Below are 143,427 nucleotides of genomic sequence, written 5' to 3'. Positions count from 1 at the left end.
CACCTAGGGGGCTTGCCGGAGTTCGCTGCACTCCAGACAGGCCCTGGGAAGGCAGATGAGTTGGCTGATGAGCTGCCAGGACCAGAGGGTGGGGGGAGGGAGTAGATGGGGGCGAGTGTGGGCTCAGTACAGACACAATGAATATCCCACTGGCTCCTGTCCACACCTGCTCACTTGGGTCCCCCATGTCCCTGAAGAGCCCTCCAGGATTTCTGGGGCCCCAGGCATATTGAGGTTTCCATCACTGTGGAGCTCTGTGCCAGCCTGCCGCTGAGAGGCCCTGTCCATCCCCTGCTGAAGCTGGGAAGCCCAGGATGCCCAGGTTCTAAGGAAGGCGGAAACCTCTCTCTCCAACAGGTCACCTGACTGACCTGCAGCACGGCTCAGGCTCCTGAGGGGACATGCCCGTTTTGCTCGAGGAGGAGGCCCAGGAGTGAAGGGGAAATCTGCCATTCTCCAGCTGTTGCTGTTGTTGCTGGTCAGTTGCTGTCGTGTCCACTCTTTGGGACCCCATGGACTGTAACACGCCAGTCTCCTCTGTCCTCCACCACCTCCTGGATTTTGTTCAAATTCATGTCCATTGAGTTGGTGATGCTATCCAACCATCTCATCCTCTGTCGTCCCCTCTCCTCCTGCCTTCAATCTTTCCCAGTATCAGGATCTTTTCCAAAATGAGTCAGCTCTTTGCATCAGGTGGCGAAAGTATTGGAGCTTCAGCTTCAGCATCAGTCCTTCCAATGAATATTTAGGACTGATTTCCTTTAGGATTGACTGGTTTGATCTCCTTGCTGTCCAAGGGACTCTCAAGAGTCTTCTCCAGCACCACAATTTGAAAACATCAATTCTTTCGCGCTCAGCCTTCTTTATGGTCCAGTTCTCACATCTGTACATAACTATTGTAAAGACCAGAGCTTTGACTCTACAGATCTTTGTCGGCAAAGTGATGTCTCAGCTTTTTAATATGCTGTCTACGACGTTGTTATTGCTTTCTTTCCAAGGAGGAGGCATCTTCTAATTTCTCCAGCCATAGTCCAGCCTCTATCCCCGCCCACTCACCGACTCCTCCCACCACAGCCCCTTATCTACCCGTCGCCCCGCCCCTAGCCCTTGCCCACCCCCATCGCTGTGCCCAACCGACCCCGCCCTCCCGCGCCCCGCCACCAATGGCCCCGCCCACAGCCCTTGCCCCACCCCTCGACCCTGCCCCTTCGTTCAGAGTGAGGCCACCAGCTGACCCCGCGGACCGCGTAAGGTCTCCGGCTTGGCCCCTGAAAGAAGTCGCGGCTGCAGGTCTCTGTGGAAACCTTTCGCGGTGGGTGAGTTGGCGCGAAGTGAGCGGGAGGTGGAGGCCGAGGCTGAGAGGCCATGGCAACACCCGCCGCCGCCGCCGACCTGCCACTCAATGTCGTCGTCAGCAGTCTTACAGTCCAGTCACTCAGCCTGTCAATCCTGCCAGCAAGCCTGTCAGTCACCTGTCAGTTCTGTCTGTCAGCCTGTCAGTTCCTTCAGCCAGTCAGCCAGCCTGTCAGTCCAGTCAGCCTGTCATTTCTGTCAACCATCCTGTCAGCCAGTTTGTCAGTCAATCTGTCGGTCCCGTCAGTCGGTCAGCCGGTCAGTAGGTCAGTTGGTCAGGTCACACGGCCGCAGTTTCCCGTCGGCCCTTGTGCCATCTCGGGGCTCTGTCGCCGTCGAGGCCGAGGGTCCGTGGGGACGGGAGGAGCCGGGCGGCGGGACCCTGACCTGGCGGCGGACGCGGCGGGGCTTCTGCGGGCGCCGCAGCCAGGGGAGTGGGGGTCACCACCCGGCTTCGGTGGCTTCCCAGGGGCGACGGAGGGACTCAGAGAAGGAGGCCAGACCGCGTCCCTGCCCCTGCCCGGGCTTCAGTGATTGGGCTGCCGGACTCGCGGCCCTCGCGGCCCTCGCGGCCCCCGCGGCCCCCGCGGCCCGAGACTGAGGGAAGGAGGATCTCCCGCGGCCACGGGGGCGCTCTAGCAGCCACGCGGGGGACTGGGGATGGGCCTGGCGGGGCAGGGTCTCCGGGCGGAAGGCGCCCGCAGCGTGCCCTGCGGTGCTTCAGAGACCTTCGCGAGGAGGAGGCTTTACCTACGCGGAGAGGGAGGTGGGGACAGGGTTGGGGGTGCTGAACTCGGCTCCCTCTGGAGGAGGGTCTCCCCTCCTTCCGCCCCCGCCCCTCCCCTTTCTTCCAGGTGGGGGACCCTCTCCTGTCAGGTGCGAGCCAGAGTCCACGAGGTGGAACCGCGGCTCCAGAGCCAGAGGGGACCGGGCCTGCAGAACACCCCCGGGGGCGGGGGTCTGGGAGGAGCCAAGAAGAGTTAGCTGTTCATCCAACTAGGATGTGTGCGCCGCCCACAAGTGCAGTTCTGCGCTAGGCTGTGAGAGACAGAGCGAATGGAGCAGATGCCGCCCTGTTTCTGGGGTGCAGAGTATACAGCGGTGGTAAGAGAGATCATAGAAGACAAAAAATGAAGTAAACAAATTGACTGTGGTCAAAATTGTGCTATGAGAGCAACAGAGAGGATGCTGAGAAAAAAGATAAAGCACTGCAGTTTGGGAGGGTTCCCTGGGCTGGTGCCACTCAGCCTAAGACCTGAAGAAGGAACCAAGCCTGGAAGGGAGAGAGTGCTCCAAATGGAGGGAATAGCGTTCACTTACTCACGCTCTCATTCCTAGGTTATGGTGTGCCAGGTGCTGTTCTAGTTGCTAGAAGAACAAAGGTGGACAATAGAAGGGAAGTTCTTTCTCTCATGGAGCTTATGTTCCAGCGGGAGGAGACGGAAGACAACTTCAGGGGATGATGATTGCTATAAAGAAAATAAAAACAGGGAGGGGGGATCGGGATGGGGAATACGTGTAACTCTATGGCTGATTCATATCAAAGTATGACAAAAACCACTGAAATGTTGTGAAGTAATTAGCCTCCAACTAATAAAAAATAATAATAATAATTAAAAAAAAGAAAACAAAAACAAGGTTGTGGGATATAAAATGCCTGAAGATGAGGGCGCTATGGCAGATAGGATGGTGAGGGAAGGCTTCTCAAACCAGAATGATGAGAAGGAGACAGCCATGCAAGGAGGAGGAAGAATATTCCAGACAGAGGGACATGGAAATGAATTGAGCATGTTTTGTTTGCAGCATATATCTGGTAGTTTAGTGATGGGCAGCCAGGTGCAGGGAGCAGGTGATGAAGGGAGTGGCCAAGTGAGGAGAGGAGTTTGGATTTTTTTTGTATGTGTGTGGCTGTGCTTCTTGACTTGTGAGATCTTAGTTTTCTTCCCAGGGATCAAATCTGTGCCCCCTGCAGTGGTTGTACAGACTCTTAACCAGTGGACTGCCAGGAAATCCTCTGGATTTTATTAGAAGGCACTGGGAAGCTGATGGAAAGATGTGGACAGTGTGAGGGATATGAGAAGTCTGATCCCTCCGTGCTCCTTGTGGGTGTGGAGTGAGGGGTTGGGAGAGTAGGAGTGGAAGCAGTTTGGAGGCTGGTGCCAGTAGTCCAGGGCAACGATGATGTTGGCCTGGATGACGGTGGTGGTAGTGGAGGTAGAGACAAGTAATCAGACATATCTATGGGCTGAATGGATAGGACTCAGTGACTGCTTGGGAGTGGGGCAGGGGTGAAGGAAAAGGATAACCCTTTGGATTTTAATTCCAGGAACCAGTTGGATGGTGATGTTATTGAGTTGAGTGGGCTGTTGAGACAGGTTTTGGGGTGGAAAGTGAGTGCAGTTTTGGAGAACTTACAGAGATTTCTGTTACACAGGCAAGTGGAGAGGCCAAGAAGGAAGCTAGTTCTCTGAGCCTGGAGCTCAGGGGAGAGGATTGATCTAGAGTTACCATTGGCTTGGGACACGAGATAATGCTAGTTAGGCCAGTGCACGTCAAGGCACTAGGGCTAAACTGTCCATTACAGTAGCCCCTGGATACACGTGACTGTTGGGCACTTAACATAAAAGGCTTGTCTGAATTGAGGTGTCCATAGGTATAAAATACACACCAGATTTTGAATATTTAGCATGGCAAAAAGAGCATAGACTATCTTATTAATATTTTTTCTATTGATTGCATGTTGAAGTAGTAATAGTTTGAATATACTGGGTTATATAAAATATATTATTAGACTTAATTTCACCTGTTTCTTTTTACCTTTTAAAATGTAGCTATTAAAAAAATTACATCTTTGCTTGCATTATATTTCTGTTGGGCAGTGCTGCACTGGAGGTTTGGGCTGCACAAACATTGTCAGATGTGGCCACTCAGGGCACCAGGGGGCAGTGGTGGTTAGGAAATGGAAGGGCACTTCTGCTGAGGGCAGCCTTACATTACACCTAGAGTGAGGATTGTTGGCTTGGCCCTTTCTTGCTTGCCTTCCTGGGACCTTGTCAGATCAGAATTTCAGCACAGCCTTTGGACTTCCAAACTACTTGGTTCTCTCAGTTGGAGTTGAGGAAGAGGCAGGAGGGATCTCAATGAACTCAGGAAGATATGGATACCTCAGATGTTGAATTCTCATTCCCTTCATATTACCCCTGGCTGACATCATCTGGTAGGGGAACACTTCCACTCCTTGAGTTGAGCAGGGTATGCCACCAACAGTTGTGCAATCAAGGCAACCAAGGTCATAAAACTCATAGTGATTATATGAAATAGATGTGTCTGAAAGTTATTTTCATTCATTAGCATTCTAAATACCTTCCTCGAATTGCCTGTAGTGTTTCTAATTGGCAGGAAAACTTCCATTAGGGGAAAAGAGAAATGAGGTGATTGAGTGAGTGAGTTGAATTGAGTGAGGGAGTGAGGTTGAATTCACCTCAGTTAGTTGGGCATGATTTTTGTGAGTACCACTGTGTGCCAAACACTGGGGCTGGGTGCCCTGGGTTGTTTACTGTGCTGTTCTAAGGAATATATGTCGAAATACCTTAACACAGGGACACATGCATAAAGGTCTATACAGAGACCCATGAGAACTAGAGGAAGAATGAAAGCCTGTGTGTGTGTGTGTGTATGTGTGTGTAAAATTTGAACTCAAAGAAGATACCAAGTGGGATCAGAGCAAAGGGTCAGGATTTGGCTATGTTGTGGAAGTGGGGAGAGAGGGTTTTTCAGGGACATGGCATGTCAAGAAAGGACATGATTCACGGAAGGGCAGAGAAAGAATTGTTTGGCTAGAATATTGGGTGTGTGGAGCAGAGTGATAGAAAAAGACACCTGGTGCCAGATCTTGAGAGGCCTTGATTCTCAGGTTAAGGAGATTTGGCTTTAGACTGTAGACAATCGGGAACAATTGAGGAGAGTGCTTAGAAACAGAAACCATTTAGGCAGAAGAAACCACTTGCCTGGAGTTTTTGGTGCTCAGAGGACAGGACAAGGTTGGGTGTGAAACAGGAGTTTGTATGGGGAAAAGAAGGAGATAAAGAACCCTCTGGGACTAGTCAGCCTGCAAATAAAGTGTGGTCATGTCATGGTTAAAAGCATTCATTTGAGAGAGGGAAGACCTGGACTTGAACTGTAGTCTTTTTTTTTTTTTTTTGAACTGTAGTCTTATAACTTTTTTTTTTTTTGGCTGCGCCTCAAGGCTGGAGGGATCTTAGTTCTCTGACTGAGGATAGAACCTGGGCCCCCTGCATAGACCCCTTTAACAGGACTGATGCTTTGGGCAACTGGTGAATTACTGTGGGAACTGTGAAGGAGGCACACAGTGAGCTTAGAGGATGGTCAGTGCTCAGGAGCTCCCCTCTGCCCTGATTTCCTGCTTTGACACCTCTGAGGGCTCTGGGGGCAATGTGGCCTCACTAGGCAGAGTGAGAGACAGAGTTGCTGAGGTGGAGACAGAGTGAGGAAGGGGAGCCCCGACTCCCTGGCTTGTCGGGTTGGAAAGGTCCCTAGCTGTGGTTCCCTGTCTTTGTTAAGCAGAGGGGTGGTGTCCAGTTTGGTGAGAAGGCAGTGCCCACGAAGTTATTTAAGTGGCTTTGGTAGCCCAGGTCTTTTTTTTTTTTAATTGAAGTGCAATTCACACAACATAAAGTTAACTATTTTAAGGTATAATTCAGTGGCATTTAGTACAAATACAATGTGATACAGTTATCACCTCTGTCTATTTCCAAAACATTTTTATCATCCCAAAGGGAAACATATACAGTCACCAACTTAGTTGCCCTGATCCCTGGTCAGGGGGCTAAGATCCCACATGTTGCAGAGTGACTAAACCCACACACCATAGTTACTGAGCCCACGAGCTCTAGAGCCCGTGCTCGGCAACTAGAGAAAGTCTGCTAAACGAATGCCGTATTTTTCCCAGCTTATGTATTAGCATTTGAAATAGGAACCTTCTGGAGACATCAATCAAATTTATTAATCAAAGTTTTTCCCAGGAAGAATATTTTTTTTTGAAAGGGAAAGTAGGACCAATGAATGAAAGTTGCTGGGAGGTTGATTTTTGTCCCAGGATAAAAGAGAAACTCTCAAGAGAGCATCTTGGAGATAGTGAGCTCTTGTGTCCTAGGAGGTGACCACACAGAGGCCAGCTGATGTGTTGGTGGAGGGGCTTCCTGGATCCATTTGAAGGTTGGAGAGGGGATGCTGGCCTCGTGAGATACATTTTGCAAGGGCTCTCTTTTCCACGGCCTGTTCCCAGAAGCCCTTACTCTCTCCTGCTTGAGTGGCTGTCTCCTTTGGTAGGGCCTGGAACATTGCAGGTATTAAGGTGCCAGAGGTGACTGCTGGGGTGAGTGCCTCCTGCAAGTGACCTGGCACCTTATCTCCCCTGCCTCCATCTCTCCCCTGCCTTTTCTGGCTTACCTCCTAGGATAGAAATAACCCAGGGCCAAACATTAACTGTAGAACCATAAAACCATGTGAAACTCAGATGGTTTCCAGCAGCCTGGACTCTTGGTGCCCTGTTATCAAGAAATATTGCCTCACCCCCCTGTGGGTGGGGAGGGTGGCATGGCTGGAATGTTGAGGTGGACAAGGCACTTTAGGCTTCTTCCTTGGCAGAGCAGGGGGCAGAGGATGCCTCTATTGCCCAAGGCTCAGGTAAGGGCTGTTTAGATCTGACCCTTGGGGCTTGGGGAGAGAGCGTAGCAGCATCAACAAGATGTGCCCTCCTAGCTTGTTGTGGGCCTGATGTACACATACATATGTGCAGTGATTTCACAGACATTTACATAGTACTGAAAAACACACCTTCCACTCATGTACCCTGGTGTGTGCCCATCCATCTACTGTGTCTTATTCAGCCCAGAGTCTGGCAGAGTGCCTGAAATAACAACACATCTGTGTTGAACTGATGGGTAAATGGTGATTTATGCCCATGCACATACTCATCTACACATATATGCTTTTTCAGGAGGGACTTGCTGATGCCACACATGGATGTCTACATTATACCTACATATTGCACACACACTAGCATAAATGCACCTGTCTAAAAACACTGGCACCTAAGAGCCATATATATATGAACATGTGAATTTATTTATAGATTCCTAAATAACCCTGCTAAACCGTAAAGGTGGTGTCTGTGAGGAGACAATATGGTTCCGTGGACACTGGACAGGGCGAAGATATTTCCGTTGGGAAGCCCAGCTCCCAGTTGTGTGCTGGAGTGCTTGCCCACAGTCTAAAGCTTTTATGCCTCTCTTCTCCCTGGTAAGCAGTTTAGTGCACAAGGAGAGGCTGAGGGGAGCACACCAGAGCAAGTAGGACCAAGTTCAGCATCTCCTGGCCTCTTGTAATCTCTTCAAAAAGCGTACTGGTTGGGAACTGTTGTTCCCTTAAAGGATGATGATGAAAGAGGCGAGGGACTTCCTTAGTGGTCCAGTAGCTAAGACTCTGTCCTCCCAATGCAGGGGGCCTGGGTTTGATCCCTGGTCAGGGAATTAGATCCCACATGCCACAACTAAGAGTTCACTGGCTGAAACTAAAGATCCCACATGCCCCAACGAAGACAGAAAATCCTGTGTGCCACAACTAAGACCTAGTCAAGTAAATAATACATCAAAAGAGGGGAGGAAAACAGTCTGAGATTCTAAAGAAGTGAAGCCTCGAGCAGGCTGGAGCCCAGTGGGAGGTATTCATGAAGTGTGTGTGTGTATCCACATGTTGGTATGGAGGCTGCAGCTAGCTATAATTCTTAAAAAGAGGGTGAGGCTATGATTTTGCTGTGTGCCACACACTCTGAAGCCCAGAACTGGGAGGCGAAAACTCTGGCATATGCTGGGGCTCTACCACCAACTTGCCATGTGGCCTTAAGGAGATGCTTCACGTCCATGTTACGTGCTTCACACTCCAGTTAAGTGGGTGACTTGTTTCACAGGTGTCCCATTAAAATCCCAGGAGCTAAGAGAGCTTACAAGTACTTTGAAGAGTGAGGAATGTTTCCCCATGGTCAGGCCTTGTTTCTCAGCTCAGTGAAAGGCATTTCAAATATTCCAGCATTCTCAACAATGAACCCATACATAGAATAAAAGGTGGAACACAGTGCTGTTTCTACTCCCAAGAGAAGTAACCAAGTAGGAAGAAGTAACCCTAGGAGTGGTCACTACAGCCTCAGTCTATCTGTGTAAATGCCTTCCACTGGGATAGAGTGCAATATATTGAGGTGAACAGAGAGCTGTAGTCACAGAGCCTTGGGAAGTCAAAAAGGATTTAAGGGGTAAGGATTGATGTGGTTTAGTTAGGAGGAGGGGGAAGTGGGGGGCAGGGACTGGGGCACTTTGGATAGAGGGTTAGGGGATGGCACCAGGACCGTGCAGGCAGGAGAGGAATGGTGCCTCACCAGAGTATGGATGGTAAAGATTGAAGGGAAAACAGGAGCCACCGGATTAATTTTTGAGTCCTTTCTGGAACTGACCCAGTACAATGGTTAATCATTTGACCCTTGAGGAATTCTTTGGACCCTGTCCCAGGCATACACACACAACTGGAGGATCCAAAGTGGCCCAGACTGGAGCTGAGGGGAAACTTGGAAGTCACTTCATCCAAGGCTGACCCTTTACCAGAGGCAAAACTGAGGTCAGGAGAGGACAAATAGAGGGACTGTGGTTTCCTAAGGAGTTAGTTACAGAGCAGGACCTTGAACTCAGGTCCCCTGAGTTTAGATCATCATCAACTGGGTCTTAAAAGTGGGCTGGTTTTCAGAGGCTTTCTGTCTAGTGTTGGGTAAACCTCAAATGTGGATCCTTCCTTTTAAGAGTAGCTGTATGTATTCGCTGATTTTTCTGGAAGTAGAGGTTAATGTTGCACACTGGCTAGGCTCCTGTGTGCAACCAAGACGGGCAGTTCCCAGGGATTTCATGGGTGACCAGAAGGCCCTCTGTGTTTCTACTTGGCTACTGATCACTAACATTCTGCTGGTAGAGCTTCATGGCCACAGATAAAGGTAACACTGTTCTGCCCTGAGAGGAAGAGTCAGTTGGCAATATGTCAGTGTAAATGGGGCAAGAAAGCATAGGGAAAGGAAGCATGAAGCCCAGCCTTTTCAATATGCTATAGAGGTTAGGAGCTTGGCTTTAGAATCAGGCAGATTTTTTTCTTATTAAAAAAGCAATATCTCCTTATTACAGAAGAATCAGAAAATACTGAGGGCAATAATATCAGAAGAAATAGACTCCACAGTTCCCTTCTCCCCTTTCTGCTTAGTCAGCCATCCTTAATACTTAGGTCAATGTCCCTTTAGTTCCTTCTCTAAACATATACTGTGTGTATGTGACTGTGAATAATGTACATGTGTGAGTGTTCATACGTGGTTATTATTTATATGTATACTATATGCATGTAAATAAAAAAGATAGTGTGTAATCTTGAATTCACTCCATTCTGGGAAGTACATCCAATGGACATCTCAGAATGGGTCCATCTGTGCTCAGCATGGTGCAAATTTGTTAAAATATCTTTTCCTGTCACTCTTCATTATTCTCTAGAGCAGCGTAAACTTGCTGTAGAAAAAAGTAGGGCAAACGTTTTCTGAAAAAGGCAAGATAGTAGGTATTTTGTTTAATGAGCCATGTAATCTCTGTCACACCCACTCAACTCAGCTGTAGTAGCACAAAAGCAGTCAGAGTGTGCAAGTGAACAGATGTGACTGTAGTCCAATAAGAGTTTATTTATAGACACTGAATTTGAACTTTGTATAATTTTTACATGCACAAAATATTATTATTCTTTTAATTTTTCAACCATTTAAAAACGTGAAAGCCATTCTGGTTCTGATGGAAATGTTCTTTATTTGTGCCATCAGATAGAGTAGCCACAAGCCACATGTGACTATTGAGCGTTTGAAATGTGACCAGTGCAGCTGAGGAACTGAATTTTTGATTTTATTTCACTTTAACTAATTTACGTTTGTGAAGTTGTTCAGTCATGTCCGACTCTGCGACACCATGGACTATAGCCTATCAGGCTTCTCCATCCATGGAATTTTCCAGGCAAGCATACTGGAGCGGGTTGCCATTTCCTTCTCCAGTTTAAACAGCCACATATGGCTTGTGACTCTTGTATTGAATACAGAATTATTTTCTGAGGGCTGCTGTAACAAAGTGCCACAGACTGGATGGCTTAAGATAACAGACACTTATTCTCTTACAGTTCTGGAGGCTGAAATTATCTAGAAGTCTGAAATCATGATATTAGCAGGAATGGAAAACTCTAGGGAAGAGTCCTTCCTTGCTTCTCACCTAGCTTCTCGTGGCTCCTGGTAATCTCTGGCATCTCTTGGCTTGTAGACACATCCCTCCAGTCTCTGCCTGTTGTCACACGGTGTTCTCCCTGTGTGTCTGTGTGTCTGTTTGCTCTGTGTAAAAGGACACTGGTCATTGGGTTTAGGGCCCACACTAATTCAGTATGGCCTCATCTTAATTAATTACATCCGCAGAGACCCTAACTTTAAATAAGGTCACATTCTGAGGTCTTGGGTGGACATAAATTTTGGAGGCACATTAATCAACCCAGTGTAGGGACTTCCCTGGTGGTCCAGTGGTTAATAATCCACTTTCCAACACATGGGATGTGGGTTTGATCCCTGGTCGGGGAACTAAGATCTTACATGCTTCCGGGCAACTAAGACCGAGCCACAACTAGAGAAGCCTGTGCACTGCACCTACTGAGCTGGTTCACTCTAGAGCCCATGCGCTGCAACAAGTGAAGCCTGAATGCCATAATGAAGACCCAGTACAGCCAAAAACCAAAAAAGAACCCAGTGTAGCTAAAGTAGTAGCTCTTGACCATGGTTCTCAAGTTGGGTGTGCATCAGAAGTGACCTGGAGGGCTTACTGAGACATAGATGCTGGGTCCCTATTTCAGAGTTTCTGGTTGGTAGGTCTTGCCTGTCCAACAAATCCCAGGTGGTGCTGATTCTCTTTTTCCCTTGTTTTCCACTGGAAGACTGCACTTTCAGAACCACTTTGTTAGAGAGCTTCTGTTAATTTACTACGGCTGCCATAACAAAGTATAGTTGTCTCTTCATATCTGTGGGAGACTGGCCCCACAGGGTCCAGTGGGACCTCCCCCTCCCCCAGTGGATACCAAAATCCAGTGATGCTCAAGTCCTTTATATAAAATGGCCATCTTCACATTTGCATGGCATTCTCCCTGTATATGTGTCTGTATCCAAACATCCCTTTTTTTAATAAGGGCACCAGTCATACTGATGGATTAAGACCTACCCCAATGACCTCATTCTAACTTGATTGCCTCTGTGAAGACCCCATCTCCAAAAAGGTCACATTCTGAGCTACTGGAGGTTAGGAGTTCCACATATGAATTTTGGTGGGACACAGTTCACCCAATAGCAGAACTAACTTGTTGAGTTAGGGAAACCTTCTTGGAGGCCCTGTGTACAAAATGATCTTTGTACAAAACAGTGCTCCCCTTGTGTTTGTTTTAAACATATGGCTTTTTTTGGGTTTGTTTTAAAACTATTTATTTATTTGGCTGCACCATGTCTTAGTTGTGGCATGCAGAATCTTTTTTTGTTTTAGTTGCAACATGTGGAATCTTTAGCTGTGGCATGTGACCTCTTAGTTGTAGTATGTGAGATCTTAGTTCCTTGACCAGGAATCGAACCTGCCTCCCACCCCCGGCATTTGGAGGGCAGAGTCTTAGTCACTGGACCACCAGGGAACTCCCTATTCCCCTCATCTATGAATTGTGGATGGAGGTTAGCTTGGATAGGCCCTTCCTGCACTAGGAGGTAGGAGTCTTGGCTTCCAGTTCTGCTCTCATGGCATCTAACTGGGGGACCTTGGATAAATTACTAATCTTGAGACCTTAGTATCTCCTTTGGCTTTGGTTATTTCTGACAGTCTGTGATTCCCAGGTGGTAAGACAAGGTTGGTTTTGGTTACTTCTCAGCCTTCAGGCTTTCTTGTAGACTTTTGATTTGTGCTAATGAGACCAAGTTTGGAAATTTGGCTTTTAAGGGACTCATTGACTTTTTTCTAGGGCCTATCATTTTTTATTCATTCTTTCACTAAACACTCACTGAACATCTGTTGTGTACTAGGCATTGTGCTCAACAGGGCACAGTCCCTGCCCTTCTCAGCTCAGTTTGGTGGGGAGATAGCTGTATAACCAAATAACAAGGAACACATTTGATGAATGCTATAGCTGTTTTGTAAATATCATGTACTATGGGTCCTTGGAAGAAAAGTTATGACCAACCTAGACAGCATATTAAAAAACAGAGACATTACTTTGCCAACAAAATTTAGTCTAGTTAAAGCTTTGGTTTTTCCAATAGTCACGTATGGATGTGAGAGTTGGACTATAAAGAAAGCTGAGCACCAAAGAATTGATGCTTTTGGACTGTGGTGTTGGAGAAGACTCTTGAGAGTCCCTTGGACAGCAAGGAGATCCAACCAGTCCATCCTAAAGGAAATCAGTCCTAAATATTCATTGGAAGGACTGATGCTGAAACTGAAATTCCAATCCTTTGTCCACTTGATGCAAAGAACTGACTCACTGGAAAAGACCCTGATGCTGGGAAAGATTGAAGGTGGGAGGAGAAGGGGACGACAGAGGATGAGATGGTTGGATGGCATCACTGACTCAATGGACATGAGTTTGAGCGATCTCTGGGAGTTAGTGATGGACAGGGAAGCCTGGCATACTGCAGTCCATGGGGTCACAAAGAGTCAGACACGACAGTGACTGAACTGAACTGAACTGAGCCGATGAGTCCTAGGAGAGTGAGGTGGATGGTTCTTCCTGGAGACATCAAGGAAGGCTGTATCAAGGAGATGAGCTGTATCTGAAAGGTTGAATAGTAGTACTTCGAGGAGAGAGGAACAGAAGAGGAATTCTAAGCAGAGAGAACAGCATGTGCTGTTCCTGGTGCTATGGAAAAGTCATTAGATATGGCTAGTACTCAGACACGTGGACAACTAGTGGGAGATAAGGCTGAAACGTGGCTTAACCCCTCATTATGAAGGGTGTTATCTGCCAGGCCAAGGAATTTAGACTTCATCCTGAGACTACAAAGGAACCATCAGGGTTTTTATACCCGGGGAGTTACATATTCACATGTTTGTTTTGGGAAGAACTCTGGCAGCAGTCTGAGGGAGGTGTTGAAGGTGAAGAGGCAGTTAGGGTCAGTCTAGTGGCTCAGGCAAGTGATGATGAAGGCTGGACCAAAGCAAGGATTTTGGTGATTGAGAAAGGACAAATTCAAGAGACGTTTAACAGGTCTTTAGCTTGGGCCACTGGATGCTTAGTTGAGCAGTGGCTGCTAAGGGGAGGGGAGTGGGCTGCAGAAAATAATGACTTGTGTTTTGGACATATTATATTCAAGGGCTCTGGGCACCACCAGGGAGGTGTGTGCCATCAGCTTGTGAACTGCAGGTCTCGAGTTCAGGGAGGGGCAAGGACCATCTCCTCGTGCTCAGTGCTCCAGCCACTCTGCCCTTCTGTCCCATCTTAACTCGTGCCAGCCACACTCATGCCTACCTTAGAGTCTCTGGTTTCTGCACGACTGGCTGCTCTCATTCTTCAGCCCCAAGCTCCTGGGGCTTCACTGTTTTGCCAGTGCTGTGTCCTCAGAGCCAAGCCTAGTGCCTGGCACATAGTAGCTGCTCAATGAATGTCTGTTGAGAGAATAAGTGAATGGTGGCTAAAATCTGGATAAGAAGCAGGGGGAAAGGATGAACATTAACATTAATATTAAAAGAATCTGAGGGGAATCTGATGGCAGAGCAATTCCCTCCACAGTTGGCACTGGAATCCTTTTTGAGTTATTGTTTTTGTTGATAATAATAATATTAAAAATGACAGTGTATGAATTAGATTACCTGAGCTCAGAGTTCTCTCTTATTACTTGCGTGACTTTGTGCCAGTGCCTCAGTTTTCTCACCTGTAAAATGGGGATTATAATACTTTTATCTACTACTCTGCCATTGTTGTAAAGATTAAATGAAATGATGCCTGTGTAGACAGGCACAGAGTAAATATTCAATAAATATTAGCTGTAATTATTAAATGAACATCACCTTATATCAGACACTTTACTAAGGATTTTTCACTTCAAGTTCTTAATTTTCTCAATAACCTGGTGAATTTTATTTTCCAAAAATCCAGGGACTTCCCTGGTGGTCCAGTGGCTAAGACTCCTTGCTCCCAACGCAGGGGGCTTGGGTTCCATCCCTGGTCGAAGAACTAGATGGCACCTGCCACAACTAGGTTGAAGATCCCTTGTGCCACAAAAAGACCTGCAGTCAAATACATAAATTAAAAAAATATATTAAAAAATCCATGTTTCATAGTTGAAACATGATATGGAGGCTTAGGAAAGAAAATCACTGAATTACCAATTGGGAGGCAGAGGCACTGGGAGTTAAGCCCAAGTTTGTCTGGCTTTAATGTTGGTGCACGGAACCATCGCATTACACTGCAACCCCTCTGCAGGGGTGACCCCAGAGTCCTGGCACAGGCCAAGGAGCTGACTGCAGAGGTTGATCAGAGCTTGGAGTTCTGTGTCCTAGACTTTAGCCCTCCTGAGCCTGAGTGGACCTCCGTGGAAGGGCAGCAGAAAAGGTATCCCAAGACAAGGGGGCACCACAGAATAGGGTTCCTACTCTGACTGGGAAGCCTGGGCAGAGGGCCTTGTGATGTCTATAGCCTGGTGACCCACACCAACCTATAGACCAGAATGCTTATAACCAGTCATCACATTTTTCTCCACTATCTAGAAGATATTTAGGTATCTATATACCTAAGATATAGATATATATTATATATATATATATCTAAGCTTCTAAGAGGCTTCAATTAAAACAAGATCTGCCCCATTGAACAAACAATTTTTAATTATCTGGTCACTCACTAACCTTGGCTGATATGCTGATAAACACGAGGAAATGACTTTTGAATTTGTTCCTTGACAACAGAAGTCTTCAGAGGAAACAGTGTTTTATGTATATACAGTATGTATATACTGTGTACACGTGCACACTGCTCAGTTGCAGACACCCAAACACGTGCCTCTCGGGGGCATACTCTCGGGGCACTGGTCCACATACTCTTGGGAACAGAAACTGTCTTGTGAGGAACTTGTCCTGTGTGCAAGGGCTCTTATCTACGCAATTCTGCACACATAGCAAAAATCAAAACAACCACGCGTTGTAAACCTTCACACACGTAAACCTTCAGATGACTGAGAAGCAACACATGACATCTTCCACAGCCATCATTCAGCTTAGAAGGAGTAGCTATTTTCATAATACCTATCATTTTTTTTAAATAAGAGGTTTTAAGATATTTGTTTATTCTTGGCAGTGTTGGGTCATAGTTGCAGCATGCAGGCTCTTTCTGTATGGTGCTTGGGCTTCTCTCTGGTTGTGTTCTCAGACTTAGTTGTCCTGAGGCATGTGGGATCTTAGTTCCTCAACCAGGGATTGAGCCTGTGCCCCCCTCAATGGAAGTGCAGAATCTTAACCACTGGATCACTAGGGAAGTCCCAAAAGGTTAACTTATTTTTCAAGAAGGAATGAGGCTCATAGATAGTCCAATACCAGCTCACTCACGCTCTGGGAACATCAGTGGTAATATACTATTTATTCTTTCTGTCTTCCCCTGTTTCATTCACCTTCAGGCTTTCTGATCTAGGCCGTCTGATTTTGCCTGCAGTATGTTAGGAAGAAGGGAGGCCTCCAGGCCTCCAATTCCTTCAAGGGAACCCCAGAACAGGTTCTCCTGATTCCTAGTCATGTCTGTTGTTTACTCTAGTTCTTAGTTTCTGAGGACTCCCACCTGTCTCCGGTGACTCCACACCCAGACAACATACAGCCAGTGGAATAGCCTTGGGAGGAACCACCTCAGTGCAATGCTGGGTCTCACTGCAGGATGGCGCTATATCCTTCTTTGCTTTTAGTTTCTATCTTGATGGAAAATGTCTAAATTTGCACACTGTCATTCAACAAATAGAACTGTGACTAAGGGGTGGCTTCACAATTTAAATAGATAATTTAATTGACTATCCTATTTCATGTTCTATTAGGTTTCAGATAGTTACAAATAAATTTGTTTCTTTGCTGTGCTTTTAAGATAATGGCATTACATTAGAAAAGAGAGGGTCTCTAAACCTTAACTCGGTCCTGAATATTCATTGGGGGACTGATGCTGAAGCTGAAGCTCCAATACTTTGGCCACCTGGTGTGAAAAACTGACATTGGAAAAGACCCTGATGCTGGGAAAGATTGAAGGCAGGAAGAGAAGGGGATAACAGAGGATGAGATGGTTGGATGGCATCACTGACTTGATGGACATGAGTTTGAGCAAGCTCTGGGAGTTGGTGATGGACAGGGAAGCCTGGTGTGCTGCAGTCCATTAGGTCGTAAAGAGTCGGACACGACTGAGTGACTGAACTGAACCCTTAACTCTCACCTTACTTGTATGGATTTTCCAGAACTTTCTGCTACATTCCTTCTTATAAGTTCTCGGAAAAAGAGGCAATAATTTGGTCTTTCCTTCTTGCAAAACTCTAGGAGCCCGTGGACCCTCTTGCTCCTTAGATGACATTGCTTTCATTCTATCTTTTTATTAGCTATTTAGTCTATATAAAGACACTAGCATATATGCCTTGGGGACATGAAAAGGCAGGGCTTAGTCTCTCACTTTCACTTTTATGGACTTCTCTGGTGGCTCAGATGGTAGAGAATTGGCCTGCAATACAGGAGACTGGTTTTGATCCTTGGTCGGAACGATCCCCTGGAGAAGAGAACAGCAGCTACCCACTCCAGTATTTTTGCCTGGAGAATTCCATGGACAGAGGAACCTGGTGGGCTGCAGTCCATGGGGTCACAAAGAGTCGGACACGACTGAGCAACTAACACTTTCGCTTTAGTCTTCAGGTTGCTCTTAAAGCCTGTGGAGAGCTTTCCAGAAAGAGAGTGTAAGCATAAGAGCTCTTTAGATATTCTGGGTGTTTATTTTGTGCATCTATTTATTCCCTGTCCTCATGGACTTCACAGTCAGATGAAGAAAGTGGAAAATGAAGTATGATGTGTGCTATGAGAAGTACCCAGAACTAAAGACACATGGGGAGAATATTTAAGCCAGATTTTAGGTGCAGTGGGAGGCTTCCTTAGAAATGATAGTTAATCTGAGTTCCTGGGGGATGAGGTAGCCAGTTGGGGAACTGGGCCATATCTTCTTCCTCTTTTTATCTCCCTAGCAACACTTTTTTCACACATTACCTTCCACTTGAGCATTATTTAGTGTTTGTGGAAGTAAGAGGGAATTTCAGGCAGAGGAGAGATTTGGGGCAGTAGGACTTCATAGTATTTTTCAGATTTTACTAAGTTAAAGAGTCTAGGGGAATTCAGCTTCTGCTGTGCAGTGCTTGGGACTTCATGAATTTTAAAATTGACCTAGAAGTAAGATGCCATTGATTCTAACCTTTTATACAGTGCTGAAATCCCCTGTATGAAATCTTAGCTAAGCGGTCAACCCACTTCTGTTGTTTAGTCCTTGAGGCTGAGAAGTTTACTTCTTCCATGAGGAATCTCATTCTATTCTCAAATTAGCTGGTTGTTAGAAATCTCTTCCTTATTTTGGACTTTGTCCCCTTTCCGCCCATTGTTTCCTGGCTTCCCACTAGAAACACTAAGCATTTCTATTCTTTCCACCTGGTCACCCTTCGGATAAAGGGTGACCCTTTATCTGGGTGAGCCACCTTTACCCTAAAGAAAATAACTTTGTGTGATTTGAGTCTCCTTTTCACCAAATGAAATATTCCTAGTTCAGTCAATCTCCACTTTCATTCTGAAAGCCTTCATGGGTCATCTTTTACAACGCAGTGAGTCTTTGTTAGTGACCCAGTGAGGTGGGAGGGGAGACTTGAACTTCTCTTGAGAAGACTGGGAAGAAAAGGCAGGCCTAGGGGAGCTATGTTCACACCTACATGGGAAGATAACTGCCCTGGGCTGTGGTTCTTAACCTTGATAGCATTTTGGAACCATCTGGGGGATTTTTCCTTTATTACACTATAAAAAAATGGTCATCAGTAAATATCAATTAAAAAATGGAAATATCAATAACCTCAGATACGCAGATGACATCACCCTTATGGCAGAAGGTGAAGAACTAAAGAGCCTCTTGATGAAAGTGAAAGAGGATAGTGAAAAAGCTGGCTTAAAACTCAAGTTTCAAAAAACAAAGATCATGGCATCCAGTCCCATCACTCCACAGAACAATGGAGAAACAATGGAAAACAGTGAGAGACTTTATTTTCTTGGGCTCCAAAATTACTGCAGATGGTGACTGAAGCCATAAAATTAAATGACACTTGCTCTTTGGAAGAAACGCTATGACCAAACTAGACAGCATATTAAAAAGTAGAGACATTACTTTGCTAACAAAGGTCCATCTAGTCAAAGCTATGGTTTTTCCAGTAGTCCTGTATGGATGTGAGAGTTGGACTGTAAAGAAAGCTGAGCGCTGAAGAATTGATGCTTTTGAACTGTGGTATTGGAGAAGACTCTTGAGAGTCCCTTGGACTGTAGTCAGTCTTAAAGGAAATCAGTCCTGAATATTCATTGGAAGGACTGATGCTGAAACTGAAGCTCCAATACTTTGGCCACCTGACTTATTTTGAACTGACTCATTTTGAAAAGACCCTGATGCTGGGAAAGATTGAAGGCAGGAGGAGAAGGGAATGACAGAGAATGAGATGGTTGCATGGCATCACCAACTCAATGGACATGAGTTTGAGCAAGCTCCGGGAGTTGGTGATGGACAGGGAAGCCTGGTGTGCTGCAGTCCATGGGGTCACAAAGAGTCAGACATGACTGAGTGACCGAACTAAACTGAAAAAAAAAAGATAATTTATTAATTGACACTTTATCGTGAATCACAGATCTTTCACTGGAGTTTTTAAAAAATTTATTTATTTTTAAATTTATTTGCCTGAGCCAGGTCTTAGTTGCAGCCTGGGGCATCTAGTTCCCTGACCACACATCAAACCCCCTGCATTGGGAGTGTGGAGTCTTAACCACTGGACCACCAGGGAAGTCCCTCACGGCAGGTTTTTTTTTTTTTTTTTAATTTAAATTTACATAGAATAAGATTCACTTTCTTTGAATGTTTAGTTCTATGAAGTTTGGCAAATACAGAGTCATAGAACTGCCACCACAATAAAGATACAGAAAATTTCCATCATCCCCACAAATTCCCACATTTTGTCAATTTGTAGTAAACCCCGCCACCCTTAACCCCTGGTGATCAGTTCTCCATTACTGTGGTTTTCTGTTTTCCAGAATGTATATAAATGAAACAATACAGCATGTAGCCTTTTGACTCTGACTTCTTTCATTTTGCAAAATATATTTGAGATTCATCAGTGTTGTTGCTTGAATCAGTAATGTGTTACTTTTTAACTAATGAATAATTGTCCATTTTATGGCTATACTATTATTTATTTATCCATTTCCTAGTTGAGGGACACTGTTTCCAGTTTTTAGCATGGCTGGTTTTTGGGTGAAGGTAGGTTTTCATTTTATTTGAATAAATAAGTTAAGAATGGGATTTCTGGGGCACATGTAATTATATGTTTGACTTTAGAAGAAAACAGCAAATTGTTTTCCAGAGTGACTGTGCCATTCTATTCTCCTGCCAGCAATATATGAGGGTTCCAGTTGCCCTACATCCTCTCCAATGCTTGATATTGTGCTTTAGTGAAAGTTGCTCAGTCGTGTCTGACTCTTTGAGACCTTATGGACTGTAGCCTGCCAGGCTCCTCTGTCCATGGGGTTCTGCAGACACGAATACTGGAGTGGGTAGCCGTTCCCTTCTCCAGGGAATCTTCCTAACCCAGGGATCGAACCCAGGTCTCCCACCTTACAGGCAGATTCTTTATCATCTGAGCCACCAGGGAAGCCCTGTGTGCTTTAGGTATCAAGTGTAAGAACTCTTTGCCTACCTCTAGATCATGAAGACTTTTTCCTGTGTTTTTAAGTTTTGTAGTTTAACATTTTACATTTATATCTGTGATAGTTAACTTTCATATAAGGTACGAAGTTTAGATTGAACTTCACCTGTGTGTAAGGATGTCTAATTTTCCCAGCACTGTTTTATTATTTTAAAATTTAATTAAAACATATGCATTTATTTATTTGTCTGTGCCGGGTCTTAATTGCAGCATGCTGGTTTTTTAGTTGTGGCATGCGGGATCTTTAGTTGCTACATGAGAACTCTTAAGCACAGCTTGAGGGATCTAGTTCTCCGATCAGGGATTGAACCTGGGCCCTCTGCATTGGGAGCATGAAGCCTCAGCCACTGGATCATCAGGGAAGTCCCTAATTTTTTCAGTCAAGAAGAAATAAGTTCTTTGTCTAATGAGCAGGGAGCAGCACCAGTGTCCCAACTGTGCGTTCCTCTCACTCAGTACTTTCTAGACCTTCACGTGCACGTTACTTGTGCTTAGTCGCTTCAGTTGTGTCCCACTCTTTCTGACCCTGTGGACTGCAGCCCAACCAGACTCCTCTATCCATGGAATTTCCCAGGCAAGAATAATGGAGTGGGTTGCCATGTCCTCCTCTGGGAATCTTATGAACCCTGGAATCAAACCAGGGTCTCCTGCATTGCAGGTGGATTCTTTACCACTGAGCCACCTGGGAAGCCCATGTCACTTGGGGATCTGTTCATGCAGCTTCTGCTTCAGCAGCTCTGGGCTGGGAGGCTGACACCCTGCATTCTTTTGTATTTTCAGCACTATTAAAAAATTGTATAATTCCTCAATAATATACAATGTTGGACATCTTTTCATATGCTATTTTCCAGCTGTACATTTTCTTTAGTGAGATGTGCTTTCATGTCTTTGACTTATTTTTAAATTGAGTTGTTCATTTTCTTATTGTTGAGTTTTATGAATTCTTTGCATATTTTGGATAACAGCCATTTATCAGGTGTATCTTTAGCAAATATTTTCTCCTGGTCTGTGGCTTGTCTCCTTATTCTCTTGACAGTGTCTTTCTCAGAGCAAAAGTTTTTAATTTTGATGAAGTCCAGGTTATGAATTATTTCTTCCATGGATTATACATTTGTTGTTGTATCTAAAAAGTCATCCCCATACTGAAGTTTACTTAGGTTTTTTCCTGTGTTTCCTTCTAGGAATTTTTATAGTTTTGCATTTTACATTTAGGTCTATGATCCATTTTGAGTTACGTTTTGTGAAGGGTGTAAGATTTTTGTCTTGATTATTTATTTATTTATTTTTGCATATGACTGTCCAGCTCTCCCAGCATCTGTTGAAGAGACTTTTTTCTCTGTTGTATTGCCTTTGCTTCTTTGTCAAAGATCAGTTGACTATGCTTATGCGGTCTCTTTCTGGGCTCTCTAGTCCATTCTATTGATCTGTTTGTCTATTCTTTTGCCAATACACACTGTCTTTATACTGTAGCTTTATAATAAATCTTGAAGTTGGATAGTGTCAGTCCTCCAACTTTGTTCCTCATCTTCAATACTGTGTTGTCTATCCTGGGACTTTTGCCTGCATACAAACTTTATTTATTTTTAAAAATACTTATTTGGCTGCATTCAGTCTTAGTTGTGGCACAGGGGGTTTTCATTGCGTCATGTGAGATCTTTCGGTATGGCGCACGGACTTAATTGTGCTGTCACATATGGGATCTTAGTTCCCCCATCTGAGATGAACCCACATCCCTGCATTGCAAGGAGGATTCTTAACCACTGGACCACCAGGGAAGTTTCCATACAAACTTTAGATTCAGCCATCTTAACAGGTGCAAGTTGATATCTCATTGAGTTTTTTTTTTCCAAGATTTTTTTTTTTGACGTGGACCATTTTAAATTTTTTTATTGAATTTGTTACAACATTGCTTCCATTACATGTTTTTGTTTTTTTTGGCCTCAAGGCATGTAGAGTGTTAGTTCCCTGACCAGGGATCGAACCCATACCTCCTGCATTGGAAGGCGAAGTCTCTCTTATTGTGGTTTTGGTTTTCTTCTCTCTGATGATTAGTGATGTTGAGCACCATTGTATACTTAGTTGTGATTTGTGTGTTTTCTTTAGAAAAAATGTCTATTTAGGGTCCTTTACGAAAATTTAAAATCAGGTTATTTATTATTATTATCTGGCTTTGGGATGCCAGAGAAAGGGTAGAATCCTTGCTGGATGTGGTTAATTATGGAAGACTTGAATGTTGCTTGGTTGTGCCAAAGGCACAGACTAAGATATAAATTTCAGATTTCAGCTTTGTCTCTTACTACTTCTGATTTTGGGCCATTTATCTCACTTTTGTGCATCTTAGTTTCTTCATCTATGAAACCTGGCAATAGATCTCACCTTATATCAGATTCTTATGAAAATTAAACTAGCCAATATATTGAAAAGTGCCTAGCCTAGTGCCTAGTACATGGTGAGTAGCTGCCATAATATTAACATGGCAGTGTTAGTATTATTGTTCACATTATTATTAGAGGGCAGGGCAGTTTGGGCAGAAGTAAAACTGTTGAGGAAGGAACAATGAGTTATGTAAGTGGCATCTCTCCAGTGAGCTTGAAGACAGTGTCTGATTATCTTTGGACTCCCCAGTACTGAGCTATGTGTAGGGCGTTATTCAGGGCAGCCTGGTGAGAGTCAGGTATGAGGTGGGCAGGGCAAGAGAGCTCTGACAGATGAGAAGTGTCTAAAATCAAGGGCAGGTGGGACTTCCCTCTTGGTCCAGTGGTTAATAATTTGCCTTGCAACGCAGGGGACACAAGCTCGACTCCTGGTTGGGGAACTAAGATCCCACATGATAACTCACAACTAGAGTCCGAATGCCGCCACAATGAAAGATCCTGAATGCCGCAACTAAGACTTGTAGCAGTCAAAAAAAAAAAGAATAAAATCAAGGGTGGTGGGCTTCACGAGTGGTTTCCAGTTAGTGTTGTGAGAAACCCTAGGAGGAGTGGGCCCTTTGTAGGAGTGAGTGGGCAGCAAAGTTTTCCAGGCTCTGAGACTCTGCTCCCCAAGTTTCTGCTTTAAGTATATGGTGGTGGAGGTAAGGGTCCATGGGAGCTTATATTTAAATCACAAACCCACAAGATTGGATGGTGGCCAAGAGTTTCAACTCGTGACTTTCCAGAAGAGTGTGGGATGTGACTCCAGTTCAGCAGCTGGCTTGGCTGCCTCCTCCTCATTGGGTGTGTGTGAGACATGTCTCCTTTCGTCAGCTGGTGGGGGCTTCCCTGTGGTGGGAGGCTGAGTAATGGTCCCTCAAAGCATGTATGTCTGAATCCCTAGAACCTGCCGATGTTATCTTCTATGGGATTTTGCAGATGTGCATGTAAGAATTTTAAGATGGGGAGATTATCCTGGTTTATCTCTGTGGCCCAGTGTCATCACAAAGGTTCTTGTAAGAGAGAGACAGAGGAAGACTTGATACAGAAGACTTTGAAGGTGGACAAAGGGGCCATGAGCATGTAATTTTGGAAGGGGAAAAGGCAAGCAAACAGATTCTCTTCTAGAGCTTCTGGAGGCAGTGCAGCCCTGCTTAATTTCAGCCCAGGGAAACTTATTTTAGACTTCTGACCTTGGAGCCAGAACTGTGAGAATAGTTGTGTGCTTTCCCCCCATTTTCAAAAAGGATTAATAACAAGCAAAATCTTCATGAAAGAGTACTAAGTAACAAAAGTAGGCTACAAAGCCATATGCACACAATAAATGCTCTCTGGAAAATTATGTCGTCTTCCCAGATGGCTCAGTGGTAAAGAATCTGCCTGCCAAGCAGGAGACACGAGTTTGATCCCCGGGTTGGGAAGATCCCCTGGAGAAGGAAATGGCAACCCACTCCCGTCTTCTTGCTTGGGAAATCCCGTGGACAGAGGACCCTGGGTGGCTACAGTCCATGGGGTGGCAGAAAAGTCAGACACAACTTTGCAACTAAACAACAACAAATAATTATGTATGCATGTTTGTATGTATGTGAGCACACATATTAGGGTGTGTCAGATGTGTGTACAATAACATACATAAAACCTGGAAAGGAAAATTGTTAGTAGTGCTTTTTTTGGATCCTGGATGACTTAAAAATACTTTTCAATAGCGAACATGTTCTACACCAGATGGGAATGCTCAGCTACAGTCTGACAGTCAACATAGAAGCAGCAGAGATGAAGCACAAAGTTAGAACAAGGAAGTCTTGACATCATTTGGGTTTTTGGATCCAGTCATGCATAAATCAGCTCTCCGTTGTCCTTCTCACAATTTTGTTGAATATGCAAATACATTGCTTACACTTTATCTTTTGCTTGTTCTGTTTCCCCTTACGTAAGGTTAAACTGGACTTCCCAGGTGGCTCAGTGGTAAAGAATCTGCTTGCCAATGCAGGAGACATGGGCTTGATCCCTGGGTTGGTAAGATCCCCTGGAGAAGAAAATGACAACCCAATCCAGTATTCTTGCCTGGGAAATTCCATGGACAGAGGATCCTGGCAGGCTACAGTCCATGGGGTTGCAAAAGAGTAGGACACGGCTCAGTGACTGAGCACATACGCACACATACCAGTTATATCTTAATAAAATTGAAAGAAAATATTACATTGACAAAATTGACCAGTTTTATATAAATCAGTAATTTTCCATTCAAAACGATTGTTTTAAAATGTTTAAAATGTAGTTTATTTGTTTCTTACCAGATAAACAAAAATTACAGTCACTGAGGATGCTTATTTTTGCCTTGAATTCTTTGATTGCTCCTAGTCCACAATAGGTGTCCTGTGGCTAGAACCTGAGACCAGGTAGCTCTCTGGAGTCTCTGGGTTCCCCACCCCAGCTGTGGAAAGGAAAATTTCCCAGGAAGAGGGTGTGACAATGCTCGTAAGGTGATTAGTGTTTCTTACTTCAGACACAGGTGTGACCTAAAGAGGGTGGTGCCAACCTCTAAGGCCAGACTCCTGAATGGAGCAGGTGAAAACATGCCCTTACCTGACTCAGCCGGAGGAGTGAGGGAGCACCAGAGGCTCAGCTTCCTTCCCAGACCTCAGCATCAGGGAGTGGGTCACCTGAGGACGGTGAGCTCAGGACCGGGATGAGACTTATCCAGGGTCACCCGCCGTGACTGTGGCAGACGAGCCTGTGGCTCTGCCCTGCACCCCAGGCTGCCTCTTACTGAGCGCCGGCTGTGTGCAGGGTACAGTGGTGCTCTGACGTGTGCTGTGCTCCTCGTGCCCCTCTTGCCTATTTTGCCTCTTTCCCCTGGATCATTATTACTAGTTTTTCCAGAACTACTCACATCACTCTTCTGGGAGCTTTCCCTGAGCCCCTGCCTCCTGGGGCACAGCCCCGATTCAGGGCCCCTTCCAGGAGCTCTAGAGCACCCTGTGGGTGTCTTTGTCAGAGCTCTTCTCACCCTGTACGATGTGCAGCCTAGATGTTCCCTTGTTGGCTGCTTCCTCACTGGTCTCTGAGTCTTCAAAGGCATGGACCCTGTTTTATTTACCTCTGTATCCCCAGCATTCTCCATAATTCCAGGCATATAGCAGGAGCTATGTTTATTTTTATTATTGGTATTGCCTTATTAATTGAATAATTACTATTAATATGTGTAAGGCATTGTGCTAAGCATATCCTATATGTCACCTCATTAATCACTACAGTAACACTGTGACTTAGGTCTTATCCTCATTTCACAGAGGAGAAAACCTGAGACTCAGAATGGTTAAGTGCTTTACTCAAGATCATAATACTAGCATGATCTATCTAGTAGTAGATAAATAGAGCTATGGACTCATGCTCAGGTCTCTTGGACTCCAAAATTCCATTCAGTAAATTATTAATGAAAGAATTAATCAATGAATAAAAAGTACCATGCTGGGCCTGTGCGAAACATACAGACAAATCAATATGTACTCTGTTTTTGAGAAAGTTTGTATCCTATTAGGAGAGAAAACAGGTACATAAATACCTAAGGCTTAAGATTTATCCATCATAGGCTCTTATGTGTGGTGCGAAGTCACTTCAGTCCTGTCCGATTCTGTTCGACACTATGGACTGTAGCCTGCCATAGCCTGCCAGGCTCCTCTGTCCAAGGGATTCTCTAGGCAAGAATACTGGAGTTGGTTACCAAGTCCTCCTCCAGGGGATCTTCCTGACCCTGGGATCAAACCTGTGTCTCTTTATGTCTCCTGCATTCACAGGCAGGTGTTTTTTTTTTTTTTTTTAGTGCCACCTGGGAAGCCCAAGGTCTTGAGCCCAAGGGTCTTGAGGTAGGAGCAATAATTCCATTGGGAGTGGAGTATGGGGAAGCTTCTTGGGGTGAGAGGGCATTTGAGTCAAGCCTTACAGGAAGGTGGTTTAGACAGGTGGAGGTGACAGGTGAGCAGTGGGTAGTTCAGGCTTGCAAACTCAGTAGAAGAAGTAGCATGACCAAATGCAGAAGCAGAAGGGAGATACTAGGAACAGCAACCAGCTGATTTAGGCTAGGCCTAGGGTCTGTGGGGAGGGGAGGTCAAGGGGAATGGGAAACTATTAGCAAGTTGGTGTCAGATGGTGATGGGCCTTAAACACCAGGTCAAGGCTTTTGGGTTTTCTTTGGCAGGAAGGGGAAGCCCTTGACAATTTTCAGGTCAGAGAGTGACTCGGCACATCACCCAGGATGGACTGGTAGAAGCGGAGACTTGGAGGAAGGAAACGACAAGAGTCTGCAGCAATAATTTGGGGAGAGATGATGGTCTGGGAGGCTGCTGGGGGAAGGGGTGAGGAAAGCACTGGAAGAGGCATTAAAAGGCTGACTCCATGGGCCCAGAAACCTGAGGGGTGAAGTGGGGCAAGCATTAAGGCAGCAGCAGGCCTGAATTCTGGCTGAGCCACATGGCCTCACTAAGCCTCAGTGTCCCATTTGTGAAAGATAGAGGATGAGTCATGCCATCTCTAGTGAACTTTCCAGGGTTCACAGTCAAGCCATGGAATTTCCAGATCTTTGAAAGAAACTGAGAAAGTTCCAATCTAGGTGAGCAGATTTGGAAAAGTAGACCAGTTGTCTTCCTTTGGGTGGTGAGCTGGCTTTGGCAAGACTTTGGCTCTGGGCTCCTAGTGTGGTAGCCATGGATGCCTTTGTGACACATGTGTAATCAGGGAGCCGTGATAACAGAATTAGAAACTGCCCCCTTAAACATTTTTCAGTGGGGGTATGTTGGCATGAGGCTTCCCCGGTGGCTCAGTGATAAAGAATCTGCCTGCAATGCAGGAGACCTGGGTTTGATCCCTAGGTCGGGAAGATCCCCTGGAGGAAAGCATGGCAACCCACTCTAGTACTCTTGCCTAGAGAATCCCATGGATAGAGGAGTGTGGCAGACTGCAGTCCATAGGGTCACGCAGAGTTGAACATGCCTGAAGCGACTAAGCAGCAGCATGTTGGCATGACTGAGGTTATCACCTAAATTATATACCTTCTGAGAGAAGAGTACCTTCTGATTTATTGGCCTATGAATGTACCAAACTCATTATGTGATAAGGCTAAAGATATGGGCCCTGCTAAAGGTCACAGAGAAGGAGTCAAGGGTCCTGAGCTGAGCAGAGCTCCCGGGAATCTCCTGTCTGTCCCTCCACCCACAGTCCATCAAGACTTTGGGACCCAGTTAGAACCTAAGTCTGGCTCAGTTGGAAATATGAGAAGAGGGGGGTCAGTAGCAAGATGCCAGAGGGGATGAAGGGAGCCCATGGACTGAAGAAAATGTTTATTCAGGTCTTTTGGCCATTTTTAAATTGGGAAGTTTGTTTTTATTGATGTTGAGTTGTATGAGCTGTTTACATACTTTGGGTATTAACCCTCTATTAGTCATATCATTTGCAACTGTTTTCTCCCTTTCAGTAGGTTTCCTTTGCATTGCAAAAGCTTTTAAGTTTAATTAGGTCCTATTTGTTTATTTTCTCATTTTTTCTCAAAGTTTTATTTTCTTTGTTTAGGAGACAGATCTGAAAAAAAAAATATTGCTATGATTTATGTCAGAGTGTTCCTCTAGGAATTCTATGATTTCCAGCCTTACAGTCAGATCTTTAAAAAATCCATTTTGAGCTTATTTTTATGTGTGGTGTTAAAGAATGACCTAACGTCATTTTTTTTTTTTTTTTTTTTTTTGCTGCTGTCCAGTTTTCCCAGCGTCATTTGTTGAAGAGACTACTTTTCTGCTGTTCTGTAATCTTGCCTTCTTTGTCATAGATTAATTGACCATAGGTGCATAGATTTATTTCTGGACTTTCCATCCTGTTCTATATTTTGATTGATCTATATTTCTATTTAGGGTCTAAATATTGATCTATATTTCTATTTTTGTGCCATTACCACACTGTTTTGATGATGATAGCTCTGTAGTATAATTTGAAGTCAGGGAGCCTGCTTCCTCCAGCTCCATTTTTCTTTCTCAAGATTGCTTTGGCTACTTGGGGTCTTCTGTGTCTCCGTATAAATTTTAAGATATTTTGTTCTAGTTCTGTGAAAAAATGCCATTGGTAATTGGATAGGAATTGCATTGAATCTGTAGATTGCCTCAGGTAGTATAAACATTTTTGATGTATTGATTCTTCCAATCCATGAGCATGGTATATCTTCTTATCTGTTTGTGTCTTTGATGTCTTACAGTTTTCAGAGTACAGATTTTTTGTCTCTTTCAGTAGGTTTATTAGTTTGGTCAGTTTTGACAAATGTTTACACCCATGTAACACCATCTCAGTGAAGAAATATACCATTGCCAGTGCTGCAGAAAATTTTCTCATGCCCTTTTGCAGTTAATCACCCCTCTCCTGTTCCAGAAAACTGTATTCTGTTTTCTGTCACCATAGACTTATAGTTCATTTTGCCTCTTCAAGAACTAAGACAAATGAAATAATACAGTCTGTACTCTTTATGTTTGCCCTCTTTTCCTAGTTCAGTGTCTGTGAGATTCATCCATGTTGTATTGTGTAGTTTTTTCCTTTTTTATTGATGAGTAGTATTATACTGAATGAATATACCAAAGTCTGTTTATTGATTTACCTGTTAGTGGACATTTGGGTTGCATGTAATTTCTTGCTATGGATAAAACTATTGTAAGCACTTGTGTTGAAGTCCTTTTGTGGATTATGTTGTCTTAGTCTGTTCTGGAGAGCTATAACAAAATGCCACAGACTAGGTAGCTTATAAACAATAGAAATTTATTTCTCAGTTCCAGAATCTGGCAAGTCCAAGATCAAGGTGCCAGCATGGTTGAGTTTTGGTAAGGGCCCTCTTCTTGGTTCAGAGCTGGGGCCTTCTCACTGTGTCCTCACCTGGTGGAAGGAGCTAAGCATCTCTCTGAGATCTCTTTTATAAGGGCACTAATCCCATTCATGAGTGCTTCACCTTCATGACCTAATCATCTCCCAAAGACCCTGCCTCCTAATACCATTACCTTTTGGGGTTAGAACTCAACATGTGAATTTTAGGGGGGCACATTTAGACCATACCACATGTTTTCATTTCTCTTGAGTAAATACTTACAAGTGGAATTGCAGTGTCATAGGCTACATGTAGGTTTAACTTCGTAAGAAATTGTAAGAGTTTGTTTGAACAATGTTTTTGGAGAAAAAGACAGAATATTGGATTGGGAGCTCAGAGATCAGGCAATGACCTTGGACAAATCACCCTTCCTCTTTGAACCTCAGTTTCCAGTATAAAACGGGCATGTGTGCATATTCAGTCACCCAGCAGTGTCCAACTCTTTGTGATCCCATGGACTGTTGCCCACCAGGTTTCTCTGTCCATGCGGTTTTCTAGGCAAGAATACTGGAGTGGGTTGCCATTTCCTACTCCAGGGGATCTTCCCAACTCAGGGATTGAAACTGCATCTCCTGTGTCTTCTCCATTGGCAGGTGGATTCTTTACCACTATGCCACCTCAGAAGTGACAGGGTGGATTAAATGCTCTTAAACCTCTTTCAGCCTGAAAAGTCTTTTATCTTAGAGATTGTGGAAATTGAAAACCCGACACATGTCTGATTCAGGTATTAAAAGAACTGGCCCTCAAGGCCACTCACCAGCAACTTCTGGTGCCCAAGAAGGCACAAGCAGCCCTCCCATATCAAGGCTATGTGGGTGTAATCACAATGTTAATGACAGTGGTGATTTGAAGAGGCCTTTGCCCCAAAAAGCTCATAGTTCTTTCACATGTAACAATGACTTTGACTTGACTTTGGAGAATATCAGATGAAGCTCTCACAAGGAGTGGAAATGGGAAACAAGTGGGTATTGACTCAGGATGAATGAAAACAAGAGATTAAACAAAGATCTGTGATGATTGCTGGCTGGCTAGCAGAGCAAATGGGCTTTGTGGTGGCCCTTCCTTAAAAATAAGGCCTTATGGTTGGATCCATGTCCTAAATCTGTAATAAAAAAATCTCAGTTTCCTTCTCCACTTTTTTCAAACACAACCCTGGACCTTCTCCTCTCACCCAACAGCAATTACAGTCTCAGCAAAGATCAATTCCTTATTCAACCTACCTGTCAGAGCCAAATTAAAGCTGGAAGGTCAACCAGGAGGTCCTCCTTCAATCATAGAATCACTTGGAAGACAGAGATTTCAGGATTTTGCATTTTGTAACATCCCAATGGTTCTTTCTTTGAGTGAGTGAAAGTTGCTCAGTTGTGTCCAACTCTTTGCAACCCCATGGACTGTAGTCTACCAGGTTCCTCTGTCCACGGAATTCTCCACGCAAGGATACTGGAGTGGGTTGCCATTCCCTTCTCCAGGGGATCTTCCCCACCTGGGGACTGAACCCAGGTCTCCTGCATTGGAGGCAGATTCTTTACTGACTGAGCTACGAGGGAAGCCTGAACTTACTTAAAGAACTTAAGAAGTTCTTTCTTTAACTGTAGCCAATTTAGAATCGATGGTTCTTCAACTAAGAAATTTACTCTGTGCTTTGGAGTTGATATTTTTGTGTATGTCTATTGGATTTATGTTTATGGGGATGTTTATATGTGTTTGTGTATATATGATTTCATTTTTATACCTGTTCTATAATACTTTTTTAATTGGAGTATAGTTGTTTTACAATGTTGTGTAGTTTCTGCTGTACAACAAAGTCAAACAGCTGTATGTTTGTGTATATATAATACTTTAAGTTAGCCTAAGACATTAGGCTAAACCCCAGGCCACTGATGATTACATCCTTGTTATTCAATGTAATGAGAGTGATGCTCTTCTTTTCTTGCCTCCTGGTAGGATTTTCCAAACTTGGAAAAAACCTATTGAAGAGTTTGGTGAAGACCCTTAAAAAAATCCCAGGGATCAAGTATACTTGACTGTGGGTTAGGTCTTTCCTCTTGCTCAGACAGAAGATCTTTCTTTATCTGAGTCTATGCTTTATTACTTTGTCTTAGCCTTTTTGGTGTCTCAACAAGGACAAATGAATCATCATTTGGAAAGGTGTGTGTGTGTGTGTGTGTGTGTGTGTGTGTGTATTAGTATTTATTTATAATGACTCCTAGGAAATGGCAACCCACTCCAGTATTCTTGCCTGGGAAATCCCATGGACAGAGGAGTTTGGCAGGCTACAGTCCATGGGGTCACAAAAGAGTCAGACATGACTGAGTGACTAAACAACAACAAATACTGTTAGTGTGAATGAAGGCTGAAGATCATATTGGGAGATCTTTTATGGGTTGGTGGTGACTACAACCACTAGAAAGCATGTGTAGGAGATGAAAACTCTTTCTGGGAAGCCAGTTTTGTGGTTCACTTATTTTTACACTTGCAAGCATTGCCTGGGTAATTAAGTCCATTTGCTTCACTGTACTTTAATCCCAGGGTAGATAATAAAACCAAGCAGGAACCTGCAGACCTGGGTTTCAGCCCCAGATCTTCCACCAACAATCTGGGCGACCTTGACGAGGTCCTGCTTTCTCTGGGCCTCAGTTTCTCACTAGAAGGTCTTTTCCCTATTAGGTTCTGTACTCCTGCATCTTTGCATCTTGCTATCTGCAGCACCCAGAGCAGTGCCAGGGGTATATAAGACCCTCCACATATATTTCTTTTCTTTCTTTATTTTTAAAAAATATTTATTTGTTTGGCTGTGCTGGGTCTTAGTTGTGGCATGTGGGATCTATTAATAGTTTCCTGACCAAGGATTGAACCCGGGCCCCCTGCACTGGGAGTGTGGAGTCTTAGACACTGGACCCCCTGGGCAGTCCCTCAAAATATATTTCTTGAGTCAGTGAACATATTATGAAGCCAGGTTGGAAGATCTCTGAGGCCCCCAAATACTTGAATGTTCAGCAATCTTAGTGTAGGCTTCTTCCTCTTTCCCTCGTACCCTCTCTCATTCTTACTATCTATTGAACTAATTAATTAGACATTCTCATGTTTCCAATGTGAGCATATATAAAGTCTCCCAGTCATCCAGATATTCTCCCTGAAGGCAATCAGTTTTGCCAGTTTCTTGTGTTTCCAAGAGGTTTTTAAATTGTATGTGTCAGCAAACATGCACCTTCCCTGAACACTCAGTGTAAATATCCCCTTATTGATGATTTCTTTTGTCCCCTCTGCATCCTTTAGTGGGACAAAATTAAGCCTGATCTACCTCACCTTGCCTCATCATCTGTCATGTTATAATTTTTTGTGTTCATCATTTTAATTCATTCATTTTGTCCAGCTAATATTTATTGAGCATTTACTATATCTCAGCCCCGAGTCCTAGGCACAGGAATGGCCAAGAAATACTGGGGCTACCCACATGAAACTCATAGTCTAGAGGGAACCCTAGCTATATAGTTATACAACTAAAAGTCGATTGAAAATTGAGACAAGGACAGGACGGGCAAGAATAGGAACTGAGAACAGGGTTCTCAAAGAGCTTTTAGGCTAGGGGTAGGGTGCAGGTCAAGAAGATTCTTGGAAGAAATTTAAGCTGAGATAAAGAATTAAGAGCTATCCAGGTGAAGAGCAGGGAAAAAGGCCTCTTTGCATAGGGAACAGCACATGCATGTCGGATGTAAACTTTCCTTGATGGACTGGGAGGGCCCCAAGGCAGAATTTGTGTCTTTTTTTCTTTTTTGGCTAGTATTTTCTTCCCCACTCACTTTGTTGAGATGTAACTGACAAAATTGTATATGTTTAAGGTGTATAATGTGATGATTTGATATATGGATACATTATAAATGATTACCATGATCAAATTTATTAACATATTCATCATTTCACGCAGTTATCATTTAATACCCCCAAAATAGAAGAAATGCAAACAATATTTGAGGAGTCATTCGGTACATGAAAAGGTGTTCAAGATCACTAATCATCAGGAAAATGCAAATGAAAACCACATCTCATACATCTTAGAATGACTGACTATCATCAAAAAGACAAGAGATAACAACAACTGGCAAGGATGTGGAGTTGGTAGGAATGTAAATTGGTGCAACCATCATGGAAAAACAGTATGGAAGATATTAAAAAAGTTAAAAATAGAATACTATGTGATTCAGCAATCCCACTTCTGGGTATTCATTTTAAGGACATGAAATACATGCCTCAAAGAGATATCTACACTCTTGTGTTGACTGCAAAGATTGTATCCTATTCAAGTCTGTAACCCCTAGTACCTGCCATACAATGGATAGTCTGAATGAATGAATCCATGAATGGAGCTTCTCAATGTAGGATGATTAGGACCAGCCATTAGACGGCAAAGAGAATTTTTTTGATGGAGAAATAAATTCACCTTTTCATTTTGCTCAAATGACTTGTTGGACAAATGAATGAAACTCTTGAAACTTTTAGGATCAGCCGATAGGTTGGGGAGAAATAATCTGCCTGGGGAATTAAATTTTTATGATCTCCAGACCTGTAACCTTGTGCATGGGTTTTTAAAAGATTGGAGTGAAATTTACATAATATAAAATTAACCATTTTGCAGTGAAAAATTCAGTGGCATTGAGTGCATGCAGCTGCCACCTCCTACTGTAGAGGTGATTCTCAGATGATGTAGGATGCTTGCCCAAGGTCACCCAGTATGACAGAGGCCTAGCCAGGGCTCTGATGCTGGGATGGAGACCACAAGAGGTCAACACCCGCTGACTTTAGCTTTAGAGTGAGAGTCAGGAGCACTTTGTCCCTTTCAGCTTTCCATTCTGCCCCTGCTCCCCCTGGGCCCAGACAGTAGTTCAGGAGAGAGGGGTGGACAGCTGAGGCCAACTCACTGGTTCCCTCTCCCAACTCTTCTATTCATCTTCACCTCTTCTCCTGGCAGCTTTTTGACATTTACCCCTGGGTCTGGACTTATCCCTCCAGCAACTCCCTCCTCCCTTCCCTGCCCTTCCCGAAGCAGCTTCAAGCCTGCTTCCTCCTCTTACCAAACTGAACTTGGGTCTGCTTGCTCAGCTCAGCAAAGGCAACCTACTCATCAGGTTGTGGTGAAGCCAAGTGCAGCATCAATTTGCAGGGCACCAGGTAAGGAGAATGCGGGTTATTGATGAGAGACCTGAGTGGCTCAGTGCCTTTCAGGCAAGGGTTTTTTTAAAGCAACACTGAGGGGAGGTTTGTAGGGTGCTCCCGGGAGGGATCAGCTCATGGACATTAGTCTGATTGGTTGGTGGTAAGGTAACAGGGTGATGTTTCAGGAATCTTCATTATCAACCTTCTGGTTCCAGCCAGTCTGGGGTCTACGTGCTTGTGGTCAGCATGTAATCACCATTGGGGGGCGGTGTCTTAGTTTCTGCAGAACAACTCAAAGGTATGAATCAGATTGTTATTTGTGTCTCTTCAGGAGGACCTAGGAGTCCTTCGACCATTGTTCTATTTGTTAAATGCTTATGTCTGCTCTTTGGAACTTGAAGTGAAAATGAAAGTGTTAGTTACTCAGTCGTGTCTGACTCTGCAACCCCGTAGACTGTAGCTCCTCTGATCATGAAATTTTCCAGGCAAGAATACTGGAGTGGGTTGTCATTCCCTTCTCCAAGGGATATTCCCAACTCAGGGATCAAACCCAGGTTTCCTGCATTGCAGGCAGATTCCTTACTGTCTGGGCTACTAGGGAAGTCTATTGAGGAAGACCAAACAAAAAGTAGGGGACATGGTGGGGCTTGTACTCAGGAAGGCCCTGCAGGGTCCTACTTGGTTTCAGTCCCCTCTTTTCTTTGTTGTTGTTGTTCAGTCACTAAGTTGTATATAACTCTTTGTGACCCCATGAACTGCAGCACGTCAGGTTCCCATCCCTCACTATCTCCTGAAGGTTGCTTAGATTCATGTCCATTGAGTCAGTGATGCTATCTAACCATCTCATCCTCTGTCGCTCCCTTCTTCTTTTGACCTTAGTCTTGCCCAGCATCAGGGTCTTTTCCAATGAGCTGGCTCTCCACATTAGGTAGCCAAAGTATTGGAGCTTCAGCTTCAACATTAGTCCTTCCAATGACTATTCAAGGTTGATTTCCTTTAGGATTGACTGGTTTGATCTTGCTATCCAAAGGACTCTCAAGAGTCTTCACTAGCACCACAATTTGAAAGCATCAGTTCTTCAACACTCAGCCTTCTTTATGATCCAGCTCTCACATCCATACATGACTACTGGAAAAACATAGCTTTGATTATATGTACCTTGCATATGTGCAAAGTGATGTCTCTGATTTTTAATATGCTGTCTAGGTTTGTCAAAGATTTCTTTCCAATGAGCAAAAATCCTTTAATTTCACGGCTGCAGTCACTGTCACAGTGATTTTGGAGCCCAAGAAAATAAAATCTGTCATTGCTTCCATTTTTTACCCTTTCTATTAGTATTTGCCATGAAGTGATAGGACCGGATGCCATGATCTTAGTTTTTCTAATACTGAGTTTTAAGCTAGCTTTTCTTTGATATTCCTCAATCCTTAGGGGAGCAGGGATTGGACAAGAAAGAGAATAACGTTTCAGATAGAAAAGTGAATCATAAATTCAGCAAGAAACATCAGTTTTAGGGGAATTCAGTCTCGGTCCATCAACGCTTTCCACATTCAGACTTCTTCACCATCGCTGATTGCAGTGGTTCAAATAATGGCCACCTAGAGGTAACAGGTCTTAACGTTGGAACCTGTCAATGCTACCTTATTTGAAAGAAGGATCTTAGCAGTTGTGATTAAGTTAAGGAGCTTGAGATAAAGATACATCATCTTAGATAATTCTGGTGGACCCTAAATGCCATCACAAATGTTTTTGTGAAGGAGAGGGAGAGAGAGGGAGGTCTGGCAGACAAACACAGAAGAGAAGGCAATATGAAGTTGGAGGCAGACAGTATGATCCCACTTACACGAGGACCCTAGAGTAGTCAAGTTCATAGAGACAGAAAGTACAATGGTGATATCCAGGGGCTGGGGGAGGAGGGAATGGGGAGTTACTGTTTAGTGGGTACAGTGCTTCATTCTGAGAAAATGAAAAGTTCTGAAGATAGATGGTGGTGATGGTTGTACAACAATGTGAATGTACTGAGTGCCACTAACTATACACTTTAAAATAGTTAAAATGGTAAATTTTATGCCATGTGTATTTAACCACTCACACACCCAAAGAGACAGGGGTAGAGATTAGAGTGGTATAGCCACAAGCAAGGAATGCTGGCAGCCACTGGAAGCTGGAAGAGGCGAGGAAGGACCCTCCCCTCAAACCTCAATAGAGTGGCCCTGTTGACACCTTGATTTCAGGCCAGTAAAACTGATTTTGAACTTCTGCCTTCCATAACAGTGAGAGAATAGATTTGCTTTTTTTTTTTTCCATTTATTTTTATTAGTTGGAGGCTAATTACTTTACAATATTGTAGTGGTTTTTGTCATACATTGACCTGAATCAGCCATGGATTTACATGTGTTCCCCATCCCGTTCCCCCCTCCCATCTCCCTCTCCACCCGATCCCTCTGAGTCTTCCCAGTGCACCAGGCCTGAGCACTTGTCTCATGCATCCAACCTGGGCTGATGATCTGTTTCACCCTAGATAATATACATGTTTTTTTAAACAATTTAATTTAATTTTATTTGGCTGTGCTGGGTCTTGACTACTGCACGCTGGGCTCTCCCTAGCTGCGTTCGTTGAGTGGGGACCACTCTAGTTGTTTTGCGTGGGCTTCTCATGTTGTGACTCATGGGCTCTAGGGCACAGTCTCTGTAGTTGCGGTGCACAGGCTTAGTTGCCCTGCGGCATGTGGAGTCTTCCCAGACCAGTGCGTGAACCTGTGTCCCCTGCATTGGTAGGTGAACTCTCAAGCACTGGACCACCAGGGAAATCCAATTTCTGTTTTGTGGTAATTTACCACTGAGTTTGTGGTAATTCCAGACTGAGGAAACTAACACTTAGACTAATCAACAACCTGATTCTTATACCTGTGCTTATAACCGGGAAAAGGTAAAGGAGAGAAAAATCACGGTAGCCCCCTCAGTCCCTCACTTTCACCCTTTCATTGTCAACAGGCTTCTTCACATCTCATTTGCACCTCATAGGTACATAAGACAGTCCTTGTCTGACTGTCTTTTGTCTCTCCTCAAATGGGAGTCACAGATGCCTGTGAGCTGTCCATGGTCTGCCGCTGGTGATGGCTGAGCTGAGATTCCGGGTAGACACATGGGTCCCCCCCCCCAGACACCCTCTCAAACTCACGGCCTCCCCACCAAGGCTGTCGACTTTGCTGTGTGACAAGTGCTCAGGAGCCGGCCATCCCACCGTGGGGTCCTCACTGAGTGAGGGATGGAAGGGCCTGCTGGGGAGGGCCCTCCTGGCTGGCAGGAGCAGGTTGGACTCTTGTGAGACCTGCACAGATGAGCAGTGAGGAGGCAGGCAGAGGAGAGGAGACGGAACAATTCACATTTAATAATGAGGGCTTCCCAGGTGGCTCAGTGGTAAAGAACCTGCCTTTTTTGCAGGGTTCTCGGGAGACTCTGGCTCGATCCCTGAGTTGGGAAGATCCCCTGGAGAAGGAAACGGCAACCCACTCCAGTATTCTTGCCTTGGAAATCCCATGGACAGAGAAACCTGGTGGGTTTACAGTCCATGGGTTCACAAAAAGAGTCAGACATGACTTAGTGATGAAATAACCAAAACAACAACCCTCCAAATCTTGGGTCTCTCCTTGGCCATCTGTAGATCTAGCTTAGCAATCTGAGTCATTTGAATATTTTTCTCCAACAGTCAGGTTTAGCTGTGAACCTGTGAGCACCTGACTTTTCAAACTTAAGACCCCAATCTGACCAGAGGTTGTGAACCTGTGTGGATTCAGGTGGGTTCTGCTTCGTGCTCTCACATCTGTCTTTCTTCATCAGCCTCATCTTCCCCATGTCAGGTTGGTTGGCCTGCTTTTTCCTCTGAGGTTCTGGTAACAAGGTCCTTTTAAAAGACCAGACCCTGGTTTTTGTTGGCAACAGGGAGGCCAGGAGAGAGGTGAATAGGATCCTCACCAATGAGCAGTGACTCAGCAGCTCTGGCCGGCTGTGAAGCCAAATGGTGCATCATACTTTCTTCCTCTGAAAGCATCTGTTCAGGGGAAATTAAAAAAAAATTAGGTTGTACCACAAGACTTTTTAAAAGGTGTACTATGTGACGATTTAAAATGTGTATGCAGTGTGAAATGATTACCGCCATCAAGTTAACTAACCTCACGTAGTTACCTTTTTTTCCTTCTTTCTTTGTGATAAGAACACTTAAGATCTCTTAGCAACTTCCAAAAAAGTACTGTTAACTATAATCACCACACTGTGCTTTCAATTTCCAGAATTTATTAATCTTAGAACTTATATCCTTTGACCAATGTCTCCACCATTTCCTCCACCCCCGGCCTCTGGCAACTACCATGCTACTTTTTGGTTCTATGAGTTTCCTTATTTTTAGAGTGTAGGTAAGATCACGCAGCAATTGTTTTTCCATGCCTGACATTTCATTTAGCACAATGCCATTAAGATTCCTTCATGGTGTTACAAATGGCCAGATGTCCTTCTTTTTGTATGGCTGAATAACATTCCATCATATGATATATATCACACCTTCTTCATGCATTCATCCATCAGTGGGTGCTTAGGCTGTTTCCATGTCTTGGTTTTTGCAAATAATGCTGCTACGAACACAGGAGTACAGATATCTCTTTGACACAGTGTTTTTATTTCCTTTGGATATATTCCCAGAAATGGGATTGCTGGTTTATATGGTAGTTCTAGTTTTAATTTTTTGAGAAACCTCCATACTGTTTTCTTGGGCTTAATTTGTTCAAGACCAGTGAGAAAGAGAAATTGCAAAAGGACCTCAGTAAGCTTGGGGATAGCCGTGGTGGGGATTGCTTGCTGATGACATGCCTTTAGTTTATTTTTTATCTCCAGTCCCAGCTGGTGACTCCTTACACACTGTAGATGAATCCTCTTCCTCCGTCACCATGCTTGCCCTCTCCTGGCACATCTCTCACTCCTGTCTCACCTGACTCATTCCTTCTGTTTCAGGGTCCTGCCCAAACCAGACCTTCCCGCAACCTCAACTCATTCCCGGGTCAAAATCCTTGCTAGATATTTGGAGCATTAGTACTTCTCTTGCAAAGCACACATCACTGTGCTAATTTTAGAAGTATTTGTCTCATCTTTGCTGACAGTCTGTTTCCGCTACTGGGCTGGAAACCCTGTGAGAAGGGCAAGAACCTTGGGAGTCTCATTCATAGCTGTAACCCCAGTGTCATCAATGACCTGGCACACAGAAGCTGCTCTTTTGTTGCAGGAATGAATGAATGAATAAATGAATGAGTGCATTCTCTGTCTCTCCCTGGCTGCCACCCGCGCCTTACCTCCTCTGGCCACCTATGTTCTGCTGCCCTAGAAAGAGTCAAAGAACAGCTGTGTCCCCCCTGAGGTCCATTAACATTTCTGAGCCTACCTCCCACTCACATTTTAAGTTTTCTCGTTTCCACAGACTTTACTTTTAGAACTGGGCATGGGCTGGCTACCTGCAGCTGGGGGCTCAATGCTGGACTTTTCCTCGGGTGTAGGGGTTCACTTCCAGATTAGACTGGAAGTTCCCTGAGGGCAAGGACTCTGCTTGGCACAGAGCCAGGTGAAAAAATCTTTGCTCAATGCGGGAGCCGATAGACATGGATTGAAGGTGAGCGGCTCCACACTGTGGCTGATGGCTGAGCTCTAAGTCATGGGAGGCATCCATGGTGAAGAGCCCCTGCTCCCAAGATCCCCAGGTGGGGAACTTCTTTTTCCTGTGGACAGGTATTATTTTTTTCACTGTTTATTTATTTCTTTAATTGGGGGATAATTGCTTTACAATGTTGTGTTGGTTTCTGCCACACATCAACACCAACAAAAATCAGGGACACACGTACCATAGGTACACACGTGGTGGACAGGTATTATGATGGGCCTTGGACATAGCCTCACAGAGTTTATCATCCTGGGGAACAGATGGGGAAGGGGGGACGAACAGGCTCTGGAGGGACAGGAGGGGAGTAGCTTTCAGAGGCAGTGAGGTGCAAAGGAATGGGCTGCTTGACTTTAAGCAGTGGTTGGATGTCTGGTGGGCAGGGAGGGCCCGAGGCATCATAGCGTCTTGGCAGGGTTTGGGTGGACCTTCCCTACTCTAAGCATCTCATCACCCAGCAAGGCTGCCCTCTCTAGAGTGCCTGCTCGGGAGTTTCCAGCACCAGCCCCTGAGAGCACCCCAACCCTGCTCTGAACGAGGCCTGCGTTGGCCTGGGCTGCATGGTTACCTCCGTCACTGGCTCGCCGCGTGCCCTCGGTGAGCCATGCCTCTTCTCACCGTCCTCTCTCTTCTGAGCCCTGACTTCCAGATTAGACATGTGTTTCCAGGTGGACAGGCTGAGCCCCAGAGAGGGCCAGGGTTTGGTGAGCTCCTTGGGAGGGATTCTCTAGCATCTTCCCTCCCTGGCTTGGAAGGGCCCCAAATAACATCACTGGGTGAGGTACAGGGCAAGGAAATAGCTCCCCTTTCCCAGTCTCGGTGTCTCCCTCCTTGAGTTGGGATAACCGTGTGCGGGGGGCTGCAGGTTGTAGAGGGAGGGGCAGAAAGGTGGATGGGTGAGTGGTCATCCCTTTGGCTAAGATACTGCCACTGTGCTGAATTTTCTTCAGCAACATCCAGCAACTTCTGATTTTCCCCAGAAAGTTCTCCATGGAGACCAAGAACTTGGCTGATTCCTGGGACAGTCCTGCATGCCTTTTACACATGGAGAAGCCAGGTCTGTGGAGAACACGACTGGTCCACGGGCAGGTGGCAGGTGACCTGAGGCTTCTAGGTCCCCAGCACCAGGCAGCCTGGCTCCTCAAGAGAGCCGCTGGAGCCCTGGCCTGGGTGTGGCCCCACAGCAGGCCGGGCGAGGCTGCCGGGTGCCCAGAGATGGGAGCACAGCGGGCTTTTGTGCTCCATGGGCACCGCCCCCTGGCTGGCCCCACCCCGCTCTCTGGAGAGCCTTTACCTACCCGCCCACCTCCTGCCAATAGCTCTGCCAGCTTGTCCTCATTCTGCACTCAGAGTTGCTCTCCGACCAGCGCTGGGGCCCCTGCACGACAGTCCTGCTGCCAGACTCCACAGGTCCCCTCCCCCAGGCTGATCATTAACCTGGAGGCTGTATAAGGGACCAACAGCCGGGCAGGAGGGACACGTTGCAGCTGCCACTATGGACGGTAGCACCTGGAGCCCCCCAGCCACGACCACCGCCGAGCCCCTCAAGGCCCATGAGCGCATCCGCAATGCGGCTGACATCTCTGTCATCGTCATCTACTTCGTGGTGGTGATGGCTGTCGGACTGTGGGTAGGTGGGGGGTCCTGGAACACAGGGCTTGAGGGCGCAAGGGCCAAGAGGAGGGAGGGAGAAGGGGGCCCACGGAGAAACCATGGTCTTGGTGAAGCCTGAGGAGGGGAGGGTGGGCTGAAGGGTATGTGGAGCTAGGTGGAAGTCACTTGGAAACGTCTGAGAGGAGTTCAGGGGGCACCATGTGAGGTGAGGGGGCAAGCAAGGGTGAGCAGAAGGGAGGGGGTGCTGGTCAGTGTCCAGGGAGGCTCCCCCATTCCAGGCCAGTGGGCAGAGAAGGAGAGTGAGAGGTTGGAGAGGCTGGGGGCTTGAGAGGAAGCAGAGGACCCGCTTGCAGCTGCAGGGAGGGTCCCAGGGCTGAGAAGTGAGACTCAGGGAGGTGACTACCTCCTGCCTTTAGTCAGAAGGAAGAGAAACAGGTGGGTCGGGAAGGACACAGCACCTGTCAGATGCAGATGCTGTGGGGCGGCCCCTCCTGGGAGAGGCTCAGTGCCCGTGCAGGGGCTGAAGTGAGAGAGAGCTGGGAAAGCTGGGCCCAGGAAGAGGAGGAGGAGGAGGAAGGTCGGAGTGTGGCCTGGGCTGGGCTGGGGAGAAGGAAATGACTGGGCTCCCTCTTGGGACTCTGGGGACACACCAAACCAGAGAAACTTGTTCTCAGCAGTCCTGAACTTGGAAATTTCACTTGGGACAGACTCTGGCACACCCAGCAACCGGAAGACAGGTGTTTTAAGTGTGAACATCTTCCAGTCACTCTCAAAGGCTTCCATGGAGGGGTGGCAGGCCAGGAAGCCAGGGTGCTAGCAGGTGATTGAAATCTTTTGACTTAGAGGAGAGGAGGGTGGACATTAACCCCTTCATGGTCATAGAGTGTTTTTTTTTTTTTTTTTTTAACAGAAAAGGGAAGTATTGATTTTTAAAAAGAAAAGTGTAATTTAAAAAGAAACCAGATGTGACTGAAGGCCTTAAGTGTCACAAGGGGTCTATGTGACTGATTCTTGCTCAGTAGCCTCAGCTTCTTAGACTCTGGAAAGTCCAGCCAGGGGCCAAGGTTCTCAGGTTTACCACTGCCTTCTACACCTTCCAGTGTTCTTGCGATGTTGGTAACTCTGTCCAGTCTCAGTTTATTCAGGTGTGTAATGGGTATAATCTTACCTGTTCTTATGACTCCTCATAAATGGCTGTGAGGGTCTGGGAGATGCATCTGAAAGCTCATTATGGACTCTAAGAATCTTTAAAAGGTATAATTGGGTTGACCAAGAAGTTCATTTGTGTTTTTCCGATATCTTACAGAAAAACCCAAACAAACTTTTTGGCTAACCTAATACTATCATTTGCTCTCCAGGGTATGAGTCAGACCCTGAATGATTTTTGCTCTTTTAAGTAAAATGGGCAAAAGTGGTCAGATGGGCAGGGCATCTCACAAAAAGCCACAAGGAGGGCAGGAATGCTAGTCCTCATCTTACAGAATAAGAAATGGAAGCTCTGTGTGACTGTGGTTTGCCTGAGGTTGAGATGCATGGGACTCAGGTCACCGACTCTCAGTTTTCCATGGCACCGTGTGCTCTCTCACCCTGCCTGCCTTCATCCCTCACCCCAGCTTGTATTAATAAGTGCTGCAAGGGAGATGGGAATCCATCGTTTGCTAGCGGTACCTCCTGTTTCCCTGACAACTGTTGATAAGCTCAACTCCCCTAACCAAAGCCCTGCCAGTCCCGATGGTTATGATGTTTACACTTCTCAATTATCTGTGAATTCATATTACTTGTATTGTTAAATGCTCCCTAATGAGCCTCTTAGTGTTTGTCTACAGTTAGTCTTTCCCTACTAGTTAGTGCCTCCGACCCCCTGATCATTTAACATGCTAGCTTTCTTCTAGTTTAAGTTTCTTTCTTCCAACGGAGTGTCGAGAGTGGTTTGGCTCAGGGATGGACATCCTGACTCCTGTGTGATCTCTAGGCTGCAGAAACAGTCATCCAGGCCCACTGTGCTTCCCCAACTTAGAAAAGGCACCCAGGCCAGAATCCCTTTGTCCATCCCTGTCTCTTCCAATATTTTTTCTTTTTTTTAAAATCCTTTTAATCATTGGAAAATGCTGCCTCATCCAATAGTATCTGGGCTTGAGTTTCTTGAATTTCTTATTTTTTTAGGGTATAGTTCCATGTGTCTTTCACCACCTCCTATGGGGAGTTTTGTATCCTTTTCGACTGACTATTCCTTCTGGAAGACTTCATTAAGATATCCTGAAACCCTTTGTGTTGGCATTGCTAAACTACAGCCCATGGACCAAATCTGGCCCACAACCTATTTTTATATGGCTTACAAGTTAAGATTTAAAAAAAAATGCTTTTCAGGGGTTGTAAAAAACCAAATCAAACAAAAAGAATATGTAGTGGAGATCATATATATCCCACAAAGCCTATTTACTACCTGGCCCTTTTTCTTAGAGCTTCCAAGGTAGCTCAGTGGTAAAGAATCTGCCTGCTGATGCAGGAGATGAGGGTTTAATCCCTGGGTTGAGGAGATCCCTCTGGAGGGGGAAATGGCAACTTACTCCAGTATTCTTGCCTGGAAAATCCCAAGCACAGAGGAGCCTGGGAGCTACAGTCCATGGGATTGCAAAAAGTTGGACATGACTGAGCACAAGCTCACGTCACATGTCCTTTTTCTTAATGGGAAAAAATGTACCGACCCCTGCTTTATGCAGCATTTGCATTAACAGCATCGTTGGATGCCTGAGTCGTAATGGGGGAGCCCAACCTTTCTATTTAACAGACGAGGATCAGAGAGGGTGACTAGAAGCCACTCAGGAATCAGCCCCAGGGCTGGGACCAGAGCCCAGAACTTTCGATGCCAAAGGCAATGCTGTTTCCAATATCTCACCGTTCCCCCTCCCTAAGACTCTGTCCTTTCTGGGAACACCCTCTTCATGGTCCTTACCACCACTTGCACTGCTGTTACAGTGTCCCTCACATATTCTCATAAAGTGAGGACCTAACTTGATCATGTTCAACCTTCTTCATCCTATTTTCAAATCTTTTGTTTAAACCACTTTACAAAATCACCTTGATAAATTGTCAGCATGTGTGTGTGCTCAGTTGCTCAGTTGTGTCCGACTCTTTGCAACACTATGGACTCTAGCCCACCAGGCTCCTCTGTCCATGGGATTTTCTGGGGAAGAATACTGGAGTGGGTTGCCATTTCCTACTCCAGGGGATCTTCCCGACCCAGGGGTCAAACCTGCATCTCCTGCATTGTCAGGTGGCTCTTTACCACTGAGCCACCTGGGAAGCCTCCAAACTGTCAGCGCTTGACTCCAAAACTTCCAGCAGAAACTTCCCCCAGGAGCACTATTTCCATTCCTGGATGATCCTGGTGGCAAGGAAATTCTTCCTGGTACCGAGCTGTGACCTGATGTCCTAGAGTGTGGAATTGTTTCAGAAAGTAAAGTAGGTTGAAGAAAGTGCGAGTAAATGGGGAGACAGGGGATGTCCTCTTGGCTGGCAAGGTTACTCTGTTCTGGTTTTCTATTAAGTTTTTGACACTTCCTCCCCAGGCCATGTTTTCCACTAACCGTGGGACCGTTGGAGGCTTCTTCCTGGCAGGACGAAATATGGTGTGGTGGCCGGTAAGTTTTCTCTGAAATACATATTTCCCTGAACTATGATATTCCCCATTTTCTTGTTGGCTCTGGGTGGTGGTGATTCTTTCTTTTTGCCTTTGATCCCGAAAAATGGATCACCTTCTCACCAGGTCACCAATTCACCTTAATCTCCAGTGGTAAGGGAACAAGCTTTAAAGAAATAATGCTTGACATTTTTTTCAAGGGATAAATAGAGGAAAGACTTCACAGGGAGGACAGTATGGAAGAGCAAAAAGAGCACCTAGCCCAAGGTGATCTTGGGCAAGTCTGAGCTTCCACGTCAGTTTCCATAAGATGGGAGTGATGATATTTACCTTCTAGGAGGATTATGAGAAGTGGAGACCCTCTTATAGGGTAGAAACTCAGTAAATAGTAGTTCTTTTTGATTCAAGTTCCACAGAGGAGAGAATTTCTCTGTCTACATCAGGAGCCTAACACAGGGCCTGATACCCAGGAGGCTCTCAATAAACATTTGAAGAGTAGCTGGAGGAGGGGCCCCTACTGTCCCCAACCACAGTTCTCCTCATCTCTTGGATTTTGGATTTTGTATGTATGTAGGGTGGTTTCCCTGACACTTGCACATGGGCAGAAGAATCCCCATCACAGGACATATGCATAGGTGGAAGAGAAAGTGGGAGTGCCCTTTCATCCTGTCTCCTCAGGGCTCTGCTGGGTTATCAGGTCAGCCCAGTGACTGGTTCTATCCAGAGTTCTCATCGAAACTACTGTTGACCAGATTGACCAAATTGTGCAATTCCTTGGGCCTAAGATAGAAGCAGGACTGGCTGGTGAAAGGGGGGTTAATGAAGCATACATACAATAAGAAGAGAGTGACAGCTATGGAGGAAGAGATGTAAGAAAGTAGAGACTGTCACTGTCATAACACACGGCACAGAGGGAAGGTAGGAGGAAACCGTGACACTTCCTGCAACTGCCCTCTGATCAGTTATTTGGAGATGGGAGTTAATCATTAGCATCTTGGGACTTGCCTGACAGTCTAGTGGTCAAGACTCCATGCTTCTACCACAGATGGTACAGATTCGATCTCTGATTGGGGGGTTAAGTGCCCATACACTACACTGCACCATCAAAACGTAAAACAAGCAAGTAAGTAAATCAGTATCTTCACAGTTGCTAGCTTTATCCCTGAAGTCATTTCTCTTTATCTTTAAGGTGGCCAAGAACACTGGGCAGCTGCTGACTTCTGTGGGGGTCCCTCATGGTGGTCTCTCATGACACATTTTATCTTCTCATGCTTTGGCCTTTGATGCTTTTCTAAAGGCTGGTGTTGAATAGGCAACTGTGACCACAAAGTTCAAGACAAGGTTGAAATGCAATGTCTAATATGGTAGCCACTAACCACATTGGTTTTTTAAATTGAAATTAAAATAAGATCAAAAATTTATTTCCTCAGTCACACTAGCCATGCTTCAAGTGCTTAACAGGTACATGTCGATGGTGGTCACCATATTGGATGCTGCAGATCTAGAACATTTCCATCGTTTTAGAAAGTTCTATCGGACACTGCTGCTCTACGTACTTCAGACCAGAGGCTGGCATGAAATCTCAGTGGGCTTGAGATTTGCCGAATTAGAAAACTGAGTAGAACTTTGAAGTTTACTTTAGTTGTTTGGAAACTGACACCCCACCCCACTGAATGCTTCAGCACCCCCAAGAGTAAGCCTGCCATGTGCTCATCCAGCCTCGGTTTGCATCCAGACCTCTTTTCTCTTCCTTCCCCCGACCTTAACAGGAAACTCATATCTCTTCATGTAAGTTTTCTGGGGCTGATTCATTAGGGATAAGCCCTTAGCTTCTACTCTCTGAGTCTTAGAGAAGCTGATGAGAAGGCAGAGACATGGGGTGGAACCACCTTAAGAGACAGACATTTTAGGTTAGGCCTGAGAACACATCACATCTTAACCAGTGATGATGTCTTCCTTCCTGATGACACCTGGGTTTGGATCTGGTCTGAGAGTTGGTTGATGAGAGGAATTGGCTCCACCACACCCTGACCAAACAGGTCAGGTTCAGAGGTTTATATGGGTTTCCTGTGGGTTTTGTTTTCCTGTCTCAGTGTTGGATTATTCTGACCAATGTAACGTTGTTCCTCTTTTGTGGAGAAGTCCCTGCTTCCTTGATGAGGCTCAAATTCTTCTTCCAAAAATGGTATCTAAGGTTTCATAAGATTATATGAAAGGTTTATAAACTGCCCATGTATCCAGGTCACCTGGTGTACTTTTAAAAAATGCAGATTCCCGGGCCTCATTCCAGATCCACTACATAAAATACCTTGAAGGAGGGCTCCAAGAATCTGCATTAAAAAAAAAAAAGCTTCTCAGGGGCTTCCCTGGTGGTTCAATGGTTAAGACTCTACACTTCCCAGTGCTAAAATAGGGGAATGTTTTGTTTCCTTCAAAGTCCTAAACGTAGAGAACAGCAAGAAGCCCAGAGCTCTAGGAGAAGGTTCTTTGTGGAAATTAACCATGGGCAACAAATTAAAAATCTAACCTGTCTGGATAGCTCTATTTTAAAAAAAATTATTTATTTTTGGTGGTGCTGGTCTTTGCTGCTGTGCACAGACTTTCTCTATTTGGGGCGAGCAGGGGCTACTGTCTGGTTGCATTCGCAGGCTTCTTGTTGCAGTCGCTTCTTTTGTTGCAGAGCATCAGCTCTAGGGCATGTGGGCTCAATAGTTGTGTTTCCCAGGCTCTAGAGCATGGGCTTAGTAGTTGTGGCAAATGGGCTTAGTAGTTGTGGCACATGGGCTTAGTTGCTCCAATGCACGTGGAATCCTCCATGATCAGGGATTGAATCTGTGTCTCCTACGTTGGTAGGTAGATTCTTTACCACTGAGCCACCAGGGAAACCCCAAGGGGATTCTTGAATGGGGATGCAGCGACCAGCCCCCCCCCCCCCCCAAAATGCTCTAATTCCAGGAAATTCCAGAGTAGAATGAGCACAGACTTTGAAGTCAGCCCATCTGACCTGCTTCATGTATTAGTTGTATGACTTTGGGCAAGTCACTGAACTTCCCTGAGCTTCAGTTTCTCCTTCTCTGGAGTAGGAGAATAATACCTACTGTGGGGGACCTTTGTCAGGATTAAATGAGATTATGCATGTACAGCGCTCAGCACTGTGCTTGGCAGGGGCTCAGGAAATGCAAACATTAACATGTGGAAGGAAGGTTAGGAGACTCAGGATGGAACACCTCAGCTGGCACTTGTTGGCTGCCAAGTACCTGGAAGCTGGCCTTTATATAAAGCCATTGCTGCCACATCACTTAAATTTAGCTTTCACATTGACAGTGTGAGTAAATGAACACGATTTATATGTAATTTATTTATACCTACTGTAAATCATCAATTCCAGCTACACATTGACCACATTTTTACAGCTCTGAGACTGACTCTGTCTGACAGTCAGTCAGTGGCATGTCATACTTTAAGTGGCAAGCTTTGTGCTATGTGGTATGTCTTAACAATAGTTGGTGTTTTAGATTCTGTGAAGTGTGGTTATAGGCTTCCCTGATGGCTCAGACGGTAAAGAATCCACTTGCAATGTAGGAGACCCAGATTCCATCCCTGGGTCAGGAACATCCCCTGGAGAAGGGAATGGCTATCCACTCCAGTATTCTTGCCTGGAGAATTCTGTGGACAGAGGAGCCTGGCAGGCTATAGCCCATGGAGTCCCAAAGAGTCGGACAGGACTGAGCAACAAACACTTTCACTTTTCGCTTTCAAAGTGTGGTTATATTCTAAGATAGTAGTCCTTAAAAGAATGTTCACGACAACCCTTGGGCTTCCCTGGTGGCTCAGGTGGTAAAGAATCTGCCTGCCAAGAGTCGGACACGACTGAGCGGCTAACACCTTTGGAAGCTGCAGAGATGCTTCAGGGACTGCTTTTGCTCTCCTTCCCAGCAACCCGGTTTTTACTTATTTTATATGAGGGGACTCTACTAAAATTATGTTTGAGGTTAATGTTCTGCTAACTTATGAAATTTAACAACCTCTAATTTAGAAGAAAAATAATCATGATGATTTCCATTCTAAAATTTAAAGTGATTTAAAAACTATAGCAGTAAAAAAAAAAAAAAATCTATTGCAGTACACATCTGAAAGGACAACACAGCATGCAAGAAAATGCAAATCAAAGTACTTTTCAAACTTGAAAAATAGTCTAAACTGCATCAAAGCTCTACTTCTATACTTCTAAATTTCCCTTTGGATTAAAATACAAAGTCAGTTTAAACCTGTCATCGGTCTGTAAGTTTTATTGTCAGAATATCAGTCCTCGAGTGTGCTGGCTCAAGGAGGACATCACAGGGACCAGAGGCTCTCAGAGCTGATATCTCTCTCAGCTTCTGGTGGCCCCCATGTCCCCTTCATCTGCCTTTAGATCTGTTGCTTTGTGCTATAGTAGGGTGAGCAACCCACCAACCTATGTTTTGAGCTTCTTTGGTGGTTCAGATGGTGAAGAATCCACTTGCAGTTCATGAGACCTGGGTTCAATCCTTGGGTTGGGAAGATCCCCTGGAGAAGAGAATGACAGCCCACTCCAGTATTCTTGCCTGGAAAATCCCATGGACAGAGGAGCCTGGCAGGCTACAGTTCATGGTGTTGCAAAAAAGTTGGACACGACTTAGTGTCTAAATAACAGCAACAAGGGTGAGCAAGCAAAGAAGCTTCAGAACAATAGTCCCAGGGAGTTTTTAGGAGGAAAGAACTTGCACTGGCCTTGGACTGATATACCTGAAGCCCCAAGGGCTTGGATAGTCATCCATGAGAAAAGCAAGTGGAAATCAGAGCTCATAAAGTCAAAAAGAAGATAGGACAGAGGAGAGACCAGTTTTTTGGGGTATACTTGGGGGCTTTGGTGACTTTGGTGCAGTTGTGATCTGTAACAGGTGGAGGTCCAGGCACTCTGGAAAAAGATTCCATTCCTAAAAAGTTAATGAGGCTGAGAGAGAGAGAGAGTTTGTGCTTGGCCTGGGGATAGAAGTGAGGGACCATCAGGAGGAGGAGCAAGGACTCTAGGGCTGCGTTATAGGAGGAATTAGCTCACAAAGATGGCCAGGCAGGGGTCTTTGACTCAGAAGTGTGAGTAATTTGAGGCAAGCCAAGCCCACTAAGAAACAGGAAACATCGTGAGTAAAATGAAACCTTATGTAACTGTGGGCCAGGAGTCCCCTTTTCTATGGTACCATGGCTTGGTGTGTTGACGAACAACTGCCTGGGTGTTGTGTTGTAATGATTTTTTGAGGGTGTAGGTGATGTGAAAGCAGGAAGGTGAGCTTTGAAGGGGAAATTCCCCATGCCTTGGTTAGTGGCAGCAGAAATTACTCAGAGAGGTAGATCCCTATGTACACAGCCCCACAGAGAACTTTTGTTTTGGAGGAGAGTTTGGTTACACCAGCCAAAACCACTGGCAGAGGCAGCTCCATGGAGCAGCAGGTACAACAGGGCTGAGCCAACCCTTTAACAACCCTCAAGGCATTTTCGAACACTGCAGAAGTTAGTATCCAAAGGGAGTGGGGATCTTACAAGGAGCTGGAGGATTTGCCTTGTCCTAGATTTGTGACGTCAGGGCAATCATTAGCTTCTCTGAGTCTCAGAGAGTCTCCTCTCTGTGGGAGATAGTAAGATCAAGATCTCAAAGCCTTGACCAGTACTGAAATGCTGAGATTCCACACTACAGAGGAAGGAACAATCATCCTAGCCAGTCCGTCTCCAGTGGAAATATGATGGCTGTATGTCTCTCAGTAGCCATAGTTTCTTTCCTTCCTTTACTATTTGAGAATCATCAGAGAGGAGTATATCACAGTGGTTTAGGTCACAGGTTGACAAACTTTCTTTGCAGAGGCCCAGAGAGTAAATATTTCTGGAGGCTATATGGTCTCTGTCACAACTACTTAACCTTGCTGCTGTAGCATGAAAGCAGCCATGGACAATAAGATGGATGAGCATGGCTGTGTTCCAATAAAACTTTATTTATAAAACAGGTAGACGGCCAGATTTGGCCTGTAGGCTCTAGTTTATTGACCTCTTATTCAGGCCTGGGCTCTGGAGTCAGGCTGCTTGGGTTCAAATTCAGCCTCTGCCCCTCATTAGCTGTGTGACCCTGTTTGAGTTACAGAATATCTCTGTGACTCACATTTGTTTTCTTATAACAGAGAAACAGTACTTACTTGAGGCTGTTGTGAAGATGCACATTCAGTCTCAGAATAGAACCTGGCATATGATAAACTCCCAGGTTTAGCTCTTGTTCTTTCTTCAATTACTTATCTGATTGAATCCTCAGCCATCCAGCAAGAATGACGATTAACCCCATGAGTTGCCCATGTTCCCACAAGATAAGAACAGAGCTAGGGTTCTCCCTGTTCTTCTGGTTGCTCAGTTCTCTTTCTCCTTATTCTTTGAGATGGAAATTTCTGAGATCTATAGGCACAGTCTACAGGTTTATCTGAAAACCAAGACATTCTTTCATTTATGTTTGACCAGAGACCCTGATGGAAATTTTCTGAGGAAAGAGGACAGCTTCTCATACTTCTTAAACTTTCTTGAGTGAAATGTATCTAATTTTGTCACTAAGTCTAAAACCTAGGGATCAGATCAAAGGTCAGTCACTTAGAAGTGGCCACTGGGAAGAGACTGGCAGGCCTGAGACCTAGGTGGGAACTCATGAGTGAGAGGAAAAGCAGGAGTGAAGTGAATGGACACAGGAGAAGCAGAGCGCTCACCTAGGGAGCAAGGTCAGGAAAGTGTGAGATGGGAGACAGACAGGTACTTGGCCTTCATAAGCCTGGGTGGAGGTAACTGCCAAGTCTCCAGGCAGCCCTCTCTTCCTGCTGATTGCTTGAAGCTGTGTGTGCTTTCATTTATCTCAGAGCTGAGCCTGTATTTTTCTTAATCATTAGAAAAGAAAAACTCTTCCAACACCTAGTCCGGGGCCTTGCATCCAGCATGTACTGAATTGAAAGAATGAGAGGGAGAAGAGATCTGTGTCCCCAGATGCTCAAGCCGGATCCCTTTGTTGATGTCACCTGAGCCCTCAGCCTACATTCTGCTCTGGCGCAGAGATTGTACAGTGTAGGCAGAGTTAAGAATTCAGGTCCAAGTGGAAACCTGCCTCCAGCACTGCTCCACATTTCTGTTCCTGTGTATACCTAATTTTTTTCCTTTAGGATATTTTTTTTTAGGCTCCGTTTTAGTAGTAAAACTGGAAAACCAAGCCTGGCCCTAATCAGAGTGCCTGATTTCAGCCCATACTGGACATTGTGGTAAAATCTGGTGTGACCATGCTTCCTTGTTATTTCAGACATGTAGTTTCTCTCAGTTCGAGTCAAAATTTTGCAAAACTTGTCAGTTCCTGCATATCTGTGTTGCCTTCCTGGTAAGAGTTTTTTTGCCTGCCCTGTCAGTGTCTTCTTAGCTCTTGAAGAACCTGTTCTCTCTCTTCCTCCTCCTCTTTCTTCTCTTCCTTCTCCTCCTCTTCCTCCCCTCTGCTTGCCTCCTCCTCCTCCCCTCTCTCGCTCTCCCCCACATCCTTCTCTCTCCCTCTCTCTTTTCTGGACCCATTTCCCTCCCATCTTTCAAGGCTTGTTGGTCTCCTCTGAGGAGTTTCTCTGATTCCTGTGCAGGTGCTCACTACCCCACGTATTCTTTGTGTTCCAAGGCCTCAGCTGCCTGGAGGGTAGCCAAGTTCCTGTCCTCTAGTTTGTACCTAAGTTCCTGGCTTCTCCTCTGCCTCTGGCTGCCTTCCCAGCATTTTCTAACACGTTAGTACTTTTGCCGACAGAGAAAGGGAAAAGTAACCTATAATCAATGTCGCTAGTTGGTGGAAGTCAGCAGAGTGCTGAAACTATCAGCCAAAATGAAGTCTTTGGATCACTCAAGTTAGAAATGTATCTGGGCTTTCCCTGTCTACCAGTGACATGGCTCATTTTGAGGTTGTTTCTCTTTGGGTAAGCTTTATGTTAGGGAGGTGATTTGGAGTTGGGATTAAGAACCAGGCTGCCTTGGTTTGAATCTCAGCTCTATCCATTCCTATCTCCATGGCCTAGGGTGAGTTACTTTCCCTCTCCTGCCTCAGTTTTCTCAGTTTCAAAATAGAGATCATAACACCTACATCACAGAGTTGTTTTGAGGTTTGAGTTAGTTAATACATGTAAATCTCTTAGAATAGTATACAGTTAGTGCTACCCAGGTTGGCCATTCTTATCATCATCATCATTATCCCTTATCATCCTCCTTATCCCTGTGTCTCATCTCCAAATCCTTCTTGTTAAAGTGTGAATTCAACCATTTATTTATATATGCACTTCTGTGATTTCATCCTACATTTGCATGTTGATTAGCTTCTATGCGTCACATCTGTGTTAGGTCCTGGTGTATATTTGTGTGTGTATGACACAACTTCTTACAAAATGTATCTAAAATTACAAACAGTGGTGAGTGGTAAGAAGGCAGTGTTTTGGGTCTTAACCTACACAAGAGGATCAGGGAAGGCCATTTTTAGATTGAATTCTGAAGGATGAGAAGGAGGCAGCCATGTGAAGATTGCGGAAAGAGCAATCCAAGCAGAAGGGATGGAATGGTCAAAGGTCTGAGGTGGGGAGGAGGTTGGGGTACTTGGGAACTGAAGGGAGGCCAGCGTAGGGGAGAGATCATGCATACTGATCAGACCTTTCAGGTGAGGGGCCCTGAGTTGTCGATGATCCCAAGGATGAGTTTGTCTGAGTTTGTGAGAGGACTGGTCTCCAGCTTCCTTGACCTATAAATGCCAACAGAAGACCTCACCCACCTACAGCCTCTGGGAAGATGAGAGCTTTGGCAGTGGTTTCCTGATTTCACGCTTGTTTGGTTCCTGAGACAAAGAGAGAGTTCATGAAGATAAGAAGTGAAAGGCCACCTTTGTCCATGGGGAATGTGAGTTGATGTAGAGTAAACAGAGATTATGATGACTCTTGAGAAGGCCTGTGTCTAATATTTACCAGAGCCTCAAGAAATGAAATAGCCTGAATGTAGGAACCCCACCTTCTCTTCTATCCCCAACCAGGAAATATCATCCCTAAGAGATGGTGAGTGTCAAAGATTAAACCTTCTCAAACTTCCCCTGTGAAAAGACTCTTTACTAGAAAATCAAGATGTTAATTTAGATTAGACCGGTTCCCCAAAGGATGAGGGAGGAATTGGAAATACAAGGGTGATGCAGACGCACACAAGGTTGGACCCCCCTTGAGGTCTTGTTTTTACTAACACTAGGCTTACAGGTCACCCTATTGACATCTCAGAGCAGTTCATAGTCTCTAATGAGCCTCACTGTTTTTATGGGCTCTTTGTGGGCCTGGCAGGACAGGTTTATCGCCTCTTCCTCAGGAGAGAACCATCCTTGGCAAGTCCCCATTAAGAGTGCCGACACCACACAGTCAGTGGAAATCAATGCAGCGCAGGGGCATTTGGTCACTTGGTTCCTGTTCTTTCCCCAAGAGGAGGCTCCAAGGATTTGCTGTCTCTCACCCACCCACACACTCACTCAGCAGGCTTTTACAGAGTGCTTGCCATGTGCAAGGAAGGTCCTATGCAAGTGGAAGCATGAATGCTCTTTAAGAACTAGAGGATGTTTGGGGAACAGCATTCATACAGAAGCAGTTACCAAAATGGGGCCTGATAGGCACCGGGAAAGTGCAACAGGCAGCACATGGGGCAAGGTCAGGGGAGGAAGGGCCTGGCTCTGGATGGTGTCAGCAGAGAGATGGGACTGGGCTTCTCTTTGAACATGGGGGTAGTGTTTTTGCAGGTAAAACTTGATGGAGAGGGACTTGCAAGCAGAAGGAAATGGTGCAAACAGAAGCAGGAGGCAGAAAAGCCTCCTGAGTATGTCTAGGAGGCTGGGTCTGTGTGATTTAACTGGAGTGCAGAGGACTTGGAAGCCATTAGGGGTGGGGGTGGAGGGCTACTGGGACTGGAGAAGAAGGACGGGGCTAGTTTACAAAGGCCACTGAGAGCCTGTAAGTCCTCTTCCCAGTTGCGTGCCATGGCAGGAAAGACGGGCCCTCCAGTTGGCACTATTGATTGACTCTGGTGGTTGAGATCACCCTCTGGGAACTCTTATGACTCCATCTCTTGAGGTGACAAAGTGTTTGTGGAAGAATTTCCCAAAGAGCCTTTGAGTGGCTTGTGTAGATTTCCATTTGAAATGTCTCAATAACTTTCCCGTGGTGTGAGGATCCTCTGGAAGTCTTTATTCAACTGAGCCTGCCAGTTCTAGGGTTTCACCCATGAGATTGGCCAAAGCTTGTTCCAGTTCACGTGCTGTTATCTTGGCATATGGGGATGTGACAGTGTCTCCCACTTTGTAGCCTGACTGCCATGGTAATAGGCCTTTAAAACTCTGAAAAATGTTAAAATAAAAATAATACTAAAAAACCCCCCAAACAACTCTAGAGGTAAGTAGGAGATTTTGGGCAGGGAGCTTCTTTTGCCCCAAGTTTTTTGTCCTCCACATCTTAGCATCCCAAGTTTGTAGTTAGTCACTGCACTTCCGCTCCCCAGAAAAGAGGCCAAAACAAGTTTAAGAAGGAATAGTGACTTTCAGTACAGTCTAGGGCAGGCTTCTCTAGCTTTACTGTGTATAAGAACCACCCTTACTCCTCTGATTCAGTGGGTCTGGGGTGGGGACTGAACTTTCTGAGCACCTGGGTGAAGCCAGTGCTCCAGGCCCACAGGGCACTCTGTGAGTAGCACTGGTTCAGGGAGCCCTAGGGCTGAACACTGAAGGAATGATTGTTAGATGAACTGATGTTTTCCTTTGGTTTGAGAGATAGATGTAGTTCCTGCTAGCTTCCATCTCCTGACATTAATGCAGTAAGTCCCCTAAATACATAAGAGCATGTTTGTAAGTGAGCCTAGGTACCCGACTAACACAGTCAACTACATAGTACTGTATTGTAATAGGTTTATAATACTTTTCACAGAAATAATACATACATAAAAAGCAAATGCAAAAAATAAAGAAAACACTTCTAATCTTACAGTACAGTACCTTGAAAGGGCTTCCTAGGTGGCTCAGTGGTAAAAAATCTGCATGCCAATGTAGGAGAAGAGAAGAGAAGAAGAGAAGTCGCTCAGTCGTGTCCGACTCTTTGAGACCCCATGGACTGTAGCCTACCAGGCTCCTCGATCCATGGGATTTTCCAGGCATGAGTACTGGAGTGGGTTGCCATTTCCTTCTCCAGGGGATCTTCTTGACCCAGGGATCGAACCTGGGTCTCCCGCGTTGCAGGCAGATGCTTTACCGTCTGAGCCACCAGGGAAGCCCCAGTGTAGGAGACGTGGGTTCAATTCCTGGGTCAGGAAGATCCCTTGGAGAAGGAAATGGCAACCTTCTCTGGTATTCTTGCCTGGGAAATCCCTGGACAGAGGAGCCTGGCAGGCTATAGTCCTTAGGGTTGCAAAGAGTCAGATACGACTGAGTGACTAAGCACACACACACCTTGAAAAATACAGTAGTAAAACAGCTGGTGTACCGGGGCTGGTATGCACATTTGCATCTTTGAAAGTTCCCAACTTGAAGGTTTGTATGTAGGGGACTGACTGTAGTTGGTATGGAGAAATGAATTTGGCCAGATGTTTTCCTTGTGGTTTCAGTAGTTGTCCCTTTAGAAAAGGCTCATGGGAAGACATCAAATTTGTGTTAAATCCTGGAGGGATTGAAGGAAAGAATTCTAAGTGATAGAGCCACTGTATTGTTAATGTGGAATTGATAATTCCACATTATCAGGAGTCTAAATTGCAATGAGAAGAAATTTGTTTTTGTTAAATGGTCCAGATAATTTAGAGGCAGAGTCTCTGACAGTGATGGGAATCAGAGGCACTGGCTTTGTCCTCAGCACTGCCAAGGACCCAGTGCTGAGTGGCAGGTTTGAAAGAGTACCTGAAGCCATATGATGTAAAAAACAGATGTGAAGTCAAGAAGGGTAGCCTGCTCAGGCTGGTTATTCAGTCCAGTCATGTCTGGACTGGTCGATTCAGGTCTGAAGCCCATCTGGGGTCATAACTGGGGCTGCGGGCAGCAGAGAGAGCGACAAAAGTGGCTCTTGAGGAGCAGACACATGAGAAGACAAAGCTTAGCCTGGAGAAGATTTGAGGGTAGGCACAGCCCCTGTCCCCTGCAAGGAGATCAAACCAATTAATCCTAAAGGAAATCAGTCCTGAATATTCATTGGAAGGACTGATACTGAAGCTGAAGCTCCAATACTTGGCCACTTGATGCAAAGAGCTCATTGGAAAAGACCCTGATGCTGGGAAAGATAGAAGGCAGAAGGAGAAGAGGGTGGCAGAAGATGGGATGATTAGATAGCATCACTGACTCAATGGACATGAGTTTGAGCAAACTCTGGGAGATGGTGAAGGACGGGGAAGCCTGGCATCCTTCAGTCCATGGGGTTGCTAAGAGTCAGACATGACTTAGCAACTGAACAACAACAACCCCTGTTTAGGGAACTAGATTCCATGTGCCACAACTAAGAGTTCTCATGCCGAAACTAAAGATTCAGCATGCCACAATGAAGGTCGAGGATCCTGAGTGTTGCAACTGACACCTGGCACAGCCAATAAATTAAAAAAAATTTTTTTTTTTAAAAGAAAAAATGGGAGATAATGACAGCCTGTACAAGGACAGTGTGAAAAGTGCTGGGTGCCAGTGCCATTGTGAAGGCAGAGTCAGGTGTAAATGGTTCAGTGCAGGTCCTATGGCGATGGTTAGGAGTTCAGATGAGGCCAAGGTGAACGACTGGAGAACAGTGATAACCATGATAAAAATGAACTGAATCTGGACCAATATCCCCAGAGCTCCCCTGGCCACCACTCCATCAAACGGTGACAGACTGCCTCAAGAAAGCCTACAACTGCTTAAAGTCCATTGTCTCCCTTTGGGGGTATCTTGGGGAGGACTTCTTAAACTTAAGGTTAATCTAATGAAGTTAATCATTACTGATAATTATGCTCTTAATAGTACAACATTAGGCTTAATCATTTATTGAGTAAGAAATGATAAATGAAAAAAAAAAGATGATGGATCATGACAGGCAGGCTACACACAGAAGGGAATTCTGATTAAAGGTGGACTGTTATTCCCACCAAGCTTTGAGGAGGAGGTGGATGTGCTTAAACAGCCAGCTTTCCTCTCAGTTTCCCCTTCCCCTCTTCCTCTTTCCTTTTCTTCCTTTTTTACCCTCAAAAAGTATTTTAATGTTTAATATTTAATGCTATAATGAGGACAAATTGTAGTGTGAATCAATAGAATTTTCACATCATGAGAATTCCATTTATGATCAGAGGCAATGGTAATTTACTTCTTTTTTTTCATTTCTTTTTTTTCACTTAATTACTTAATTTATTATTTTTATTTTTGGCTGTTGGGTCTTAGTTGTGGCATTTGGGATCTTTTCATTGCATGTGGGCTCAGTAGTAGTGGAACGTGCGGGCTTTAGTTGCCTGGCCAAGGATAGGACCCGTGTCCCCTGCACTGGAAGGCAGATCCTTAACCGCTAGACCACCAGGGAAGTTCCTGGTAATTTACTTCTTTATGCAGAGTTTACCGGGTCCTATTCTTTTAACTAAGGCAAGTAAGTGTATGTTATTCAACACACTTTAAAGTATAGGCAACAAAAGATTAAAATTCTTAAGCTGCAATAATTAAAGTACACAGTTTCCCTTCTCAGTGAATGACATCCACCTAGTCACTGAAGTCCTGATTCTAGGCATTATCTTTGTTGACCACTCTCTCCAGTCTCCTACATCTGATCCATCAACAAGGCTCTTCAACTTTGTTTCTGAAATGTACCCCAATGTCTATGCTTGTCTTTGTCTCAACTGCCACCACCGGAGACCAAGCCACTGTCCTTTCTCACCTATAAGAGGCAATTGCCTCTTGCATGTTTCTGTTTTCTCTTTTGCCCCCAGCACTACACTCTCCACATATTTGAGAGAAAGCCTTGAAAACAGGTTAGATCCTGTTCCTCCCCTGCTTGAAACCCTCCAGTGGCTTCCCATCACACAGTAAAATCCACACTCCTACTGCGGCCCACTTGGACCTACGTGATGTACCCCTCCCAGCTTTCCAACGTCATCTCACTCCACCCATACACTGCAGCCACTCTGGCCTTCTTTCTGCTTTCCAACCACGATGACCTTCCTACTTGGCCAGAGGGGTGATCTTTGCTGGAATGCCTTCCCTCTGATCTCAGCGTGGTTGACTTCTTTTATCATTTTGATCTCAGTTTAGACACCCCACAGAGGATCACGCTATCACACTTTTCTATTCTCTTCACAGCACTGATCTCTCTTTTTCTTTTCTTTTTTGTCAGTACTTTTCATAGAGGAATCCTCAGTGTCTAGAATAGAGCTTGACATATTGAATAGGTGCTAATTAACATTTGTGGGATGAATGAATGAAGCCACTTACACCATCATCTCCTCATCATTCTGGAGACCTCCAGACCCTCTCCTCTGACTTAGCATATGGCACTAAGCATATCAGCTATAAATCATATATTGAGGGAGAGTTAGGACAGTTCCTTGAATAATAATCTGCCTTTTGGGAAATATGTTTTGTTCCAGGCTTGAACCATCTTAGGGATTTTAGACAAATAGAGCCTCTCTGCATTGCTCAGCAAGACTGGGGATAATTATATTAATACTAGTGTTGTGCTTTTCAAATGTTGCTCTGCCTTCTCCTCCTGGATATAGAAAAATTCTAGAACTTTTTGGAGTTCTCTTGGATCTCAGATGCAGTTGAGTTGATGGTACAGTGTCATGATCAGTCAGTGCAAAATCCCTCTCTCATTTCCCCTGATACTTCCTCCTTCATCTCCTAGTCACAGTCCCATTCTCCTTTCCTCTCCCAGGCTTCCACTCTTGGGTATTTAATACACATTTTTCCAATTTGTCTTCTAGCTTATGTTATTATAAATCTATCTTTGAAAAATGCAGTGTTTTGTACATGTATACATGGGGTCTTGGAGATCTTTGTAAAAAATAAAAATACTATATTGAAGGAATTCCCTGGCCATCCAGTGGTTACGACTCCATGCTTTCACTGCCGGGGGCTCAGGTTTGATCCCTGGTGGGGAAACTAAGATTCCACAAGACTGTGATAAGGCCAAAAAAATATATCAATTTAGAGAGATGTTGGGCTTCCCTGGTGACTCAGTGGTAAAGAATTCGCCTGCAATGCTGGAGACACAGGAGATGTGAGTTCAGTCCCTGGGTTGGGAAGACCCCTGGAGGAGGGAATGGCAACCCACTCCAGTATTTTTGCCTGGAAAATTCCATGGACAGAGGAGCCTAGTGAGCTACAGTCCATGGAGTCACAAAGAGTCAGACTTGACTGAGCAACTGAGCACCTTAGAGAGTATCATTACTAGTAGTGTCTCTTATAAAAGTGAAAAAAAAGTGAAGTCCTTGGGAGCTAATGGGATTACAGAATGTAACAGCTAGGAGTCACTTGGAAATTATTGGCCCTACCCCTTGCCTTCTTTGACAAGTGACAAGTGATCTGAGGTCCAGAGGCTTCCTTTTAAATGATTTCTTTCAACGAAACTGTCCCCATTTCCTGAGAGCCTGTATTGGTCAAGGTCCCCAGCCAGCAGAGCTGGAGAACACTGAGATGAATGGCAGAGGCCCTGCACCTGCACCCCCAGCCCCTGAGGAGACTTCCAGAGGAGGCCTGATGGGCTGTGGGCTTACCAGACCTCCTTAACTATTGAGCACTGGGCTCACAAAGGTGTCACAGCGATCTGATCTGGGGATACATCCCACAGCTCCTCCAGTCCTCCCCTTTTTATCTTCACCATTCCCCAAGTCCCCACATTCACCTTCTGAACCAGTGGTCCCAGCAGACTCTAGCAGTCAGGTTCCTGGGCGGCTTCTGCTCTTTCTTATCCTTCTCTTGGTTGCCATGTCTCTTCTATCTTTGGTCTGGCCTTGAGTGTCCTGGTGAAGCACAGAGTCCTCACCTGAACTTTATGTGTTTCCAGATTGGAGCCTCTCTGTTTGCCAGCAACATTGGAAGCGGCCACTTTGTGGGACTGGCAGGGACCGGAGCAGCTGCAGGAATTGCCACTGGGGGCTTTGAATGGAATGTGAGTAACACTGGAGACTGTGTCCTGTTCCTGGAAGTAGCTTCAGCAGCCAGCCAGTGCAGTTCACACTCAGAGATGTTCTAGACATTAGAGGACCTCCCGGGGCCACCTTGTAGTGCAGTGGAAGAGGGGCTCAGTTTCAGGCCCCCAGGGTCCTGCTCCCCTTCCACCACGAGAAATCACTGACATGATGGCCTTAGTGTTTCTTTCTTCTTTTAAAAGGGTGGGGCAAATTGAGAGAGTAGCACTGACATACATACATTACCATGAGTAAAATAGATAGCTAGTGGGAAGCTGCTATAAAGCATAGGGAAAAAAAAAAAAAAGCATAGGGAGCTCAGCCTGGTGCTCTGGGATGACCTAGAGTGATGGGATGTGGTGTGGGAGGTTCAAGAGGGAGAGGATATATGTATGCTACTGGCTGATTCACGTTGTTGTTCGGCAGAAACCAACACAACATTGTAAAGCAATTATCCTCCAACTAAAAATAAATTTAAAAAAGCCAAGCCCTCTCCTACCCTTTCAGCCACATTAGAGGTTTGGAAATACTTACCACCAGATTTCCAATAATATTATTATTATTTTTAAAAGCTTTCTAAATGGTATTTTACTCCTGTAAACCAGGGAGAAGGGAGAAGGGACTGTGATGCCAGTGGGTAGCCGCCTGGGTCCCTGTCCACTGTTGCCCAACTGTTGTTCCCATGGGCCCATCAGGCATCACAGGTCTCCTTCAGTCACTGATGTCACTTAGGAAGTTGTCCCTAGAGCTCAAAGAGAAAATGCCAGGTGGTTGTTCTGGAGCAGCTGTGGGCCCTGCAGGCAGCAGTGTGGGCTAAGTCTCCTCCTGGTTTGACTCCGCCTCCTTTTTGGTTTTAGGCCCTGGTTTTGGTGGTTGTGCTGGGCTGGGTGTTTGTCCCCATTTACATTAAGGCAGGGGTAAGTATCTGCTCTGTTATTATGTAAGATGTATTTTCCTGCTGGCAAGTATTTGTGTAAACTTGGTCCTCCTGGAAAGCAGAGGAGACTTTTTGGGACAAGAGCCTATGACTTGGCTCTTTCCTGGGCTATAAAGTTCCCGACTGCTCTCAGAGACATTAAACAGATCCACTTCGCCACGACTTGTCCCTCTAGGAAGCCCTCCTAAGCAGGCTCAGTCTATTCAGCACCTAAATTATCACATTCCCTCATACTGGGTGAATGAATACTTGCAAGGTACTGCCGTGCATTGCTCATGATACATAACCGTCTACCTCTGCCCCTGGAAGGGAAGCAGCATGAGAAAAAGAACCATAGTTTCTTTTCATTTACAAACATCAGCAGTCCTTGTTGCTGAGCATGCAGCTGGTACTCATCTACCAAATGCGTGTTCAGTCTCTTGACTAAACCTCTGACATTTTACATAAGACAGCTTTAGCATCATCCATCCAGTGAGATGTAATGAGCATCTACTACCTGTACATCTATACATTGGGAGCTGAAAGCAGTAAAGAGGAAGCACAGGTAGACCATGCATCTCCAGGAGGCTCATGGACTGTTGGTGACACATGTCTGATTCCAGGAGACAGCAGGCTCAGGGTTGGGGACATGAGACAGAGTGTGGTTGGAATTTGCAGAAAGGAGCTAGGAGAGCAGTTGAGCTGGCCAGCAGCCACAACCCTTGGCAAGGCTTCTGCTCAGAGCAGGGTGAAGCATGCTCCCAGCCTGGCCATCTTGTTTCAGGGCACTGAAAAGGTCCCACTGTGGTTATGACATCTTGTTTACAGTAGGTGCTTTGTATAAGACTATCTATTTAGGGGCTTCCCAGTGGCACTGTGGCAAAGAATCCGCCTGCAATGCAGGACATGTGGGTTTAATTCCTGGGTCAGGAAGATCCCTTGGAAGAGGAAATGGCAACCTGCTCCAGTATTTTTGCCTGGAAAATCCCATGGATGGAGGAGCCTAGGGGGCTATAGTCCATGGGATCCAAAAATCGCTGGACATGACTGAGCACAGATACACACCGATCTATTTATCTATCACTTTCTCCTTCAAGGCAAGGATCTGTCTTCTTGGTTATATGCAGTCATGTGTTCATTAAAATATTGTTTATTGGGCACATACTATGTCCTGGGATAAGTTGCCTCTGCAGTGGTCGGGAGTGTAAAATTGAGATGAGCAAATGGCTGGAGGACAGGAACACGTGGACACCTCTCAGACTCCTCTGACCAGCAGGGTCAGAGGTGTGACCACACCTCTGACACCAGAGTGGTGCCCTGCTCTGCTTGCTCTGGGCCTTCTGATCACCTAGGCCGGCAGTGACCGCCCTTCCATCTGTGCAGGTGGTGACGATGCCAGAGTACCTGCGGAAGCGATTTGGAGGCCAGCGGATCCAGGTCTACCTGTCTGTCCTGTCCCTGGTGCTGTACATTTTCACCAAGATCTCGGTGAGTCCCCCGCCCCTGGTGCTGGGCGCTGGCTGGCTCAGAACCTGCCCACTCTTGCTCCTCAGCAAATGCTGGCCCACAAAGGGTAGTGCTGTGTTGCTGTTAACTCGGTCCCTTAGGCCTTCTCGCTTCTGAGGGTAAAGTCCTAGTTCACACATTAAGGACTGAACACACAGACCTCCTTACTGTGGGGAAGGTTGAAGACATAAGTGGTTTGAGAAGGTTCAGTGAAAGCTGTTCTGAGTAGAAGATTAAAAGGGAGTAATGGATGCCTGAGGGCTGGCCCTGACATAAGGCTGTAAGCCTTTATACCCTGTCAGGGTCAGAATCTGGACCTAGTCTTGTCACTTGGCTTTCAGAGTGAACAACATTTTGCCGTTCTTGGTTCATCTCTTCCTTTCCATCTTTTTTTCTCCAGTAGTATTTTAAGTCAAATGCCAGATATCATGTCATTTCACTGTAGATTCTTTGGAATGCACCTTTAACTTTTGAAAACACGTAACCATTATGCTGTTATCATGCTTAACAAAATTTATAGTCATTTCTTATTTTGGGTAGTTTAACTCCTGGTCCATATTCAGATTTTCCCGATTATCTGGAAAATGTCTTCTTTCAGTTGATTTGCTTGAATCAGGGTCACGTGAAATTTACACTTGGCATTTGACTGTTTTCTTTCTCTAGAGGAAATATATGTATATATACATATATATATATGTATATATATTTTCAGACTACCACAATAATTTTTCTGTTTTATATTATTACCTTTTACATTCTTATACTTTTTTTTGATTGGGTTGTCTTATTGTTGTTGCATTGAAATTGTTCTTTATATATTCTGAATAACTTACCCTTATCTGATATATGATTTGCAAATATTTTCTCCCATTCTGTGGGTTGTCTTTTCACTTTAGTGTCCTCTGATGCACAAAAGTTTTAAATCTTGATGAAGTCCAATTTATGTTTTTTCTTTTCTTGCTTGTGCTTTTGGTGTCATTTTAAGAATCCATTGCCAAATCCAAGATCATGAAGGTTGAATGCTATGTTTGTTCCTAAGAGTTTTATAGTCTTAGCTCTTGCATTGAGGTATTTGATCTACTTTGAGTGATCTTTGTATATGATTGAAGTAGAGTCCAAGTTCATTCTTTTGCACATGGACGTCTGTTTCTCCCAGAACCATTGAAGCGATTGTTATGTCCCGACTGAATGGTCTCACTGGGAACATGGGCTCAGGAATTGGGCCCGTAGGGCTTTGGTTGGAGTTGGGACTGATACCCAGCCTCACTGTTCTCTTCCTCCCCAGCTTCCTGACATCAGGGGCTGCTACCCTTGACTGGTGCCTGTGTGATGATTCCACTCCTTCGCTTTTTCCTCCCTTCCTTCAGGGTAGTTTTTAGTTACAAGATGAAAACCCTGGGCATTTCAGTCTTACTTCCTTAGAGACGGGTGTGTATAGACTGGACTGGGAGTTGCTGGGAGGGGTGGAGAAATCAGGCTTCCTGAGGGAGGGGAGGGCAGGGGCGAGAGGAGGAAAGGAATGTAAGCAGAAAGGTACGGAGGTGACCCTGGCACCCGTAGAAGCTGATGGGGACCGCTCCTTGCTCCCTGATTCAGCTTGTGAGGTGGCACCTGTCTAGTGAGCATGTAGAGGGGGGCACCGGCATTCCCTTTCTCGGAAGCCAACCTTCTCCAAGTCCACAGTTCAGGTGGGGGAAAGTCTGCTGGCTGAGCTTTGCCCTTAGAGCAATGCAGCAGCAGTCATATAAATAAGCTCAAGGCTCAGCCTCTCTGTCTGCCTTCCCAATCACCTCACCTATAGTTCAGGTTACTGATTAAACCTCCTGGACGTGGGATCCCACAGGTACCTGAGGGGCAGCCTCCCTCAGCTCAGGTCCTGATGGAGTCCATCCTTTCCCTCGCACTTGGCTTCTTCTGAATTTTACTTTTAAATAGTACTTAGTATGGATTGTGGGCTTCCTAGGTGGTACTAGTGGTAAAGAACCTGCCTGCCAGTGCAGGTAGACGTAAGAGATATGGATTCAATCCCTGGGTTGGGAAAATTCCCTGGAGGAGAATATGGCAACCCACTCCAGTACTCTTTCCTAGAGAATCCCATGGACAGAGGAGCTGAGTGAGCTACAGTCCAGAAGGTCACAAAGAGTCAGACATGATTGAAGCAACTTGCACCCTTTCTGTGTGATTTCTGGGGCTGCTTACTGGAGGCCTTGCCCAATGTCCACCCAATGCCCAGAGCCGTGATCCCTTGAAAAATGCATATGAAGGATGATCTCTGCCTTTTGTTTTGTGCCAATCTTTTTATTTAGTCTCCAGTAGGGGTTTGACTTCTTCCATCTCCAGTCCTCATAAGAGTATGGCATGGGTGGGGATTTTTACTTATTTTCCATTCATGGGAGAGAAAACTGAGTCTCAGAGAAATTGAGTAATTTGTCTCCAATCGTGTAGCTAGTGTAGGCAAAGACAAGACTGGAGTCTGGGTCTCTCTAGTCCCATTGTCCGTATTCTCACAATTCTGCGCTGTGCTTGGATGGGATGAAGGCATAGGATAACAGAGTGGGATAGATTATCTAGTTCTATGATTGACGCTCCCATTTTTCAGTGGAGAAACTGAGGACCAGAGAAGAGAAGGGGCTTTGTGGGGTTAAACAGTAGCAGAGCTAGGTTGAGAAGCAGAGTCTCTGATACTTTTGACAATATGTCCCCTGGGTCTTCTAAGTCCAGTATAAACGGATCAAAATTCAAGACCTTGGGGAAAAGTAAAATAGCCAGTTAAGTGACCTTCCAAAATAACCACATCTCTGAGAGTGGGATTTGAGAGGACTGTGAAGGGAGAAGTCAGCTCACACTGGGTGCATGAAGGATCTGGAGGTGGGCCATTTAGGCAGTGGGGAGGGACAGGGAAGGCCAGACAGGCAAGGCTTTGTCTTTAAAAATTAGCCTGACTTCAGATTCACCATGGGTCACACAGCATGAAATCCTTAAAAGAATTACACTGATAGTGACTATACTTGCTGGGAGCTCGCATTAAGATGCACGTGAGTTCAGAGCTTGTGGACAAAAGGAATTGTTAATTAAAATAAGGTAGTTATTGCACACAGAGATTAATCACTATTGTTGTGTGTGTGGAGGCATGGGTAGTTTATGACGGATAAGAAAAGAAGAGTGGCCTTTGAGATCCACGTCCAGACAGGGAACAACCACGGACCTGACAGGAAGGCTTTGGGAGGATGTTGGGATCCAGCGGGCATGTAACTGATAGGAGAGAAAAACTGAAATGAATTTCAGGTGCAGTGTCCCAGATGTGGCCCAGGCCACTGACCACGGGTGGCATGGAATCTTGACTCTGGCTGCCATCTTGGGGCCATGTCCTTTTGGACTCTGAGTTTCTGAGACTGACACTTCATTTTTCCTCCATGTGCTCCTCTGATGGCACAGTGGTAAAGAATCTGCCTGCCAATACAGGAGACTTGGGTTCAATCCCTGGGTTGGGAAGATCCCCTGGAGAAGGAAATGGCAACCCATTCCAGTATTCTTGCCTGGAAAGTCCCATGGATAGAGGAGCCTGGTGGACTATAGCCCATGGGGTCACAAAGAGTTGGACATGACTGAGTGACTGAATCCAAGCATGTATTCCTCAGAATTTTATAGGCTCCCTCCCATCCACCCACTCCACCCTAACACCCTGCCTTATCAAGTTCGGAGAAGCATTCTGTGCTGTAAAATTTGCTGGCATCATGTCTCTTATTCAAATGTACAAGATCACTTGAGATAAAGCCTCAGATTTTATGAATTACTTGTGATGACCAAACATCCCCATGTATGTTTCCTGGGACTCTTATCACAGATCACAACTGTGATAAACTTCTATAGCAACTTTGCTATCTATTCTGTGTCTTTGGTTGAAAATAAGAGCTTTGGCTTTTGCTTAAGTTTTGAATGCTTATCACCTTGTGCATTCACTCACAAATAGAGAAATTTGAATAACTGAGTTCTCCATCTCAAACCTCATTGCCAGGCAAGATTTACTCGGTGCTCTGATACAACTAGAATGGGCAGCAAATGCATGCATGTAAAATCACAGAATTTCAAAGCATCAGAACTAAGACTAAATAACCTTCCCAAGGCTAATGAGATTAGTTACTCTAAGAGGGTTTCTAACTGGATTTGTATTTTATTGTTCCCTGTGAGTTCCATAGAGCTTGTTCAGTCAAGCTTTCAAAGGCTAAATCCACCTTCCTGTTTTTGTAAATAAAGTTTTATTGGAATACAGTCATGCCCATTAATTGATGTATCATCTTTGGCTGCTTTCATGCTTCAACAGTAGATGACTTTGTGCAGGTTGGACAGAAACTGTATGTCCTGCAAGGCTTAAAACATGTATGAAGTGAACCTTTACAGAAAAAGTTTGCTGGCCCCTGGTCTAGAGGATCATAAATGTCTAGTTCACTTCAAGTTGGTTTTGCTTAGCAGCACTGGGAAAAATTTCTGTGTCCCCCACCCCCTCACTTCCTCCCTTCCTTCTTTAGTAAGGACTAAGAGGGGTTTAGAGACGGAGCAATTTGGGATGAGCTATGAAATAATTGATTTCACAGGTTTAGAGGCAAGTTCTTTTATATCAAAGCTGGTGGTATATTCTGCATCCAGTTCTCAAATTTTATGAATAAAAAAGTAATGATATGCTTCAAACATATAGTAAAGTACAAAAAATAATATAGCTAATACTACCACCAAGATTCTATAGATCTAAATAGTTTATCATTAAAAAAAAAAGAAATAAAATATAATAGTAAGGCTCATCTATAACATTTTAACCCCATTTCCTTCTTCTTAAAAGGTAAACATTATCTTGAACTTGGTATGTATTCTTCTGGTCTATTTTAAGAATATTTTTACTATAAAATATGTATTATTCATATATCCATAAGGAATATATCATGTCATTAAATTTCTGTTTCCTCACCTTTGGAACTGTAAGAAAAATATAACGATGGCATTTAAGAATATCTAGAGGGGAAAAGCACCCATAACCCTATAATTATGACACAGACATTTTCACAGTTTGACTTGGCCTATAGTGTGTGTTTTCCTTTAGAGAGCTGCATTCAGAATATGCAAGCCATTTTATGGTCATTCTCCCCCTTCTTAGTATCAAACTGTAAACATTTCCCCATATTTCCATCTTAACAATTATTTTTTAGGGGCCATGGAGCATAATTGTTGACATACAGATTTCAGCCAGCCACCTAAAAATCCTCTGGTGGATGAAAGACTCTCAACTGTGGTCGTCTTTGGGTCTAGTGATAGAAGCAAGACTGTATTAACTTTCAATGTGTAACTTTCTGTGCTATTGTTTTGGAATCATACAACATAATTATTTTATGTTAAAAAGAAGTAGACACATTTTTTTTTTTCCCATTAAAAAAAGACCTTGCTCTCTGCAGAAACTATTCCAGAAAGGAAGACATTTACCTTTGAATGTTGTGGGAAATCATTGAATTTGGAGATGGAAATCAAATCCTGGATTTTAGCCCTTGAGCAAGTCATTGAGTTTTTCTCTCTCATCTATAAAGTGGAGTCAGTTTACTTGTCCTGTTACCTTGTTTTGAGAATCAGAACAACATATGTATCTAAAAGTCCTTGGTCAACTGTAAAATCCCCTAGATATGGAGGAAAAACTATTTTTATGAAGTGGGGAAATATGTGGGCACCTAAGAGACCCCAAGACATGTCAGAGTGCCTGGGGTTAACAATAAGCTTAGCTATCATGTCCTTGGTCACACCTGCTGACTTTCAGGGTTCCAAGGGCAGAGAGAATTCATTTCTGCAGTTAAGAATGACTCATAGGAGGAAGAATTTTTCAAGGGAGGGTTTTTCCAATTCATGAGGGAGGTTTTCTTGAAATTCTTTATCTGTCCTGTTAACTGGAAACAGTGCATATTATAAGAGCAAGATTTCAATTAGCCCAACACTTCCCATAGTCTCTATAGACTTCATTTATAATGTTATCTTAGGAATTGTGTTACTTATTTGTGACTAATGATGGCAAAGCAAATATTAATGAGGGCATCATAATCCGCTATGGTGTGTTGTCATAAAGCATTACAAATTAACTATGCTGAAAAATAAACCAAGGGCATTTTAAAGGCAGGAGAAACAGCCTTGTAATCTTTTTATAGCTCATTTATGCTTATTAGCTAATTCACTGAATCTGCAGTGTGCACATTTAACAGCATTCCAATGAATGGAACCCCTCAAACTGAAATAACTTTAGTGACAGTACAGAGGCCTCAGAGGGGAGAGACTGACTTTGTGAACACTCATCACAGTTCCACATGGCCCAGAGTGCAGAGTCTAGCAGGAGTGGCCATTTCACCCTTAGCGAGGCTTTTGTGCAGCAGGGGGCTCTTTCTTCCTCTTCAGCCTTAGCTGCTCCAGAAGGCAAGGTAGAAGAGGTCTCAGACCTAGGAGGGGAATGCTTTCCTCAGCTGCAGATCTTTCCCGCTTCCAGCCACTGAAGATCACAAGCCCCGGGAGTCAGAGCTTCCCACTTTAAAGATGAGAACCCTGAGACAGGGAGAGGTGAAATGTCTTATCCAAGGTCACTCAGACCTATCCTGGCAGTATTGGGGATAAAACCCAGGTCCTCTCACCACCAACCCTAAGGGCAGAGGTCTCTTTCTAAGTCACCATCTCTCTCCCCATGTCCTGGATCAGCCTCTCTTCCTCTTCCAGGGAAGACAGTGACAGTAGGTCCCCTGGGACTAGAGAATCTGCCGGGAGCTAAGGCACTAGGTCCTCAAGAGGCCCGACTTGGGGGAAGAGGCCAGACATTAGTTGGTGTGAGATGAGCTCTCTGCCAACCAAGAGGCAGGGAATAGGAGATATGGTTGGTGGGACCGAGCCACTGGAGGCCCCGAGGAGCTGTGAGGAGGAGTAGAGGGGATGATGAGAATCAAGAGAAGATGCAAGGGCGCCCTTCCCCAGGGCCTGACCAGCTGGCCCCTTACATGCTCTGAAATGTGTTCAGTTTTATGCAATAAAACAGTCCTTGCACTGCATCTAGGGAAAGCCTAGTTCTTTTGCATCTAGAGATTTGAAGACAAAAGGTTCACCACCATCATCCCTTAATACTGTCCTTCTGGTAGTATTTTGGAGACCACATGAACATTCATTTTGGGTGACTCCAGGGCTCTCTGTTGGTTTAACTGCACCAACCAGCCAGGTAGAAAGTTCTTTATGGGGCTAAATGAGGCAGGGAGAAAAATAACTGCATCAAGCACTAGTGAATTCAGGAGTGAAGAGGGAGTGTTTCCCCCTAAACTTACTTGAGATAATCTAGATCAACAGTCCCCAACCTTTTTGGCATCAGGGACTGGTTTTATGGAAGACAATTTTTCCATGGACTGGGGGGCAGGGGATGGTTTCAAGTTGATTCAAGTGCATTACATTTATTGTGCACTTTATTTCTAACCTAATGCCACCATTGATCTGACAGGAGGTACTGGCCCAGAGGTTGCACACCTCTGATCTAGATAAAGACATCTATCACCAAGCCTGCCACACAGGAGGTTCTTGGTGATGCTCTGGCTGTGTTTGAATCCAGATGGATCCCATCTAGACAGAGGAGATAAAATTATGGTGGTGTTTACATCTCTCTCCATTCCAGGGTGAGGGTGGTTTTCCCTCTCATAGACTCCAGCACTCACACTTGCATTTGGGAGTAGATCTGATAAACCTTTTACACTGAGGTGTAAGTGAAGGATAACAGCTCACAATAGCAGCCCACAAAGTGGGTTGTGAGGAGCCTCAAGGTGTTAATAGTTGTTCCTTGGCAAACAGAGTTCCACAGTTGAGTGAGTTTGTGAAGGGTCATTTACTACATTTCTCTCCTGGGGAGTCACAGTATACTGAAGGCTCAGAGAAGTTGTGGGTAAAGAAACTGCCTTAACTGTTTAATTCAGCATTTCACAGGCCTCTTTTACAGAATTCTTTTTTTTTTTTTTTAAATTATGGAGTATTTACTATCATCTTGAATAAAGCGTTTTGGGAAATTTAGGAATAGAGCAGTATTCTCTTTCAGGTATTCATATCCTTTTGTTTTTTCATATATATTCTTATTTTTCTATTATTTCTGTTAGTTTATTTATTTTTAATTAATTAATTATTATTTTTTGGTTGTGCTGAATGTTCATTGCTGTGTTTGGGCTTTCTCTAGTTGCAGTGAGTAGGGGCCACTCCTTGTTGCAGCCCACAGGCTTCTCATTGTGGCGGCTTCTCTCATTGCAGAGCACAGACTCTAGGCACATGGGCTTCAGTAGTTGCAGCACTCAGGCTCAGTAGTTGCTCTGTGGCTTGTGGGATCTTCTCAGACAGGGACTGAACCAGTGTCCCCTGCATTGGCAGGTGGATTCTTATCCACTGTACCACCAGGGAAGTCCTTCTTTTGTTTTTTATTTTTACTTTTATAGTGGTCAGAACACGTAGCTTGCCATCCAACCTCTTGACAAATTCTGAGTGTACAATACATATTGTTGACCAGGTGCGATGTGGGGCAGATCTTTAGAGTTTATTCCTCTTACTTAACTGAGAGATTATGCCTGTTGATTAATAACTCCACCTTCCCCCAGCCCCTAGTAACAGTCATTCTAGCCCCAGATTTTATGAGTTTGACTATTTTAGAAACCTCATATACATGGAATTGTGCACTGTTTGTCTTCCATATTTTCACCTGGGGATAAGGATATGAACCACTAATTGTGAAATTTCAGCCAAAGGTTAAGGGGTTGTGGGCCAGCGTGGGGCCCCAGAAATCGCAGGCATTGACATGACTTAGGAGTCAGTTTCTGCTAACCTCTCCAAGACCTCCTACCTGTCCCTGCAGCTGACTCACGTGCCTCAGCTGGTCTCTCTCACCCCAAACCCACCTCTCCTCTCCTTTCAGGCAGACATCTTTTCTGGGGCCATATTCATCAACTTGGCCTTGGGCCTGGATCTCTACTTAGCCATCTTTATCTTATTGGCAATCACCGCCCTTTACACAATCACAGGTGAGTTCCCTCGAATGGCTCAGCCCCAGCCCAGCTTGGGTTAGGCACTTGTGAAGGGTGAAAGGAGAGAGGAGACGTGGCTTCTCTTCTCAAGGAAGAGATCCACCCAGGAGACAGTTCGAGGAAACAGTTGTAGGTGCCCCAGAAAAATCCAGTGTTGGTGGGAATAGGAGAGAACTTGGCCTAGTCGGGAGAAGCAGAGAGGGAGGGCCAGGTGCAGAGAGATGTAGGAACAAGGGAGTGAGGAGTGGGAGTGGCAGGGCTGGGCAGGTGAGCAAGTGGATGCGTCCTGCTGGAGGAGGGGGCTCAGTGGGAAGTAGTTAAGGGTGGAGGGTGTAGGTGGGAAGACCTGACGGCTGAAGTGGGGTCACAGTGTGGGGGTATTGAAAGTCATTTGACAGAGACCTTGTGTTTGACATGACAGGGGGTGAGGGGCACTATAGGGAGGGAGGGGATAGTGACACACAGGTTTTAGAGGAAGACTCAAGATGTGACTGGAGAAGCTGGAGACATGAGTAGCCATTGGGGGCACCTTTGCAGAGCTGTGTTGCTCTACTCTGATTAGGGGCAGGCAGGGTAGGTGATGGAACTTGCTGCCAAGCTGGAGCCCCATAGTGCTGGGGACAAGTTACTCAGACAGCCTGAGAAAACAAAGAGTGGACACGCAAGTAGCCCTTTGAAATGTGCTGATTTGCTCATGTCCCCAGACATCTTGTGAGGTGTCAGCTCTTTGCTCTTCCCTTCTCCTTCTGTGGCAGATGCTTCTCCTGGCTTAAAGCATCACATCAAACTCTCCATCCTCAAATAAGGGGAAACTTTCTTTCCAAGGCCTTCCCAGCCTTTCTGTGAAAAGTGGAACATGTGGGTGGCAGACGGCTGTAACAGGACAAAAGAGGGAAGGAGGGAGGGCAGGAGGGTGACTGAGGGGTGCAGAAGACATTCAGAGGGAGAGAGTGGGAGTTGGGGAGAGGGTGAGGAAGGGAGGTGGGCCGACGGGGTGCCCTCCCACCTGAGGTCAGATGCATCACATCCTTTGCTCTTAGGGGGCCTGGCGGCTGTGATTTACACAGACACCCTGCAGACGGTGATCATGCTGCTGGGGTCTTTCATCCTGACTGGGTTTGGTAAGTGGGGCAGGGGCAGGTGGGGAGGTGGGGAGGCAGAGTTAGAGGCCACTGGCCTGGGCAGTAAACTGGGCACACTCTGCCCTCCCTGGGGGAGTGGACTGGCCTGGATTGGCCATCACTGTGGATGTGCGGGGGACACCTTCCCCAGCCCTGGAGGTCTCAGGTTGGGTCTAGCCCAGGTAATACCTGGATTCCTTGCTGCCCTCTCTACACAGTCTGGACTAATGAGCCCCAGGGAGGGCCTCTGATGTCATGGTCTTCTCTCCACAGAGAAACTGGAACAAAAAAGAAAAAAAAAAGATAAGGCTAAATATCTATCAGACTAAATATATTTAAATTCACATCTTAAATCTTGGATTGTGTCATCTACCTTTTAAAGTTAAATGTCCTTTCTTTTGTGAATTGATCATTTTCTTATTTACTTCCCTATTTGACCAAAAAAAAAAAAATCAGCAACTCTGTAGTCCCAGTCCCCCGTTTTGAAATTTTATTTGTCTTGAAATCCTAAGGACAAGACCGAAAACCCTGCAAAATAGAGGTACTTGTTATGGGAGGATATAAAAAACCATTTTATTTTTAAGGGGGCCCATGCTTTCTGGGTGTTCTGTGAAGCCTCTTATTGTCTCTCTATGCTGTGTTTTCCAAGAGCTTCCGTTTGGTTTTCCTTGGTGTCCTCAGGAGACTGGGGGAGGAGAAAGGAATGCCTTATTCCACAGGGCAGGGCCTAGAATACCTTATTCCCACAGCCAAGGTGTGGCAGAGCCCCCGACTTCCTCACCCATCCTCTTCCATCCCACCACACTGCTGGGATGGGGGGTCCTAGTCTGCGTCCAGGATCCCAAAGGCCACTGAGGATAGCAGGTGGTGAGGGGGAAAGCAGAATCTCTGAATCTGGTTCAGAACCAAGGTCTATCTTTTAATAATTCAAATACTTGCCCTTTGTAAAGAAGCTCATGGTTGGAGTACTTTCACAGGTTATTGCTTTGGACCCACACAGTAGCCCCCGATGGGGCTGGGCATTCTATGGGTGAGAAAGCTGAGGCCCAGAATGGGACGATGACTTGCCTGAGATTGCACAGTGCAAGTTCTGGCTGTGGGCTTCTCAGGCATCCACAGAAGAAATTGCTGTGAAGAGCTGAGAGTTTCAGGAAGTTGACTTTGTCACCAATGTTTTCCAGCTTTCCACAAAGTGGGAGGGTATGGTGCCTTTGTGACAAAATACATGAATGCTATTCCAACTGTGACCTCTTATGGAAACACCACCATCAAGGAAGAGTGCTACACCCCGAGGCCTGACTCCTTCCACATCTTCCGAGATCCTCTCAAGGGAGACCTGCCCTGGCCTGGGCTCATCTTTGGGCTGACCATCATCTCCTTGTGGTACTGGTGCACAGACCAGGTACCCATGCTGTTGGACCTGGGAGGAGAGAGGGTCTTCCCCAGGGTGCTGCAGAGCTTCTTGCCTTTCTTGCAGCTTGTGGGGAAGGCAGGGCAGGCTCCTGTGGTCTGAGGGCTGCTGAGTCTTGGTGATATGGGAGTGCCAGGCTGACGACCCGGAGTGGGGGTGGGAGCTGGGGTGGTCAGAACATATTGCAGGGTCTCTTGCTTACACCCCCCCTCACTGGGCTTTCCTTGGCAGGTCATTGTGCAGCGCTGCCTCTCCGCCAAAAATATGTCGCACGTGAAGGCTGGCTGCATCATGTGTGGGTACATGAAGCTGCTGCCCATGTTCCTCATGGTGATGCCAGGGATGATCAGCCGCATCCTGTTCACAGGTGACACCTTCTGCTGGACTCGCCAACCTCTCTTTCCCACTTCGAAAACCCCCATGGCTCCCTCTTCCTTTTTTCTGCCCTCTTCTTTTCTTGCCATGATTACGAAGCATTATTGTCCCCCCTGCCCCAGACACTGAGTGACTTGAGGTCACAGAACTTGTGTAATTGTGTTCCCTAGTTCTTTACGTAGACAATTATGGTTTCCCCTTTTGCAGATTCTCTGAAGTCATGACATGCCTCTAGCTAAGGCTTCTTCTAGCTAACATTTACTCATCTTTTGCTGTGTCCCCCCACACCCCCAGGTTATGGTAGTGTGTTGCTGTTCAGTTGCTAAGTCCTGTATGACTCTTTGCGACCCCATGGACTGCAACATGCCAGGCTTCCCTGTCCTTCACCATCTCCCAGAGTCTGTTCAAACTCATGTCCATTGAGTTGGTGATGCCATCCAACCATCTCATCCTTTTTCGCCCCCTTCTCCTTTTGCCTTCATTCTTACCCAGCATCAGGGTCTTTTCCAATGAGTTGACTCTTCACATCAAGTGACCAAAGTACTGGAGCTTCAGCTTCAGCATCAGTCCTTCCAATGAACATTCAGGGTTGATTTCCTTTAGGATTCACTGGTTTGATCTCCTTCCAGTCCAAGGGACTGTCAAGGCTCTTCTCCAGCACCACAGTTCAAAGGTGCTCAGCTTTCTTTATGGTCTGATTCTCACATCTGTAGCTAGCTAAAGTCTGGGGACTATTCCCTCTGCTTTCCTCCCTAAGCATTCTTCGCTTTTCCCTCCTCTGCCTAGAAGCTGTCTTTCCTCCCCAGGCAGAGCTTGGGATGGTCAGGACCAGCAGGGCAGGGGGATGGCATAGAAGGGCTTCTTGGGTGCTGCATTCTTCGTGAAACCACTTCAGGGCTGTGGGTAGGAATGTCTTGTTTGAAGTGTTGTCCTAGGTGGCACGAGTGGTAAAGAATTCTCCTGCCCAATCAGCGGACACAGGAGATGCACATTAGATCCCTGGGTTGGGAAGATCCCCTGCATAAGGAAATGGCTACCCACTGATTTTCTTGCCTGGAAAATCCCATGGACAGAGGAACCTGGTGGTCTACAGTCCATGAGGTCCCAAAGAGTCAGACATGACTGAGCACCTAGCACTCATGCCTGCTTAACAAGGTGTATCTTGGAAACATTTTTGATGTCTGCTTGCTGACATGACTCTTTATCTCTCCTCAGAGAAAGTTGCCTGCACGGTCCCCTCAGAGTGTGAGAAATATTGCGGCACCAAGGTTGGCTGTACCAACATCGCCTACCCGACCTTGGTGGTGGAGCTCATGCCCAATGGTGAGAGCTGTCCTGGCTGGCAGGGTCTCTCTTGGGAGGCTGATTGGACTTGGGCTCTATCTACATAGCTATCTGTGGGCCTTCTGGAGCAAAGCTGTTTCTGAGCCTGGGGGTCTAGGAGAGAAAGTCTCACTCCGGGGTACTCAGTATTTGAACTTGTCTTTGCTTCAGTGGGAAGGAGACCTCTGGCTTGGTTGGGCTCTGTGAGTCCTGGCACTCATCCATCAGTCAGGCATGGGAAGGATATCATCTGAAAACGTGTTAGGGGAAAAAACACAACTTTTTCATGCTCTAAGGTCTTCTGATGCTCTCCAACAGACATTAACATGAAGGTTGAACTAAATGGAATTCTACCTGGAGAATGAATTGACTCCTAGGTTTTTTCCAAGGAAAAACATGGAGAGAAGGGCAAAGAGCGATTTTAGTTCTAGAATGAGGAAGTTCAAGGTAGTGGGTAGATCAGATACAAGGGTGTGTCTCATTATAGAGAATATGGAATCCAGGAGAGTGAAGACTTACAGTCCAGAATAGTTAGTTTTGGGGTAGACCTGTGTGTTTACTCTTCATCTTCATGTTGACTAAAAATCTAATTCTGGCTTTAAGGCATGGAAATCTCTTTAGGTTAGGGGCCCCAAGAGACCAAAAATTCAAAGGTATTCATCAGGAAAATTTAGAGTAGACAACATTTTTTTTTTACTGAAAGGAAACATGAAGATCATCTAGTAAAACCTGTTCATTTTACAGTTGGGAAAATTGAGGCCTACACAAAGAAAGTGATTTTCTAAGGTCACGCAGTAACTCAGTGTCTGGTGTGGTTAACTCTGCTGAAGGTGAGAACTGAGGAATTTGTTTTTTTTTTTTTTTTTAAACCACAGACTTGATATATGACCTTGAGCAAATCGTTTGTATTCAACTTCGATAAAAATGGGAGTAATAGTTAACAATTCCACTGAAATGGGCTGCTTATTAATTAAGGTTGCAGTTAGCAAGAATCATGGCTCTTTTAGAGTTCTGGCTGGGATTCTTGCCTCTGTTGGGGTGTTTATGCTGTTTCCTTGGACCTGCAGATCCTGAGTGAGGTAGCTCTGAACACTATACCAGAGTGGATTATGCATGATAGAAAGCTGCGTGGCATGCAAGACAAAATATTGTGTCTGCACAAACCATTGCCAGTCTCTTTGGCTGGAATCTGGCCTCTGTAAACACCAGATTCCCCAGTGACTTCCCCATGCTAAATCAAATAGATATTTTCCATATGTTCCTCAGTAGCATTCAGCATTATTGACCACTCCTCTTTCTTGAGTTATTCCCTCCTCTGGGATTCTATAATACTATCCTTTCCTGTTTTCCCCTCATCCTTTCCAGCTATTCCTTTTAAGTCTCATTTGCGGATTCAGCCTTCTTCACTTAGCTGGTAAATATTACCTCACCAATCCCTCACCAAAGTCTGTCAATATTACCTCCATATATTCATCTACCTCCTCTTGTTGTCTCCATCATGCTACTCTGATATGCCATTGTCTGTTTCCTGGACTGCTGTAAAATTATGTTCAACAAATATTTGTTGAGTGAATAAATGAATGAGAGCTTGATAAGAGGTGATACAGAAAGGAGAGAGCTATATCCCAGCTTAGCAATTAACTGGTAAATCACTCTGAGCAAAGGGAAGAACTAAGACTTGAAGCCCTACAGACTAATTCCTTGAAACGGACATTTTATTCTATTACTGAAAAATGAGAGAGTTGGATGATCTTCGTAGCTCCAATAGTCTGTAGTCTACATGACAGACTCTCAAGAGGAACCATTAAAAAACCCTCCCAACAAATGACAAAATGATCGGAATAGGCAACTTTTAATTTTCTTCTTGTTAGTCTGTAGATCGAAACAAAACTATAAAATTATTTACAGATACAATACCTAGAGGATGATAGAATAGTTTTCCAAAACTCTATTAGATATATGAAAATATTTTCTCCCATTCTATGGCTGTCTTTTCACTTTCTTGAAACCTCATCTTTTGAATCCTAGTGTAAATATTTCTCCATTATCATTAATCTTTCAGATGAGAGACCTTATAAAGGCTCAGATGGAAACACATACGCACGCACGCACACACACACACACACACACACACACACACAACCATCACCACCACTACCGCCAGCAATCCAACTGGAAAGCATTTACTGCATGTACACTTTGTCCCTAGCTCTTTGTTGACTGCTGTGGACTTCCAATATAATTTAAAGACACAGTCCATTCCTTAAATGTCTAATCTCTCTGGAGAGATAAATCAAATAATATGGCATGGTGTCAGAAGGCAAAAAACCTTGAGTTGTCACAACTTTTCAAGCACAAAAGAGCTGAAATGCTGCATGTACCACTCAGAGCCTCCTTTTCTTCCAGGATTGCGAGGCCTGATGCTGTCGGTCATGCTGGCCTCTCTCATGAGCTCCCTGACCTCCATCTTCAACAGCGCCAGCACCCTCTTCACCATGGACATCTACACCAAGATCCGGAAGAAAGCATCTGAGAAAGAGCTCATGATCGCAGGAAGGTAAGTACAGTTCCCCCTGTCAAGCTCCATGAAAACTTGAATAACCAGAGAGGTTCTCTCAAGATGGGGAAGATTGGCAGATGCTGGGTAGAATGAGAATAACCACCGTGGAAGTTATATTGCTCTCAGTGGCATTTAACTTTAAATCCAAGATCATTAAAACAGTGTCCCTCTGGAACATGAAACATCAGAGATCATTTAATCTGGAGCATGAAACAACATCAGGGATCATTAATCTAACCTCAGTTTATCAGTGAACAAAATGAGGCTTGTCATACCTAAATAAGGAAGTTTGGACAGCAGCAGAGCCAGGACTGGAACCCACGGCCAACTGAGTCCTTGTCTAGGCCCTGTATACCATCCCACACTGTCTTCCTCAGGCCTGCACATTGCAACTCTCCTCTCTGGATGTCTTTTAGGCCCAGGTGCCACCAATGCCTTGACCCTTTGCTGTGGCATTTTACAGGACCATTGTGAGGGTCAGGTGATACTATGCTTGTGAATGTGCTTTGTAAAGTCTAAAACACCAGACTGTGTGCACTTGTTATTGTCAAGTGGGCTAATGGACACAACAGGATACTTGACACACTAAGTATGGATCTGTGCGCCAGGTGTGCCCATTATTTTGACTATCCATGGAGCAGAGGCTCTGGGTAGAGGACCAGCAGAAGCTCTTCTGTGTCTCTCTGTGGGGTGAAGGCAGGCCAACCTCCTCAGGGCAGGTGAAAAAGTCCCTGGGACGTCTGTCTAGGGAAAGCTTCCCAGGGAGTGCTGCCACCTCCTAAATCTCATTAGCAAGACTGGGGCAAAGGAAGGAAAGGAACATGACAGGTGACTCGCAGGCGATGAGACCCCTGGCACCCAGGGGAGGTCAGACTGGGCCAGAGTCTGCCCTCTGCTTCACAGGAAGCCTCATGGTTCCCTGACAGGGTTTTCCTCTGAAAGATGTTTACTGGCATTCTCTGTTGTGTATATGACTCAAGATGCAACATGGAAAGAAAATCATTTTGTTGCTTTGCTCAGGGCTGGATCTCTTGGCCCTGAGATTGTGTTGGGGCTCACACTTTTTGTGCATCCAATAACTGCTGCTCTGGGGTTTGTCCCTGTCTTCAATAAGCTTACAGTTACAAGAAACAATTCTACACTGTGCTGTGCTGCCTGTTAAGAGCAATCACAGGCTCAGAGAAGGGAGAGATGAGTGTACTAGTCAGTAGCTGAGCAAGACTCCTGGGGGAGGGAGACCTCAAGCTGTGTCTAAATGGTGGATAGGGTCTGAGTAAATGGGAGGCAATGGGAGGGGCACTTTATAGGGAGAAATATGTGAGCAAGAACACTACTTTGTGAAGGGTAGCTTAAGACTCTTCTGCCTTAAATTCAAGAGATAAGAGAACCATCGCCTTCTTTCTAATTAAATCAAGAGGTTAAAAGGAACCCTCCCATTTTTCCCAGGTGATTCAGTGGTAAAGAATCTCTCTACCAATGCAGAAATTCCAGGACACCCGGGTCTGATCCCTAGGTCAGGAAGATCCAATGGAGGAAGAAATGGCAACCCACTCTAGTATTCTTCCCTGGAAAACCTCAAGGGCAAAGGAACCTGGCAGGCTACAGTCTATGGGGTTGTGAAGAGTCATATATAACTGAGCATGCATCCATCTTTTCAGGACTTGAAGTGAAACTCAAAAGGAGGAGAGCTAGGGATCCCTGGTGGCTCAGATAGCAAGAGTCTTCCTGCAGTGTGGGAGACCTGAGTTCAATCCCTGGGTTAGGAAGATCCCCTGGAGAAGAAAATGGCAACCCACTTTAGTATTCTTGCCTGGAAAATCCCATGGATGGAGGAGCCTGGTGGGCTACAGTTCATAGGGTTGCAAAGAGTCGGAGACAACTGATCAACTTCACTTTAACTTTCAGAGAATTCCCAGGTGGTCCTGTGGTTAGGATTCCGTGTTCTCACTGCCAAGGGTGCAAGTTCAATCCCTGGTTGGGAAACTGAGATCCCATAAGTTATGAGGCATGGCCAAAAAAAAAAAAAAAAAAAAAAAGGAGACTGACTCCAAAGTCCTCACCTTTGTTCCTAAACACCACTGCCTCTCAAATTGGATTCTTTCCTGGTGGTTAGTAGGTCTACTTTACTATCAAAAATCAAGTGCATTTTACTTATAGGCAAAGAAGATTTTCCTGAAGGAGCAGTGCTATGTGCTTAGTCGCTCAGTCATGTCCGACTCTTTGTGACCCCATGGACTGTAACCCACCAGGCTCCTCTGTCCTTGGGGATTTTCCAGGCAAGAATACTGGAGTGAGTTGCCATGCCCTCCTTCAGGGGATCTTCCCAACCCAGGGATTGAACCCACGTTTCCCACAGTGCAGGTGGATTCTTTACTGTCTGAGCCACAAGGGAAACCTCTGAAGGAGCAGAATACAGAAGAAGAGTCTCAATGAATTTGCTAATTATTTTTCCCTGCTCTGGTCATATAAACCTTTCTATCTGTCTGTCTCTACTGTTGCTGTTGTTCAGTCACTCAGTCACATCTGACTCTTTGTGACCCTGTGGAATGTAGCCCTCCAGGCTACATGGATTTCCCATGTACATGTACATGTACATGGGATTTCCCAGGCAAGAGTACTGGAGAGTGTTGCCATTTCCTTCTCCAGGGGATCTTCCTGACCTAGGGATTGAACCTGAGTCTCCTGTATTGCAGGTAGTTTCTCTGTCTATCTATCTATAACTATTCCAGTGGAGCCATTTGTTGACACCCTGTTGTGGGGCTTAATTTCAGGTTGTTCATGCTGGTGCTGATCGGCATCAGCATCGCCTGGGTGCCCGTCGTGCAGTCGGCACAAGGCGGACAGCTCTTCGACTACATCCAGTCCATCACCAGTTACTTGGGACCACCCATCGCAGCAGTCTTCCTGCTTGCTATTTTCTGCAAGAGAGTCAATGAGCCGGTAGGTATCATGAATGTTTAGAAAAGTCATTTGGGCACAGAAATTCCCATCTGGATTTGTATATTCTCTGGAGGAATTCTACTTCCAGATATCTTGAGCAGGAATGAAGGTGCTGGTGAGGATTTATATGGAAAATCCTCCAGGGACCTTGGGACTCTCCTCCTCGCTGCAGGTTCTAAATTAATTCCCAAGTAATGATGTGTGTTTTCCATCTACTCTGGGTGATTCTGACTGTGTGGCACTCTCTGGGAAGCTTGTAACCTCTGGGCGAACAGCTCCATAGGAAGTGCTAGCACAGCCTACCTCCTGGGTTCTTCAGGGGGCTAGGTTTTCCAGCCAGCACTTCTCAGGGCCCAGTGAAGGACCAAAAAGTGATACTCCAGCCAGATAGGGATAAGGGTGAGGGGACTTTGGATCTATAAAAGGGGCTGATGGAAAAGTTCCTTTCTCCTCTTCCTCTAAGAGACCCAGTTTCTTTCCCATGTCTTCAAGGAATACAGATTAGCTCACAAGTAATTGTGTTATAACTGAATGTACCTAAATCTGGAGTCTGATGGTAATAGCAGCTGCAGGTAGAGAAATTCAAAGTATTTTTAAAGTTAACGGGGTTTTTTTTGGCACTGAGAACTTGGGTGCTATTCTAACGAAGGGCTTCCAAGGTAGCTCAGTGGTAAAGAATACACCTGCCAGGGCAGAAGATGCAGGAGACACGGGTCCAATCCCTCCATTGGGAAGATCCCCTGGAGGAGGAAATGGCAACCCAATCCAGTACCCTAGCCTGGAAAATCCCATGGACAGAGGAGCCTGGCAGGTCCATGGGGTCGAAAAAGAGTTGGTTGGACATGACTGGCCAACTAAGCACATGCAAATACCAAGTCGAGTTATTAAAAGGTGGTAAATGGAGCCATCGAAGGCCTGACGTAACTTTCCTAGTCATGTTCTCAACTCCAGTGTTCCTGTTTCAGATGGCCTGGAGCTCGTATTTCTCTCACTGTTATTCTTTTGTCTCTGTCCCCCAGTGAATGCACAGCTGTTTCCCAAATACAGTGTTCATTAACCAGGCTTTTCTTTCACAGGGAGCCTTTTGGGGATTGATCATAGGATTTTTGATCGGGGTGTCCCGTATGATCACCGAGTTTGCCTATGGAACCGGGAGCTGCATGGAGCCCAGCAACTGTCCCACGATTATCTGTGGTGTCCACTACTTGTATTTTGCCATCATCCTCTTTGTCATCACTATCATCGTCATCCTGGCCATCTCCCTCTTCACCAAGCCCATTGCAGATGTGCATGTGAGTATCCGTGTAGAAGACCGTCCTGTGCTGGTTTCATGTTCATGCTGCAGCACTCAACTTGATTGCTTTGGCTCAGTTAGAGGTCTCTTACTCTCATGACTAAAATAGGCTGTCCTTGTCTTTGGTGTCATGTAAAAGGACACATGGGCTTCCCAGATGGCTCAGTGGTAAAGAATCCAGCTGCAATGCAGGAGACCTGGGTTCGATCCCTGTGTCAGGAAGATGCCCCAGAGGAGGAAATAGCAACCCACTCGAGTATTCTTGCCTGGGAAATTTTATGGACAGAGGAGTTGGATGGGCTACAGTCCATGGTGTTGCAGAGAGTTGGACGACTTAGCAACTGAGCATGCACAGAAGGACAGGACAGGAAACATGGTTTGCCAGCAGAACAGTGTCAAGAGTGTCTTCAGCAGGTCACATTTCAGTACAAGGGACTGCTTCTCTGGATCCTGCTGCCTGGGTGATGACTCAGGAACAAGGCAATGAGATCACATGGACAGACACAGGGTTACCCCAGCTTGGATGCTTATGTCCCAGATAGGAATGCATATTTCTTGTAATAGTCTCTAGGTCATAGCTTCCAAAGGTTCCAGCAAGGGACATACCTAGTTGTAAAACTCACCACACTGAGGGAAAATCTGAAGCATGATATACCCTTTATTTTTTTTTCCCCAATGAAGCCTCCAAACAGTTGCCCATGGAATTTAAGAAATTTCAAATGGTATCAAAGTCTAATTGATTCAATACTTCAAAGATGACAGGTACTCTTCTTTAGCTCTAGATGTTGCCCTTGGTTTAGGGAATGTTCACAGCCCTCCCAGTGCAGGTGGAGATTACCAGTTGTGGGTCACTTTTTACCATAAGCAGTGTAGTCTGGTAACCCAGCACGGCTAGCATTCTTCCCTTCTCAGGTTTCCAGGGAACAGAGCTAGAGAGTTAACCCAAGATCACTTTTGTCTGAAGAGAAAGAGAAAGGCTTTTGTTGGTCCCTTTCTCATGCATACAGAAAAATAGGAATCCCTAACAGGCCTTTAACCTCACCGCCAAATTTTCAAAACTGTGACCAATCTTAATGTCAAACAAAGATTGCTTTTATAGCAGTAGAACTGCCATCATGGTTATTGGCCAACTCTGTCACAGACTCTCTTTATGTTGTATTAATTGCTTCTTGATGCCTCAGTTTTTCAAAATATTGTAGCCCCAAACTCATTTAGTTCCATGCTTCTTGAAATAAAGTAGTTTCTGGTTTCATGTCCATAGAAAGTACACCTCCAGCTCTTCCTATTCTAACTGGCTCATGAGTCTACAATTAATATGGTACAAAAATCTGATCTTACTTACACTGCTGTCTGGATAAATGGGTGCCTGGCCTTGTTTCCTACCATGAGAGCTAAAAGGAACAAATTCATTTACCATATGTAACAAGAGATCATTCATTCAAAACATTTCTATGCTCATGACAGTCTCTTAGCCTCTGAATATGCCCATATCTTAGGGGATGGTATGTGCATGTGTGTGTATGATTTATATCCACGGTCCCAACATATTCAGAGATAGTGCTGTGGATGGGAACTGTTATCTGTGTTGTTGATGGAGTTGAGAGCCACATTCCTTTTCCCTTCTCGACACACATCTCTTTGTTCTCCCAACTTTTTGGCCCAGGACACTACTTGGATCTTCCTGCTAACCTGTTCTGCTTTCTCCACAGCTCTACCGCTTGTGCTGGAGCCTGCGTAACAGCAAAGAGGAGCGTATTGACCTGGATGCAGAAGACGAGGACATTCAAGATGCCCGGGAGGATGCCTTAGAAATAGGTGATTTGTGGCTCAGAGCCTATTCCCAAGTTACTCCTCCAACCACAAGACCACCTTACTGAAGCCTTCACCAAGTGCCTTCAAAGCTCAGATCTCTCTTCTGGAGGAGAGTGAGGAGTGGAGTATGGGGTGAGATGGATAAATGGGCTTTGGGCAGTTCACTCAAGGCCTTGTCAAGGGGAGGAGGAGGATGCAGAATTGTCCCAGCTCCTCCCTTCTTGGTTTACGGTGCTCAGTGAGTAAGCACAGGTGAGATATTCACCACCCTTACTTGGTTTGGGGCTTGGCTAGGGACAGGGAAGACACTAGCCTATAAACTGAAAGCAGTTGGAACCAAAGCTATGGTCAGTTCTAGTGATATCAGGGGGATGAGATGGAGGTTCTTAGGGTATTGTGTCTTGCTGGCTTAACATATCATGTTTAAAATATCAGATTTCCCTGCAAGTCCACTAAGATAATGCTTGTTGTTATTTGTTGTTCAGTCACTAAGTGGTTTCTGACTCTTTGTGACCCCATGGACTGCAGCCCACAAGGCTTCCCTGCCCTCACTCTCCCCTGGAGTTTGCTCAAACTCATGTCCATTGAGTTGGTGATGCCATCCAATAATTTCATCATCTGCCACACTCTTCTCTTTTTGCCTTCAATCTTCCCCAGCATCAGGGTCTTTCCAATAAATCAGCTCTTCATATCAGGTGGCCAAAGTATTGGAGTTTCAGCTTCAGCACCAGTCCTTCCAATGAACATTCAGGGTTGATTTTGTTTAGGGTTGACTGATTTGATCTCCTTGCTGTCCAAGGGACTCTCAAGAGTCTTCTCTGGCACCACCATTCGAAAGCATCAATTCTTCAGAGCTCTAAGATAATGCTTAGTCAATGCTTAGAGATTTATCCTGATCATGGAGCAGTGTCTTCCTCAATTTCTGTGTCGGAGCTTTTTCTCCCTACATGGGAGGGGTGCACACATGGAGGTTGGTCGTGGTGATGTGTGGTGTGCAGAGGTGTGGGAGCACAAGGTCATGTGTGATTTACTGGTCCTGGGCTGGAGAGGGGAGGGCAGTGGTCTCTGACCATGGTGCTGAAAACACAGTGGGCTTGATTTCATATTTAGTGAGTCACAAACCTGGGATTCTAATCCAGGTCTGCTCACCTTTAATGCCACACCTGGGTTCAGAGCACAGGTGGCCACATCTGTTTTCCCTTATGTGTCTTGATTGGTGATCATCCGTTGAACAAGGTTAGAGTGGGTGGTCTCTGTTCCGGGTAGTATTTTGTCCAACATTTTTATTTTCTGTTGTACCTCCTTCCTAAGGAGCACAGAATTAGTTCCCTTGGTGGGCATCCACTTTTAGTGTCAAGGTCAGTTGAATGGTTTGACTCAGCAGTATCAGATCTTAAGCTCACTTGCTGCTCACTTGCTCACTTGCTGCTTACTTGTTGCTCACTTGCTGCTCACTTGTTGCTCACTTGCTGCTCACTTGCTGCTCACTTGCTGCCCTGGATCAGGGACTGAAAAGACCAATCCTTGCCACATGGCTGGATCTGTTGTGAAGCCTTGGATTTCCAGGTGCAGTCAATACATTCTTGAGTCATGCCAAACTCATTGCTTTCAGCGATGTAGCAAACAGATATGGGTTTCTCTGGTTGAGAGGTGGGTTTTCCACATTCTTCACATGTCACAGTCCCCCAGTCAATGGTTAACATTTCTCTCTCATAAGCTATTATTTCTTGTTTGATTCTGAGTGTCCTAAATCAAAATGTATTTCCTTTGGGCCCAACAGAAGTAAAATATACCACCACAGTATATTATATAGACTCCAACTATTAACATCATCTTATAATTAATTACATTTATCCAAACATTAATTTGTACCATTTTTATTCCTGCAAACAAGAAAATTGGGAGCTGTGTGCAAAGTGGCAGATGTATCATGGCCTGATATCTCCTCTGGAAATCTTTTCTACTGCCTCCTGCTTCTGTATCCAACAGTCCTTTTATTCCTTTCCCCAGACACAGAAACTTCTGAGGAGAAAAAAGGATGCTTCAAGCGGGCCTATGACCTGTTCTGTGGCCTGGACCAGCAGAAAGGCCCCAAAATGACGAAGGAAGAAGAGGCAGCCATGAAGCTGAAGATGACAGACACCTCGGAGAACCGTTTGTGGAGGATGGTAGTGAACATCAATGGCATCATTCTGTTGGCCGTGGCTGTCTTCTGCCACGCCTACTTTGCCTGAGTCCTGCTTTCTGCTGCAGGCTGTGCTTGTGGAGGCTGGAGTCTTCACTCTGTCTCTCTTTGGTCCCATTCAGTGGTGTTAAAGGGACACCAGCCAGTTGTAAACTCTGCCCTGTCGATAAGTGTGTACATTTGTAATTACAGGCTAGCTGGAGAAAAATCACTGATTTGCTGTTAACTTATATATTTGAGGCCAGTGTGGTACAGTCATCTGTACATATCAGAGCTGCAGAAGGAAATTCCCCTCAGTCCAGTGTCTAGGAAAAGGCAGACTAAGATACAGAAGCCCCGTGATGTCTGATGCAAGTTTTTCTCAGGTAGATTCAGCATGTTAACATTGTTTGTGATCCTTAAATATTGCTTAAAGAGTTGTGGTCCCCTGACTACTACCACTTTCTCTATCTAACCTCCCCCCTCATTTTTTTTTTTTGAAAGAAAGCATCACCCTACCTCATGAAATCCTTGTCAAGTTTTCCTGGCACAAGAAAAATCAATCTGATAAATTGATGAACACATTGAACCTGAGGATGGAAGCTCGATGGGGTCTGTGTCCTGGGTGTTTGCTCTTTGAAGGAGAGGCCTGGACATGGCAGTACTGGTGCCAATAAAAGGGATCCAGGCACCAGCCTTGGGCCAGAGGGGAAAGCAGATAATCTTGAGTCAAGGGGGTTTTCTGGCTTTCTTGAAAAATGTTCATTGTCAGTTCCTTGTGTTTGAGATTTCATTTATTTGGCATTTCCTGTGCCTGGACTATCTTAGCCACTCAGTAATGTTTGTGGACTGAATGGATGACATGTGTATTTGTTAATAAATGCTTGTTTTCTTTTTGGGCTTTCCTGGTGGCTTAGATGACAAAGAGTCTGCCTGCAGTGCAGGAGACCTGGGTTTGATCCCTGGGTCGGGAAGATCCCCTGGAGAAGGAAATGGCAACCCACTCCAGTATTCTTGCCTGGAGAATCCCATGGACAGAGGAGCCTGGAGGGCTACAGTCCATGGGGTTACAAAGAGTTGCACGTGACTGAGTGACTTCACTTTTCTTTTTGGTTAACCTTATGGCTGCACAGAGTACACTCTCTGGTGACTATAATGAATCGGGGTGCATTTTCCAGAGGCTCCGCTTCCTCGTGGTGCTGATGTAACTGATTCTGTGGGGGCTTAGTAATTGACTCTGTGTCACATAAAGAGCAAACATGCCTCTGGCGGCACTTGTCATCTCAGAGCAGCCGCACTCTCCTAAAACACTGATACTTTTAGCCCAAGATCCTCCTCCCTATGAGTTCAGGTGGCCACAGCTCTTTTCCCTTATGTGTCTTGATTGGTGATCAACCATTGAACAAGGTTAGAGTGGGTGGTCTCTGTTCCAGGTAGTATTTTGTCCAACATTTTTATTTTCTGTTGTACCTCCTTCCTAAGGAGAAATTTTAAAAATTAAATTTAAATTTGATTAATCCTTTTAGTTCCACCTGTGAAATCTAATCATTTTGTAATATAATTCTGTGGAAGTCATGTGGTTTGTATTGACTGATTTGAGACTAGCTTAGCAAATAGGTGGGATCTGAGGTAGTAGTTCCTGGGGTTTAAAAATGGCTCAACAGGTAAAGAATGGCTTGTTCTTATGAAAGGAAATGAAAATATTTGATGTGCCCTCATATTTCCCTTAAGCCATGCAGAGAAGAGGGAAGAGTGGAAAATTTCACATAGCTAGTATTACTCAGAGTACTCAGCTTTGTGGGGAGTTTGTGATATTTTTGAGCTCAGAGAAGATAAAGAATGATGACTGAAAGCTGGTGGACTGAGCAGGCATTCAGTATCTAGATGTCCTAGATTCTGTTTCTGACCTTGCCAATGATTCACTGTGTATATTGTGGTAAATTATTTTTTTCTCAACTGTGTATTTTTCTTTTTGAAAAAATGAGGACCTTGGTGCTTATAGCATATACCTACCTCCTCTAGGTGTGACAAGGTCACTTTGAAAAGTGGATGAGTGAAAAGAGGATGGCATCTTTCTTACATACATGAAGAATGCCAACAGATGTTATATTAAGCTGCATTTAGTCCTTTTCATTAAAATTTATTACTTTGGTAAAAAAAATAAAAACACTGAAAAGCCATGATGTCTTGATTTCCTGTTTTCTAGCCATTCTAGATAAATACTGACCATGTCTGTGGTGAGAATTAGTTGGCATGAGATATGGATTAGGAAGCAGAAGCCAGGAAAGTTAATAGAATCTAGCAACTTGAACAAGTTAACTACATGTAGCAAAGTTTGGAGAGGATTTCAACTTCAAAACCTCTAGTGAAAACGAGGTGAGTAACTCTACCTTCAATGCACAGTGTTCCATGAGAACCGCTTTGGTAACCAGGTCCCAGTAAGTGATAAATTGTACTAGAATGATGTCAGGGTGCAAGAAAGAGCTGTTTCTTTCCTCAGATGCAAGGCATGTGCTGTGGTGCAGAGTGATTGCTCATTAATGTTAGTTTATAGAACTGAAAAACCATGCCCTGTCAGGAAAAAAGCTTCTTTACATACGGAGCTTCTTTACATATGGACTGATGCTGAAGCTGAAACTCCAATGCTTTGGCCACCTGATGCAAAGAACTGACTCATTTGAAAAGACCCTGATGCTGGGAAAGATTGAAGGTGGGAGGAGAAGGGGGCAACAGAGGATGAGATGGTTGGATGGCATCACCAACTCAATGGACATCAGTTTGAGTAAACTCCGGGAGTTGGTGATGGATGGACAGGGAGGCCTGGCGTGCTGCAGTCCATGGGGGTGCAAAGAGTCGGACACGACTGAGCGACTGAACTGAACATATGGAGGACCATTTTAAAAGGAATCTCTCAAAATGAGAAGACAAAGCTCCTTCTGCGCAGAATGATGTTGGTTCTGGTGCCTTTGACAGACCTGGTAGCATTTCTTTCTTCTGTACAATTGAGTCAGGCATTGGTGTTTACATGGAAAAAAACTCTACCTTAAAAAAAAATTACTTTAAAAATTGGAGTATGATTGCTTTACAATGTTGTGTTAGTGTCTGCTGTACAACCGTGTGACTCCGCCAAGAGTGTACACGTATCCCCTCCCTCTTGAGCTTCCCTCCCACCCGACCCATCCCACCCCTCTCGGTCATCACAGGGCGCGGCACGAGCTCCCTGAGCTATACAGCATCTTCCCACGAGCTAGCTATGTTACACGGGGTTGTGTGTGTATGTCAGTGCTACTCTCAATCAAACTGCTCCCTTTGAAACTCATTAGAGCTCTCACTTTTTACTAGTACTGAAATCACCATTTCCTGAAAGATCTGCTACAGCTTGTTCTGCTTCACAAAAGCAAACCTTGGAAGAAAAACACATGTGTGCTTAGCTGGAGGAGACAGATTTTTTTTTTAACATTACCCCCAACCCAGTCCCAAAAATACTCCTTCTAACCTCCAAACTGGATTTCAGTGAACCAAGGTTTTGGAAGAGGTGCTATTGCCTTGACGGGTTGGTGGGGATGGAATTAAGGTGATGTGGGTGGTTTAATGGGGCAGGATTGTTTGACTGGCTCTGGAGGACTCAAGTGAGTGTTATTCAGTCCCTGAGCTTCACATTGCATCTGTGACTCAGCCAGTTTTTTTTTCTGTCACATTAGCTTCTGCTCTTCTATGAGGGCTCTTCCAAGACTCCTAGGACACAGGTAATGATGCTGTCTGGTTCTAAGGCACACCCAGCTGGAGAGAAGCTGGTCCCTGTGTGGACCTGCATTCCTAAATCACACTCAAAGGCCAAACTAAACATTAGATAATTCAAATTAGAATTCTGATGCTTGGCTTGTGCCTTCTGATAGTCCAGGAGTCAAGGTGCTGGAGTCCTGGGAGCCCCAGATGCTTTCTCTTTCACTCTTTGTTGAAAACCTCTGTGATCCTACCATCCAAAGGCCCTGCCCCTCCTGCCTTCTCTCACCCTCAGGCCCTATGTGTTCAGTTTGTAATTCTTTTTCCTTTTGCTGCATGACATCTACTTCAGATTATTGTTTCCACAGGAAACTATGACTTGGAAATCCATAAGATGCAGAACTAACTTTACCTGTGTTTTAGGCTTAATTGTGTTCTCTTCTCCCACTCATTCATTTGGTTAAGTCTAATTCTCTAGTGCCTCAGACTGTGACTGCATGGGGCATGGGAACTAAGATCCTACATACCATTTGGTGTGGCACCCCACGCTCCCCGATCAGGTAATAAAGTTTAGAAAATAAAATAAATTTAATAAAAGTAAATTCAATAAAAATAAAGAGAATTCCAGAAAAACATCTATTTCTGCTTTATTGACTATGCCAAAGCCTTTGACTGTGTAGATCACAATAAACTGTGGAAAATTCTGAAAGAGATGGGCATACCGGATCACCTGACCTGCCTCTTGAGAAACCTATATGCAGGTCAGGAAGCAACAGTTAGAACTGGACATGGAACAACAGACTGGTTCCAAATAGGAAAAGGAGTACGTCAAGGCTGTATGTTGTCACCCTGACTATTTAACTTATATGCAGAGTACATCATGAGAAACGCTGGGCTGGAAGAAGCACAAGCTAGAATCAAGATTGCCGGGAGAAATATCAATAACCTCAGATATGCAGATGACACCACCCTTATGGCAGAAAGTGAAGAGGAACTAAAGAGCCTCTTGATGCAAGTGAAAGAGGAGAGTGAAAAAGTTGGCTTAAAGTTTAACATTCAGAAAACTAAGATCATGGCATCTGGTCCCATCACTTCATGGCAAATAGATGGGGAAACAGTGGAAACAGTGTCAGACTTTATTTTTTGGGGATCCAAAATCACTGCAGATGGTGATTGTAGCCATGAAATTCAAAGACGCTTACTGCTTGGAAGGAAAGTTATGACCAACCTAGATAGCATATTAAAAACAGAGACATTCAGAGGAATCAGGTGGAGAGGGATGGGGGAGGGGGGATTGGGATGGAGAATACATATAAATCCATGGCTGATTCATGTAAATGTATGACAAAAACCACTACAATATTGTAAAGTAATTAGCCTCCAACTAATAAAAAAAAAAAAAAAAAAAAAGCAGAGACATTACTTGCCAACAAAGGTCCGTCTAGTCAAGGCTGTGGTTTTTCCAGTGGTCATGTATGGATGTGAGAGAGTTGGACTGTGAAGAAAGCTGAGCACTGAAGAATTGATGCTTTTGAACAGTGGTGTTGGAGAAGACTCCTGAGTGTCCCTTGGACTGCAAGGAGATCCAACCAGTCCATCCTAAAGATCAGTCCTGGCTGTTCATTGGAAGGACTGATGCTGAAGCTGAAACTCCAATACTTTGGCCACCTCATGCGAAGAGTTGACTCATTGGAAAAGACCCTGATGCTGAGAGGGATTGGGGGCAGGAGGAGAAGGGGACGACAGAGGATGAGATGGCTGGATGGCATCACCGACTCGATGGACATGAGTTTGAGTAAACTCCGCAAGTTGGTGATGGACAGGGAGGCCTGGTGTGCTGCGATTCATGGGGTCGCAAAGAGTCAGACATGACTGAGCAACTGAACTGAACTGAACTCAACTGAAAAATGGTGACGTCTAGGGCTTTCCTGGTGGCTCAGTGGTAAAGAATCTGCCTGCCAATGCAGGAAACATGGGTTTGACCCCTGATCTGGGAAGATCGCACAAGTACAAGCCACAGATCAACTAAGCCACAACTACTGAGCCTGTGCTCCAGAGCTGGGGAGCCCACTATTGAGCCTACATGCTGCAATTAAGTGAAGTGCAAGCGCCCCAGAACTTGTGCTCCACAACAAGAGAAGCTACCGCAGTGAGAAGCCCACTAGAGAGTAGCACCCACTTGGTGCAACCAGAGAAAAGCCTACAAAACAGTGAAGACTCAGCACAGTCATAAATAAATAAACATTAAAAAAATGGTGATGTCTGCAATATGGTGGAGGCCACTCCATACTCTCATCCTCCAATAGAAACATTGAAAGTTGAACAGAAACTGTCAGAACCAATTTTGTGAGAATTCTAGAAAACGGTTTATAAAAGTTGATAGCAAACGAACAAGCAAGGAAGCAAGAAAAAGTCACTATGAAATGGTTGGAAGGTTTTGTGGCACTCTTACTCCTTCCCCTCACCCTCTCTCTCCGCGTGCTGGCAGTCTTAAAGTAGCACCTGCCATTAAGCGGCACCAGTCTTAGAGCAGGGGTAGCCCGTGCCCCCAGTGTGGACCCACTTCCCTAGGTCCAGAGAAGGCGGAGCAGACCGTGTTCACAAATGACTGTGTAAGCCGGTTCCTTGCTCCCTGGCTGGCTACCTGAAGAATTGACACTAGGTGGCACTCTGTCTCACCTAAATGAACTCAAGAGTGAGGAAGCTTGAAAACACTGCAAGCCAAACCGCAAGCCACAGACGCCTGTTATTTCAAAACATACAGTAGGGAGTTCCCTGGTGGTCCAGTGGTTAAGACTCCGTGCTTCCAAGGCAGGGGACGTGGGTTCCATCCCCGGTCTGGGAACTAAGAGCACACGTGCCATGCAGCATGGCCTAAAAATAAAAAGCATAGCATAGACTGCTTAAGGTAAAATCTTGGGGAAATGTCATTGGGAAATTAAGACATCCAAAAGCAACTATATATACTGGGGAATTTAGAAAGCCATATTTAGAAAGACCAGGGTAAGACACACGATTAGAAAAGGGCTGAGAAGACCCTAAGCTTTCACCTTGGTCAGATCCAGTGCAAGCCTGGTTAGGAGCTGAAGAAGGGCCTCAGAACAGTCAGTTTGGAAAATTGGGAGACTTCCTGGAATTCAAGGAAGTCTCTATCAAAACAACTGAACAGAAGCTAAGGAACAAAGACTTCCGTGGCCACATCAATAAAGAATGTGGGCATTGCCACAATAGTCTGGGACAGTCACTAAACAAATGGAGTTGTACACCATTTAACAATGAACAAAATATACAAACAGCTCATGCAGCTCAATATCAAACAAGCCGACCAAAAAATGGGTGGAAGATCTAAATAGATATTTCTCCAAAGGAGACATTCGGGTGGCCCAAAGCCCAGGAAAAGATGCTCAACATCACTAATTCTTAGGGAAATGCAAATCAAAACTACAATGAGGTATCACCTCACACCAGTCAGAATGGCCATCATCAAAAAATCTACAATCAGTAAATACTGGAGAGGGTGTGGAGAAAAAGGAACCTATTTACACTGTTGATGGAAATGTCAACTGGTACAGCAAGTGTGGAGAACAGTATGAAGGTGCCTCAAAAATCCAAAAATAGAGCTGCCATATGATCCAGCAATCCCACTCCTGGGCATCCCACTCCAGAGAAAACCATAATTTGAAAAGATACATGCAACGCACTGTTCATTGCAGCACTATTTACAATAGCCAGGACAAGGAGACAACCTAAATATTCATCAATGGATGAAAGGATAAAGAAGATGTGGTACATGTATATAGTGGAATACTACTCACCAATAAAAACAAAATGATGCCATTTGCACTGACCTGGATGGACTTAGAGATTGTCATATTGAGTGAAGTAAGCCAGAAAGAAACAAATATCATGTGATATTGCTTATACGTGGAATCAAAAAATGGTACAAATGAACTTATTTACAAAACAGAAACAGATGTAGAATACAATCTTATGGTTACCAAGGGGGAAAGACTCCCTGGAGGAGGAAATGCCAACCCACTCCAATATTCTTGTCTGAAAAATTCCATGGACAAAGGAGCCTGGCAGGCTACAGTCCATGGGGTCACAAAGAGTTGAACACAACTGAAGTGCCTTAGCATGCACATATTAGTCAAATATTGTAGATAATACCAAGTAATTGAAACAAATGTGAATGTTTCTCGGTAGAAAAATGGTCAAATTATGGTAAATGATTTTATGGAATAATGTGCTACTAAAAAGAATGAGGGATATCTGTATGTACTAATAGGTGGAGAGCTCCAAGATAAATTTTATATGGAAAAGTCAGTCACAGAACAACACACAATGTCAAAATAAAACAAATACAGAGAAAGACATATTCCAGTAACAAAGTAAATAAAGAATTAATGTTAATATAGAAAATTAGATTTGGTAATTATTGCACAACTCTGACTATTCTGAAATAAACTTAATTGTACACTTTAAATAGATGAATTGTGTGAACTATTTTTAAAAAGTAGCCTAAAAATCATGCAAATTCTCTGGTGGTTCAGTGGCTGGGACTCAGTGCTTTCACAGCCAGGGCCCAAGTTTAATCCCTGGTTGAGGAACTAAGATCCTATAGCCACAAGGCATGGCCAAATTAAAATAAAAAAAAAAGTCTAAAAATCAATGGCTTGATATGCTAACATTTAGTAGGGGGTGACTTTATTTAGATATAAGCTAATAATATCCAGTAAATTCACAAATATATTTACAGCTGGTATTTTCAACTCACCTCCTCTTAACCTTTAGGAAATATTTCTACTTTCCAAATCTTTGAGAGCAATGAAGGGAAGACAGAAGAAGTTCACTTTGATAGATATGTGAGGCAGAGTTGGGAGAGGCATTCCTTCTAAGTGGAAACCTCTGGAAATTGTAGAAAGTGAATGTAAGTTAGGGCAATCTGCCTGTTGAGCTATAAAAAAATATTTAGACCCAGTGCTTCTGGTTTACGTACACCTTGAGTCAACTTACTGACTTTCTAAATTATCAACTCTTTCTTTCTCTTTATTGACAGAAAGGAACAACAAAAGCTAAAATCCAGGTGTATGGTCATCTCATTCAATAAAATGGTTATCTGCCTTTGCAACACAAAAAAGTTATACAAGTGAAAAATCAATAAAATTATCCTTTGCTTAATAAATACTCTAGTAGTTCAGACAGACAGAGTTTAGGCAAAATAGCCATGAACAAAGACTGCCACTGCCAGGAGGATGATGGCATTGATGTTCACTACTGTCCTCCATAAGGGCTTCTCAGACGTGTCTGTCAGCTTCTTCTTCTGGGCTTCTTCCTCCTCTTTGCTCAGTTTGGGGCCTTTGCTCTGCAAACCGCAGAACAAGTCATAAGCCTTCCTGAGACATCCACGAGTTTCCTCAGGATTATCTGAAATGAAGAAATAAATGGTCACAGAACACGGGAAATAAAAATCCTGTCAATGTAGTACAGGTGCTCGTAAAGGATGATTATAGCTGCTAAGTGTTACAGGAATTCCTGGCACACATGGATAGATGGTGGATGGATGGACAGACAGACTGACAGACAAGTGGATGAAGGGACGGATTTCACATGTAGCAAATTGTCTTGGTTGTTGGGAAGGTAAGATTTTAAAGTCTAAGTTTGCCATAAACCTAAGAGCTTTTTCCAAAGCTGAATTTCATGGCATTAAAAAAACAAACAAACAAACAAAAAAAAACCAAAGACAGTTACATAGAATTTCTATGAGAAAACCAAATGTAAACCAGGTATTACCATTATCAACATCATCATCGGCTTCTTCGTGTCTTTCCTCTTCTGCATCTAAGTCAATTCGTTCCTCTGTACTATTCCGAAGAGCCCAGCACAGGCGATACAGCTGACCAGAGACCAGAGACAAATATATTAGTGATAGTAAGTGTTTACAATAATGCAATGATACATTTGTTTATTGTATAGTGCAAAAAAATCAAACAGCACAGAAAAGTACAGACAACAAAGAAGAGATCTTCCACCACTCTCACCCACAAAAACATTTATCATTTAAAATTATTTCTGCTTTTTTAAAAACAAAGTTATTTATGGTTTTAATAATATTTCTGTTTTCTGGTAGCTATTAAAAATCATCAATAATATGTTTAAAACCCCTATTTCCAGGTCCCATTGTATGGGACTCATACACCAGTTGAAGCTTTAAAAGGCAAAGAATCCTTGGAAAATGAGCATATCTATTACTTATTACTCACATGTGCATCAGGAATGGGTTTTGTTAACAGGGAAATTCCCAGGATGATCAGTATGGAAACAAAAAAGAGAATGAGGGCAAAGTACAGATAGTGCACTCCACAGATGACTTGGGGGCAGTTACTGGCGGCCAAACAACTCCCCGTTCCATAGACAAACTCTGCGATCATACGGATGAGGCCAATCACAAATCCAACAATTAGACCCCAGAAGGCTCCCTGAGAAAGAAACAAGAGTAAAATTTGTGTATTTAGAAAAGACAACACACTTGTTCAAGAAAGTCATAATTATCATCCTGTCTATTTTCTCCACTAAGGACCAACAAATGGCTATCCTTGACCACAACGTCATCAAAGCAGGGAAAAGCTGAAAATACCTGTGTTACCAGTGGGCTGTTGCTGTCTGTGGTTCTGAAAGATCATTCCACTGTTGGTTCTCCAACTCCAGGACATTACTGCCTACACTGACACAAACTGAAATTTTCTCTGTGTTTGACTTTATATATGTGTATATGTTAAAACTTGTGACATTTTGGAGAATAAACATAACTATGCCTTATGTTACACAATTTAAAGAATTGATATTAGATAGTTTGACAACTTTATTAAGGTTTTGACAATTAAAAGCATTCATTTTATCTGTGAAGTTGGTGGGAGTAGAAACATATATCCCTGTTTCCCTGATCAATAATTTGTTGTTGTTTAGTGGCTAAGTTGTGTCTGAACCTTTTGCAGCCCCACGGACTATAGCTCGCCAGGCTCCTCTGTCCATGGGATTTCCCAAGCAAGAATACTGGAGTGGGTTGCCGTTTTCTTCTCCAGGGGATCTTCCCAACCCAGAGATCAAACCCACATCTCCTGCATTCCAGGTGGATTCTTTTCCACTGAGCCACCAGGGAAGCCCGATCAAGATGTTATGTTTAGGAAAAACAGTATTGCATAGGGATTAAGACTGTGAGCTTTAGGTGGAAGAAGACCTTAGTCTGTATCTCAAGTTTCCACTTACTAATGTTAAGTAACATATGGAAAGAACATACATATTAATCTCTCGGCATCTGTTCCTCATCTGAAAATTATAATAGTAAGGCTAATACCTGGGAACAAAGAAGCAGTTAAATGTTCAAGGCCCATAATAATCAATTATGTACATCATAAAATAGACATTTTAAAAATCTTCATGAATGTAGTAGATTTTCTTCTAAGTACTTCATGTTTTAAAAATCTTTTAAAATTTCTTACATCAACCTTTTAAGGTAGGTATTGTGATTGTCTTAATTTTACAGAGAGTCAAGTGGTCTGATTGAGGTCACAATGATATTCAGTGGTAGAGCCAGGACTGGACCCTGGTGGTCTTACTCCAGACCTTGTGTTCCTCAACTCTGTGATGAGGATGTAGATACTATTTTGTAAGAAATAAAAAGGCTGTCCTCTGTGCACTATGTTTCTATACACTTTAGTTAGAATTAGGAATTGCAGCTGACCACAGTTGAACTTGAAAGGGGCCTTGAGATGTATAAATAGGGTGGGAAGAATGCATTTTTCTACCAGTGAATGAAATACCTTTTTCTCACTCCAGCAGGGGAGAAGTTTCCCGATCTTCACTTACCTGTTCGTTGACTCTTTTACAGAAGATGGCAAGCAGGAAGACAGCTGCAATTGGAGGCCCAAGGTAGCTAGAAATAGATTCTATGTAATGGAACAGTTGTCCATTTTGAGCAACCTGTACTAAGGGGACCCACACAATGCTGATGGCAATTAAAAGAATGATAAATAACCTGGGAAGAAAATAGAATTATTTCAATATTAAACAAAAGCCTTATTGGTACTTGTATTATGTTTTGAATTCATTCTGAGGCCATTCATTGATTTTCCAAATAAAATCAAGCTCCTTGACCTCACATGGAGCCACACTGTGCCTGGTGATTATCTGTTAGTAAAATTCTAATAAAGCAATTGCTTATCTATAATTAGTCATAATATCTTCAACAATGAGATTAAATATTCAAATGTCAGCAGTTGATTAATCTGTACTGTGGCTTATGCAATATATCAATTGAAACTACAACACACTATTTCTATTAAGAAGCAATTATTTGCATGATAAAGAAAGCAGACTCCCATGGTGGTCTTTTATCCTAGCTTGAGAGAAACTAAGTCAGTTTGTATAGGTGGGAATTAAAACAGATATGCTGAGTGAAGTGGCCAGAAATGCTAATTTGTGCATTTTAATACTTGAGTACTTTGACAGGTAGAAAAAAATTGGTTAAAATATTGATAAAAGTAAAAACCTTCTAGAGGCTCCTGGGGTCTAGGGATCCTGACTGATTCACTTTTCTAAACTTCAGTTATGCTTGTTGTATAAGTTAACAAACAAACATAGTTTACTGGGCTTTCTGTAAAAGGTTATCACAACTCTGTGCTCACCTGAAACAGAGACCTGAAGATTGAGAGACAAGACGGGCAAGCATTTGGGCAGGAGACTGAGGCACAAGTGTCTCATTTAATCTTTACAAAACCTCTGCAACTTTGCAATAACTAAATGTGATAAACCATGGCAAGTCTGAGCATGATGCCTAGAACACAGTATAGATTCAATAGATAACACCCACTATCCTAGTTGTTATCCTCATTGGAAAGCAAATCACATACCTCCCTTGTTCTTATCTTTGACTGATTTCTAACACACGTGGAATGAAATCCAAAGTCTTGTTATGATGTGAATGGACCTGTGTGCCCTTACCTCCCCCCTTTACCTCTCTGACTGTGTTTCCTATCTCCCTCCCAGCTGCTCCTCATGTGCCAGCCTCACACCTTGGTCCTCACACGCATGACACACATGACTCTTGAAAGCCTGCAGCACTTACTGTCCTGTCCACACTGAGCCATGGGACTCACTCCTGGACTTCCTTCAGGGTTTTGCTCAAACGTCACACCCTCAAGGGAGGAATCCCTGAGCGCCTGTCTTCAGTAGCCACCAGCCTTCAACCCTGTTTTGCTTTTCTACCTAACATTTTTTGTTATCAGGTATAGAATGTGTGTGAGTGTGTGTGTGGACAGTCATGTCCAACTCTTTACATCCTCAAGAACTGTAGCCCATCAGGCTCCCCTGTCCACGGGGTTTCCCAGGCAAGAATACCGGAGTGGTTTTCGTTTCCTCCTCCAGGGGATCTTCCCGACCCAGGGGTCCAATCCTCGTCCCTTGCGTCTCCTTTGTTGGCAGGCGGATTCTTTACCACTGAGCCACCCGGGAAGCCAGGTATAACACACATTTATTGTTTACCTTCCTCACAAAGGCATAAATCCCACAAAGCAGGAAATTGCTTGTCTCATATATGTCCTTTTTTCATATTTGTATTCTGAGATGTAGTAGACATTTAATAAGAGAGACAAAAAGAAAAGCTTATTAGCAGACCATTGAGACTTAATGTAGAATGATGCCTAAAACTATATACCTCTTAGTGTGACCACTGCCTCTTGGGACCTGCTGAATTCTAGTCCAACACTGTCCCCACCACAAAAGCACAGATGTCTTATTTTTTTTCCTGTCCTTTGTCCAGAGTCAAGATCTGACCAAGTGAGCCCTTGGAATTTTCCCCTCGGGTGCTTAATTTACTAAAGCATTTGTAACTGAATTCAATAATGCATAATTGTTTAGATAGGTGGTCAGTTTCTCTTAACACCTCATTTCTTAATGAATGTAGTTGATAAACTCCTCTGTAGTAGTGTGTGGATGGTTTAGATACACATGGAAGCTTCTAGAGACAATGCATTTAGTCTATCAGAGTAAGTGGGAAGTTTACACGCCCAGAAAAACATGGAAGGAGTATCATGAAGATGTGGTTGGGAGATGGTGTGAGGAGAGGAAGAAATAAGAAACAGAGGCATTTGAAAGTCTGGACAAAGCAACTATTTCACTTAAAATATGGCCCCCAATTTTGTAGCTATAAAGATGATGTTGAATTAAATGTCCTCTAATGTCTTTTCCAAATCCGTCTGCCACTGCAGGAGACACAGCAGACACGGGTTAGATCCCTGGGTCAGAAAGATCATCTGGAGTAGGAAATGGCAGCCCACTCCAGTATTCTTGCCTGGGAAATCCCATGCATGGAGGAGCCTGGAGGGCTACAGTCCATGGGGTCTTAAAGGAGTCAGACACAGCTTAGCAACTGAGCGTAAAGATCTCTTCCTCCTACTCTAGAATGCTACGGTTAATTTCCTGAACCCAAAGTTGAGGAGATTCTAGTTCATTTATCTGCCTTTTTCTTTATTTCTTTTAAAAAATATTTATTTGGCTGCATCCAGTCTTAGTTCCCCAACCAAGGATTGAACCCAGGCCCCCTGCATTGGGAGTGCAGAGTCTTAGCCACTAGACCACCAGAGAAGTCCCTATGTCTGCCTTTTTGCAGAGAAAGTTTAGACAGAAACCAGGAGTATCTCACCGTCCAGCTATGAGGAGCTCTTTCTCAGATGCTCTCTTCCGAATCTTGGTGTACAGATCAATGGTGAAGAGGGCGCTGGCACTGTTGAAGATGGAGGTCAGGGAGCTCATGAGAGAGGCCAGCATGACCGACAGCATCAGGCCTCGCAGTCCTGGGGCCGGGAGAGGGTGCAGTCACTAGTTAGGAACTGAACACCATGGTCTACGAGGGCCTTGCCAAACCAGAGAGTTGTTCAAAGATGAAGTGTCACCTGGAACATTCACTGACTAGTGTGCCTGTCGACAAGGATCATCATATGGCACTTCCTGCACATTTCCTGGTGACTTGAGAATAGTCCAGCATAGAATTTTGGTTGTAAATATAAACTTAGAGGCCATTTGAAAGAGAGGAAACCGGGTTCTGCCACCTTTCTTTGGGGAGGAATTCTTGGCTTCCTGAAGGTTAGGGAACTGGAGAGGGAAAAGCCTAGTGGGAAACTCTCTTGAAGACGTCTTTGGTGGGCAAAGCAGAGTTCTGAAAAACTGTGGCAACTTCATCCTTCAGTTCCCTCTTCTTATTAGTGATGCCATGTAGGCTTCCCAAAGCGTGAAAGAGGGTAGGTGGGGTCACTTGTGGGTCATGCTCCCTTCTGCTTGACAATGCTCATGTGGGTCAGGGAGCAGAAAGGTCACAAAAGTGTTAGCCAACCTTCGATGAGTCTAAGGTACAGGATCACCTGGTCACTACTGAGCCCCTTACCCTGCTTACCGTCTAGTATCCTAATAACTTATTTCACATAATGTGTGGTTTGTTTTTTATCTCACAAAACTGGAATGTGAATTTTAATAGGGGATTTTGTGCCTACTTCACTATTGTTTTCTGAGCACAAAGTGGTGTCTGGCACATAGTAGGCACTCAATAAACAGTTACAAATTAAATAGATTGAGGTATATTATTTGGATACCACTGCTGTAAAGAAAGCAGAATGAATATTTAACCTCTAGCCCTCTGAACTTATAAGTTTATTGCTATGAAACTCTTTTAGTGATAAATCAATCATTTAAATGCCCTTGATTGCCTTGATAGTTTTGAATTCAGAGGAGTAAGAATTCTTCTAATAAGAATTATATCTGGTTCATTTCTGTATTCCCCAGGCCAAGAACAGGGCTGGTAGCCTATGGAAAATATTCAAGAGAGGTTCGATGCAAACAACTGAATTAATGGAAGTAAGAATGATTAAGGATTATGCCATAACCCTTTCTCATGGCCCATCTACAGATCTGGCCTCTGAGGCAGTCCCAGCACAAAGATCTATCAAGGTGTAATTGATAGATATCAACTGAAGTGTTAAGGTGTATAACGTGATATGAAATAGTTACTACAGTCAGGCTAATGAACATATCCATCACTCACATGGTTACCATAACTACAGTCAGGCTAATGAACATATCCATCACTCACATGGTTACCATATTCTGGTTTTGTGGTGATTATACTTGAGATCTAATCTCTTAGTTTTAAGTAAGTATTAGTAGTATATTATTATCAACTATAGTTTATATATACATATATATATGTGTTGTATATATATATACACACATATATATATATGGTTAATATATATACATTAGGTCTCCAGAACTTATTCATCTTATAACAGAAAGTTTATACCCTTTGACCAACATCTCCCCATGACTGTCCCTTGCCACCAAGCCCCTGATGATCACCCTCTACTCTCTGCTTCTAGGAGTTTGATTTCTTTAGATTCCACATATAAGTGATGTCATGCAGTATTTGTCTTCAGGTGCTTGACTTGTTTCACTCAGCATAATGTCCTCTACCTTTGTCTATGTTGTTGCAATTGGCAGGATTTCCTTCTTTTTTTTTTTTTAAGGCTGAATGCATATATGCATGCTCAGTTGCTCAGTGGTGTCTGACTCTTTGTGACCCTATGGACTGTGGTCTGCTGGGCTCCTCTGTCCATGGGATTCTCCAGGCAAGAATACTGGAGTGGGTTGCCATTTCTTCCTTCATGGGATCTTCCCACCCCAGTGCAAACTCATGTCTTCTGTATTGCAGGCAGATGCTTTGCCACTGATCCATTGGGGAAGCCCTACAGCTGAATACTGTTCACTTATCAACACCTCTCTCTCTCTCTCTCTCTCTCTCTGTCTATTGTTCATCCACCCATCTGTCTCTACCGAGCATCACATTTTCTCCATCCAGTCATCTGAGCACGCGTCTTTTCTTACCGTTGGGCATCAGTTCCATCACCAGCATTGGGTAAGCATAGTTGGAGCAGCCGACTTTAACTCCACAGTGCTTCACGCATTCTGAAGGTACAACACAGGCCACCTTCTCTTGGGGGGGGGGCGGATTCAGAAAAGTGGGTTCAGTGAGTGGGGCCAAACAGGTAAGATCTACAACCACTGGACATAGAGACAAGTCGTAAGATCATGGGTGAGAGGAATCTTCATGCATGGAAATTAGAGATTCAGTTTTGAACTCCACACTCTGAACCTGCTCCCTTTTTGCCCAGAATATGACCTCCTAAGTGTCTCATGCCTATAGCTCCCTGTGCATTGACCTGAGGGGCAGGACTCTTCTTTGGGATGTGGCTGGGTGACGGCAGGACAGCAAACAGAGGGAGCTGCTCCATCCTCCAACAAAGCCGCAAGAGTGCAACTCCTCTGGGGAGCACGGAACTCCAGAGACAAAACCAACCCCACCCCTACTCCCACCTCCAGCACCCCACCCCCACAACACCCAGGAAGTTAGCTTTGTCTGATCACTTAGCCCAGTGCCTTACCACCTATACCTAAGAAGAAGTATCACCTGTGGTGGTTGTTGGAGTGACTGCCCCATGTAGGGATGATATCTTACTTCACTGTGGCATTTGCACGATATCTTTTTCTTTCCTTAAACAATATTATGACAACAGATAGCAAAACTTGATTTAAAAAACCCCACCCAGAATGCTAATGCCTTAGCACTTTAACTTCTTTTGTTTTTTCCAATAGTCTTTTATAATCCTTTTCCACCAAATTATATATATATATATAATATATAATATAATTATATATATATAATTATATATATATATATTTTGCATAGCTATGGTAATTGTTGAGGTAATATTTTGTAATCTGCTTTTTACATTTAACATGATAACTTCAGCATTTTCCTGACTTTTGAGATAGTCTTCAGTCCCTTGTGTGCAATTTTCTATGAAGAGGGATATAGTATTTTCTTTGACCATTCTTTACTTGTTGGATATTTTCTTTTTTGTTGTTGTTGTTGGATATTTTCAACAGCACTATAATGTTGCAGTAAGAAGAACAAAGAAACATTCTAACTTGCTGTGTAGGGGAATCGTTTTAATGTGAAACCACACCCCCAAGGAAACAGTAGTCTTGTAATAAACATCATTAAAAAAATTAAGACAAAAAAATAAGGAAGAGTGGGAATTGAAGCACAAGGAATACCTATAAGGAGTTATTTACAATAAAATGGATCATTTTTGGGGGAAAAAGGTGATTTTCATTGTAACAAGATTTTAGCTGAATAAACTGATGCCCAGTTGAGAAAATATGATATGGATTCAGTGTTATCTGATGGATTGCCCCACTAGAACCAGAGGCCTTGCTTAGCTGAATATATTTCCTGTACCCTTCATAATAAAGGAAAAGTTGGTTTTTTAAGGAAGATTTTCAACATTAGTAGCTACTTTCAGCTGGCTCAGAAGTTAAAGTACCCATACAACCCAATTCCAAAGCCCAGTCCAGTCTTCAACAATCTTGGAAGGACCAAGAAGTAACAGTGAATTTTGAAGACATTCTTAGTCAAAGACGTCTTGGATTCAACCATCACAGCTCACTCAGCTCACATTTTTCCAGTTTATCTCATCCTCCTGCATTATCCTCTAGACTAGCTTAAATCCATGCCACTCATGAAAACAGGCTTGCAAGCTCAAATGTCTGCAAGCAGACAGGCGTACAGTACAAAAGAAATAAGAGAACAGAATGTGAAGTGTGCCAACATTTCCTGCTTCTGAGCCTCTGCACAGGCTGTTCTCTCCACTTGGGATTCTGTTTTTACTGTCATATGTAATGGATTTTCTAGTTTATCAAAGTTTTTATCTATCTTGAAACCACTACTCAGAATTCACATGTAATTAAAAAAAAAAAATCTATGGATTCAAGACTCACCTGTGAACAGGATACGGCTGATCATCCCTGGCATCACCATGAGGAACATGGGCAGCAGTTTCAGGTACCCACACATGATGCAGGCGGCCTTCACATGTGACATGTCCTTGCCCGACAGGCAGCGCTGCACAATGACCTGCCAGGGGAACATGATGTAGTCACAAGAAAACCAGAGGGTGACTTCAGTGAAGGGGAGTGCCTCACTTCAGAATTAATGTTACAATGAAAAAGAGAGTCATGGTAGCGGAAAATAATGGACTTCAGAGTAAAATTGGAACTTGAATCCTTGCTCCTCTTACATGAGTATTTGACTTCTGTGAGTCTCAGTTTTTTTTAATCTCTAAATAAAGTTATCTCTTGTAGGGCATCCTGAATATTTGGTATGTTTGTAAGACTCTTGTCATGTTTAAATCAATACCTATCACTACTATTAAAACATGTTTACAGTTCCCAGGCTGCACTGCAACAAGGGCCACGTGCTCTTCCAGGTACAAAGCTGTCACTATTGACTTTTGCCACAAGTTGTGCCTTTGATGTGTGTGTGTGTGCATGCGCTCAGCCCCTCAGTCATGTCTGACTCTTTGTGACCTCATGGACTGTAGCCCACCAGGTGGAATTTCCCATGCAAGAACACTGGAGCAGTTTGCCATTTCCTACTCCAGGGGATCTTCCTGACCTAGGGATGGAACCTGTCTCCTGCACTGGCAGGCAGGTTGTTTAATACTGTGTCACCTGGGAAGTCTTTGGTATTTCAGGCACTAAGTAAGTCATATACTCATTGGTTTCTCTCTACTACTGTTAGGCAATTATCCTGAAGGGAAAGCAAGCTCACTGACATGGAAACACCAGAGTCAGGCAGCCATCAGAATAGAATTCTGAGATATTCATCTCCAGATTTCTTCAGACCGCACTGAATTATGAATCAAATATGATGGTCCTGGGGAAATGAATGTATATAATTTCATAATTCCTACTTAAGTTGTACAATTTCTTGACTAGTAATTCCCTAGCAAAGTGGAATTTTCAACCATAATAATATTTTGATGTCACTCTTTCTTCTCAAGGAATGTTGTAAAACAGAGATGTCTTTTTCTGCTTAGTTGTCTCTGGGGAGACAGATCTTTTAGGGACAGTGGCAGTGTTATTTAGTGCTGACGGAGCAGGCGATATTTTTGGACAGAGGCCTGGAAGCTGATGGTTGGAGGGGCAACACGAATTACAGGTAAGGAGAGAAGCCTCGTCAGCAGACAAGCAGGTTCAGCCCCTGCATCTAAGAAGAATGTGAGGTCACTTAAGTTAGTTAGTCAGTTAGTCAGAGGCAAAACATAAGTAATAAAGATGGTTCCACAAATCAGTGGTGTAAGGATGCATTCTTTGATAGACATGTTGAAGAAATCAGTTTACTACATAGAGAAAAAGAAAACTGACACTAACATCATGTATGGCCATTGATTTAAAGTGAGTTAAAATTGTGAAATTGTAAGTTTAAGTTGACAGAGACTATTTAGGAAGAAGAAAACTTCCAAAAAAACCCCACCAAAATAAAAACAAACTCATTTGCTATAAAAAGGAGCACCCAGAAAACAAAAAATAAGATCTTAGAAGCTTTAAATACAAAGACAGAAAAACTGGAGGATAAAATTAAGAAAGTCTCCTATTAAGTAGAGCAAAAGACCAAGAGAAGGATGATGGAGAGAAGGTAAAACACTAGAGAAGCAGCTGAGGAAGACCAACATCCAAAAATAGAGTTCCAAATACAAGAAAACAAAACAAAACAAAATGGAAGGCAGCAAAGAAAGAATCTCCCCAAATTATTCAAGACATCAGTTACTTGATCAAAGAAGTTCACAGCAGCCTGTCGTAATGGGTAAAAGTAGATCCACACACAATAGTACATTGTGGTGAAATTTCAAAATATTGAGGCCAAAGGAAAGGCAAGTTTCCAGAGAGAAAAAGCAGTTGTTCAGTCACTCAGTCATGTCCAACTCTTTGCGACCCCATGGACAGCAGCACACTAGGCCTCCCTATCCCTCACTAACTCCTGAAGTTTGCCCAAGTTCACGTCCATTGAATCGGAGATGCCATCCAACCAGCTCATACTCTATCACCCTCTTCTACTTCTGCCTTCAATTTTTTCCCCAGCAGAGTCACACCCAAAAGATCAAGAGTAATTTCAGGCTTCTCACCTGTGATGGTGGAAGTCAAAATACAATGAATCTATGACTCTGGGAAGATTATTTCCAACCTACAAATGTGCACATGGCCAGAGGATCAATTTACTAAGAGTTAGGTTGAAGACATTTTGAAACATGCAAATTCACAGCAAATACATCTCCCTTCTTTCTCAGCAACTAACCAGAGAATTCATTGCCTCAAAAAGCAGGATTAAACAAAGAAAGATGATGATGTAGAATATTGGGAATAGGAAATACAAGCCAAGAATGAAGCAAAGGGGATGGCAAATGTGGTCATGAAGGGAGTTCTGAGTTAGGATGAGCACCAAGTAGAGTGGACAACCCGTGAGCTGGTGAGAGATGAAAGGCTCCAAGAGGAAACAAGCAGCGCACAGAATACTTGATGTGTTTGCAAGAATTGAGAGGAGATTTAGGCAATTTGCTGAGGGTTTGTTATTGAATGAGTAATAATCACCAAGAAAATTTAAAACAAAAGCATTTAGAGTTATTCATTTTAGGGAAAAGAAAAAGCTAAAGAAAAATCAATCAGAGAACTTGGAGCTCAGTTGTGAGTTACATTTATGTAGTCACAAAAATTGCTGCATTGAATGCACATCTCACCAAAATTGTGAACTGGATCTATTAGGAAGATGAATGAACAGGAGATGTGCCTTGTAGGGGACTGAGGGTGGAAAACTGAAAAGGTAAACTCTCATCTCTCTTTATGGGAAGCCAATAGAAAACTCTAAAACTGGAAAAGTAAGAAGAAGCAATACAAGGATTTATTTGAATCTCCCGGGAATCAGGTTTATGAGAAAATTCTGATTCAATGGGTGTGGGTAGCGTCTAAGAGCATTCATTTCTAATGAACTCTAAGGTAATATCCATGCCAGTTGTTCACAAACTATACAGTGAGTACAGGATTTAGAGAATAAAAATACATACAAAAATACTTAACTGAGGGAGCTGAAATTGTTTGCCTTTGGGAGACGAGAAATAGGTAGAAAGTTGGACACCAGACAGCTATTTTTCGTAACAGTATTAGTCACTCAGTCAAGTCTGATTCTTTGTGACCTCATGGACTGTAGCCTGCCAGACTCCTCTGTCCATGGAATTCTCCAAGCCAGGATACTGGAGTGGGTTGTCATGCCCGTCTCCAGGGGTTCTTTCTGACCTAGGGATCTAACCTGGGTCTCCTGCTTTGCAGGCAGACTCTTTACCATCTGAGCCACCAGGAAAGGGTCCATTTTTTTTAAAATTTATTTCATAACAAGCGTCGTATTCATAGAAGTTTTTGGCTCTTTAAGTGATGTATGTGTGTGTATGAAATAGAAACTAGATGTTTTTCTATGAGTAGAAAAAGAACAACATAAACATATTCATGTATCTCTCTCTCTGTCTCACACACACAGACACACACACACACATACACACACACACTTTACCTGATCTGTACACCAATACCACGCAGCTACAACAGTCATTCCGAATATTGTTCCTGGCCATGGAATATCCCCAGTGACAGCATCTCGAAAAATATGGAAGGAGTCTCCCTGAGGTGTGTAACACTTGGATTGGATTGTCAGGTTGTCCCCCTCCACTATGGTTGGGATGGCATTCATGTACTTTTCTGTAAAATTCTCGTAGCCTCCGACTTCGGCAAAAGCTGAAAAGGAATTGGATAAAATGAAATTTCTGTCAAATCTTAGACATCTAAGGTGTTCATAACCACTCCTTTGTGGTGGAGGTACTCAAACACCTCCAATCAGATTATGCGTGGTGAGGGGAAATAGGGAAACTTACCCCAATGAGAGGGTCTGGAAAAGCTAGTCAGGTGTAGCATAGAACCACAATGGATGGAAACCTTAGAAAGATGAGCCCAGACATTTGGGACAACTTATAAAGGTTCAGATGACACAAAATTCATCAGAGTAAATTTTGGAGTGGTAGGTATTACAATTCTACATTTGTGGAGTTGAGCTCGACAGTTTACTTCTTTATTCATTATTTAATTTGCGCTAACACGTTTCTGTATACCAAACATTGTGGTGGGATTATGGGCAAAATGAACGTGCAAGGCAGAAACTCAACCTAATGGAAGATGCAGACAATACAAGGCAATTGTTCTGATGAGGGAAATATGGTTTGTAGCAAAAATACATGGAGGACCTAGGAGGTGAGAGTCTACCCATAGGGATAGGATAAGTGAGTCTTAGAGAAGCTGATGCCAGGGTGTACACCACTGAGGCCACAAACCAAAGGAGCATGAACGAGAATAACAGAAATTCTGGCTAAGTAGCAAGTTCACAAGGAATTGGTAGTAGCAGTTGCTTCAGGAGTAGTGTCATGCAATAGAACTTCCTACAATGACGGAACCGTTACATACCTGTGCTGTCCAGTGTGGTAGCTACTGGCCATCTGTTGGGGCTTCCCTAATGGCTCAGTGGGTAAAGAATCTGCAATGCAGGGGACACAAGAGATGTGGGTGCAATCCCTGAGTCGGGAAGATCCCCTGGAGGGGGAAAATGGCAACCCTCTCCAGTATTTTTGCCTGAAAAATCCCATGGACAGAGGAGCTTGGTGGGCTACAGTCCACGGGGTCACAAAGAGTTGGACATGCCTGAGCAACTAAGTGCAGGACACTGCCATATATTGAGTGCTTGAAACATGGCTAGGCAAGTGAGAAACTGAATTTTTAATTAGCTTAAATTTAAATAGCCACATGTGGTTAATAGCAACCATGTTCTGACAAAATCATCAGTCATCATTATGAATTTGTTGTCTCTGTAGTTCTATCAGTTTTTGCCTCGTATCTTTAAGCTCTGACTAGGTGCCTGCGTGTTCAGGAAGGTTTCATTCAGTGCAACTCGAGTGGGTGTTGGAGCAGGGTGACTGCTGGACAAGGGAGGGATGAAAGGGCATTTGTCTTCACCCTATATCCTTTTTACTTTATGCATGGATTTTCTACGCAAACAAAAACAAAAACTATAATAAAAGAAGCCCCAAATTAGCAAGCTGTAAATCAGATTCATCAATAGTGATCTGGCATGACTTAAAAGAATGAATAACTGATGGTACTAATAAGTGAGAGTCACAAAGGAAAATACAAAGTATATCTGTTACTTACATAATAATAGAGTAAGGAATATTCTTCAGTAATTTCCATCAGTCATAATGAAGTTAATATTCAGTTACCTAAATATTTCCTGATATTTAATCCTTCATTTTATGAGGATTTTATGTAAATGAAAGTTTTCTGTGCATTGGATCTAATGCACCAATACTTTCATAAAATGTCAACTCAGTGGTACTAATTTTGTCCATTCTGAACACAAGGATGTTAAGATTAAACAAAATAATTTATCTAAGCAATAGTTTTTCAAAGGAGGTAAAAGTGAAAAGTGAAAGTGAAGTCACTCGGTCACGTCCGACTCTTTGAGACCCCATGGACTGTAACCTGTCAGGCTTCTCCATCCATGGGATTTTCCAGGCAAGAATATTGGAGTGGGTTTGGGTTACCATTTCCTTCTCCAGGGGATCTTCCCCAGCCAGGGATCGAACCCAGGTCTCCGCACTGCAGGCAGACTCTTTACCATCTGAGCTACCACGGAGCCCCATAGAAGGCAAAGTTCTCCCTTACTTCTTCATGCTGAGATAGTATAGTAAGAAAGTTCGCAGACACTCCTTTCTGCGTAAGGAGTACGCGAAAGAAAGAAGTTCACCGAATTATACGAATGATTGGAAAATGTGATCAAATAGAAGGGAGGCAGCAGTCAAGAGCAGTCAGACTGAACAGACGCAAGTCCCAGGATTTCTGACCCCAGGGCATTGCTCATACCGTTATCACTTACCGAACCCCATGAGAATAAAGGAACCTATCAGCATGATGACCGTTTGGAGGGTGTCTGTGTAAATAACTGAGGCCAAGCCCCCTGTGAAGAGAAAGAAAGGAATCAGGACGTTTTACTCATGCGTCCTCATCTATCTGCTGTCACCTCTGTGTTCTCCTCTACCCAAACTCTAGAAATAACTCAGCAAAAAACGTATCAGACGCTCCTGGATGGACCACAAGCCCCTCTCGGCATCTTTGAAGCCTTAGTAGTTATGGCTCTCGTTGGTCCTCTTGTCTCCCTTGCCTTGACTTGACTCAGTTTCTATGAATTATAGTGGAGTTCCACTTTTGTGTGAATTTTTGAATATTAAATAGCGATAAAGGCAAAGTTTTAATACCATAGATTTTCCCTCGCGGATCCCTCAGTTTGCTCCATTTAGCACAATTACACTCGCTCTCAAAAAACTGGGCAAGGCCATTTTTGCTCTCCCGTTGGAATGTATTATTGTTTCATTAGTCGAGAACCAGATACATTCGATGAGCTTCCCTTTCAACTCTGGGCTCACAGAATCTCAGTTAATGAGATACTCCCTTTATGAGAGGGAAACAAGATGGATACTGAAAATAGGAGCTTTATGCCCTTATCTGTCACTTATTCTGAGACACGTACTTGATGTATAAAAATGGCTTCAGGACTGTCTCTATTGTTCCAGCTATACTTTTTCTTTATTTTTCCAGTTGAGCTGGCATAGTTTGATTTTCATGTTAGTATGCATGAGGGAGAACACTGGTGTATCTGGCTCATGAAAGCCTGCTTGAACTATTACCACATCTTTCCTCCCACAACCAACCCTCTGCTCTTGTTCTCCTTTCCTCATTCTGTGGCTCATAGTCCCACCACTGTGCCCTGGCATGTACTCACTTGGGCCCTGCCTTGGTGTTGCCAGTCTCAGGTCTAAGCCACTATTTCATCCCGACCTCCCATGTGTATGTCACACAGGATTCCAAATGCCGGTCTGCGTACCAGACGCATAGCCGAGCCAAGTCACCATTTTCCCATCCTGTTTACCACGTCATGGTGCTCACACCTCATACTGTTTTCTTTGCTCTAGTTAAGTTTCTCCATCTGTGCTTGAATCTTACAATGGAAATAAAAGAGTATCCTTACATGGCAGTGACAATGCTAATGACAGCTTGGGGTGAGGTAGGCAAAAGATTGCATGGGCTCACCAGTGATTGTGTAAATAGCAGTGATAGCCAAGAGAATGAAGATCGCCAGGTATAGGTCCAATCCCAAGGCCAGTTTGATGAATATGGCTCCAGAAAATATGTCTGACTAAAGAGAGAACAATCAGGGTGGAAAGGAAACATGGACTGCATCGCTCAGCTCATCACTGATGTCTTCCCATTAATATTTGATGCTCCCTGGTGGCCTAGTGATTAGGATTCAGCACTCTCACAGCCTCGGCCCAGGTTCGATTCCCAGTCAGGAAAAGCCTTTCTTTTCTCTTTGCTTGCCACCTACCAACAAGCCTAGTGAGACCATACCATCCTTTGGGGCTTCCCAGGTGGTGCTAGAAGAAAAGAATCTGCCTGCCAATGCAGGAGACATAAGAGATGCCAGTTCTATCCCAGGGCTGGGAAGATTCCCTGGAAAAGGGCATGGCCACCCACTCCAATATTCTTGCCTGGAGAATCCCATGGACAGAGGAGCCTCGTGGGCTATATTCCATGGAGGCACAAAAGAGTCAGACATGACTGAGCACTCTTGGACCCTACACATTACTGGAGGTTGAGAACCAGTGAACAATATGATCTTTTTAAAACTTGGGGCAGGGGATGGCTGTGAAAGTTGTTGATCTGTTTAATAAATAACCAGGACAGAAGCTGTTATCATTGTATAAGAGTACACAAAATGTCGTGTCTAGGACTATTGATACCACTTAAGATATAACCTTGTAGGTAAGAATGGACTCCTGCTACAGGATCTTTCCAGCTGCCCACGCCAGACCATGCATGGTCACACGCATGCTTTGGGCCTCTGTGCTGCTCCATTCAGCTCCCCAATCTTCCACCCCCTCCCCACCAGCAGGAACCAACCACCTCAGGAGGCTGCCTCCCTTTGGTACCTGTCATTCTGCTCCAGCACCTCGTTCATACTCTAGCATCATAAAGCTCTAGATGTCAGAGCCAGAGGAGAACGGAGATCACCAGCTCCCACCCACCGGAGGAGCATGTAAGCACGAAGCCCCCGACACCTGCAGGCTCCTCTGCCTCCCTTGGGCTCTCCTCACCTTCCTGTCCTGGGACTTAAGTGCCCCCAGGCCTCACCAATGGGGATGACCTCCAATTCCACCCAGCATGGACTGCCATCCTCTTTCCCACCCTGCAGCATATTTCCTGCACTTATCTACACACTCTAGTCCAGCTCTTAGTTTAATATATTTGCATCTAATGCCATAAAGTGCTATTTCACATGTAAAATTCTTAAACCCTTCCTTAACGACGTGGTGAACTGCTAGTGAACAGGAATCTTGTTCCCCTAACATGGAGCCCAACAATTTATAATAAGTACTGGGAAATGCTCACGTTGCATTAGGAAGGCTCGGGCCATCTAATCTAAGCAGCTGGTTTACTTCCAATCATGATTCGACTCAACAGAGGATCAATAAGCAGGGTGAACTTCTGCTCTGGTGAACTGCCTGGACTATAAACTTGCAGGAGATTATGTCCTTAGTCACTGATACATGAGGAGATTTTTCTTTGGTTTCTACATGTACTGCTGAATCTTCAAATTTCTTCTTTCCTCAATAATTATCTCCAAGAGACTTAAAAAAAAAACTTTAGAATTATTTTAACTCTTGTTTGTGTTATTTGTTTCATATGGGCAATCTCAGATAAAATAAGGTACATTTAAGCGAAGTCAGTATAATAATACAAAACACTTTCCCTTCTGGTCTTCATGTTAGATAGTCAAGCTGAAAAGGAAAATGTAAACCTAGACTGGCCTTGACAATGAGAATGAAAATGTTATTGTGCAGAGGGAGGTGGGAGCTAGAGAATCCTTCTTGTTTCTGCTACTGAATTGCTGTGATACTTGAATGAGACATTCTGCTCTTTCTGTACATCCATTATTTTTTTCATAGTCTTAATGAAATGATGGGTTTATACTCTGGAGGCTCTTGTGACTCAGAATTCTTTTACTCTATGAATGCAGGGCTTCTGAAGCTCCCCCCCCACCTTTTTTTTTGGCATAAAATCTTGGTAGAGAGACCCCCTGGTGGCTCAGATTGTAAAGAATCTGCCTGCCATGCAAGAAACCTGGGTTTGGTACTCGAGTTGGGAAGATCCCCTGTAGAAGGGAATTGCTACTCACTCCAGAATTCTTGCCTGGAGAATTCCACAGGCAGAGGAGCCTGCTGAGCTACGGTCCATGGGGTCACACAGAGTCAGACACAGCTGAGTGATTAACACCTTCAGAGAGACCCCAAGTAGTTTTAAAACATCCATATATGGCTTGACCCATAAAGTTCTCTGATCTTAGCACTCTTGTCCCTCATGAAGCTAAAATGCCAGGAGGGCATTGAACTCACTGAGATTCTCAAAGCCACACAGATGAACAGGGAGAGGATGGAGAGGTAGACCTGGAGCCGCTTCCCACCAAACCGCTTCCTCAGGTATTCCGGCATGGTCGTCACCTGCAGAGACAGACACCAGCAGGGATTCATCTTCAGGGTCCCACACATTCAGATGATCCAACATGTATGAAGCCTCTGTGGACAGGTAACTGTGTGTGGCAGTTACCCTCAAGGTGGGTAACACCCCCAAGGTGGGGAGACATGAGTGAGAAGGCACAGCCCCTTGGGAAGCTGTGAGTCTGGAAAGAACATGGGCATTGGACTCAAGCATTCTTGGGATCTGTTCCCAGATTGTGACCTTTGGCAAATAACAGTCTCTCTGAACTTGTTTTCTCACCTGTAATGTGGGGCTTTAATATGGAAGTAGATGTAAAATACCTACCACACCACCAAATGAATGGTGACGCTCAAGAGATAATATTTATTATTTTCACTGAAAATGTTGCAGTCTAGCAAAAACAACATAAATGACGGACTTCAATTACAGTTACATGATAAATAGATAATTGAATAAATTGCAAATATACATCTGTATGTACATTCACACAATTATCTTTATTGAAAAGAAGAGTTACATTAAATCCTATGTAGAGAAAAAGCTGAGGTTATCATTATCGAAATACTAGATCAGCTATGTGATCAGCTTAAAGGGTACATTTTTCTGGTTCCTTCACAGCAGACAAAGCTCATGGTTTCATCTCCCCCAGTATAAAAGAATCTTAAATAAATATTAATATAATATTATAAAAAACAAGAAGGGAAACTCTTGGGGCTCAGAAACTGTGCAGAACCACCTCAAGGATGGTAAGCCATGTCCAAGGACATATGCATGAGTTATGTGCTGTGGATCCTTGCACCAAAGAGGGCAGAGCTTGCCCAAGCCTGGGATGGGAAGGGACCCATGATGAGCAAAGGGCTATACAGTGACATGCAGAGGCAGTAGGCAGTAAAGCTTGCTCCCCCAGAGCCCCATCCCAGGGATTATCCCAGGACACAGCACCCCTCAGCTGCAGAGGGAGTGAGGGTGGCAGTTAGGCTCCAAGAGGCCCAGCAGCGCCCCAGTTGGCTGGCAACACCTAGATTGAAGGGGAGCCACCAGAACATGGTGCTTCCTACCCCTCATTAAAAAAAAAGCTACCTTACAAACATCAGAATAACAAAAATTAGAATAAAGGAAAATATCATGTATTGGTAAGAATGTCGGGAAAATAGAATCCCAACAGTGATCAGCAAGAGGATGGCTGACGGCAGCCATTTTCAAGAGCAATCCTGCAGCACTTCGTGGTCTTTTTGTAATTTTTAAAAATTCTTTTATGATTTGTATTATTTTTTGGCTGCGCTAGGTATTTGTTGCTGCTTGCGGGCTTTCTCTAGTTGCAGCGAGCGGGGCCTGCTCCTTGCCGGTGAGGCGTGGACTTCTCATTGCAGTGGCTTTTTCTTGTCTCAGAGCACAGGCTCTAGGAGCTGGTTTCAGTAGTTTTGTGGGCAGCATGTGGGCTCAGTAGTTGCTGCTCGAGGGGCTCTAGAGCACATGCTCAGTAATATGGCACATGGGATGAGTTGTCCGGCGACGTGTGGGATCTTCCTGGACCAGCGATCAAACCCATGTCTCCTGCATTGGCAGGCAGATTCTTTACCACTGGATCACCAGGCAAGTCCAGTAGTTAGTGGTCTTATGTAAACGTAAGCTCAGAAATTCTGGGGCGAATAATGTTACTCAGGTTTCATAGCTGAGCAGAAAAAATGAGGGAATAAATGAATGCCTGACATGTGTGCCAGAAGACACCTGTGGATACTCACCCCTGCCTTGATGTAAATGGGGACAAAGAACCACCCTAGAACCAGCAACAGCAGCAAGGCCTACAAGAAACCAAGGACAGAGAGGAAGTTAGAGAGGTTTGGCTTGTGGGCCTTTTCGCTTCACAACCTCCAAGTCTGAAGATAAAATGTTTGCTTCAATCCTGTTCCACTCAAACAGTTATGATCCCAAGACAGCTGTGGGTCTCTTTCTTCTGCTTCCATGATCCAGAGATCACATTTCCTGAGGCTTAGGATGTGGCAAAGATGTGTAGTGAAAAATGGACAGTCAGAGATCTGAGCCCAGCTGGACCACTAGAAGGTCATACAATCTTAACCAAAAGGAATTATTCTTTTAAAAACAAATTGTTTAGTTGTGTCAAGTCTTCCTTGCAGCACACGGAATCTTTCTGTGTGGCGAGTGGGCTTAGTTGCCCTGCAGCGTGAGGGATCTTAGTTCCCCCACCATGGATCAAACCCTTATCCTCTATATTGGAAGGTGGATCCTTAACCACTAAGCCACGAGGGAAGTCCCCAGGAATTATTCTTGAATGTCAGGAATGATATAGAGTGACAAACCAATGAGAAATTTAGAGACAGAATATTCCCATTCCCATTGCCTCCCCAAGTCTTGCCATATATGATGATGATAATAGTACAATCTTACATGAATATTAACATTTATGAAAACGTCTTCACTTCTATCACTCATGCTGTTCTCACAGCACCAGGTGAGGCAGATGCGATAAGCACAGTTATTCCTGTTTTATGGAGGGGTAACCTGAACCTCACAGAGATTAAAGAAATCCAAGGTCACAGCTAAAAGAGCCAGGCTCTCAGCAAGCTGATAACCACACTCCCTGGGGCCATAGGGCATTTTGTCCATACTTCTGGAGGCTGGCTCCTTTCTCGACTCCATGGCACCATCAAAGCGAAACCCAGACCATAGGGCACACGCAGAGGGTGGGTCCATTCTGAGTTTCTGATACTATTAAAGTAATTATAGGGGCAAAATCTTCAATAGGGGCGGGGCACGGTTACTTGTGACGACACAAGGTCCCTTGCTGAGTCTATCCAGGACAGTCTGTTTATATACATATATTTTACAATGATCCAACTTTCTTCCACGTAAGTATCTCCCTGACTGATAGGCATATACATTCACAAACAAACACTAGAAAGGATAAGAGAATAGAACCGAAGACACTCAGTCAACTCAAGAAATGTTTACAGCATGTGCCCAGTCAAATGCTGAATGATGGGGTGGTGTGAGTGACACGAGAGGAGATGGCCCTTTGTGCTTAAAGATCTTAGAATCTAATTAAGAACACACAGCTTGCACTGGTGAGGTGGCAGTACAGCAATTAGGAACCCAATCACCACGTCTTAGAGATTCGATCTACTACCTCCAAATCGCTTACTCTTTACTGTTCTGTCACTTCCTTGGCCAATTTCTACTCCTCTGTCTGGCAGCAGCCTCAGGAAGTTCCCTGGACACCTGCCTGGTCTCACCCACCATCTAGGATGGATGCCCCTTCTGCATCCATCCATGCCCCTTCTGTTTCCTTCTGTTGAGATCTCTCAGTGCTCCATGCATGCTTCTCTCCTTGTACTTTCTACACTGTAGTGAATGTTTATCTGTCTCTCCCACTGGGACGTAAGCTTTTCAAAGAAGGGGTCATTACTTGTACATGTTTTAATTTCTTGCTTCTAATTCAGACTGAATGTATAATACCTCGGGGCGGGGGGAGAGAGAGAAATGAGAGCTAAAATGATCAAGGAGGTCAAGTAAAAGTGGGATTAAATGATACAGAGATGACTTCCAGGGTGGGAATAATGGCTTTGGTGAAACCTCAGAGGTAGGGTATGGCCCAGGCAAAATGGGCTACACAGGGAAGGCCCTGAGATTCAAGAAGAAGGAGAAATAGAAGTCAAACCAAAGAGGAGTTTGTGCTATGCAGAAAAGAAAAGGGAAAGTGAAAGTCGCTCAGTTGTGTCCAACTCTTCGCAACCCCGTGGACTGTACAGTCCATGGAATTCTCCAGGCCAAATACTGGAGTGGGTTAGTTTCCCTTCTCCAGGGGATCTTCCCAATCTGGGGATCAAACCCGGGTCTCCTGCATTGCATGTGGATTCTTTACCAGCTGAGCCACAAGGGAAGCCCAAGAATACCGGAGTGGGTAGCACAGACAAACACATCTAGAGCTTTGATTTAAAGAAAAAGCCCGTGATGTCACTTACGTTCCATTCAAATGCTGCAATGGCAATTCCTGAAGCTGCTCCAGTTCCTGCCAGCCCCACAAAGTGGCCACTGCCGATGTTACTGGCAAAGAGGGAGGCGCCCATCTGGAATCCAAGGGAAGAGATTAGGGTCAGAGCTAAAAGTCCCAAATCAGACTTCTTCAGGTAAATATTGAGATGTTTCCATTACTTCATACGGCAGGAGTCAGCAAGCTTATAGCTTGTGGCCTAAATTTAGCCAGTCATCAGTTTTTGCATGGTTGGTATATAATATTGTTTTCATATTTTTGAATTATTTTTTGGCTGTGCTGGGTCTTTTCATTTTGGTGCACAGGCTTCCCTTGTTTCGGGGCATGGGCTCTAGAGTGCTTGGGCTCAGTAGTTGTGGCTTGTGGGCTTCTCTAGTCGCCGCACTCGGGCTTAGTTATCCCTTGGCATGTGGGATCTTAGTTCCCCAACCAGGGATCGAACGTGCGTCCCCTGCATTAGAAGGTGGGGTCTCAGCCGCTGGGCCACCAGGAAAGGCCCTGAATGATTTTTAAAAATTGAGAGAGTAGCATTGACATATATACACTCCCGTGTGTAAAATAGATAGCTGGTGGGAACCTGCTATATGGCACAGAGAGCTCAGCCTGGTGCTCCGTGACGACCTAGAGAAGAGGAAGAGGGTGGGTGGGAGCGGGGTTCAAGTGGGAGGGGGCGTGTGTATACTTATGGATGATTCACATTGCCTATGGCAGAAACTAACACAACACTGCAAACAATTATCCTCCAATTAAAAATAAATTAAAAAAAATATGAATCAGAGCCAAACCAGCTCTTTCCAAATGCCACACTACACCTGCTCTCATAATGGGTGATGTATTCTCGTTTATTGGAAGGACAGGGCTGAGCTCTGAGGTCGGGGGTTTAGGAAAAGAGACACCAGAAAGCAGGCAATCAATGCACCTCAGACATGATCAGCACTCTTCATGTTTTCTTGGCTTGTCCTTAAACATACACACTGGAAATGTATCGCCAGGAAGCTTTGGCTCACTCACCGGCCACCAGGTCACATCTCGACCAGCCAGAAAGAAGCCTCCAACAGTGCCCCGGTTAGTCTTCAGCATTGCCTGAGCAGAAGGGAAGACATTTACGAGTCAAGCCTCAGAAAGAGCCCCTGAGATGTCCCAGAATCTCTGGCCAGGGTTCTGACAGACATGACCTTCTTTTCCAGCACTCCTAAAGAGAAACATTATCCTCAAAACTCTGATACAGCACCAAGTTTTCAAGGACTTTAAAATCACACCTTCATAGAAACCAAAGCACTTTAAGAAGTCATATTTCTCAACTTCTGTCCTAATTGCTTTGTTTATTTTCATTGAATACAATGTGAGATATCTATCGCTAAAGCTGTGCTTGGAAGAAAATTTGCAGCCTCCAGCTCATTACTTAAAAGAAAGAAAGAATGTAAATGACATAAGCATCCAAATCAACTAAGTTATTAATAGAAAGTGAGCAAAGGAAAATAAAATCAATGAGATAATAACACAACATCTTTATTCATGATGTCAGGTGCTGGAAATGCCGAACAGGATAAGTCTACAGTCCTGTTCACACGATGGGCTTGTTAGAAGAATAAAGTAAATCAGTGGAAGCATTACTGACATCACACATGAGAAAATGACTGCTTAGGGAGGGACAATGAAATCTGTGACAGCTGATTACTGACAGCTGATTTAATGTCCTCTCTGCTCTGTCACATCACACTTTTCCATCCCTCAGTCATTTCCCCCACCCTCAAGCCTTGAGCCCACTCTGAACATCCCACTAAGCTCCTACATACCCACAGTCCAACGGCCATCACCAACACAAAATATATGACAATGACGGAGATGTCAGCAGCATTGTGTATACGCTCTGATGTCTCAGGAGGACTGGGAGTCTCAGTCACAGGGCTGGGGCTTAGCGTGCTGGCCATGGTTGCAGGCACTGCTTTCCCCATCCCAGGGACAGCCCATTTCTTATATGTGCTCTAGGTTAATGATCAGCCTTGGGCAAGCAGGGAGTACTATCAGAGCCATCTCCTGGGCAGGAGGACCTTTAAACCTCTCCTCTGAAGCTCTGAGACCCTGGCCCTCCAGCAGCCATGTTGGGCCAGGTGAGGTGTGGGAAGGAGGGGTGAGAGATGAGAAACAGGGTGAAAATTGGAAGTGGAGAGAGGGGTGTTCACTGTGTGGAAAGATGGCATCTTTAAGAATATTTGAATAGTCTGGATGAGGATTAGGGAGAGATGAAGGGGACAAAGAGAGAGGTAAGAGAGAGGTGAAGGGTCTAGAAAAGAGTCAGGAGGACAAGGGGTGAGGGATCCTTGTAGAGCGGATAAGATTCCTGACCAAGAAATTATATCCCTTGAAAGTGAAGTTATTTTGTATTTCCTAGGTTCCTCTATGTTTCTCTGGAGCAGGTAATCTGAGTTAGACTTTGTATTACACAACAGGACTGAGGCAGCCCATGCAAGCAGGGGAAGTGGCTCTACAAGCACTGCATTCAGAGGGGTCGGGGCAGGGGTGTGGAGTGGGTTGGAACAGAGGTTTTGACAATGGGTGTATCAACCTAAAAGCATGTGATAATGATTCTCAGGACTCATATAAAGACGTCAGATTGCTTGATCATACGATAGCTCTATTTTTAACTTTTTGAGGGACCTCCATACTGTTTGCCCTAATGACTATCAATTTATACCCCACCAATGATGTATAAGGGCTTCCCTAGTGGCTCAGTGGTAAAGAATCTGCCTGTCAATGCAGGAAACATGGGTTCGATCCCTGGGTTAGGAAGATTCCCTGGAGGAGGAAATGGCAACCCACTCCAATATTCTTGCCTGGGAAATCCATGGACAGAGGAACCTGGCAGGTTACAGTCTATGGGGTCGCAAGAGAGTTGGATATGACTTAGCGACTAAACAACAGCAGCAACGGTGCATAGGGGTTCCCTTTTCTCCAGATATTTGCCAGAATTTGTAAGTTCTAGTCTTTTTGATTTTTTTAAATTAATTTTTTTATTGAAGGATAATTGCTTTACAGAATTTTGTTGTATTCTGTCAAACCTCAACATGAATCAGCCATATATATACACGTATCCCCTCCCTCCCGAACCTTCCTCCCATCTGTCTCCCCATCCCACCCCTCTAGGTTGACACAGAGCCCCTGTTTGAGTTTCCTGAGCCATATAGCAAATTCCCATCGGCTATCTATTTTACATATCGTAATGTAAGTACGTAAGTTTTCAGGTTATTCTCTCCATGCATCTCACCCTCTCCTCCTTTCTCCCCATGTCCACAAGTCTATTCTCTATGTGTGTTTCTCCATTGCTGCCCTGTAAATAAATTCTTCAATACCATTTTTCTAGATTCCGTATATAGGCATTAGAATGTGATATTTATCTTTCTCTTTCTGGCTTACTTCACTCTGTATAATAGGTTCTAGGTTCATCCATCTGTTTAGAACTGGCTCAGATGTGTTCCTTTTTATGGCTGAGTAATATTCCATTGTGTATATGTACCACCACTTCTTTATCCATTCATCTGTCAATGGATATTAAATCTTTTTGATTTAATAGTCATACTAACAAGTATAAGGTGATACCTCATTTTGGTGCTGATTTGCATTTACCAAATAATTAGTGATGTTGAACACCTTTTCATATACTTTTTTGGTAGTTGGTATGTCTTCTCTGGAAAAAATTCTATTCAGGTCCTTTGCTTATTTGAAAATCAGGTTACTTGGTTTTGCTTTTTTTTTTTAAGCATTTAAAAATATTTATTTGGCTGCACTGGATCTTAGTTGCAGCACTCAGGATCTTTGCCATGCTGGATGTTTCAGTGTGGTGCATGGACTCTCTAGCTGTGGCATACAGGCTCAAGAATGCAAGGGCACGGTAGCTCCACTGCATGTGGGATCTTAATTCCCTGACCAGGGATCAAACCTGAATCTCCTCCATTGCAAGGCAGATTCTTAACCACTGGACCACCAAGGAAGTCCCTAGTTTGGCTTTTGAGTTGATGAGTGTTTGCACACTTTAGATATTAACTCCTTACCAGATATATGGTTTACAAATATTTTCTCCATTCTGTAGGTTGCCTTTTCATTTTGTTGACTGATCTGTTTGCTGTGCCGAAAACTTTCAGTTTAATGCAGTCCCATTTGCATTTACTTTTTTCTTTTCTTGCCTGGATTTTTGATGTCATATCCAGAAAAGTTATTACTAACACCAAGGTCAAGGAGATTTCCCCCTATATTTTCTTCTAGAAATTTATAGTTTCAGGTCTTACATTTAAATCTTTATTCCATTTCAAGTTAATTTTTTTCAGTGTTGAAAGATAGGGATCCAGTTTAATTCTTTGGCATGTGGTATGCAGTTTTCCCAGGACCGTTTATTGAAGAGAGACTGTCCTTTTTCATTGTGTTCTTGGCATCCTTGTCAAAGATTAATTGACCATTTTCTGGGGTTTATTTATGGGCTGTTGATTCTGTTCCATTGGCCAATGTATCTCTTTTTTACCCCAGTGTTATACTATTTTGATTACTATAGATTTGTAATTTAGTTTGAAATCCCAGAGTGTCATGCCTCCAGTTTTGTTCTTCTTTCTCAAGATTTCATTATCTATTTGAAAACTTTTGTGGCAGGATATTTTTTCCTATTTCTGTGAACAAATATCACTGGTATTTTAATGGGGATTTCATTGAATCTCTAGATTGCCTTGGGTAGTGTGAGATTTTGACAATATTAATTCTTCCAGTCCATGAATGTGGGATATCTTCGCATTTATTTATATCTTCTTCAGTTATCTTCATCAAGGTTTTATAGTTTTCAGTATACAGATCTATCATTTCCTTGGTTAAATTTGTTCTTATTTTATTCTTTTTGCTGCTATTGTAAATGAGATTATTTCATTTATTTATTTTTCAGGTAGTTCATTGTTGGTGTTTAAAAATGCAACTGATTTTTGTGTGTTGATTTTATATCCCACAACTTTACTGCATTTGTTTATTAGTTTGAACAACTTTTGTGTGTGTGTATGTGTGTGGAGTTCTTAGGATTTCTTGCCTAATTGCTCTGGCTAGTACTTCCAGTACTATGTTGAATAGGAGTGGTGAGAGTGGGCACCCTTGTCTGACTCCTGATCTTAGAAGGAAAGCTTTCAGGTTTCCACCACTGAATATGTTAGCCATGGGCTTGTCAGATATGGCCTTTATTGAGTTGAGGTAAGTTCCTTCAGCACCTGTTTTGTTGAGAGTTTTTAATCATTAAAAGGTGTTAAATCCTTTTCCTGCATCTGTTTTCAGGTCTGTACATGGGACCCCAGTCAGTGAGACAATGACCTGGGCATGAGCTCACCTTCTAAAAGTGCCTCTCCCTGGTCTTGGACTCCATCAGGGATTCACATGATTCCCAAAAGTACTTTTGCCCATGGAGCCATACTGAATTTTTGTTGCTGAGGGGGGATACTAGCTGGAGACTTTCTATTCCAATGTCTTGCTGATGTCACCTCATGAACCTCTGTACCATTTTAAAGATGTCTTTTTCTTGATTGAACATTTGCTTGATTGCTGTCAACTTTTCACTGTTTTCCAGAGCTCAAACAACATTCTGCTTTGCTTTTTTTGATGTTTCTGTTGGGGAATGAAATCTTGGAATATCTTAGGCCACCATTTTGCTGGCCATTTCATGATTCTAATGGAGATCTGTAGACTGAGGCATCTCATCAGGTCATTACTATTACCCCCCACACTCTCCCAGAGACCCTATCCTGGGTAAAGTATCCCCTGCAACATCTGTCAGCATTTAAAGTGTCCCCTTTGTCTGTCAGCATTTCTGATCATTTAAATGCAGATCAAGAAGTAACATGGATGAAATAAAAGCCTCAATAGGAGCCAAGAGGGAAATCAAATGGGCCCTATACAGAAAATAGGAGTATGGCTAAGTTACCTAAACCTTAAAAAAAAAAAAAAAAAAAAAAACTCATCAAACTGCACACTTTAATTAATTAATTAATTAATTTACTTAAAAATAGTTTTTTATTTTTATTTTTTTTGTCTTGAAGCATGTGGAATCTTAGTTCCCAGACCAGGGATCAAACCCATGCCCCCTGCTAACGGGATGGACCCTTAACCACTGGACCACCATAGAAGTCCCAAGTTAATTAAACTTTGAGCATAAAAGATGGATCTCCCTAGGAAAAAAAATAAACTTTGACCTTAGAGTAAGGTAAGAAAATGTCACTTTTTAGAGAGACCTGTGAACCTGAGTCTAAAACCATCATACAGCATGTGGGAAAGGATTTGGAAAGCTCCATATTTATAACTTTCCTTCACCAAATAAATAAACCCACCAAGCAGCAGGTCTCCTTTGGATCATTTTTCTTTCTGAGTAAGGAATTTCTGTTGGGCATCACATTGTCTTCCATCTATAGGCCTGGAGTTTTTGCCTTCTGAGCGCCTACCTCATCCTGTGCACAGGATGGAGGCTCAAGGTGCTGCATCCCGGCCTTCAGAAGCCCTTGCTGCTCGAAGCTATTTGGCTTCAACCTCTCTAGTTCTTGCAGCTGTGCACTCACATTATCTCATCTCAGGCCCATGGGGAGGGAGGAGGAGGAGTCTGGAAACCAGGGTACCTCAGAGACCTGTGGGTCTACAGTTCCTGAACATTGACCAGTCTGAAAAATTAATAAAGGATCTTTATTACTTTATTACCCTAGAAGAGAAGCGAGTTCTCCTGCCTTCTCTGGGAAATCTATATACAAGAGTTGGCTTGACAATTGTGTTTGTTTGGGGCTTCCCTAGTCTGGGAAAATCCTGCGTGCTGAGGAGCCACTGAGCCCATGCGCTACGACCACTAAGCCTGTACTCTAAAGCCTGGAGCTGCAACTACTGTGCCCACTCATTGCAGCTACTGAACCCTGGGCACCCTAGAGTCCGTGCTCCACAACAAGAGCAGCCACCACAACGAGAAGCCTGAACACTGCAACTAGAGAGTAGCCCCTCTCTCTGCAACTAGAGAAAAGCCCGTGCAATGATGAAGACGAGCAAAGCCAAAATTAAATAAACAAATAAAATTATTAAAAGCCCTGCATTTGCAGGTAGGGGCCTAGGTTGGTCTTTGGGAACGGTTCCATCACCCCCTGTGTCCTCTCACCTCACTGCTGCAGTCACAACGTCTCTGTCTGCTACCTGTCACATAAAGCACCCCTCCCCCCATACAGGCCTCTCTTCTTCCTTTCTTTATCTGCCTAGGCTTTCCCCACCTTACCACCATCAGCAAGTGGCACACACTGCAGACTTCTGCCACCTCCTGGGTGTCCCTTGACCTTAAATACAATAGAGGCGTTATGCTTTCTATTTCCTCTCCTTAAAACATCCTTTCTGCTAACTTGTTAGAACTAGAACAAGTTCTTCCTCCTTTGGGAGACCAGAGTCATGTAAAGTTATATAAAGAGTCATGTGTTTATTGTTGCAACATTAAGGCCAGGACATTGCTTGATCTGTTGGAGTCATGAAAACGATGTGAGCTGCAAAGTCTCATTGCTGCTGTTTAGTCGCTAAGTCATATCTGACTGTTTGCTACCCCATGGGCTGCAGCAGGCCAGTCTCCCCTGTCCTTCGCTATCTCCTAGAGTTTGCTCAGATTCATGTCCATTAAGTTGGTAATGCTATCTAACCATCTCATCTTCTGCTGTCCTCCTCTCCTTTGGCCTTCAATCTTTCTCAGTATCGGGGTCTTTTCAAATGAGTTGGCTCTTGGCATTAGGTGGCCAAAGTTTTGGAGTTTCAGCATCAGTAACATCTTGTGACAAGAGAAGTCCCAGGATTACCAGCTCTGTGGGTAGAGGGAGTTCAATTTGAACCAGCAGGGGGTGCTGTGGAACTAATAGTGGGTACTCTGCTTTTAGCTGCTCCCAGGTGGATGAACCCCAAGCCTGAGGGCAGGAGACTTTTGCTCCCCACTGGGGACTTTGCAACGGTGTCCTTGTGAGGAGGGACATTTGTGGAGTCATAGGTGATGATCTGTAAGTTATTCAGCAGAAGACTGGGAGCCATACTCAATTTTTCTTGAGATTTATTGTTCTAAAATAAATAGCTTGGTTCTGTGGTCTTCTGTGGTGCAGAATTTTATTTCTTTGGATCCCCAAGGGCATCATTATTATATAATATTGTATATATATAATACAATAAATAATTTACATTATACCATATCATATTACATATGATATACAATTTATAATATATAGTCTGTATTATAGTATGAAAGAGAAATTGAAAGTAGCTCAGTTGTGTCTGACTCTCTGTGACCCCGTGGAGAGTACCGTCCATGGAATTCTCCAGGCAAAAATACTGGAGTGGGTAGCTGTTCCTTTCTCCAGGGGATCTTCCCAACCCAGGGACTGAATCCAGGTCTCCATATTGCAGATGGATTCTTTACCGTATGAGCCACTAGGAAAGTGGCTATAGTGCACTATAATTTTTATGCATATATATAAAACATTTTAATTTATTTCGTGATTTATTTTTGGCTGTGCTGGATCTTCGTTGCTGCACGTGGGTTTTCTCTAGTTGTGGGGAGCCGGGGCTGCTCTCTAGCTGTGCTGCCAGGCTTATTGCAATGGCTTCTCATGTTGGGGAGCAGTTTCTAGGGTGAGCAGGCTCAGCAGTTGTGGTGCACGGGGTTAACTGCTTTGCGGCATGTGGAGTCTTCCTGCATCAGGGACTGAATGTCCCTGTATTGGCCAGCAGATTCTTAACCCCTGGACCACCAGAGAAGTCCAGTATATTATAACATAATAAGGGTTTCAGCCTGATTCTCTGGCTCCAGGTCAGGCAGGTGGCCTCCCTGACCATCTCTGGGCTCCAAACTGAGGAGGAGGAGGCTGACTAATCCTGCTAGGCCTGGAACAGCAGCCCAAGCTCACACAGTGCTTCAGGCCAGGGGGGAAGTGAGACACAAACTCTGAGCTCCCCAAGCCTCACCAGTCACCTGGGGAAACTCAGAGCACTGTTTAACTGGCCTGTGAAAAGACAAGAGGTGAGTTCCTACTGACAAGAGTGTGTGCTACTGTTTATAATAGCCAGAACATGGAAGCAACCTAGATGCCCATCAGCAGACGAATGGACAAGAAAGCTATGGTACATATACACAGTGGAATATTACTCAGCCATTAAAAAGAATACATTTAAATCAGTTCTAATGAGGTGGATGAAACTGGAGCCTATTATACAGAGTGAAGTAAGCCAGAAAGAAGAACACCAATACAGAATAATAATGAATATATATGGAATTTAGAAAGATGGTAACAATAACCCTGTATGCGAGACAGCAAAAGAGACACAGATGTATAGAACAGTCTTTTGGACTCTGTGGGAGAGGGCAAGGGTGGGATGGTTTGGGAGAATGGCATTGAAACATATATATTATCATATGTGAAATGAATCACCAGCACAGGTTCGATGCATGATACAGGGTGCTCGGGGCTGGTGCCCTGGGGTGACCCAGGGGATGGGATGGGGAGGGAGGTGGGAGGGGGGTTCAAGATGGGGAACACATGTACACCCGTGGTGGATTCATGTCAATGCATGGCAAAACCAATACAATATTGTAAAGTAATTAGCCTCCAATTACAATAAAAATAAATTTATATTCAAAAAATAGTATATGCTATTCAGGAGCATTGAAACTAATGAGTAAAAGTGACTGGACCTCACAATTGGTAAGTGTATAGTTATCATTGTGAATATATTTGCAGCAACTTGAAGTTATATACGTTCACACAGGGTAAAAATTGGTAAAAAGGAATAAGGTTTAACTAAGGGGATAGACTTATTCCCAGATTTTCCTTTTCTATTCTAATTGGAGGTGCTGGAGTCACGTGCTCAGAGGGTCCACCTCTCTACCCTTGAGTGGCCATTCACCAAGATCATCAGTCACCTTTTTCTTGCCTCTTTTTCTGCCTTTGGCACATGCCCTGACATCTCACTCCAGGGATCTTTCTTACTCTCTGCCATGGAGACCACCTGATAGCCTACAGAGCCAAACTTAGGCATCAGATTTCTTGAGGCTTCTTTGGCCCAACTTCCCTGTGCCGCTCAACATGCATACAGGCTGGGGACTCCCCTTGTGGTCCAGTGGTTGAGACTTTGCCTTCCAATTCAGGGAGTACGGGTTCGATCCCTGGTGAGGAAGCTAGGACCCCCACATGCCTCATGCCAACCGCCCTCCCCCTGAAAAACATAAAAGAAGCAATGTTGTAACAAATTCAATGAAAATTTTAAAAATGGTCCATATAAAAAAAGTTTTTAAAAAAAACATTTAAAAACATGCATACAGGGTATTTTCCCATGTGTGTTTCTGTTGTACCCTTTAACTGACCTTTCATGTATCTGTGCAGTGTCTGGAAACAGCCGGCAAGGTTGGAGCTGTAGGGGTACAGTTGACAGAGATTGACAGTTTAAAAATAATATGTTTCTATCGAAATAAAAATTCAGATGTGAAAGCATCACTGTTCCAGTGGTGGATCTTCTGAGGCCTCTACTCACTCTATCTGAGGTAGTGACATCGGGGGAAAAATGACAGTACAAAAAGAACACTGCTCCATGTCCTGTTATCACAGTGACCAGAAGATGCGGCCCCTATGGCCAGCAGGGGATGCTGTGTGACGTCCATTCCTGAAACTGCAGGTGTGCTAGACAGCTGACAAACCACTCAGTTTGCTCCAGGGGATTTGGGCAAACTGTGTTCTCATCAATGTGTGACTTTTCTCCACCTGTGATGCCTCCATATCACCCCCATGAGCTCCTGGGTCTGGCTGTCCTGTCACTTCAGACTTGAGTCAGATCCTCTTCTATATAGTCTTTCCCAAGCTGGTTTTAGAAAAGGCAGAGGAACCAGAGATCAAATTGCCAACACCCTCTGGATCATTGAAAAAGCAAGACAGTTCCAGAAAAACATCTACTTCTGCTTTATTGACTATGCCAAAGCCTTTGACTGTGTGAATCACAATAAACTTGGAAAATTCTGAAAGAGATGGGAATACCAGATCACCTGACTTGCCTCTTGAGAAACCTGTATGCACGTTAGGAAGCAAAGGTTAGAACTGGACATGGAACAACACACTGGTTCCAAATAGGAAAAGGAGTACATCAAGGCTGTATATTGTCACTCTGCTTATTTAACTTATATGCAGAGTATATCATGAGAAATGCTGGGCTGGATGAAGCACAAGCTGGAATCAAGATTGCTGGGAGAAATCTCAATAACCTCAGATATGCAGATGAAATGCCCTTATGGCAGAAAGTGAAGAAGAACTAAAGAGCCTCTTGATGAAAGTGAAAGAGGAGAGTGAAAAAGTTGGCTTAAAGCTCTCAACATTCAGAAAACTAAGATCATGGCATCTGGTCCCATCACTTCATGGCAAATAAATGGGGAAACAGTGGAAACCGTGTCAGACTTTATTTTTTGGGCTCCAAAATCACTGCAGATGGTGACTGCAGTCATGAAATTAAAAGACACTTACTCCTTGGAAGGAAAGTTATGACCAACCTAGACAGCGTATTAAAAAGCAGAGACATTACTTTGCCAAGAAAGGTCCATTTAGTTAAGGCTATGGTTTTTCCAGTGGTCATGTATGGATGTGAGAGTTGGACTGTGAAGAAAGCTGAGCGCTGAAGAATTGATGCTTTTGAGCGGTGGTGTTGGAGAAGACTTTTGAGAGTCCCTTGGACTGCAAGGAGATCCAACCAGTCCATCCTGAAGGAGATCAGCCCTGAGTGTTCATTGGAAGGACTGATGTTGAAGCTGAAACTCCAATACTTTGGCCACCTGTTGCGAAAAGCCGACCCATTGGAAAAGACCGTGATGCTGGGAAAGACTGAGGGCAGGAGGAGAAGGGGATGACAGAGGATGAGATGGTTGGTTGACCTCACCAACTTGAAGGATGTTTGAGCAAGCTCTGTGAGATGGCGATGGACAGGGAAGACTGGCGTGCTGCAGTCGATAGGTTCTCAAAGAGTCAGACACGATTTATTGACTGAAAAGTGACAATTGGAGGATTCTACCCCTCTGACCGATCGTTAAACTAAAGTGCCTTTATTATGGTCATGGAGAGATAATCTGACCTTGCTCACCTGTGAAAGGAAGGGATTAACATAGTCCTTCCAAAGGTTGGCCCTTCATCGAGATGTTTTAAAGACTGGTGGCCCTGTTTACTTTGCTTCTTCACAGCCTATCCCTCTCTGTTCTACCTTTTGACTATAGTTCCTCACCACATCGCTCTCTGGTTATATAAAAGAAACTGGCATTCTGACCTTGAGGAGTTGGTTATTTTGAGACATTCATATGTCATCTTCTCAATGAGCCAGGATTTCGAATAAAGTCGTATTCCTTGCCACAGAACATCTCCTCCAATTCATTGGCCTATCAGTTGATGAGCAGAGTAGGCTTTGACACTATAATACTGGGATCATTTATAGTTCAGACAGGGCACTTGCTATGATGAATTTACTTTACACACAAAGGGAGGGGCATGAGGTCTCTGTCCTCAGCTGTGTGGCTTCCTGGTAGGCCTGTGCCGTTTTGGGTCACAGAAAGACTCTATGTCCTCTAAGATTTTAGCTGAGAACCTCCTTCTTTCTGTCAGTTTTTCAATCAGAACTTCCCAGTTTCTGTCAGATATTACCTCAGACCCCCTAGTTTCTGTCAGATTTTACTTCAGAACAGCCTAATTTCTGTCAGATTTTACCTAGAAACTCCTTGTTTCTGTAAATTTTTACCTCAGAATCACTTCTTTCTGTCAGATTTATATCAGACCATCTCCTTATTTTGGTCAGACTTAACTAAGAACCACCAAATCTTTCAGATTTTATCTCACAAACTGCCAGTTTCTGTCACATTTTATCTGAGAAACCCCTAGTTTCTGTAAGACTTTACATAACAGCCCCATAGATTGTCAGATTTCACCTCAGAATCTCATAGTATCTGTAAGATTTTATGTCAGAGCCACCTAGTTTCTGTCAGATTTTACCTCAGAAGCCCCTAGTCTCTGTAAGATTTTATGTCAGAACCACCTAGTTTCTGTCAGATTTCACCTCAGAATCCTCTAGCATCTGTCACATTTTACCTCAGTCTCCCCTGGTTTCTGTCAGATTTTACTGCAGAAGCCCATCATTTCTGTCAGATTTCACCTCAGAACTCCATAGCTTCTGTCATATAGCACCTAGAACCCCTTAGTTTCTGTCAGATTTTACCTCAGTTCTGCCTGTTTTCTGTCAGATTTTACCACAGAACCTCTTAGATTCTGTCAGATTTTACCTCAGAACTCCCTAGTTTCTGTCAGATTTTACCCAAACACCCTAGTTTCTGTCAGATTTTACAACAGAATCCCACTTTCTGTCTGATTTTTACCTCAGAAGACCATAGTTTCTGTCAATTTCACCTCAGAACCCCCTAATTTCTGTCAGATTTTATTTAGAACCCCCTAGGTTCTGTCAGATTTTATATCAGAACCTCCTAGTTTTTGTCAGATTTTTACGTCAGAAGGCCCTAGTTTATGTCAGATTTCACCTCAGAAGCCTCTAGTTTCTCTCAGGTTCCACCTCAGGAAACCCTAGTTTCTGTCAGATTTGATCTCAGTAATCTCTAATTTCTGTCAGATTTCACCTCCAATCCCCTAGTTTCTGTTAGATTTTACCTCAGATCTCCCTAGTTTCTGTCAGGTTTCACCTAGAACCCTTTAGTTTCTGTCAGATTTTACCTCAGAACCCTCTTGTTACTCAGATTTTTACCTCAGAATCCCCTAGTTTCTGTCAAATTTTTTTCTCACACCCCCCTAGTTTCTGTTCAATTTTTCCTCAGACCCCCAGAGTTTCTGTAAGATTTTACCTCGGATCTCCTGATTTTCTGTCAGATTTTAATTCAGAATCCTCTAGTTTCTGTCAGATTTTACCTCAGAATCCTCTTGTTTCTCAGATTTCACCTCAGAAACCCTAGATTCTGTCAGTTTTCCTAAGAATCCCCTGGTTTCTGTCAGATTTTACCTCTGAACACTCTAGTTTTTGTCAGATTTCACCTCAGAAGCCCCTAGTTTCTGTCACATTTCACCTCAGTAATTCCTAGTTTCTGTCAGATATTACCTCAGAATCCCTTCATTTCTGTCAAATTTTACCTCAGAACCCCTAGTTTCTATGAGTTTTTAACCTCAGAACCCCCTTGTTTCTGTTAGATTTTTACCTTGGAATGCCCTAGTTTCATTCAATTTTATGTAGTTTCTCAGATTATACCACTGAGCCCCCTAGTTTCTCAAATTTTACCTCTGAAGCCCCTAGTTTTGGTTAGATTTTTCCTCTTAACCCCCTAATTTCTGTCAGATTTAACCTCAGTACCCTCTATTTCCTGTCAGATTTTTCCCTCAGACCTTATTTCTTACTGACAGATTTTAACTCATATCCTTTTACTTTCTCTCAGAGTTTTTCCTCAGAACCCTGTAGTTTCTTCGAGATTTTACATCTGAACCTCTTTCCAATTTCGTCACATAAACTAATTTTTTTCCTGTACATTTTTACTTCAGAAACTCTTTTTTATTTTCTCTTAGATTTTGCCTCAATATGTCCTAGTTTATGTTATTTTCTGCATCTTGGCTGCAGTCATACCCTGGCTGGGTCCCCAAACTCCTGACCCAAAGGAGTCACAAGCAGTCCTTATTATCTCAGAGAAGTCCTCCGGTTTCAAGTCCGTCAGGACCCCTGACCATCCCTGGGCTCCAGCCTGAGGACATGGCTGACTGTTTGTGCTCAGCTGGGATGGCAGTCATGCTGCTCACAGGGGAATTCAGACCAATGGGAGGTGACCCTGAATCCTGAGCTCCTGTCCTCACCCTGAATGTATGGCTCACAGAGTACCTCATGTCACCACTTGAGTGTCCTTTCACATACACATAGGATTTGCACTGCAGGCAGGTCTGGACTGTGGGGCCACAGCGAACGGAGATGTACATTTTGGAATAAGGTCAGTTTCCAAGGAGACAAGAGTCCCAGTGTAAGCATATTCCTGTGCCCAGGGTGGACCTAGAAATGCCCCTCAGCCCACTCTCTTGGGGGTACCATCAGCAAAGCTTGCTGTACAGTGGGCCACTCTGAATGGGGGCTAGGACATCCCAGAGGTTAGAAGAGGTGCCCATGGCTAGCATGGGCCAAAATGCTGAGCCTCAGAATGGGTGGTGGGCCAACCAGTGGGGAAACTACTCTGGGCACTCTGAAACCTTCCTCCATGATGGGGACCCTCATCTCCGTGAGGCCCATCCCCTAGAACTCTTGGTCCGCACCCAACAGTTCAGATTCGGTTCCCATCTCCTGGTCCATGTGAGGTCTTAGCCGAGTCTGTGTCGGGGAGGGGCTGCTGGAAGCTGAGAAGGTGTCTCTAAGGAGTGGGTGGCTCCTGGGAGCATCTGTGCAGAGGAGGAGACAAAGCTGTGGGCAGAGGCTCTGCAGGGTGACCTGTGTGGAGTCAGGTGTGTATGCTCCTAGTGCGTACTAGGATGTTACTAAGATGTCTAGGTGTTTCAATATTATGTAGCTTTTGCTATTATTGGTGTTAAATTTATTTATTTATTTTATCACAACAGGTCTTTTAATGACTAAGTTTTTTTAACATTGCAGTAGTTATTCTAGGAAACAGTTTTTTCCTTTTAATGTTTAATTAAATGTTCAATGTGTTAAATAATTCACAGAGAGAAACATGTTTTGTGTTTTGTACAAATTAAAGGACCCTTGAGTATAACACACGCCTACCACCAAAGCTCAAATTTGTGCCAGTCTCAAAGGAAAATGAACAGTTCAAAATTTAAACAGAATTTATATCACTACAAACATTTACAGGAGTCCTCTCATCATTTTTTTGAACAACAAAGTTTACAGTGACAGAATTGAATGACCAGTAAGAATGTAAAAATATTTGTGCAAAACTGCATTAATTATTCTTACTATTCAATAGAGATAAAACCTATGAACACACAACAATAATGAAGGAAAACTTCATTTTTGAAAGTAATTCTATTTTAGATTTCAAACAACATTGATTATATTATTAAAATTAAAAGAAAATATGACACCATGAGCAGGAGGAGCAACAAATGATTTGTCAGTTATGTCAGCTAAGGAAATTGCCAAATTGCCAAAGTGTATCTCCATACCAGTCATCCATCTTAAAAGACTGGAAGTGACTGTAGGGCCTAAACTCATTTCAGTGTCTTTATTCTTAGAACTCGTAGATCATAAATGAAATATTTAAGAAAGTCCTTTCCCCACCTCTCCAGCAATGCTTCTTGTATCACTGGAAATCCTTAAAAGAGTTGAATCATAGGCTCTAGTATCTAAGCAAATCTATTTAACTGGAATTTGAACTTCATCTTCAATAAATCGAACAAGTCTGGGCATTAGTAGGTAGTTCATTAAATGTCTTTGCTTCTTATATCTGTGTGTTCCATTCTGGAGGGTCTTATATTTAAATCCATTTAATTAAGAGTTCTTGGTTTACTGGGAAATGAGTTATAATCTCACCATCTAACTTGTATGCAACTTCAACTCTGATTTCCATAAATTTGTCCAAAATACCAAAACTTTTGGGTACCAATGCAGTAAATCCATTAATCATATGAGCATATTTAATCAAAACAAGGTCCAATCAGACTGATCTTCTTTCCCTTCCTGTAGTTACACCAAACTCTCTATCCCTTGTTTGTAATAATTCTCCAGTTTCATTGTCTTGCTCTGTAGGAAAGGGACAAATTCCAACTCTAGCTGTATAAGCTTTCACAACTCCATACACTTCTCCAGTATTTTAAGGAGGCATACCCAAGCCAGTACAAAACCTTCAACTGTACAGTTCAAAGAGGTTATGAAAGCATAAATTTCAAAATCAATACCTAGCAGTTCTGCATTTGCACCTTCTACCAAGATTTTCATGGAAAGCCTCATATAGGAAATAAACTCCATATATCTTGCAGTTAGTTTCATCCTTACCATATAACCCTTGAGTTTTTGGAATTCATCTTCAGTGTCTATTTCCGAAGTGGGGTATATAGATTTGTAGTGGTTAGCCAGAACTTGGGACCTCTCAGAAAAGCCATCAAAGTCGGAAATAAGATGGCATATCCTAAGTCCACTCTGGTCCTCTTTGGAAGAATAAATGGGGGCAAATGCCCTTTTTGTGGTACCCCAATTTTTTCCTGCTTGTTCTCCTCTCTGTTGTCCCTGGATACCACCAGCTGTTTGATGAAAATCAAGCACAATATGAGCTCTGGCAGGTATGAGAAGCCTTTGTCCCAGCCTTCCAGACCTTTCCCTTTTTGAATGTTTTTTTCTGCTTCCTCAAACAATCCAGCTAGATGAATTACCACATCATTTCCAATGAATGCAGTAATATTCAGGCTCCACTGGGAGCCGGAATTATTCCACTGGGTAATTATTCCACTGGGTAAAAGATGAAAATCACCCTCCACAGAATCTACAACTGTTCAGGCCAGCGTTATTTCCTCCCTGGCAGTGGCACAGAGCGTTGGTGTCCTGCACTAGCAGATCCCCCACCTTCCCCTTGGCTTCACTGACCCGCTGCCCACCGAGCACCAGGGTCACCAGGTTCCCTCCAGGCTGCTCCCTGGGGCGGCCTCAGTCGCCTCGGACAAGGAGGATGCCCCCAGGTTGGTGTCGGCAAACGCCCTGGGTCCAGAGAGACGAGAAGAGCCTGACGGGGTCGGGGGCGGCTGGGAGTGTGTGAACTGGATTCCTCTGTAAATTTATGTTTGAGAGTCTTAATATAAAATATAAAATAAAAATATTTGAAAAAATAACACTTGGTAACACTGTCAATTTCTTAATCTGATATTAGAATTTTTTTAATTTTCTAATTTTTCATTTTGTTTAGAGTATTTGGATCAATATTTAATGATAGTGGTTTGTAACATTCCCTTCTGCTGGTTTGGTTGTCAGGTTGTTTTTTACACTTGATTGATTGATGGCTGTGCTGGGTCTTCACTGCTCCTGGGCTCTCTGGTTGTGGGGAGGTGCGGCCGCTCTTCATTGCAGTGCACTGGCTTCTCATTGGGGTGGATTCTCTTGTTGCAGAGCACTAGCTCTGGGGAATGGAGCTTCAGCAATTCTGCTTTCCTGCTGAGTTGCTCTGCAGAATGTGGGAGCCTCCTGGATCCGGTACTGAAACCATGTCCTTTTCATCGACAGGCAGATCCTTAAACACTGGACCATAAGGGAAGTCTTATAAATTTCCCTCTTATGTGTTTTATTTATGGGTTGTATGTAAAATACTTTAACTGCTTTCTCAAAGAACTGCAAATTTTGCATCTTTTTCAGTGTTGAAAAAAATACAAATCAAATGTATGGGAAGCATATAACTCCTGAAGTTTGTTAGATATTTACGCTAAATAAGGATATATTATGTCTTTTTGTGGAGTAATTTTATGATAAAATTTTCTGTTTCTTCTAAGCATCTTCATCTGTTTACTTATTTTCTCTACTAGAACAAATGTGCCTTTTTAGAAAACTCAATTTCATTCCCTTTTTCTACAAAATTTTCCCACATGTTACCGGCAGGGGGCGCTGTGGGACTGCCCTGGGGTCCCTGCACAGCTGCTCAGGGAGCACCACTCACTCCAGGAGCTGGGCTGGGGGTGGGGTGTGTGCTCCTGGGGGGACTCAGCCATGTGTCCTTTCTGACTGCAGAGTCCCCTGAGCAGGGACCAGTGTGGTCTCAGCAGGTGCTTCCTCCAGGGGCTCCCAGGAGGGAACTCCCCTCTACCCTCTGAGTCTGGGCCGTGAGCTGAGCTCCAGCACCAGGGTCAAGGAGGGGCTGGGTGGGCCCTGGGTGGACCCCATTTGCCTGGCAGCCCCTCCTCTGCCAGAGTCTGGGGGAGAACAGGAGGCCTGGGGCAGCCCAGCCCCACTGTGGGGACCAGGGTCCTGTGAGCACCGTGGCCTGGACTCTCCTGCTCGAGCTCCTCTCTCTCTGCACAGGTAGTGACGGGCCCTGGGCACCGGGGCTCGGTCCCCGGCCTGCCTCAGCCCCCGGGGCGCAGACTCCGGGAACCTTTCCCGCAGCTCCTGCCCCGTCGCCCCCGTGTCTGTGTCTGCAGGCTCCCACTCCCATCCTGTGCTGACTCAGCCCGCCTCCCTCTCCGCGTCTCCGGGAGCATCAGCCAGACTCTCCAGCACCCTGGGCAGTGGCTACAGTGTTGGTGACTACCAAATGTCCTACTTCCAGCAGAAGCCAGGGAGCCCTCCCCGGGGCCTCCTGATGTTCAAGTCAGACTCCAATAAGCCCCAGGGCTCCGGGGTCCCCAGTCACTTCCTGGATCCAAGGATGCCTTGGCCAATACAGGGCTCCTGCTCATCTCTGGGCTGCAGCCTGAGGATGAGGCTGATTATAACTGTGCTACCGTTCACCAAAACACTGGTATTTACAAGGTGCTTCAGACCCACAGCAGCCCTGTGCCCTCCCTGCCGCGGCCATCACCGCTGCTCTGCTCTCACTCTGGTTAACTTCCTGTGGTCACTTCTGAGCTTCTGAGAACAACAGGTCTGACCTGTTATGTACTGCCCTCATCTCATATCTGAGACCCACCCCTGGCTCTGATCGCTCAGACTGCCACGTTTTGACACATATCTTCCTCAGTTCAGTTCAGTTCAGTTGCTCAGTTGTGTCCGACTCTTTGCGACCCCATGGCCTGCAGCACACCAGGCCTCCCTGTCCACCACCAGCTCCCAGAGTCTACTCAAACTTATGTCCATTGAGTCGGTGATGCCATCCAACCATCTCATCCTCTGTCCTCCCCTCCTCTTCCTGCCTTCAATCTTTCCCAGCATCAGGGTCTTTTCAAATGAGTCAGTTCTTCGCATCAGGTGGCCAAAGTATTGGAGTTTCAGCTTCAACATCAGTTCTTCCAATGAACACTCAGGACTGATTTCCTTTAGGATGGACTGGTTGGATCTCCTTGCAGTTCAAGGGACTTTTGAAAGTCTCCTCCAACACCACAGTTCAAAAGCATCAATTCTTCAGCGCTCAGTTTTCTTTGTAGTCCAACTCTCACATCCATACATGACTACTGGAAAAACTACAGCCTTCACTAGATGGACCTTTGTTGGCCAAGTAATGTCTCTGCTTTTTAATACGCTGTCTGGGTTGGTCATAACTTTCCTTCCAAGGAGTAAGCATCTTTTAATTTTTTGGCGGCAGTTACCATCTGTAGTGATTTTGGAACCCAAAAAAATAAAGTCTGTCATTGTTTCCCCATCTATTGCCATGAAGTGATGGGACCAGATGCCATGATCTTAGTTTTCAGCCAGCTTTTTCACTCTCCTCTTTCACTTTCATCAAGAGGCTCTTTAGTCCTTCTTCACTTTCTGCCACAAGGACATTATTCCCCATCTATTTGCCATGAAGTGATGGGGCCAGATGCCATGATCTTAATTTTCAGCCAGCTTTTTCACTCTCCTCTTTCACTTTCATCAAGAGGTTCTTCTTCACTTTCTGCCATAAGGGTGGTGTCATCTGCATATCTGAGGTTATTGATATTTTTCCTGGCAATCTTGATTCCAGCTTGTGCTTCATTCAGCCCAGTGTTCTTCATGATATACTCTGCATATAAGTTAAATAAGCAGAGTGACAATATACAGCCTTGATGGACTACTTTTCCTATTTGGAACCAGTGTGTTGTTCCATGTCCATTTCTAACCTTTGCTTCCTGACCTGCATACAGGTTTCTCAAGAGGCAGGTCAGGTAGTCTGGTATGCCCATTTCTTTCAGAATTTTCCACAGTTTATTGTGATCCACATAGTCAAAGGCTTTGGCATAGTAAATAAAGCAGAAATAGATGTTTTTCTGGAACTGTCTTGCTTTTTTGATGATCCAATGGATGATGGCAATTTGATTTCTGGTTCCTCTGCCTGTTCTAAAACCAGCTTGAACATCTGGAAGTTCACGGTTCATGTATTGCTGAAGCCTGGCTTGGAGAATTTTGAGCATTACTTTACTAGTGTGTGAGATGAGTGCAATTGTGTGGTAGTTTGAGCATTCTTTGGCATTGCCTTTCTTAGGGACTGGAATAAAAACTGACTTTTTCCAGGCCTGTGGCCACTGCTGAGTTTTCCACATTTGCTGGCATATTGAGTGCAGCACTTTCACAGCATCACCTTTTAGGATTTGAAATAGCTCAACTGGAATTCCATCACCTCCACTAGCTTTGTTCGTATTGATGCTTCCTAAGGCTCACTTGACTTCACATTCCAGGATGTCTGGCTCTGGATAAGTGATCACACCATCGTGATCATCTGGGTCATGAAGATGTTTTTTGTATAGTTCTTCTGTGTATTCGTGCCATCTTTTCTTAATATCTTCTGCTTCTGTTAGGTCCATACCATTTCTGTCCTTTATTGAACCCATCTTTGCATGAAATGTTCCCTTGGTATCTCTAACTTTCTTGAAGAGATCTCTAGTCTTTCCCATTCTATTGTTTTCCTCTATTTCTTTGCATTGATCACTGAGGAAGGTTTTCTTATCTCTCCTTGCTATTCTTTGGAACTCTGCATTCAAATGGGTATATCTTTACTTTTCTTCTTTGCTTTTGGCTTCTCTTCTTTTCACAGCTATTTGTAAGGCCTCCTCAGACAGCCATTTTGCTTTTTTGCATTTCTTTTTCTTGGGGATGGTCTTGACCGCTGTCTCCTGTATAATGTCATGAACTTCTGTCCATAGTTCATCTGGCACTCTGTCTATCAAATCTAGTACCTTAAATCTATTTCACTTCCACTGTATAATCATAAGGGATTTGATTTAGGTCATACCTGAATCGTCTAGTGGTTTTCTCTACTTTCTTCCATTTAAGTTTGAATTTGGCAATAAGGGATTCATGATCTGAGCCACAGTCAGCTCTCGGTCTTGTTTTTGATGACTGTATAGAGATTCTCCCTGTTTGGCTACAAAGAATATAATCAGTCTGATTTCAGTGTTGACCATCTGGTGGTGTCCATGTGTAGAGTCTTCTCTTGTGTTGTTGGAAGAGGGTGTTTGCTATGACCAGTGCGTTCTCTTGGCAAAACTCTATGAGCCTTTGCCCTGCTTCATTTGGTACTCCAAGGCTAAATTTGCCTGTTACTCCAGGTGTTTCTTGACTTCCTACTTTTACATTCCAGTTCTCTATAACGAAAAGGATATCTTTTTGGGGCGTTAGTTCTAAAAGGTCTTGTAGGTCTTCACATCTTCCTAATCAGAGATAAAGTTCCTGCAGTGGAAAGGCTGTAAGTGGCAGAAAGAGGCTGGTTCCTGCTCTGCTTCACTCAGACCCCCCAAAAAATTAATAATGCAAATATCTGTGTAAAAATAAAGTTTTACTTACAAATAAAAAATTTCAAAAGATCTGTCATGTCATTTATTTAATATTTTCTTAATAAAAAACCTTACAAAGATAATTATATTTCAGATGTGTAACTCTTATCAATGAAAAACTGAAATAAACATAGATTGTCCTTCAGTTAAAATCATGTATGTATTTAAAGCAATGACCTTAAAAATTTCACTAATCCATTAACATATTTTCATACATTT

General features: G+C 44.1%; 3 protein-coding genes and 2 pseudogenes across 7 annotated transcripts; 3 read left to right on the top strand and 2 right to left on the bottom strand.

The window, feature by feature from the left end:
- Positions 1-38,041: 38,041 nt before the first annotated feature.
- LOC133056309 (uncharacterized) lies at positions 38,042-42,050 on the top strand. Its single transcript, XM_061141473.1, has 3 exons — positions 38,042-40,669; positions 41,075-41,195; positions 41,579-42,050. The coding sequence occupies exons 1-3, from the start codon at positions 40,609-40,611 to the stop codon at positions 42,048-42,050; spliced, it is 654 nt and encodes a 217-aa protein (XP_060997456.1). The 5' UTR covers positions 38,042-40,608.
- On the top strand, positions 41,948-90,683 carry SLC5A1 (solute carrier family 5 member 1). Of its 2 annotated transcripts, XM_061141471.1 has the most exons (15): positions 41,948-42,228; positions 45,782-45,853; positions 61,908-62,012; positions 62,889-62,948; positions 64,331-64,435; positions 73,395-73,500; positions 74,544-74,624; positions 75,806-76,026; positions 76,267-76,402; positions 77,626-77,733; positions 80,140-80,290; positions 83,065-83,233; positions 84,310-84,525; positions 86,237-86,342; positions 88,350-90,683. In XM_061141471.1, the coding sequence occupies exons 1-15, from the start codon at positions 42,094-42,096 to the stop codon at positions 88,571-88,573; spliced, it is 1,995 nt and encodes a 664-aa protein (XP_060997454.1). In that variant the 5' UTR covers positions 41,948-42,093; the 3' UTR covers positions 88,574-90,683. The 2 variants fall into 2 exon arrangements, with proteins under 2 accessions (XP_060997454.1, XP_060997455.1); XM_061141472.1 differs by lacking the exon at positions 77,626-77,733.
- A 3,001-nt stretch (positions 90,684-93,684) lies between these two features.
- LOC133056307 (solute carrier family 5 member 4) lies at positions 93,685-122,756 on the bottom strand. Of its 4 annotated transcripts, XM_061141466.1 has the most exons (15): positions 122,620-122,756; positions 121,835-121,906; positions 120,795-120,899; positions 118,557-118,616; positions 116,712-116,816; positions 114,349-114,454; positions 113,138-113,218; positions 110,732-110,952; positions 107,113-107,248; positions 105,157-105,264; positions 102,926-103,076; positions 100,093-100,261; positions 98,490-98,705; positions 98,020-98,122; positions 93,688-97,653 (listed from the first exon to the last, which is right to left on the bottom strand). In XM_061141466.1, exons 1-15 carry the CDS (start codon positions 122,752-122,754, stop codon positions 97,439-97,441), a joined length of 1,983 nt encoding a protein of 660 aa, XP_060997449.1. In that variant the 5' UTR covers positions 122,755-122,756; the 3' UTR covers positions 93,688-97,438. The 4 variants fall into 4 exon arrangements, with proteins under 4 accessions (XP_060997452.1, XP_060997449.1, XP_060997451.1 ...); XM_061141468.1 differs by lacking the exon at positions 105,157-105,264 and having other exon boundaries at positions 93,689-97,653; XM_061141469.1 differs by lacking the exons at positions 98,490-98,705; positions 100,093-100,261 and having other exon boundaries at positions 93,685-97,653; positions 98,020-98,090.
- A 14,441-nt stretch (positions 122,757-137,197) lies between these two features.
- Positions 137,198-138,893, bottom strand: LOC133057987 (adenylosuccinate synthetase isozyme 2-like; annotated as a pseudogene).
- Positions 138,894-138,999: 106 nt separating this feature from the next.
- On the top strand, positions 139,000-140,365 carry LOC133057986 (immunoglobulin lambda variable 5-39-like; annotated as a pseudogene).
- The last annotated feature ends 3,062 nt before the right edge of the window (positions 140,366-143,427 follow it).

This window comes from Dama dama, chromosome 5 (genome assembly GCF_033118175.1).
Source record: "Dama dama isolate Ldn47 chromosome 5, ASM3311817v1, whole genome shotgun sequence".
Classification (NCBI taxonomy): domain Eukaryota; kingdom Metazoa; phylum Chordata; class Mammalia; order Artiodactyla; family Cervidae; genus Dama; species Dama dama.
Note: the sequence above shows the minus strand (reverse complement) of the source record. Positions and strands in the feature narration are given on the sequence as shown.

Coding starts and splice junctions, on each gene's coding strand:
- LOC133056309 (XM_061141473.1), top strand. CDS start 40,609: ATGGTGAAGAGCCCCTGCTCCCAAGATCCCCAGGTGGGGAACTTCTTT. Junction 40,670..41,074: donor CTTCTTTTTCCTGTGGACAG/GTATTATTTTTT, acceptor TGCCCTCTCTAG/AGTGCCTGCTCGGGAGTTTC. Junction 41,196..41,578: donor TGGCTCGCCGCGTGCCCTCG/GTGAGCCATGCC, acceptor GATTTTCCCCAG/AAAGTTCTCCATGGAGACCA.
- LOC133056307 (XM_061141466.1), bottom strand. CDS start 122,754: ATGGCCAGCACGCTAAGCCCCAGCCCTGTGACTGAGACTCCCAGTCCT. Junction 114,455..116,711: donor GTGTGGCTTTGAGAATCTCA/GTGAGTTCAATG, acceptor TTCTCTCTTTAG/TCAGACATATTTTCTGGAGC. Junction 107,249..110,731: donor GGTATTGGTGTACAGATCAG/GTAAAGTGTGTG, acceptor TTCCCCTGGCAG/GTCATTGTGCAGCGCTGCCT.
- SLC5A1 (XM_061141471.1), top strand. CDS start 42,094: ATGGACGGTAGCACCTGGAGCCCCCCAGCCACGACCACCGCCGAGCCC. Junction 64,436..73,394: donor ACATTTTCACCAAGATCTCG/GTGAGTCCCCCG, acceptor CTCTCCTTTCAG/GCAGACATCTTTTCTGGGGC. Junction 74,625..75,805: donor TTTCATCCTGACTGGGTTTG/GTAAGTGGGGCA, acceptor AATGTTTTCCAG/CTTTCCACAAAGTGGGAGGG.